Raw genomic sequence first — 144,179 nt, 5'->3', positions numbered from 1 at the left:
AGGGGCTTATAGATAAAACTTCCATAGGACAGAGCACATGGGGGAGGGGGTGGCTACGGGCGCAGCTTCAGCAGACTTAAATGTTCCTGCCTTCCAGCTCTGAAGAGAGCAGCGCATCTCCCAGCACAGCGTTGGAGCTCTGCTTAGGGACAGACAGCCTCGTAAAGCGGGTCTCTGACCCCCATGCCTCCTGATGGGGCATCACCTCCCAGCAGGGGTTGACAGATACCTCATACAAGAGAGTTCCAGGTGGCATCTGGTGGGTGCCTGTCTGGGACAAAGCTTCCAAAGGAAGGAGCAGGCAGCAATCTTTGCGGTTCAGCAGCCTCTGCTGGTGATATCCAGGCAAACAGGGTCTGGAGTGGACACCCTACCAACTCCAGCAGACCTGCAGCAGAGGGACCTGAGTGTTAGAAGGAAAACCAACAAACAGAAAGCAATAGCGTTAACATCAACAAAAAGGGCAACAACACAAAAACTCCATCTAAATGTCACCAACGCCGCAGACCAAACATAGATAAACACCCAAAGATGAGGGAAAACCAGCACAAAAAGGCTGAAAATTCCAAAAACCAGAGCACCTCTTCTTCTCCAAAGGATCATAACTTCTCACCAGCAAGGGAACAAAACTGGACAGTGAATGAGTTTGACGAATTGACAGAAGGAGGCTTCAGAAGGTGGGTAATAACAAATTTCCCCGAGCTAAAGGGGCATGTTCTAATCCAATGCAAAGAAGCTAAGAACCTTGAACAAAGATTAGAGAAATTGCTCAATAGAATAACCAGTTTAGAGAAGAACATAAATTACCTGATGGAGCTGAAGAACACAGCATGAGAACTTCATGAGGCATACACAAGTATCAATAGCCGAATTGACCAAGCAGAAGAGAGGATATCAGAGATTGAAGATCGAGGATATCAGAGATTGAAGATCGACTTAATGAAATGAAGCGTGAAGACAAAATTAGAGAAAAAGAACGAAAAGAAACAAAGTCTCCATGAAATATGGGGCTATGTGAAAAGACCAAATGTATGTTTGATTGTTGTACCTGAAAGTGACGGGGAGAATGGAACCAAGCTGGAAAACACTCTTCAAAATATTATCCAGGAGAACTTCCCCAGACTAGCAAGACAGGCCAACATTCAAATTCTGGAAATACAGAGAACACCACAAAGTTACTCCTTGAGAAGCGTAACCCTAGGACACATAATTCTCAGATTCACCAAGGTTGAAATAAAGGAAAAAATGTTAAGGGCAGCCAGAGAGAAAGGTAGGATTACCTACAAAAGAAAACGCATCAAACTAACAGATCTCTCTGCAGAAACCCTACAAGCCAGAAGAGAGTGGGGGCCAATATTCAACATTCTTGAAGAAAACAATTTTGAACCTAGAATTTCATATCTAGCCCAACTAAGCTTCATAAGCAAAGGAGAAATCAAATCCCTTACAGACAAATAAATTCTGATAGATTTTGTCACCTCCAAGCCTGCCTTACAAGAGCTCCTGAAAGCAGCACTAAATATGGAAAGGAAAAACTGGTGCCAACCACTGCAAAAACACACCAAATTGCGAAGACCATTGACACTATGAAGAAACTGCATCAACTAATGGGCAAAATAACCAGCTAGCATCATAATGATAGAATCAAATTCACATATAACAATATTAAGCTTAAACACAAATAAGCTAAATGCCCCAGTTGAAAGGCACAGACTGGAAAATTGAATAAACAGTCAAGACCCATCCGTGTGCTATATTCAGAAGACCCATCTCACATGCAAAGACACACATAGGCTCAAAATAAAGGGATGGAGGAAGATTTACTAAGCAAATAGAAAGCAAAAAACAAAAACAAAAACAAAAAAAAGCACGGGTTGCAATCCTAGTCTCTGATAAAACAGACTTTAAACCAATGAAGATCAAAAAAGACAAAGAAGGGTACAGTATCCCATAACAGTAAAGGGATCAATGCAACAAGAAGAGCTAACTATCCTAAATATGTATGCACTCAATACAGGAGCACCCAGATTCATAAAGCAAGTAATTCTTAGAAACCTACAAAAAGACTTAAACTCTCACACAGTAATAGTGAGAAACTTTAACACCCCACTGTCAATATTAGACAGATCAACGAGACAGAGAATTAACAAAGATATTGAGGACTTGAACTCAGCTCTGGGCCAAGCAGACCTAATAGACATCTACAGAACTCTCCACCCCAAATCAACAGAATATATGTTCCTCTCAGCACTACATTGTACTTATTCTAAAATTGACTACATAATTGGAAGTAAAACACTCCTCAGAAAATGAAAAAAAAAAAAAAAACAGAAATCATAACAAACAGTGTCTCAGACCACAGTGCAATCAAATTAGAACTTAGGATTAAGAAACTCACTAAAAACTGCGCAACTACATGGAAACTGAACAACGTGTTCCTGAATGACTACTGGGTACATAATGAAATTAAGGCAGAAATAAGTAAGTTATTTGAAACCAATGAGAATAAGTACACAACATGCCAGAATCTCTAGGACACCTGCTAAAACATTGTTTTGAGAGAAACTTATATCACTAAATGCCCATAGGAGAAAATGGGAAACATCTAAAATTGACACCCTAACATCACAATTAAAAGAACTAGAGAAGCAAGAGCAAATAAATTCAAAGGCTAGCAGAAGACAAGAAAAAACTAAGATCAGAGCAGAGCTGAAGAGACAGAGACATGAAAAACTCTTTAAAAAAAAATCAATGAATCCAGGAACTGGTTTATTGAAAAGATTATCAAAATAGATAGGCTGACAAAAGGCTAATATCCAGAATCTACAAGGAACTTAAACAAATTTACAATAAAAAAGCAAACAACCCCACCAAAAAGTGGATGAAAGATATGAACAGACACTTCTCAAAAGAAAACATTTATGCGGTCAACAAACATATATGAAAAAAAGCTCATCATCACAGGTCATTAGAGAAATGCAAATCAACCCCCCAATGAGATACCATCGTACCCCAATTAGAATGGCGATCATTAAAGTCAGGAAACAACAGATGCTGGAGAGGATGTGGAGGAATAATAATGCTTTTACACTGTTGGTGGGAGTGCAAATTATTTCGACCATTGTGGAAGACAGTGTGGTGATACCTCAAGGCTCTAGAACCAGAAATACCATTTGACCCAGCAATCCCATTACTGGATATATACCCAAAGGATTATAAATCATTCTACTCTAAAGACACATGCACACACATGTTGATTGTAGCACTAGTCACAATAGCAAAGACTTGGATTGTAGCACTAGTCACAATAGCAAAGACTTTAGTAAATCATTCTACTCTAAAGACGCATGCACACACATGTTGATTGTAGCACTAGTCACAATAGCAAAGATTTGGAACCCAAATGCCTATCAATTATAGACTGGATAAAGAAAATGTGGCACAAATACATGGAATACTATGCAGCCATGAAAAAGGAAGAGTTCATGTCCTTTGCAGGGACATGGATGAAGCTGGAAACCGTCATTCTCAGCAAACACAGACAGGAAGAGGAAACCAAAGACCACATGTTCTAACTCATAAGTTGGAGTTGCACAATGAGAACACATGGACACAGGGAGAGGAACATCACATACTGGGGCCAGTTGGGGGATGGGGGACTAGGGGAGGGATAGCATTAGAATCACCTAATGTAGATGATGGGTTGATGGGTGAAGCAAACCACCATGGCCCGTGTATACCTATGTAATAAACCTGCACCTTCTGCACATGTATCCCAGAACTTAAAATATAATAATAAAGTATCAATATAGGTATTTCTTCACCTAAAATTTCTAATGGCAAAAATAGAGTATTTTCAGTTGATAAAATACTATTCACAAAATCAACCAAAATACAGATGAAACCTGTAACACACGGTACCAATATGAATGAAATATCCTGAAAATATGCAATTTCAGATATTCAAAAATATAATAAAAATTTAATAAGCCTAAGAATAAACACAATTAAAAAAATCATTTCAGAAGTGAGTATCTAAGTATAAGGTAAGAATATATTTGACCACAAGTATGATAAGGGCTATTGAAGAGGGAATTAACATAGGTAAGAACAAAAAAAACTCTTTTAAAAGATAAAAATTACTAGTAATAGTATGATTGATGTAGAAGATTATCAAGAAAGATTAAAAATACCTACAATTAGAGTTTTTCAGGAAAAAAAGATGCTGCTCTGCCTGCAGTAACCATTCTTTATTCCTTTATTTTCCTAACAAACTTGTTTTTTACATAAGAAAAAAGAAGAAAAGAAAAAGGGACACTAGTGTTTAAAGCTATACTCCAAGAAAAGTATGTAGAAATAAACAAGATACAAGTCTGTATTTTACCACCACACACTCATGAACAATCGACCGGAAAAGTCAGCTTTCAAATGTAGACTAGAGGAACTTTTGGACTTCAGGTATAAATAAAATATTTTCAGAGTACCAAAGGAAAAAAAATTTCCTCCAGAGAAAGGAAAACTCAGTTTCACTCAAACTTCTCATTAGTAACAAAGGAAGACAAAAGGAAAGAAAATATTCTGGAAATCCAAAGAAAGTAAGTGTGAGTCAAGAATTTTAAATCTGTCCAACTGCTCTTTTCAAGACTATACAAGGATAACAGTAAGCAGGCAAACATCTAAACAAAACTAAAGATTGTTGTAATTACTAGCCCTTTGAAAGGACTCTATTAAAGGACAAACTTCACCAGTCCAAGAAATGATTAGGAAAATTGGACATGGCAAACTGAATATACTTAATAGAAGATCTAAGATTTAAAAAATGGTAGGATTATACATAGGAAAATAAAGGTTATGGACTAAGACAGAGTGGCAAAAAACATCAAAAAATTGTTGTTCTTTTAACAAGGAAAAACGAGAGAAAGAGGAGAGTAAAATCTACTCATTAATGTCTGTGCAGAGAGAATAGTTGAGAATCAAAGAATATCAGAAGCCTAATAAAATAAAAAAAGGATTATTAACATTATACAAAGTTATTTGCATCAATGTTACCCCTAGAACAAAAAATATAAATCTTCCTCAATAACAAAATAGATTAAAAATGAAAAGACCTGGCCGGGAGCAGTGGCTCACGCCTGTAATCCCAGCACTTCGGGAGGTCAAGGTGAGCGAGTTACGAAGTCAGGAGTTAGAGACCAGCCTGATGAACATGGTGAAACCCTGTCTCTACTTAAAAAAACAAAACAAAACAAAAAAACTACAAAATTTAGGCGGGCACAGTGGTAGGTGTCTGCAATCCCAGCTACTCAGGAGGCTGAGGCAGGAGAATCACTTGAATCCCAGCAGCAGAGGTTGCAGTGAACCAACATCACGCCTCTGCACTCCAGCCTGGGCGACAGAAGGAGACTCCGTCTCAAAAAAAAAAAAAAAAAAAAAAAAAAAAAAGAAAGACCTGAGGAAACATATTTTATAGTGGGAATAAGACACATTATAATATAAATGAAACAGTTGAGAATAAAACATCATTTATATCGACTGTTTTACATATATGTTTATCTCACATGTTAAATGAAATTATTTTTATGTTGGCTCACATTGCAAATCCTACTGTTGAAGTATATAAAAGACATTCTTAGACAAAGTGAATCAGAAGAACTAAATACAAAGGGAAAGACAAAAATTTATCAGGCAAAGGCAAACAATAAGAAACCAGCTGTTGCAATGTTAATATGGACTTAGTTGAATTTAGGACTAAAAACAAAGTAAGATGAGGAAGGGCACTCATCATGTTAAAGGTCATAATTAATAATGAATATATAAAAGGAATATCTATACACTGAACAACACTGAAGATTGCCTTCTTAATACACAAATACTAGAAACACAAGAGAAATAAACAGAAACACATTAATATTAGATTTCAACAATACATTCTTAATCCAAGTCAGGTCAAGTGGATAAGAAGTAAGTAAAGTTATAATTGGTTGTAACTATATTATTTAAGAGTAAGGCAAATAATCACTAAGATAAATCCTATAAGTTAATTTTTATATTAACTTATATAATACACCTTCCATTCAAATACCCATAGGACATTTGTGAAACTTAATTCAACATTAGTTTACAAATAAAACTGAATTGTTAAATTCCAAGTAGAGGTAGCATATTATAACACTCAATAATTAAAATAAAATTGTAAATTTACTACAAAATAAGAAATAATTCCCGAAATGTTATTTCACATAACATTTGGGAATTGAAAACAAAACAAACCAATTACTTAACAGCTTTTGAAAAGAAGGAGTAGATGCCAATTGAAATTGCAGAATTTATATATTAAACATGTGAGTGGATATAACTAATGCAGTAATCTGAGAAAATGTTATAGTCTTAAATATTTATATCAATGTGATTAAGGTGAAAAAGTGAACAAAATACCAAACAAAAATTTAGAAAAAAAAGAGTAAATTAACATGGAACAGAACAAAGGAACTATCAAAGATTAATGTGAAAATTATCAAAAAGGAAACACGAAATAGTAAAAACAAAAAGAGTAAAAATGCTGATTGGTTCTTTGAAAAAAATTTAACAAGTTGGACAAACCACAAGTTAACCCAATCAAGAAAATCTGAAAAGCTAAACAGGATCAATGTTAAAGCTTACATAAACAATAAAATAATATAGTAAAGGAGCAAGATATGAAATTAACATCCAAAATTTATAATAGCTTTCATATTTATTAATAGTAACCAGTTAAAATACACAGTGGAAAAGTATGCTGTATTTACAATAACAACAAAACAAAATACTTAGACATAAACTCAACAGTGGCAAATCCTGTGGAAGGAGTACTTTAAAACAGATGTGAAAGACATAAAAGTAGGTTTGAAAGATGTAAAGATATCCACATAAAAGTACATATGCATGTGCATACATATAGACAGGTATCTGTAGAATACAGACAGATGTGTATATATATATATGTGTGTGTGTGTGTGTGTGTGTATATATGTATATGGATGTGTGTGTATATATAACCGAAGTTACTTTTTCCCCTAAAGTTAGTAAACTTTATTCTAAAGTTAACGTGGAAAATCATACATGCAAGAATACCTAAGGCCAGTTATGAAAATACACTGAAAGCTTTTACAAATAAAGCACTGTATAATGAAAATAAATGGATAGAGCGATCAATAGGAAAGCAGAAGTCAATATAGGTACTCATGGATACTAAGTTCATGATAAAGGAAGTACCTCAAATCCCTCAGGAAATAGACTTTTAAATAAATTGTTAATATAATTGGTAGCCATTTGGAGAAGAGGTGAAAATTGGACCCATAACTCATACCACATACAAAATAAACTTTGTAATAACCTAGATATATGGAGTATCTTTCAAACAACAACTCAAAAGCTAGAGGCAATATGTAAAAGGTTGCTAAATGCAACTATAAAAAACAACATCTAAACAACAAGTTGTTTAGCAGCAACAACTAACCAAAGTAAAACAAAACCATAGGCAAAATAAAAGCAAATGACAAAATGGGAATTTTTGTTGTTGTTGCAATTTAAAACTTACATCACAGACAGAGGGTTAATCTCTGTAATGTATTATTTTTAAAAATCAAGAATGAAAAGTCTAAACCAAGTAATAAATGGGAAGAAAACATAACCAGACAGATGATAAAAAAATATACAAATGGCCCTTAAACATGAAAAAATTTCAGCCTCACTCTGAATAAAAAAAGTACACAAATTAAAACTACACAGATACCATTTTTCACTGTAAGACTGGCAAACAAACAAGAAAAAAACACAAGACCTTGCTGGGCAGGGCTCCCACTTGACAAAGTTGATAATTTGAGTGCCAGAAAAGAATAATGACAGTAATTATTTTGTGTTAAATAACAAAGAAAAATCCACTATTCTTTGTGAGCAAAAGTACAAACCATAAAGGCTAGGATTAATAAATGAGCTCATTAAACCCAATAACTTTTGTACATCAGAAAGACACCACAAAGGGAGTGAAATGACAAACTTCAAAGTAGAAGATATTTGCTTTATATACAACTGACAATGATTGGTGTCCCAAATATTACAAAGTAGCTTTTGAGGCTGTGAAGCAATGATATTCCTTATCCACTGCTCAAGGGAGTTTAAATTTGTGCAGTCCCTTTATGAAAACTGTTTGATATTACCTACTAAAGGGAATCAATTGGGTAGTTTTTTTCTTGCCTCTTTCATTCAATAGTTTATTTACAAAATTAAATAATAGAGATCTAGTTCTTTCATTTCCCTGTTGTCACATACTCCATTATATGAATATAACAAAATTTGTTTATTTCAGTGTTGATAGACTGTGGGCTTTTTCCATTTTTTTGTTTCGATGATCAACATTGCTGTGAGCACTCTTGTGTACCGGGAATCGCTGAATCAACTTACTTTCCCACATAATGTTGGGAAGCAGCAGAGACGGGACTCGAAATCAGATCTCTGCTTTAATATCTCTGGTTCACCTCTACAAATCCACCCCCACTGCCTCAGGAACAGACCCAAGATTCTCTCCTCGGTGCTTGGAATGTGAAGAGGGTTCTTCCTGACAGGAAACTAGGGGATGATTAGTCTGGAGGTGCTCAGAAATGGACATTGTGAGTAGGCATCTTTGTCATACCTTAAAGTGAAGACCGTCTAATTTTTGTTGGAAGTTTTGTCAGTAAACAAAACATGCTATGATCGAGGACCTCTACTTTTTATCTGATTTAATTCTCACAACAACCTGAGAGATAAATGTCCTTCTCATTTTCATGATCAAGGAAGCCAGGGACTCAGATGGTTAGACAATTTTCCCAAGTTTACCTAATCAGGAATTAACAGAGCTGTCCCATTCTGAAGTTTGAGCTATTCCTTTGCACTCTGCCAAGTTCACTGAAGGCTGCACATGGACTATGCTATAATTTAGGATAAAAAGGAAGTCTTTCTATTGTTTGCTTTGCTTTTCTTGTTTGTTTTGTCATTGCTATTTTGCATGAGGTCCATTTTCGGGATAAAGACAGGCTAGAGTTCTAAGGACTGGTTCAGATACTTTATTACATTAAGACTTGTGCTGTCAGAAGAGCTTAGGATTCTATCTGTAACCATTGTAACTGAACCATTTTCTTATTCCCCATAGTGATTAGCAAAGTTCTCTTAAGACACAACTGAACAGTGGGCTTGTGTTCAGCAGGAACAAGAATGGAGGGCTTTGGGGAGACAAAATTCCTGCTAAAGCTGAGCATTGGGGGAAGGACAAAAGCAATTGCTTTAAGTTTTGAAGAAGAGTGGGAGAGCTCTTGAGGTGTGACATAAAGGAAATAATAACAAAAGTTTATGAGATGCCTACTTGACAAGGATTTACAGTTCTATATAGAATTGCTTTGATATGTTAGCTGCTGATTTTTTTAAAGAAAGATTTTGGTACATAGAAATTATTGTAAACTCAATATGTTCATTTTTCATCATTCACTCCTTCCAAGTTGTCGACAAAGTTCAATTTTCCCTTATAAATTATTATACTTATAAGTAGAACTAAGTTTTATATTAGAATAATATATAATGGTATCTTGTTTTATAGCAGGATGTGAAATGGGACTTTTCATCCTGTCTTAGAATTTTGGCTAAGACCTACAGGTTGAAAACGATGTTGGGTGAGAAGGGCTAACGACATCCACAGTCTGAAGGGAAGTGCTGGACGTATCTATGCAGATCTTGCCAAAAAGCAGCCAAAATAGCACCTGTACTAATGGCTACTGGGGAGGCTGAGGCAGGAGGATCACTTGGGCCCAAGAGTTGGAGGCTATAGTGAGCTATGATCATACCACTGAACTCCAGCCTGAACAACAGAGCAAGACTCCATCCCTTAAAAAAAAATAAAGAAGAAGAAGAAGAAAGAAAAAGAAAATTCATTTGAGTAGAAACGCTATGGTGGTGATTTTCTCTTTTCTACGGAGAGAAAGAGGGAATGACTTTACCTTACCCAGTTGAAGTCATGCAAGGAAGGGGTGGGGACACGTAAGACTAGTGTTCTGGGTAATGAAAGGCTGGCTTGCATCTCACTTATTGGGTGAGGCTTGGTGGGTAGCAGAGCCAGGGAGTCCTGCCTAGGGCTGCAGCTGGCATTAAAAGGGGTTCTTGGTAGAAAGATCCTGACATGTTTTCCCAGAGGTTGGAGGCACACGTGAGCAGACAGCCTCATGCCTGCTTCTCTCCTGGTGAGCTCTGAAGAAGGCAGTTGTTGCCTGGAGTTGCCCATGAGAGACAGACGGACAACAGAGGGAGGAGAGACAGACAGACAGAGGGAGCTGAGGGTCCCATGTGCTTACACACATTAGTGGATTCAGGATGTATGTGTTGGCCTGAGAGGAGTGACCCTATAGCATATGTTGAAACCAGATCCTCTTGAAACACCTCCATCCAAGAGGAAATGCCTGACTGGGGAGGAAAAGTTGCAGGAAAAGGGGTCAGGCAGAAAGTGTGCTGTCAGTGTCAGTGACAGGGAAGTGGGAGGTTCTCGGGGGAAGGGTGTCTCTCAGTTTCTCTGAGGAACCCAGCAATGCTACCCATCACAGGACCAGGAGAAAGTGCTCCAACCACAGGGATGACATAGGAAGAGAACGTGACATTTTGTCCTTGTTTCATTCCACTTTCTTCTGCTCCCAGTCCACAATAAGCAGGAAGAATCAGAGCAAGTAGAGGAGGAAGGTGGAAGAAGAATAAATGAAGGAACGTGTCGGCTTGTCTCCCTACTGCTGCTCTGCACCCTGTGGTGGAGAGAAGTGATAAAGAGGACTACACATCAAAAATACTATTGGGGCTAGAAATTGTCTTTAAAAAGAGAATATTCTTAGAAGTAAAATGATGCCAAATCATCGTGATTTATCAGAGTAAATTATTGGTCAATTAGCAAAGAAGGGATCTCTGAAAAATTTACAGACTAAGATGGCAGAGAAATAAAGCCCACTTAAAAAACAATTTGCACTTCATTTATTGGGAAATAATTTTAAAAAGGAAATTACCATATCTTATTTAAGTTTACACTCTTAACAACTAGTCAAGGGTCTGATACCTAAGTAAACGTTCAGTATGTTCTGTTAAAACAGAATAAATACATCAATCAATTCTCCTGGAAACTAAAATTAATCATGAAACAAAATATACATGTGCGTTATCATGCTAGCAGAAAGAGGAAAACAACAGATATATGTGAAGAATTAAGTGCAGCCATTTGAGAAATACTTTTGTTGTCAGACTTGTGATTTCTCAGGAGGGTAATCACACTCTAGCTACCTTTGAATAATGTCTTGAATTTACTAGAAGTGAAATATATTTCTCTGGAAAATTAAAATCTCTACCAGAAATATACTGTATTTTTTTCCTGATTTTAAAAATAAGAAACTGATTTCAAGAAGAAAATAATTAGATTTTCCATCAATTGGCTTGATCACATTTTTTTTTTTTCAGTAGAGGGTGCTCAATTTATTTTACCTTTTTTTTTTTTTTAAATAAGTCACAGATTATATCATATTATCAACCTTGGGCTAAGAAAGAGAGACTCAAATTTTGATACTCAGATTTTGCTCAATGACAATTTCGGGCTTTTGCATATAAAATGGTGATAAAAAGAGGAAGTGCTAAAGAGTATAATTAGAAATGTGGAAAATAGACATTGGAAATGGAAACACTACATAAGGGCCTCCATAGTTATGGTAGACACGGAGGAAACACAATGGGGCAGAGAGAGAAGCCAAACAGGTGCGGGTACAACAAAACCTCAGCTACTCCCATGGTGGGGAGGTTGTGAACTGTGCATTGTGTGTGGCAAGTTGGTATCTCACAGTAACGGGAAATGGCCAGGACTGTAAGACACTGTCATTATCAGTCACTGGATGTGAGCCAGCCAAGAAGATCATGCCCTTGGGCTATACAGCTGTCTGCAGCCAAGGAAAATTCTGAAAAGACTGACATTCCCAGATGCTGAGACAACTTCAATTATATTCTTGAAGTAGAATCTGGGCAGTGGTATATCTCTGTGTTCACAACACTATCTCTTGAGTTAATTCTTAACTGTACTTTCCAGTGCTCTTTCAGATCAACAGCTTCTATTGGTGCATATGTGTCACAACCAGTGTGTCACATTATCATGGACCCACTTCCGCACCTTTTTTTGCTATAAAGAAGGACCTCTCATCTGACTAGTGCTATGTGGGATCTTCTCCTGGAGAATTAAGCGCTTCATTTATCCTTAGATAGTTGTTCTAGTAATGTCTTGTTGGCAGAAAGAGTAAAATCTCTCCCACATATGTATCTATTCCTGTTAAAGCAAGTTTTCATCATGCTTTCCAGCTTGAAAGGGGCCCAATGTAGTCATCAAATATCTGGTTGGTCTCTTTGATGAAAAATTCCGTTTAAGATCCCAGAATTGATCTCTCTTGCTGGCAGGTTGAACATTCACTTGTAGCAGTAGCTTTGGTAAGTAGACGCCCATGTTGTTGGGCCCATGCTTAACCTTCATTGTTTTCACTGTGGCCACTGCATTAATTAGATTTCTTAACCTTCATTGTTTTCACTGTGGCCACTGCATTAATTAGATTTATGTGCCCACTAAGCCCATGCTGGCAGGGCCAATGACATAAATTGGTTGAAGTCAAGTTCTCAAAATATACTTGCTCCTTGGTGGGTACTCACTTGTGAATGATAATAGATAATACAAAGATATTCATACTTTGTGCTTATCTCCATGTGTTCCTGTGTCTGTACACCCAGAGATCAATTCTGGAATCCTAAACTGCATTTTTAATCAAGGAGATCAGCCAGCTATTTAATATTGAATTGACTACATTGGGCCCCTTTTAACCTGGAAAGGATGAAAACTTGCTTTAACAGGAAAAGATACATATTGTGGGTGTCTAATCTGAAGTTTTCCAACCTTTCATTCAGCACTTCCTAGAGCTCTGTATGCATCTTGTATTAGTCAGGGTTCTCTAGAGGGACAGAACTAATACATAAACTATATACAGTTTATTAAGTATTAATTTACATGATCACAAGGTCCCACAATAGGCTGTCTGCAAGCTGAGGCATAAGGAGAGCCAGTCTGAGTCCCAAAACTGAAGAACCCGGAGTCTGATGTTCGAGGGCAGGAAGCATCCAGAGAAAGATGTAGGCTGTGAGGCTAGGCCAGTCTCTCTCCTTTTCACGTTTTCCTGCCTGCCTTATATTCGCTGGCAGCTGATTAGATTTTGCCCACCAGATTGAGGGTGGATCTGCCTTCCCCAGCCCACTGACTCAAATATTAATCTCTTTTGGGAACACCCTCACAGACACACCCAGGATGAATACTTCGTATCCTTCAATCAAATCAAGTTGACACTCAGTGTTAACCATCACACATCCCAACCTCTGGGTACACAGAGTGCATGGTCAGGTTTACCGTCTGAAGCTCTGCCAAGTCTGTGGATATTTTTCTCAGTCCCTACTGTCTTTTGAGGACTATCCTGAGTGAGGCTGCTGTGTGGTTGCTGCCATTTTCAATTTATACCCACATATCAGGTAGACCCATTTGTAAACCAAGGGCAAGATTTTGTATCTTCTGCCAGCTGGTCACACTAGATCTCTCATGTGGCAATAGATATGAGACAAAGGGAACTGACACAACATTGGGAGATGTGGGTCTGGTTTACCTGCTCAGGTGGCCTGCTTGTGCATTCTTATCTGGGTCCTGCTTGATTTTGGATATACCATTTCCTCTTAATAATGGGTTATTCCTGGACTTACCTGATTTTATGACTTGGTGGGTGTGGCAAAATCAGATAGAAGGTGTTAGATGCATGACATCCATTGTCAGACACTCTATCATGCCAGCGATTGTTTTCCTAGGATATATGATTTTTCACTGTAGATACCAGAGTCTTACTCCAGAACCCCATATGCTTGTGTTGTGATCCTCTTTTGTAGAGTGCCATATGGCAGAGTTGGTCACTACTGGTAGTTCCAACACCAGAAAGCTTCTTGGTTCTATGGCTTAAGCAGCAGAATCGCTTTATCTGAAGCAAGCATCTGCTGCAGAAGTCTTTCTTTCTCTGCAGAAGCCCGTCCTTCTTTGAATGGGGACCCACTCAAAGCTGCCAAGTTTCCTTGTCTCCCAGGTATGGGCTATGTTCTTTCGAAAACACAAAGAGGTCTACCAGCCTCTCTGCTTCCTTCTTTGTAGTAGGAGATGCAAAGGGTGATAATTTATCCTTTAACTTAGAGGCAATACACTTGCAGTGCCTGAATATTGGACTGCTAGTAATTATACTGCTGTGTTGAGTTGACCCCTTACTCTTTGTAGGGGGATTTATCTCTCTCTGGGATATAGGTCTGATCAAGCTTCTGGTTTGTGAGTCAATTCTTGCTCAGCAACTTAATTTCCATAATTCACATAATGTTATAAACGTGGTGAATCAATGTGATATTCTGTAGGATGTCAAGGCAGTTTAGATCTCTTAAAACTATATTCTGATAGGGGAAGTGTAAGTTAGCAAAACCCTGAGGGAAAAGTAGACATATCTAATTTTTCCCATTCCATGTGAATACAAACCGTTTCTCTCATCTGTTTGATCTGACTAGAAAATAACATATTTGTCAAATCAATGTGCCAGCACCTGAAGACAGATGAATCTACTCTAGAACAATGCCACATCTGGGAAAACAGCTGCAATTAAGCTGCTATTCAGTTGAATCTGTCATACTCTGCAGTCATTTCTCAAGATTCATTTTCTTGTTTTTTTCCTTTTAGGGGACAGACTGCTAACTTAATTTAAGACATGATGGGGACCACCATTCTAGCATCCTTTAGCTCTTAAATTCCTTAAGGTTGGTAATAACTGGAAGTAGATATGCATTTTCCAAGAAGGCAAGGTGAGGGATTATTTCTGTGGCTTGCACTCAGTCTTCCTCACTAAAATATACCTTTACCTTGCAAGTCAAATGCCCTATGTGGGAGTGGCACAGTGATATGTTCAGGGACCTGGGCAGTGACCACCACTGTAAGCAAACTGATACAGGAGTTATTAAGAAATTATTTTAGGCAGATAGTAAGGGTAAAGGTTCTTGGTGGAAATCATCCTTTAATAAGAAACAACCCCAAATGATCCTTTTCTAACAGAAAAGACAGCTTGAAGGGCCAGGTCAGCAAGTTTTGATATGCAAATGCCAGCTATTAGAAACTAGGTTCACTCAATATAGGGATTTTGGCTTCTTTTCCTTGTCACCAGGCATACCTAGTGTCATGGCCACCTCCAGATAACAGCATGTGTTCAGAACATTATGGTGACCTGCATTTGCATATTAAAGAGCTAAGGTCTTGGGAAGGGCAGCTTTTCCACAGGCTATGTAAATGACACACCTGGTCAAACCAATCCCCTGGGCCCTATGCAAACCAGACACCACCTCCTCTGGCATCCCAGTATAAGTAGCCACTTTTCCGACACACACAGGGTTTTCTCTTTGTTTGAATCCCCCCTGCCTCTGTCTCCGTCAGAGGGAGCTGTTTTCTCTTTCCTTCTTTCCTTCTTTCTTGGCTATTAAAATTTTGCTCCTTAAAACGACTCCACGTGTGTCTGTGTCATTTTAACTAGACCTGCGTGAGACCAAGGACCCTGGTGTTCCTCCAGTCACTGGCATCCTATCAAAACCTTGGCTCAGAATCCATCTATCCGGCCCTATGTCTCAATCCATTGGATAATGAGGGGGGTGGGGCATGGGGAATGGGATGCTCTGGTCTCTGGGTATTAATTACCACTTAGAACCTATTTCCAATTGGTGCTATATTTCTTGTGAAATACAGATTACATTAATCATTGCCAATTATTTTGCCATGGTTAGTCGGGTTGATCCTACAGTGGATTTTGGTCTGAAAATTTCCTATATCTAGATTTTAAAATGTGGATATGTTGTGGTTTAAGCAATATTATCTATACTTTTTTGTTAAGCAGAAGCATGCAAAACTGAACCTCACCATTACAATATGATTTTTTTGTAACTACATTGGTGATGTAATTTGTGAGTGATATCTTAGGAGTTGCGCTATTTGGATATCCTGAAACACACAGTCAAGTTAAGTGTATTAACTGTGAAAGGAAAATCTTGGGGCCCTAACATTACTCAGCTGAAGGAAAAGGTCAAGTTGGGAACTGCTCAGGGCAAACCTGCCACCCAATCTATTCACAGTCATCTCTCTGCTCAGTGAGATAGATACACATCTGATTGCCTCTTGTGAAAAAGCTTCTCAGAAATGTAACATAATGAAACTATTTGTCTTTCACCTACCTGTGACCTGGAAGCTCCCTCCCTGTTTCGAGTTGTCTCTGTCTTTCTGGATGGAATCAATGTGCTTCTTAACATGTATTGATTGATGTCTCATGTCTCCCTAAAATGTGTAAAACCATCCTGTGCCCCGACCACCTTGGGCACACGTCATCAGGACTTCCTGAGGCTGTGTTGTGGCCGTGTGTTCTCAACCTTGGCAAAATAAACTTTCTAAATTAACTGAGACTTGTCTCAGACTTTTGGGGTTCACATAACATTACTGCATTACTTAAAATTTTATTGGGTTTTATTCTGTAATATAAAATCAAGGGCATAACATATTTTCTCCTTTATGTATAATGGCTGTGTGTGTGTGGTATAGTGTGGTGTGTATGTATAACTCACAAACGATTTATCTTAAGCTATTGAACTTGTGCCCTTTCAAACATTTTTTTCATCATGGAATCATTTTCTCCCTCAAACTTGAAAGTGGGAATAGATAACTTAGGTGTTTGCTGATTCAAAATACATTCAGTACAGATTTTGCATGAGGAAGAGTGTGTGTGTGTATATTCACATTTGTGCAGGTACGCGCTTATGTTCATGCACAAGTATGTATGTATTTGGTGGGAAAAGATGAATAGAAGGAAAAACAAGACAATTTAACAGGCATTCATTTTGCATTATGGTACCATTGGTATTACCTAAAGATACGTAGACACTGCAGTCACAAATCTCAACAAATGATCTTAAATAACAAAGTCCAGCACTGCTAACTGATCATGTAGGAGCATTGAAGATAAGATCAGACGAACTGATATGTTTCATCTTCCCCAGGCTGGTCACAGGGAGAACAATGGTGCATACCAAAGCAGAAGCTGTGAGCTGGGATAGAGCCATCAACTACACAGGAAACAAGCAGAATAGAACAAACAGAAATAATACTTCAAAAACAGCACAAAGTAAAGCAGAGTGGGCTTGTAAGTGATAGCCATAAGCATCACAAATAGGATGACAGCTCTCTGGGAGATTCCGACTCACTGAGCTGACTCAGACACAGGCGTAGCATCACAAACAGCAGGTGTGTGACCACATGCTCCATGCTCCTGCTAATGGCAAAAGAATTATAAAGAGGGGATTGTCCTGCGTACTCTAACTTTACAGAAAAATTCAAATATACATAATCACAGGGTTGGTAGAGTAAGACAGTTCTGGGCTAGAAATCTAAAGGATCAAAATGTTTATTTGTGACACTGTCATCTCTCACTGACATTGCGTCACTTCAGCTATATGGGTCTCAGTTCACTCATTTATAACATGCAAGGAGTGGGCCAAGTGCAGTGACTCATGCCTGTAATCTCAGCACTTAGGGAGGCCAAGGCGGGTGGATCACCTGAGGTCAGCAGTTTGAGAGCAGCCTGGCTAACATGGCGAAACCTGTTTCTACTAAAAATACAAAAAATTAGCTGAGTGTAGTGGCGCACGCCTGCAGTCCCAGCTACCGGGGAGGCTGAGGCAGGAGAATTGCTTGAACCCAGGAGGTAGAGGTTGCAGTGAGCTGAGATCGCTCCATTACACTCCAGCCTGGGCAACAAGAGCAAAACTCTGTTTCAAGAAAAAGTAAAATAAATGAAATGCAATAAAATAAAAAGAGTGAAGTAACTAAAAGAAAGCTCCTGTACAGTGCTAGCATTCTCTTGTTCTAATCTCTAAAGATAAAGGACAACAGTATGATGTTTATAGGAAACACTAAATTTAGGTGCTCAGAACCTCAGCTTAATACTTGTGGTTGGGTTATTAAAGGGCAAAAACAGAAAGACCAATTTTTAGGACATAGATCATTTAGTTTTAACAAACAGGACATTCAACAGGTTTCCAGAAAGAAGAGTGTTGATAATCAGGATACAGGGGCATCTCACCTAGCCCACCGTTGGAAATGCAACTATGTGTTACTGCAACTGCAAAAAGTCAATGTGCAAATTTCTTTGTTTCTTTGTCTCTCTCTCTCTGTCTCTGTCACAGTCTATTTTTCTCTTGGCCATAACGTACTTTCTAATTCCATCTGTTTGATTTTATATTTGTAGGCTAGGATTTGTTTTTCCATGATTACCCTTTTGATTTTCTGTAAATCTGACTTTCATGACTCTGGCTTGCCTCAGTACCAATTTTGGCCCAAATCCACATAAATTTATGACTTCAGTGTCTGAAATCACCAGACTTATTCAAGCTTTGGGACATGTAGTTCACATTTTTGTGGAAAATTATGGAAAAATCTGAATGGCTAAACAAATAATATGAATAGATTCCTATTGTTTTATGTGTCCACTCTTGGTCTAATCATCTGCGCCTAATAGGGTAGAATCATGTGGTCCTGATAAGGCCATCAAGGGCCATGCCCTTAAAAGGATATTTGTGAGAAAGAGAACTTCACAAAAGAATGTGTTCTGAGGCAAATGAAATTATGGCTACGTACGTTTCAGACTTGAGGAATTGTAATTAAGATGCCACGAGAAGTAAAAACTAAAAATCAGGAAGACAGACTGGCTTGATGCATAAAGCAATGGAACAAGCTTAATTTTGCTGTGGTGTATAAACCCTGATTGGTAAAGGCAACCATAGTAATTCCATGTGACATTATTCTGACCAACTAGATAGTCGGGAAATATGTTTGAAGGTTTCTACCAAAGGCTGTTCGTGATGCTACATAGTTATGCATGAGAGGGAAGACGATCCTTTTTGCCCTGAAGAATGTTATCTGCATGTGATCCCTAAAACTGTGGCAACCGTCTTTAGAGTATGCGAAGAGCCAATCCCAAAGAATAAGCCAATGCAAAGAAGGTGGCAAAATAGACGAGAAGATTCTAAACTCCTAAATTAAGCACTCTGGTATTCTTTTGCTTTGTTATTCTTGTTATGAAATAATACATTTTCTTGTTTATAAAAACTTGGGGGATGTTTTCTACAACTTACAGCGTAAGGCATAGAAAGTGAGACAAGTCACAAATGGTTTACAATGTTTCAAAAAATTAGACTACTTAAAGAATCCTGAATAGAATTTTTTTATCCCCTAGTGCCTCAAGGTCATCAAAGGGAATTTAGTCCTTTTTCTATAATACTATAGAAAATATCCAGTTAACCAGTTATGTTTATTCATGATAAACTAAAGCTTACAAAAATAATTCCTTTCAGTATTGTGAGCAAACATTTTCTTCACTATTTTTTAGTTTTCTATCTAATTTCCATTTTCAATCAGGACCTTTAATGCTCTTTTGGTTGTTATTGCTTTAATTCTCTCATTAATTTTCTCTTTAAATGCTGCAATACCTATCATAGGATTTCAAAGCTCTAGATACGTAGTTGGAAATTCTAATAGGAGCATATTCACAACACATTAACAATATCAATACATTTTTAGTTGATATATTTTAAAATTTATTATACATATATTCAGGAAATATGTCAATTTCTTTTTATGTTGATAGGAAATGTAACTTAATGTAATTAATTATTGGGTTTATAAGAAGTACAGTTCTGTATAAACATAAAGAAAAAATTTGACAGGGTAAAAATGATACATTTTTATTTAATAAATATATTTATTTACTTAGGTGAAAGAGAGAAAGAGAGAGAGGGAGAATATTATGTGCCAGGTACTCATTTAGGATCAGCAAATTCCGTGCTGAATATACAAAGTCCTTGCCTTCATGCAGCTTACACGCTAAGGGAACTGACAAACGATCAGAATGTAATACACAAGGAAAATGGCTATTAATTGTGATTATTCTATAAACAGAATTAAAATGTGTGATGACATAGAGTACAAGTAGGGGAGGTCACTTGAGATAGGTGGGCATAAACAATATTCTGCTGCAGTATGTATTTTCTCTAAGCCTTGAAGTAAAAGATGCACTAGTCTGATTAAAAGGGGGAAAAGTACAACCAGCCAACGGAAGAAAAAGATTTGAAATGTCAAGAAACAAAAGCAGATCAGGTGTTGTTGGCACAGTCAGCTTAGTCCATGGTGTGAAGAGGCACATTCAGATCACTCATTCATCCTTCCTTTCCTCCATCCGTGCCTTTTTCTCTTCCTACTCCCAATACAAATCTGTTATGCTAGGCACTATGTTTGCATTATGCATTTGATTTAGATCGAAATAGATATACTGATTTCTATTACAGCATTTATAGTCCAGCATAGAATAAAGACAATTTAACATGCAAAAATAATGGACACCACAGTAGGTAAAATACAAGGTAATATGAGGGTGCATAAGAAGAATATATATATACACACACACCAGGTAAGGGATGGAGGTGTCATGAAAATTCTCTAGTGAAGGAGGGTTTAAATTTGAAACATAAAGAACGAGTGAAAGTTAGCCAGGTAAAAAAGAAAGGAGAGGTTATCATAGGCAAAAAGAAGAAGATGAACAGATTGTCATGTGTTACTTAATGACTGGGAATTGAAATGTGTCATTTGTCAATTTCATCATTGTGTGAACATCACAGAGTATACTTACATAAATATAGGTGGCACGACTTACTATACACCCGGGCTGTATGGTCTAGCCTCTTGCTCCCGAACTACAAACCTGTATAGCATGTTACCATACTGAATACTGTAGGTATTTGTAACACAGTTGTAAGTATGTGTGTATCTAAACATATCTAAGTATAGATAAGTAAAGTAAAAATATGGTATAAAAGATAAAAATAGTACACCTCTATAGAGCATTTCTCATGAATGGAGTTTGTAAGACTGTAAGTTGCTTGAGGTGAGTCAGTGAGTGAATGGTGAGTAAATGCAAAAGTGTAAGACTTTACTGTACACTATTATAAACTTTATTTTACTTATTTATATATTTATTGAGACAGAGGTTCCCTCTTGTTGCCCAGACTGGAGTGCAAAGGTGTGATCTTGGCTCACCGCAGCCTCCACTTCCTGGGTTCAAGCGATTCTCCTGCCTCAGCCTCCTGAGTAGCTGGGATTATGGGCATGCACTACCACAATCGGCTGATTTTGTATTCTTAGTAGAGACAGGGTTTCTCCACGTTGGTCAGGCTGGTCTCAAATTCTCGACCTCAAGTGATCCAATTGGCTCAGCCTCCCAAAGTGCTAGGATTATAGGAGTGAGCCACTGTGCCCGGCCTATTGATTTTATAAACACTCTACACTTAGGCTACACTAAATGTTTATAGATATTTTTCTTTTATAAATAATAAACTAACTTTAGCTTACTATAATTTTTTTACCTTATAGACTTCTAATTTTTTAAATTATTTGACTCATGTAACAACACTTAGCTTAAAACATAAACATATTGTACAGCTGTATAAAATCTTTTCTTTCTTTATATTCTTATTCTGTAAACTTTTTCCCTTTTAAAAAATTATTTTTTGTTTTTTGTTTTTTTATTTTTTTTTAATTTATTTTTTATTATTATTATACTTTAAGTTCTAGGGTACATGTGCATAACGTGCAGGTTTGTTACATATGTATACTTGTGCCATGTTGGTGTGCTGCACCCATCAACTCGTCAGCACCCATCAACTCGTCATTTACATCAGGTATAACTCCCAATGCAATCCCTCCCCCATACCCCTTCCCCATGATAGGCCCTGGTGTGTGATGTCCCCCTGCCCGAGTCCAAGTGATCTCATTGTTCAGTTCCCACCTATGAGTGAGAACATGCGGTGTTTGGTTTTCTGTTCTTGTGATAGTTTGTTAAGAATGATGGTTTCCAGCTGCATCCATGTCCCTACAAAGGACACAAACTCATCCTTTTTTATGGCTGCATAGTATTCCATGGTGTATATGTGCCACATTTTCTTAATCCAGTCTGTCACTGATGGACATTTGGGTTGATTCCAAGTCTTTGCTATTGTGAATAGTGCCGCAATAAACATACGTGTGCATGTGTCTTTATAGCAGCATGATTTATAATCCTTTGGGTATATACCCAGTAATGGGATGGGTGGGTCATATGGTACTTCTAGTTCTAGATCCTTGAGGAATCGCCATACTGTTTTCCATAATGGTTGAACTAGTTTACAATCCCACCAACAGTGTAAAAGTGTTCCTATTTCTCCACATCCTCTCCAGCACCTGTTGTTTCCTGACTTTTTAATGATCGCCATTCTAACTGGTGTGAGATGGTATCTCATTGTGGTTTTGATTTGCATTTCTCTGATGGCCAGTGATGATGAGCATTTTTTCATGTCTGTTGGCTGTGTGAATGTCTTCTTTTGAGAAATGTCTGTTCATATCCTTTGCCCACTTTTTGATGGGGTTGTTTGTTTTTTTCTTGTAAATTTGTTTGAGTTCTTTGTAGGTTCTGGATATTAGCCCTTTGTCAGATGAGTAGATTGCAAAAATTTTCTCCCATTCTGTAGGTTGCCTGTTCACTCTGATGGTAGTATCCTGATACCAAAGCCTGGCAGAGACACAATAAAAAAAGAGAATTTTAGACCAATATCCCTGATGAACATCGATGTAAAAATCCTCAATAAAATACTGGCAAACCAGATTCAACAACACATCAAAAAGCTTATCCACCATGATCAAGTGGGCTTCATCCCTGGGATGCAAGGCTGGTTCAACATTCACAAATCAATAAACATAATCCAGCATATAAACAGAACCAAAGACAAGAACCACATGATTATCTCAATAGATGCAGAAAAGGCTTTTCACAAAATTCAACAGCCCTTCATGCTAAAAACGCTCAATAAATTCGGTATTGATGGAACGTACCTCAAAATAATAAGAGCTATTTATGACAACCCCACAGCCAATATCATACTGAATGGGCAAAAACTGGAAAAATTCCCTTTGAAAACTGGCACAAGACAGGGATGCCCTCTCTCACCACTCCTATTCAACATAGTGTTGGAAGTTCTGGCTAGGGCAATTAGGCAAGAGAAAGAAATCAAGGGTATTCAGTTAGGAAAAGAAGAAGTCAAACTGTCCCTGTTTGCAGATGACATGATTGTATATTTAGAAAACCCCATTGTCTCAGCCCATAATCTCCTTAAGCTGATAAGCAACTTCAGCAAAGTCTCAGGATACAAAATTAATGTGCAAAAATCACAAACATTCTTATACACCAGTAACAGACCAACAGAGAGCCAAATCATGAATGAACTTCCATTCACAATTGCTTCAAAGAGAATCAAATACCTAGGAATCCAACTTACAAGGGATGTAAAGGACCTCTTCAAGGAGAACTACAAACCACTGCTCAGTGAAATCAAAGAGGACACAAACAAATGGAAGAACATACCATGCTCATGGATAGGAAGAATCAATATCGTGAAAATGGCCATACTGCCCAAGGTTATTTATAGATTCAATGCCATCCCCATCAAGCTACCAATGAGTTTCTTCACAGAATTGGAAAAAACTGCTTTAAAGTTCATATGGAACCAAAAAAGAGCCTGCATCTCCAAGACAATCCTAAGTCAAAAGAACAAAGCTGGAGGCATCACGCTACCTGACTTCAAACTATACGACAAGGCTACAGTAACCAAAACAGCATGGTACTGGTACCAAAACAGAGATATAGACCAATGGAACAGAACAGAGTCCTCAGAAATACTACCACACATCTAAAGCCATCTGATCTTTGACAAGCCTGAGAGAAACAAGAAATGGGGAAAGGATTCCCTATTTAATAAATGGTGCTGGGAAAATTGGCTAGCCATCAGTAGAAAGCTGAAACTGGATCCTTTCCTTACTCCTTATACAAAAATTAATTCAAGATGGATTAGAGACTTAAATGTTATACCTAATACCATAAAAACCCTAGAGGAAAACCTAGGTAGTACCATTCAGGACATAGGCATGGGCAAAGACTTCATGTCTAAAACACCAAAAGCAACGGCAGCAAAAGCCAAAATTGACAAATGGGATCTAATTAAACTAAAAAGCTTCTGCACAGCAAAAGAAACTACCATCAGAGTGAACAGGCAACCTACAGAATGGGAGAAAATATTTTTTGTTTTTTTTTACATTCTAAACTTTTTCATTAAAACCTGAGACACAAACTCATGTGTTAGCCTAGCCCTACATGGATCAGTACCGTCAATATCACTGTCTTCTACCTCCATGTCTTGTCTGGCTGGAAGGTCTACAGAGACAACATGCGTGGAGCTTACATCTCTTCTGATAACAATGCCTTCTAATGGAATAACCCATGAAAGACTTGCTTAAGCTTTCTTGAGGAAGTGCCACTCTTTTCAGAAATATGTCCACGGTAATTTGCTTTATTGATTTCTGTTTTGTTTCTTCATGGATTTTCTTGTAAGAAGATAAGGCACCACAAATATTCCTCTCTATTGATAAAAACCTTCCAGTATTGGGGTCCATGTTTTCAGTTTTTCAGGAGCTTGTTGAGATTTGTGAAAGCTTCTGCTAGAACTTTTAATGTACATTTTCTTGAGGGATCTTCTTTTTCTTCTCCTGCAGTTTCCTTTTCTCTTGCCTCTTCTTCAGCTATGCATTTCTGTTCTGGTTCCAACAACTTCTCATTAGTCAATTTCTCAGGAATCACCTCTAAAAGTTCCTCAGTGTCATTCTCATCCACATTTAGGTTAAAGTTGTTTAATATCTCAACTATAGCCTTGTTGAATTTTTCAACCTCCTCATTGTTGGCAAAGCGTTTCCAGTCATGGATAAATTCTTCAGTGTTGTCTTCCAGATGCCATCCATACACTCCGTGGTGACATCACCCCGATACCAAGCAAGGTTTTTCAAAAATTGCAGATGTTGGAATTTTTTTTCCCGAATTGCATCCATGTCTTCTCAGGGTGTTTCTCAGTTGCAGAAATAGCCTAGGCATTGGTCCTCCTTAGGTAACAGGCTTTAAAAGCTGCTATAACTCCTTGATCCATTTGTTGGATCCAAGAGTTGGTATTTCGAGGGAGAAGCACCACTTTAATATTGGGATGAAGGTTATTAATGAAAGAAGAATGTGAAGGAGCATTATCAGCAACAAGCAAATCTTGAAAGATACATTATTCTCCAACAACACTTCTCCTTTTTACTGGCATAGCAATTCTGGAGGGCATCTTCAAAGAAGAGCTGGGTCATCCACGACTTCTAGTGAGACCTAGAGTGCACTTATAGCCTTATAGTGCTATAATAAGCAGTGTGTGCTTATTAATATGCTTAAAGGCCCTGAGGTTCAATTTGGAGCCTGCAATACTGCCTCCAAGCAAGATTGTTATCCTTTCCTTAAAAGCCTTAAAACATGGCATTGAAATGGCCTCCTTATGGTTGAAAGTTTTTTTCAGGCCTCCATTTCCAGAATAAGGTGTTTTTGTTTTTGTTTTTGTTTTCATATTGAAGATTTGCTTTGATGCATAATTTTTCTTCATATCCAGTCTATCTTATTCAAAGTTTCCAAAAATTCTTCAGTTGCTTTCACATCACCACTCACAGACTCATTACTGACTTTCACATTATGTAATGAATAATGATTCTTTATTAATTAAACCACCCAGAAATAGCAATAAATTCAATATGTAGTTGGGTATAAATTTTTTCTTTCAACATTGCAAACAAACTTTTGCTTTGGCTGTGATTATCATTGTGCTGAGAGATACACTTGTGTGTCTGATCTTAATTTCAGGTTACTAGAAGTTTCTCCTTATCTGATATAAGCCATTCTTGAATTTTGTTAGCCTTACTGTCTCTAAGAAGCATATTCTCTAACATCTTTCTGTTATTTTGTTCTTGTTGTTGATCATAGCAATGGTAGGACGGGATATGCCTGTCGGGCAAGCAATAACCACTGATTTTCCACCTTTGGAGTCTGTAATAACTTCTAATTTAGTTTCCAGGTCAATCACTGGAGGGGACCTCTTACTGGCAACATTAGCAGTGGATTTTGTACGTTTAGGTATGGCAATGGACAAAACAACCTGAGATTAAATCAATCACAAGGGAACATGATGCAATAATGAGACACAGTCAATGCAAGATGTTTGAGGCTGCTGCTGGCTTAACATGGCACACGGTTTTACAATGCACATTTTTATTTTTAAAGCAGAGGGAATACACTTTAACATTAAAAAGTATAGTGGAGTAAACTCATAAACCAGTAACATAGCCATTTGCTCTCATTGTTGAGTATTACGTACTGTACATAGTTTTATGTGATGTACTTTCATAGAGCTGGTAGTGCAGTAGGTTCATTTACATCATCATCACCACAAAGACAAGAGTAATGCACTGCACTATGACTTTTTTATGGCTATGATGTCACTAGGTGATAAAAAATTTTTTAATTATGGGACCGCCGTCATATATGCAGTTCTATGTTGACCAAAATGTCCTTATGTGGCACATGACTATATGAAAGCCCTAGCTAGGGCAGAGTCAGCCATATGGGAGATAGAAAACAGCTGTGTAGTTGAAATGTAGAGGTGAAGGTGTGATGGGACCAGGTAGTATTGGAAATGCTGGTAGTGGCTCTTTCGTGAAGGTGGAAATATTCTTTAGTGAACCCAGCAGTAATTAAAAGGATTCACTTGAAACCTATGCACTTGGCTCACTGAAGATTTCGAGGAAATTTTGGAGTAAGCTAGATTTAGGCAAATTGTGAGAAAGGCTTTTCTTTTTATTTTATTCTCGAAATTTCTTTTGTTTTTTTAATCTGGAAATAGAATTTTTGGTAAAAAATCCAAGTGACTCAGTACCATCAACTCTCTGGATTAGCAATGCTCAAATTGCGAAGAAAAACAAGGCTGAATTGTGAGGAAATAGAGTATTAAACCTTGTTTGTGATAGAAAATATCCATTGCCCAGCTCCTTGAAAGAATTAAGCTATTTAGTCCACAAGTACCAAAAAATTTGCAATGAATTTTAACGATAGATAAATCTTCCAGAGAATAACTTAGTGGGATTTCATATTAATCACACCCACAGGGGTGATACAGATATCTGGAAACTAAGCCTACTAAATACGATGAATGGTAGCTTAAGCAAAGAGACATTTTGTATTACCAAGTAACAACAGACTAGTAGGACCCTAATAATTAGGACACTCACCCAAAGGTGGAGGGAAGAGATCTGAGTAGGGGTATAAACCAAGGGGATTGGGAGTATAAGAAGAGGAAACCTGTAAAGACTCACTCATTTATTTATAAAATTGTTATTTTGTTTTTGGTATATTTATATGCCAGTGATTGTGGTAGGTTCTTGGAAATCAAGTCCAGAAGATATTTTCCTAGTGTGTATTTCAAATGGGATGACCCAATTTTTACCAACAAGAACCAGAATGCAGTTACAACCAGGGCCCTGGGGTTTTATAAGATCATTATACTCATGAGAATGTGTGAGAGAAATTTTGAGATTACTTAATTTGAAGATGATTAGAGAACCTGAAAGTAATGAGGTCATCGGGGTGAAGGCTGGCCAATGGAACTGGGATGAAAACAGCAACTAAGAGCCTGAATATAAGGTTATAGTTTAGGATTACTAACCATCTCAGTTTTCCTGGAACGAGAGGACTTCCTGAAACACAGGACTTTTAGTGATAAAATCAAGAAATTCCCAGGGAAAGCAGGAAGTTAATCATTCTAGAACTTGACATTAAATCCTTCAAATCTGGATTTTGAACTGTTCAATATTCTTTAACTAAATGCCTAATTTTCACCAAGGCCTGGGGCAGTTGAAGTTTCAAAATTTCATGGATATGTTTTATTCTGGAAATAGAATTTTTTTGTTAAAAATCCAAGTGACTTATTACCTCTCTGGATTATCAAATTGCAGAAAGCTACTCAAAGTAGCTTAGGCAAAATTTGGGGTAGCTTGCAGAATTCAAGAAAGAATCGAAGAAATATGTCCTGTCAGGTGGAAACTGACAAATGTTGCAAATATTTATTCTCCTTTTCTTCTCTTAAAACAACCCCATTTTAAACTGTATACATAGACATGTCCAGTTGGAGACTATATTTCTCAGCCATCACCCCACTTTTCCTCCTCACCTTTCCTCCTTGCCTAGCTGCAGATATTTGGCTAAATTCTATTATGGAGACAATATGTTATGCACCAGATTTTACCCCTCATACAAGGGTATTTTTCCAGGGGATGCAGAGCAAATGTTAGAGGAAATACTGTTTTATGTATAACTTAGAAGAGCAGAATCTTCTTTCCCCTCCCCATTGTTTGCCTACAGCTAGGTTATTTCATTAGAGAGAAATAAACTACTATCTGGTTTGAGCAATGGCGTTTTTGTTCCTCTTTGTTACAGCAGTTTAGCCTACACACTAACTAAAACACTGAGGTCATACAGAAACGATTCTAGGAACCTACTGGAACCAGAGACTTGAATGACTGTTTCCACATTTCAGGCAACATGGCATTGGTAACTTCAAGTTTGCATATTATCACTTTGCCTCTCTTTATTCTATTTATTTTTTATTCTAAAGGTTTCAGTGAGGGGTTCCTGACTGGCCAAGCATATTGCACATGCACACAGTCAGTCATTGTGACCAGGAAGGTAAGATTCTGGAATTTTCCGGTGTTGATCAGATCCTTATTATTTGACCCATTACTTTAGCTAGGGTTATATAAAATGTGATATTTAAATTGGAATTTTCATGGTGAAGGAGTTTCAAGTGGGTCGATTCCTCGTTAGAACTCAAGGGGCAGCCACGTTTTGGAAATTGGGATTTTCAAAGACCCAAATATGATCATTTTCCATCAATGTAAGTGTAAACTGCCTACTTTCACCCTTTGGTATGATCAGCCTGGGATTCTGAGGGAAATGTCATCAGCATATGACAGAAGAAAAAGACTAACTTATGTCCCAGATGATCTGGAGATCACCAAAGTTTTATCTATTAATTAACTAAATTATTTTACACGAAGAGAAGTTCTTGAGACTAATCTGGCTCATTTATTATTTGCATATCTTGATGCTTAATGGTTGGACATGACAAACTATCACCATCCAGGAAACCTTTCACCTCCAATACAAAAAAAATTCATGAACTTTAAAATGGTAATCCAGAAACTCCAACTAGAGTATCTGTAAGAAAACCCAACTGAAAGTATCAGGGTTAGTACTTAAGTTTTGTTGCCCAGTGGTTGTTACTGGAACAAACACACTTTCCTATTAAGTTTCTTGTGTTTTTAACAAAAGAATCAGACTCGGAACTAAACTACCAATTGAAGTTCCCAACTTGTTTACATAATTTCCTGATTTTTCTGTAGTGCCAGCAATCACTAGTCCTAAACTATGCTTAATCAAAACATATGCTTATTTTATTTGAAGAAATATATAATATATATTCAAAAATGCACTGTATATCCCTGAAAATTGGTCCAATCATGCCCATCCTTCTTGGAATGAGCCCCAAAACTATAACCAAAAAAATGATTTTGTTGTAGCATGGAGATTGATAGGTGACCTGGATTTTTTTTTAAATCCACATTTTTAAAAATACCACATTTTAGATATTATTTTTCCACAAAATAATACCTAAAAATGATCCTGGAAAAAGTGTGCATCTTATGTGTACTAGTTTAGGAAGAATTGAATCTGACACAAACAAGGACAAAAATATCCTCTTCAATTTCATACTGAGAACATTAGTGAATGTGAATTCAAAAATCTCTCATCAGAAATCATGCTGTGATACAATATAAAAGGCTATAACGAAGAAACTAGTTTTAGCATCCATTCTGGTACTTAGAAGATTAACGGAAGGAGACTGTCTATCTCTTTGAAGGGCTTTGCAAATTATGAGTCACAGATACTGGGGCTGAGGCAATTTCCCAACCTAAGCATATTGGAAAGGTTTTGGTAAAACCACCTGACATATAAGGAGAAAGGATGGAAATTTGAGGCTTTCATATTCATTATGAATAGACATATTCAGTTGATATTGATGATATTCCTGGGATCATTCCAATAAACCTATTCTATGGGTCATTTTAGTTTGTCTGAAAGTGACAGAAAATTCTGCATAGCATTAACTTAAACAAAACTGCAATTTGTTTCCTGATCACCTAAAGGCCAAGTAGGCTGCTCTGATTTTACTTGGATCCATAGAAACCTATTTATTTTGGTTTTCTTTAATTTTTCTTGCCAGAGTACGTACACACACACACACACACACACACACACACACACACACAGTTTTTGCATGATGCTGATTTATTATGTTTAACACAAATAGTATTATATAATGCACATATTATTCTGCAATTATTTTAATGCAATAATGTATCTTGGAAATTTAAAACATATTTTCTTACATTCTATAGTATGAATTTACTATACAATTCACCATTTTCTCAGTGATGCACATTTATGTTTCCAGGTTTTTTGCTATGAACATAGCTGCAATCTATTTGGATGATACATGCTTAGAAGTAAACTAATTGGAGTAAAAAGTGTATTTACATTTACTTTTGTGGTGTCTATTCTGTTTGTTATATATTTCAGCATTTTAAAATATATAGTTGCTTCTTGTAGATTTTTTGGAATTGATTTTATTAATAGTTCTGTTGAAATTGTGACTGATTTTTTTTCTATTATATTTAAAGGTTAATTATTGCTAGGGATTGGAAAATTATTGTTTTTTGTGTAAATATTGTATTTGATTACATTACTGAACTGAATTACTGTTTGAATCACTCCCAAAATGAGAGTGAAGTTTACTCAAGAAACAATTTCCATCTTGTCTAGTGGATATGAAATTTGCTTCATAGCAATCAAACAACAGAATTATTACATTCCAGTAAGTCTGTGTTCTGCTCTGAGCTCACACTTGTGGCTGGTTAAATATTTAATATTCTTCCTCAGTGAGACCTCCTTTCCTCACCTACCAGATTAATAAAAAATTCAAGTTTTTCTTTGGTACCAGAAGTTGGAGTAAGAGGGGCTAAGGTGGTAGTGACTTACCCCATGGTGGTTGTCTTAATTTTCATTACACAAAAGTGTGGCTTTCTTTCACTGATATTCATTGGCAAAACAACAACAACAACATCAAAAACCCTGCTCACAATAGTGTAAACAGCATATGCTTTTATATCTTAACAAATTGTCTTGTCTCACTTATTTAAAAGGCCTTTACAGTCTGGCCTACTTTACCTAATCCAGTGTACGTCACACTAATCTCCAGCAGGACCTTTATTTACCATCTTCTCTTGTTACCTTCTACTGCACATGGTCTTTTCATATTCATCATTTTGTGGTAATATTTCCTTCACTGGGAATATGGTTCTTCTTTTGCCAAGTTTTCAAAAACTCTGATCATGTTTCACACATTTTTATTCTTCTTAGTGTCTCAGGACAGCTAGACCTCATAGATTTTTCAGTGAACACTTTCTGAAGTGAATGGAAATTAGTCAATAAAAATCAGGATATTCAATGTTTGGAGCTCAGTATTCCTCAGTTCACACATTCAGCACCAAATAACTTACAGAATAGCTATCAGTGCATCTGTGTAAAGCTGTCCTGAGAAGACAGTTTCTTGTTTGTTTTTTCATGTGTCATATTGAGCTGGCCTTAAAGCAGAAGAGTGCTGAAACCCTTTGCATTCCAATATGACACTGCTACGCTCAGTCACATGGCAAGGGTTAAACATAGCCACAATATCTATTGGATTAGGGCTTCAGATTTAAAATAAGGCATAGAAAAGGTAGGGACGATATTTACAAAGTATGTTTATTAATAATAAACCTCCCTAAATCATCTGGAATATAGAAATCTATTTTCTCAGCCTCCAAGGACTATTGAAATGAAGAGCATTAAAAACTGTAACATTGCTAATTTTAATTCCTTAGACTGAATTTTACATAACAAAGAGACAATTTTCTCTTCTTTATATTTAGGTCATGAAATAACTATATGAAGCCAGATAGCAGATTGATTATGGTAAACCAGATGGCAGAATAGGAGGTTTGATTTTGGTAAACCAGATGGCAGAATAGGAGGTTATCTGAGAAAACTTTTCATAAATAAATTCTTAAAATCTCTGCTGGGATTAGTACTGTAGTGTGGAAAAGTGCTTTTTTCCTGTAGACCCCTGAGTTTACGTATCATATACAAATACAGAAACATGAACAAGCACAGCTGTTGATCACATTCTAACCAGAAACCTATTTGAATTATGAGACACTTCCAAGCCAAACGCTATATTACTAGAATGAGAAGTGGTATGAAAATTGAGTTTCTTTGGCTGGATTAGAGATAATTTAGACTGCATGACAAATAAGCTCTACTGGGAACACAAAATCCTAGAAAGATGTGAGAAATTAATTCTCAACAGATACAGTAAATTAATGTCAAGCATAATTTTGAAGAAAACAATTTAGATCAACCGAATTAGGGGTTAGGAGGCAAAGCAGAAAAACTTTCTAAGTCAAGGAAAAGATAGGGAAGCTAGTTGGGTAAAAATTTATTTCCTTAAGATTTTTTTTTTCATAGTTTTTTAAATAATAGCCCATCCAGCTTAGCTTTGTTTTTATTTTTCAGTCACTAGACAATGTTAAATATTAATAGTGATTTGGATGTAAGCTGTACAAGCATATAATATGCAACACTTGTGAAATACTAGCAATTTAGGCTGTGTGATAGTAACATAGCACCGTGAGCTACAACATCCTGATGAATTTCAAGGAGACACAAGAGAGAAAATTTAAATTTTTTTCATTAAATGAAACACAAAATTAAACAACCTTTACTAGATTTCTAATAATGTGGTTGTGGAATACTTTCTTCTCAGGGATTTGAAACTCATATTTTTATATCTGGTAGTTGAAGGTATTCTTTCTCCTCAAAAATACAGGGAAAGTGGTATTAAGCATGTTCTTCAGGCCAGGCATGTTGGCATGCACTTGTAGTCCCAGTCCTGGAGCAGCTGAGGTGGGAGGATTGCTTGAGATCAGGAGTTCTTTGCTAGCTGGAGCAACATAGCAAGAGTCAGTCTCAAAAAGAAAAAAAAAGAACAGAAAAGAAAAGAAAGAAAGAAAAAAATTCTCAGATGAAGATTTTTGGGGATTCAGGTTTTTAAAATTTAATATGGGACTAGGAGTAATTATTTTAAGCATGGTGTTTAGAATAGAGAAGGTACTTAATATGCACACACACACACACATATATATATATAAAATATAATATTGAAACAAGACAATACAAAAGCATCTTCGGTGGTGAGAATGCATTGAGGTAGGGCTTTTATTTTAATGTGCTTTTTTTTTTTTTTTTAACCACTGTAGAATTCTTAAAATAACTGCAAATCTCATGAAGATAAGTCTAGCATGTTTGCTAAGAGTCTTTATTTCTAAGGACATGGATTTAAAATATTGTTATAGGAATCCATTTTAAACTTCAGTGGCTTTCAAGAAAAAGAAATATTTATACCAAATAGGAAAGTAAATAAAAATAATGAACCTGATGTAGTATATACAGCATGGGCTAGGCAGTATGCGCCATCAAAATTATCTCATATAATCCTCACAACTCTTTGAGGTAGGCGTTGTCATTAACCTTGCTTCTCAAGTGAAGACGTTGAGTCTTAGGGAGGCAAAATATCCAAAGGCACTCACTGAAAATTTAGAACTAGGCCTGCTCATCTCCAGGGATTACACAAAATCACTCACATTCTACTACAGAAATGAAAAATATATCTGAGTGTAGGTTAAGATTTTCTTTTTTTATTTGTAACAGCCAAAACAAACTTCTGTAATTTACAGGTTCTCTAAGTTTCAATTCTGCAGCTTTTTACCTCTTTATTTGACTTAGGGTATAATTTCAATCTCTTTAGCTATACATCTCAAAGTAAGGGTATGTAAAATACTGAGAAAGAACAGAAAAGTGAATGTATTTATTTTAATTTCTCCATGAGGTTTCACTTTTTTTTCTCTGGTTCTAATTCCATCTCTGTCAATGGTAAGTGATTTAACCTTTCCTTGCCTTGGTGTACACAATCATAAAATGGGACCCGAGAAACAAATATCTAAATTTCTCTCTAGGTCTATGGTGTATGTTTTTCTGAGCAATTTACTGTTTTTTGCCGAACAACTGAACGTGAGATTTATATGTAAACAACATATTTAGCTTGATAGAAACATATATGCGTGTATATATATTTTATGTTGTTCAACCATGGAAAATTATGTAGCTGAGATTTGTAGAAACCATTATTTGAGGTTGTCTTAGTGCTGAAGAAAATTCTTGGGTACTTAGAAGGCTGCACAAATAATTTTACAGGCCTGGGTTCAGATAAGATTAATGGCTGGGCCAGGTACGGTGGTTTACGCCTGTAATCCCAGCGCTTTGGGAGGCCGAGACGGGCGGTTTATGAGGTCAGGAGATCCAGACTATCCTGGCTAACATTGTGAAACCCCGTCTCTACTAAAAATACAAAAAAATTAGCCGGGTGCGGTGGCGGGCGCCTGTAGTAGCAGCTACTCGGGAGACTGAGGCAGGAGAATGGCGTGAACCCGGGAGGCGGAGCTTGCAATGAGCCGAGATCGTGCCACTGCACTCCAGCCTGTGAGACTGAGCCAGACTCTGTCTCAAAAAAAGAAAAAAAAAAAAAATTAATGGCTGTACTTTAGTGGCCTGACAAAATTTATCTGTAACTAATGATTAGGTCAAGTTCATGGAGATTTGAAGCAATGGAGATCTGAAGCAGTCTTGGGTTTAACTTTTGGCTCTGTCTCTTATCAGCTGTGTGACTTTAGTCAAGCAGCCTAAACTTCTCTAAGTGATTTCCACATCTGTAAAACAAAGTAACATTATTTACCCCAGGGTTTGTTTTAATCATTAAATAAGACACAAGTAAATCACTTGACGCTGTATCTTAAATATTGTGAGCATTCAGTAAAAATTTAGTCCTGCAATGACTCTGTCTTCTTCATCTTTCATTACTCCATTTCTCTTGTTTGTATTACTCAAGCATTCTGTAAACTTCCTGCCCTTAAAAATAAGCTCCAGCTAGTACCTACAACCCTTTCACCCCTTGTTCTGCAATCTCTTAGAATAAAGCTCTTCATAAGCATTGCTCAAAACACTGTTTCCTCTTTTTTCCTCCCATTCTCTGTAACAGACCTGTAATCAAACAATCCTGCTTGTTTCTCTTCTGAAGCGCTCTTGACAAGGTCACCAATGATTTCGATCTTGACCAGAATAATGACAACTTTTAGTCTTCATTTAACTTAATTTATAAGTGATGTTTAACAAATATTATTACTTTCTCCTGATGAAAACATTTTCTTTACTTGGTTTTCCTTTTGCCTTACTGGGACCTCCTTTCCAGTCACCTCTTTGAATGTCCTAACTTTTAAGTCGTTGTCATTGGATGTTTCTCTCCTCTATCTACCCTTGTGGGCTCATGACTTCAGTAGAGTTCACATGTTAATTGCTTCCTTATTTCATGTCCTGATCTCTCTCTGTCTTTCTCTCTCTGTCTCTGTTCTCTCCCAAACTCTGTTAGTCTCTATGTCTCTGTGTGTCTCTATATGTCCCTCTCTCTCACTCTCTCTGTTTCTGTCTCTCTGTGTCTGTCTGTATGTATACTTTTCTGTTTTCTCTCATGCCACATGTCTAGTTCATCACACATCTTGTTGTTTGTACAGTCAATATATACTCAGAATTTGCCCTCTTCTCACTTCAAGGGCTACCACTTAACATGAAAACTATTGTTATCTCTTACAGCACTCCTGAGATAGCCCTTTGCTTCTTTTTTCTATTAATGGTCAAGGTAATTAAAGAATAAATGATACATAGGTGCTATCATTATTACAGATTTTTTTTCGTTTTTTTTTTTTTTTTTTTTTTTTTTTGAGACGGAGTTTCACTTTCATTGCCCAGGCTGGAGTGCAATGGTGTGATCTCAGCTCACTGCAACCTCCGCCTCCCAGGTTCAAGTGATTCTCCTGTCTCAGCCTTCCAAGTAGCTGGGATTACAGGCAGGTGCCACCACCCTGGCTAATTTTGTATTTTTAGTAGAGACAGGGTTTCTCCATGCTGGTTAGGCTGGTCTTGAACTCCCAACCTTAGGTGATCTGCCCACCTCAGTCTCCCAAAGTGCTGGGATTACAGGTGTGTGCCACCGCGCCCGGCCATTATTATGTTTTAATATAATAAACATTGAAGCCTAAGCATGAAGACAATTGGCACTATTGTGGAAGTCCATCCTCTGCATTTCTAATGGAATTATTTCTTCCTAGTTGGAAGTGTCATTCACTTAGTCATTTAATCGACAAACTTTTATCAGGTGCTTACTATCCCATAGGTGTTGAACTTACAAGATGAAAAAAATGACTAATTCACATGTACTATCCTCTGGGGATTTTTCTCTAGTAGATAGTATGGCATCATTCAAGTACCCAGAAAACATAAGACAAGAATGTTTGTGATTTTCTTGAGGGTCTATGAGTATGGCTAAAACCAGTAGCTGGTGTAAGAAGTCCATGATCATGAATTATGACCTTTGGAGATTGCTAACTCCTGCTTTAAGTATTCAGCAAGGTGGCTCATGTGAGGAATATTGAAGCAGTTGGAAGTAGTACAAACATTATCAGCCGAGGAATAAGAGCACAGTGTTGGAGGCTTGCTCATTCAGTGACTAGGCCATTTGCTGCCAACAAAATGCAGCCCCCGGACTATAGAACAAGGCCTGGACCCCAAATCAGCAAAGACTTGGTTATAAACAGACACTGATGGTTCTCGGTTGGAGAAGGATTGCTAGTTAAATGTCTCGCCCCTCAGGAAAATTGGTATCAACGGGAAGTAACTCTCTCAGAGGCAGCAATTTCAAACTCTGCAGGCAATGCTACATTTCTTTTTAAGTGTTAATTTTTAGAACATAATTCTGGAAAAATTATTGTTCCATTTTAGATATCACAACTTTGGTCTTCTTAATATATAAGCATTTCATATTTATCGTGTGAGAATCTTTCATTTTGTTAGTCTGTTCTTTGAGATAGTCTGATGTGCTTTTTGTTCATGGTGGTTTTGTGTTGTGCTCTTATAATCAGGATCACAAACAGTAGGTGCTGTGGAGCTTTGTGAACTGTCAAATTAGGTGTCTTGAGAAAATGGCAATTATTTTATTGAATACAAACAATTCAGCACTTAGAAGACTCTCTAATGGCATAGTTTCAGTTCATCTCTACACCCTCCACATAATTCACTTTATTCCCATTCCGGAAATATTACGTACTTAGTTGTGTTTAAAATAAATTTAATATTGGAAAACTAATTTCATATTGGAAAACTAATCATATTTCATATTGTAAAACTATTAAGATGTTCTATCTAAAAGTTAACAGCATGTTCTGTCATGTGGCAACCTAATTATTTTAACTTCCAAGGACAGTATAGTGGACACCTACTGATTTTCTGTTCAGACTTCTCCTTCATTCTTGGATATGGTAGAGGCTTCCATGGCTACAGTGATTGACCTAGGATGCAGTACCTGACCCAAGTTGTCCCCATTATGATGCCCAATGCTGCTGACTACTATTATTTGTCCAAAGATGGACAGCGTATTCAATTTGGACCAATTACAATACTTCCTGGGAATTTTTAGAATTTAACATCGGGCAAAGAGCATTTCAGTTCTTTGGAAGTGAACATTAGCAATATTAATAAGACCATTAGTATTCTTATTTCTAAGCCAGTGGGAGAAACCAGATTAATTAGATAAAGAGGATGCCCACAGAAAACCAAGGGCAAGAACTGAAAGGACTGCATCCTGGCAAGTCCTTTGATTCAGTCACCTTGTGGCCCAGCTGCATTCTGACTTTGACAAAGTTAGGTTACATGTGCCAGTGAATCCTTTGCAGGAAACTGAGTTGACTAAGGTGGGTTTTATATTTGCAATTAAAATATATCTAAAAATAAGGCAAATATGATTTTTTTTCTCATATTTGTATTCTTTCACATTCTTCCCTACCCGATACCCCACACATTAACTCACATAATAGCAGCATGTATTTGGTCCTCTCTTTAGATGTGAAAATAAATGAATAGCATAATTCTGGGCTGATATTTTAGATTAGATTTTATTTTCTAGAAATAGGTTTGTTGGAAACACACTGACAATTATTTTTTCCTCATAGTTGTCCCAAATACTCTATGTTTTTTTCCTCAACACTTGGCACAAGTGTTTTCTATATAAAAACACACTTTAAATAATATCCTCTTTATATAGGGTAAAATGGTGCCAAATAAAGTATATATTTGTGATATGGGTAAATGAATTTAGATGTTCTAGATAATTCATGCAAAAAGACTTACGTTTTTTTCAACATTTGTATATTTAGGAAAATAAATTTGGATTGACTATCTATCTAAACATTCAAGGTTTCAGAGAACTTAATTACATTAAAACTCATGAATAAAATTTTGGTTAACCAAAAAAGAAAAGAAAAGAAAAAAAAGAGCTGACTATACAAGAGTAATTGTAGGTAGTACATATGTGCTATACTATTATTTAGAGCTAGATAGTCTCATGCATCACATAAGGTAGTTCTGGTCAACAATAAACCACTGATACAATGCTGATCCCACGAGACTATAATGGAGCTGAAAAATTCCTAACCCTTAGTGATCTTGTAGCAGTCATAAAGTTGTAGCACAAAGCATTACCTTTTCTATGTTTAGATACACAAATACCATGTTGTTACAATTGCCTACAGAATTCAGTACAGTAACAGGCTGCACAGGTTTGTAGTCTAGGAGCAATAGGCTCTACCATATAATCCACATGTGTAGTGGGCTATACCACCCTCTAGGTTTGTGTAAGTACACTCTGTGATGTTAGAAACAATGACAAAATTACCTGAAGTGCATTTCTCTGAATGTATCTCCATCATTAAGCAATGGGTGACTATGTATGATATTGCTTGTTTTGTTAATATGTACATAAACTAAAGAGGGAGAGTTTTTGATAAACCTAAACATTGCTTAAGCACTTCCATCAACAGTGTAAATGTCAATTAATTCTTGTGGAAGGATGCTTCAATTGCCCCTTACTAAAGGGTGATGATCCCCACATGAAATGACAAAGTAAAACTAATTTTTATCCTTCCTTATCTTTCTTGGTATCTCTCCTATAAGAGTTTTATTCTTGCACTTTATACCATAGACATTTTTGGACATAATTTATTTTTCTAACTTGATTATCAGGACTTTAGGGAGGAATACATGTTAACATTCCTACATACTAGGAAGTAAACTATGGTGGATACATATGATGCTCAGTAAATGAAAAATGTTGTTTTACTTACACTATAAATATAGCAAGTAAAGCATATTCAAATTTAATTAGATAGTACACATGGTGAACAATGGTTAGACAAGACCTGCTTGGAACTGTGCCTATCACAGAATAGGGTTCAAAAATATTTGTTAATATAATTAAGTGTGTGTGGGAGGAGGTTTGGAGAAGCCTGGGTATTGGGCTATGTCAACACAAAAATGTAACAGGAATAAAAATAGCAGTAACAATTTAAAAATTCTTTTCTATTTATTTTCCTAGTAGCTTTTTCTTTCGTGTGGCTAATTTTCTAAAGAAAAAAATAACTACATTGACTTTTATGTTCCCATGCGAATTATCCCTTTTAGAGTAGTCTCCTAGGGAAACTTGTTAGATAAAATATTTTTGCAACTTCTTTTGGAATTAATACTTTCAGAATTTGTAGCACTTTAAAAAATAGAAGTCTTAATCTTCATTTTTTGAGAGTAGAACTGATTTCTTTTGGAAAATGTGAAAAGTCATTTTTAGATGAAGGCTGGCACAACTTTCAAGCTAGGTAATACAATGTGGGGTTAAAAAATAAGGTGTGGATAAACACAGTTAGTTTCACTTTATTATATGGCTGGAAAATTGCTCAAAGCAAGTATAAATGGTCGTTCAAATGTGTTGTGATTAATGGCAGTCACAGGACTAAATGCTTACAATGTGTATACTTCAAATATTTATTGGATTTTCATCTTGTGGTTTCCTTGTTTACGTATTTACCACACCAATTTTCAAATGGGATTTGAAGCAGTTAATTTAGGGTATATTCCTTTTTAAAAGTCAGAAGTGTCAGAGAAAATTAGTTATGGTCTGCTGACATTTAATTTCCATCTCTTGTGTTCTAACGAAAAGATCTCCTGTCACAAGAATATATTTTACAATTAGTAGAATCAGAATTAGTCTCCTAAAATGCCTCCTCTGATGATAGTTTTTTCCCTCATAGAGAGTCTCAGTTTGCTGATTCAGTCAAGTCAAAATTGCCCTCTAAGAAATGTTCTTGGAACTCCCTGAGGGAGGTCCATAATTTCCTATGGCGATTCGTGATGTAAAGGCAACTGCAAGCAGCTGGCCGTCCACCTGGAGATGTTGACTAGTTTTCTCAGGCTGATAGGATTAATGATATTTCCTGATTTTATTGTGAAGTACAAAAATACTGCTGCTGTGTCTACAAGATATGTTTTTCTGTTTTTTGAAAACTTCTTTGTCTTTTTGTTCAATAAATAAATGGCTAAACTGTTTCAAGTGTTAACAAGAATGTATAGATCGTGGGAAGACCGCATGTCTTTTAGAAAAGGAGATGGAGATTCTGAACTAATTTTATGTTGCAAGGATGAGAGGAGATACAAGTATTATCTATAACTTAAGAATACTTATTTTACAAGAGAGGCTTAGTTATCCTGTTTCCGTCTATCAAAGTGTGTCTGCTCATTCCGATACACCTCTGAGAATGGGGTTCAGGCATATTTCGTTTCCAGAAATGAAGAGTTGGAAAAGATTTGTAGAAAACTTGAGATAAGCTAGTTTGATAAGAAACCAAACACACATGTAGTTTACTTCTGAAAAGGGAGTATTTCAAAGACAGAAATGAGTTGGAAAGATGTCAGTCTTGATGAAAGCTCTTATTCTCATATGTCACAAGCTCATTCTTTTTCCAAGCTATTTCCGCTCTATTGTCAGCTCCATTTTTCTCTCCCTTCTGATTGTCTTCCTAGGGGTGACATGCGGTGTTTGTGCTTATAACTTTGATTTGGGACTTACCCTTCCAGTCCCTTCCAGCTCCAGTTTTCTTTAGTAACCAAATTGATTGTCTTGGAATCACTTAATTCACATTCCAGCGGAAAAAGTGTGGCTCCGTTAAGGCTTTTTTTGTTTTGTTTTGTTTTTGTTTTTTAATGGAGTCTTGCCCTGTGGCCCAGGGTGGAGTGCAATGGCATGATCTCGGCTCACTGCAACGTCAGCCTCCTGGGTTCAAAGGATTCTCCTGCCTCAGCCTTCTGAGTATCTGGAATTGCAGGCGTGTGCCCCCATGCCCAGCTAATTTTTGTATTTTTAGCAGAGACAGGGTTTCACCATGTTGGCCAGGCTGGTTTCGAACTCCTGATCTTGTGATCCACCCGCGTTGGCCTCCCAAAGTGCTGGGAGGCTCCGTTAAGGTTTTTAAGTCAGGCTGTGGATAGTGATCAGCCATGGCAGAAGGAAGTGGGCACAGGTGAGTCACGTAATAGAAAATATGTCTGCCTATAGTCAGCCTTATCTGCCTCTGTAGTGAGGATCATGTGATGGGCAGCTTCTCTCAGAAGGGATAATGGGCCACTAGGTAATAGAAACAAATGCAATACAAAGTGCTAGTAAGTTTTCAGCTATTGAGTCATATGAGATGCTGTCATTTAAAAACTGGGGTTCCAAAAATGTTCTAATTACAATAAACCTAAATTACTTTTTAAGTAATGCTGAAAAGAAATTTGAAATGGGTAATGAAGTGAAATGGCAATACATCTAAAAGAAAATTTGGAAATGAAACAAAGTAATAAAATCTAATAAGTAGCCAGGAACTAATCAAATAGGAATTTGTTGTTTTCATAAGTTTTAATAAGTAAATAAGTACATTTACATCTTAACAGGTAGAGAAATAGAAGGAAGTAAAATCTGAAAGTCATAAATATTTTAAAAAGAAAACAAAATGAATTCAACCAGTGGTTACAGCATGAAAATTAGCCTTAAAGTTTAAGCTAGAGCTTTTAAGTCAAACTTTAGGGTCATATTTGATTCCTCTTTAACTTTTCCAATTCCTCACTAATTTAATCCTAATTTCATCTGCCAATTTTTTGTGGTTTTCTTCTTCCCTCTCTTCCGTCCTTTCTTCTTCCCTCTCTTCCTTCCTTTCTTCTTCCTTCATTCTTCCCTTTCTTCCTCTCCCTCCCTTTCTATTGTTGCTCACCACTACTATGTGAATTCAGGGATCTATTAATGCATTTTTCTTCTAATGATCTCCTTGCCTCAAGTTTTCCCCTCTTTGAAAACTGCCTCCAGAGAAATATAACAAGGCATACATATCACTTATGAAAGGTGTCAGAATTAAAACTGAGTCACTTGTGTCAAACCCTAACAAAAATGAATAAAACCCCAGGAGGTTAGGAGTGGAGGGCCCTCATACACATGCCAATGATAAGACCTATTACAAAGACTCTCTAAAGGGCTCTTACACACGTATGTCTTATAACAAGAACTTCTGGCAGTGATTTTTAAAAGTGCAGTTAGCTCAATGCGCAAGAACACTTGCCTGACACTGTCACCACTAATGAATGGCGTCAACTCCTGTGATCAGCCTCTATACCAATGTTTGCTTTGTTTCCAAACAAAATATGTATAATTTTCCCTTTTGCCTTTAAAAGCTTCCCTTTGCCTCAACTTCTTTAGCCATGTCTATGGTCCCCAAAGCTTGCATATCCTGGATTTGCAAATCACCTGCACATTCCCAAATAAACTCAATATCTTTGCAGAATTTCTTTCTGTTATTTAGGTTGTCACACAATACCAAGCTTGCATTTAAAACTATTTCATGGCTTCAGATTTTCTAGAGCATCGTTATAACTCCACAACGTATGTTTAATACTTATTCTGACCTTGACTGATATGGGCAGTCTGATCTTCTGCTTCCACGTCACTTACATATCACATGTCGCCTGAAACATAGGACACAATTTCAAGACTCCATGCGTTTGCTCCTGTTATTCTCTCTGTTCTTCATATTTTTCAGTTGACTGAAATCCCAGTCTTCAGAGTCCAAGTCAAATTTACTTTTCTTTGTGTAATCTTCTACAAATATTTCCAACTCTTCTCTCCGTGCCTTCTCCCAGACATAATTATTTTACTTCCTCTATTCCCATTATCTTTATACCTCCATTAAAACATTTGCTATACTCACTCTATTATACAGTTTGATTTATGCATGTAGGTTAGATTCTGAAATACCTAACAATAGTATCTCTGTGCATAGCCAACATCTTGCACATAGTAGGTATTCAATAAAATGTTGGGTAAGTATACTAACTTGATACAAACTACAGTCAGAATGATCAACTTATTGCCAATGTCTCAGTTATATCAATTATGGGATTTTGTTTAAAAAATAAGTACGTTTGTAGGAAAAATTAATTACTGCTCCAAAAGGAAATACTTCAATATATGTTAAAGAATTATTAATATTATATTAGTCATTCAGGTTATATAATATTCTGATAGAGTCTACTGAAACTTTATGTGGTTGTTCATAGCTTACCTAATACACATTTCCTTTTATGTATCCTCATAGACAGTATGACCATCAAAAAATATATTAAATATTTTATTCACATAAATATGCTATACAAAAAAGCTACCTAAAGATAGAACTAATACAGCTACTAGAGTAAAGAACATACATGCAATTTTGTGTGATTTTAATCTTTAGAGACAAGGAGATGTTAATTTAATAAAAGTTCTTCGAAAAATTTTTAAACTAGAGCCATTAATGTAATTATTTTTCAAAGTGATAAAAATTTTATTATGACCAGTGTGTTTAAATTAATTTTAACTTCACATTTATGTACATTGTGCACATTTATGAAGTTGGGCAATTATATCATGATTCATGTGATGAAATGGTTTTAACCGCCCATTAGGTACCTTATCTCAAGTCTCTTAAAATGATCGCATTTAAATATAAATGACTTTAATAAATTCAGTTAGATTAATAAACTTAAATCCAAATTTAAATGGAAACTCGTAAAACCTCAGAAGGACTTTACTTAGATTGTGCTGGAACATTTTCTCAAAGTGTGTAACTTATCTCGCATTTGTCAGAATCACCTTGGATACGGCTAAAATGTAGATTCCTGGGCTTCCACCTCAAGATACATATAATTAGACTCTGTTAAAGGTGTCATTCCTTTGAAACCATGTTTTTAGGAGGATCCACGCGGGCTTCTCTACATTACAGTTTAAGAATCACTGATGGTGACAAGATTACAACCCCAGACTTAACACAGTTTAATACATCCAAAGCATCTTTTAAACATCTCAATGTAGTTCTTCACGTATGGATTATCCTTTCTTGGTGAAAATTACATTAATTAATAATCACTATTCAGGTGACTATTTGAATACATTTGCCTCTGTACCAAGAAAAATAATTACTTCCAAAATAAAAAGGTAGCGAAATCTCCTCCTAACCCTACTAAGATAATCAGGATTCCCAGAATGGGATTGATTAGAAGGCTCCATACAAACTCAGCATTGTCTTTTGTTTTTAAACCAGTTAGAGAAAATGCAGCTGTCTGACTTTGTGTGTGTGTTTATAAACAAAAAACTCACATCTTAGATTTGAGTAAAAGTTATCTTTATATGGTCTCTCTCTCTCTCTCTCTAATTACTTAGGTTTTAATTTCCTCAGCCAAGGAGATAAACCTCATTATATTATGATATTTTTCAATTTATGAGCAGATGTAATTTTATTTTTTGTGATCTTTAAAAATTTTTCTGTGCTGGATAAACTACAAATAAACACAAACTTTCAAGAAAGGAAAATGTCTAAGATTTGTAAATATTAATTTTGAAAATGTTTTCTTTTTAATATTGCTCATTCTTATTCTTCATCCAAAGTAGTTGTTATAATATTTTTAGAGACATACAAGTTAGAAAATTGAAGTGTTTTGTGAGTTAGCATTCTAGATTTTAGTCTCATTTTTACTAATATAGTTTTGATTTTTTGCTATGGCATTACTTGGTTTTGTACTATTTCACAAAATTGAAGATTATGTCATAAGAAATGTATAGTAGTTTATTTCTGTCTTTCATATTTGATAAAAGATTCAAGTAATTCAGTTCTACCAATAATCACAACATCTTTTCATTCATACTGCTTTTTTAGCTAGCTAATCTAGTGCTGTGACTCTCAATATTTTTGGTTTCATGACCCTTTTTTACAGTTAAGAAAATAAATATTAATAATTTTATAAATTAAAACTGAAAAAATATAAAATATTTCCTAAATAATAAGCCCATTATACTTTAATGTATACATAATATATTGTTATGTAAAATAATAATTTATGGGTCAAAAATGTGTGAGAAGAGTGGTATTATTTTACATTTTCATAAATCCCTTAAATATCTGCCTTAATAGAAGACATTTGGATCCTCACATCTGCTTCTGCATTCACACCGTCATGATAGCACAACGCATAGCCTTTGGAAAAGTCCACATTACTCTTGTAGAGGATATGAGAGCAAAACAGCAAAAAAGTCTTATTATTACAAAAATAACTTTCACCACTGACACTCTACAAGGATCTGGGGACTACTGAGACTACACATTAATAAATGCTGTTCTAGAAAAGCATACATTGGAGCTTAACATCTCTCATCACCCTAGAATGTTAAGGTCTAAGTAAAAATCACTCCCATCTGTCCTGAACTCTTTTTGAATTTAACTGGCACCATAAAATATAACTCTTTCTATAGAACACATCTCTTGGGACCCTTTTAGATGTTTAGTTACTAATATTTCCAAAGGACTTCATGATTAAGACAAACCAAGTTGGACAACTTGATCTGGTAATATGTCTTTAGGTAAATATTTTAAAGGTAGAGGCCCCCATATTTTGTTGAATTGCAAAATAAAGTCTTTGAACTAAACATTCTCATTTTTCCTCCAAAGGAATATCTTTTTGATAATGTTACTTTGATGCTCTAGGAGAAGTAGCTGCTATTTAAGCAAATGCAACCATAAAGAACATTGATAAAACTATTGCATCTTGAGCAAGGAAAATTCATCACACTAAACTTGGTGTGTTAGTCCAATTCTCTTTTATCTTTTATTTTTATTGGATTGTGAAAGCCATATTTTTATAGAAGCACTGACAAAAAAGAATTTGTACAGAGAACAATCATGAGAGTAAAAGGCCTAGAAATATTCTTTGAGGATAATTTAATCCTATTCCTCCAACTATCAATCTGTCTATATTGATATAATTCATGCTTTTCTAAAAGTTAAAGCAGTAGAAAAACAAAAATTGAAAGCAAATGTATCCTCCTCCACTAGCTTGCCATTTTCTAGATGTAATTGCTACTTAGTTTCTTATATATTCTTATGTAAATTATACATGGGGATGTCTGTACATATACACACATGTCCTCTCTCTCTCTCTTTCTCTGTCTACCAATCTATACATCTACCTACCCTCCTACCTAAATCTCTGTTTGTTGAGATTTTGTTTCCTTCACATAGAAGGAAAGAGACTGTGCTAGTTGCTGATGATACAATTGTGATCAAACTGAACGTTTATTCTTATAGTGGTAAATTTTACAGGCAACTGGAGGTACTTAGACTAGAGAATACATAGTTGCATAAGGAAGGGAGGACTTCTGGAATGATGCTGTGAAGAATTTGATGAGCTTCTTCTCCCATAAAAACAACGCAAAAAAATGATAAAACAACTAAAATCCACCACTTCACAACTTTGAAAATTAACCAAAACCATTAAACAAACAAGATCATTTATCTGTGAGAAAGTACTGAACTTTCATAAGAAAGCAGGGCCTGTGATATTTTAAAATGTGGTTCAAGTTCTATCAATCCTCCATCTCTAGTTCAGTGGTGTGGTAGCTTATGAAAACCCAAAAGCCTTGCAGCCTAAAGTGAGGAATGATCTCTTTTACTGTTATGTTAAAATTTCCATCCCCGAAGCACAGTCAGTATGTACCAGCAACTTCTTGGAAAATCTCCATTCCCAGAGTATTGTGGCTATTTGATTTGACTTACAGCTTATAGCACACTGCAAAAACACTATCCCTTGAGAATAGTAATCTGAAAATAACATCAGTTTGTTGGAAATATCCAAGCTGCCTAAGACTGTGATTTCAGTTGGAGAAACAAGAGCCTCATACAAAATTTAAAAGAAAGTCTTAAAGAATTGAATGACCATAGGGAAACTTGGAAAAAGTTCAATATAATAGTCCTGGGAACAGGATGGCTACACTCACATGAAGGGCTTTGCGCATGATCAAGAAAGACCTGGGAAGGGAAGAGGTCTCCTTTACTCAACCCTGTCTAAACTTTAGGCCCTGTGCAAATAGCAAGTAAAAAAATATGACTCTTTTGTAGGCTGCCTAAAATTTGAAGACATGCCTTCTCATACAGTTTCCCTTGGAAAGGGTTGGTAGACATTCAGACAAACTTAAGAAACTTTTTTGAGTGATCAATGGCTAACTACTAAATTATAATGACCTAGATATGAACCTGAGGAAACCAGGCTTAAAAATAAAACAAGAACTTAAAAAATGCTAGCAGGGAACTCAGTGGCCACATGCTGCAGGAAATACAGAATTGACAGAATTAGTTCAGGAAAATCATCAAAAAAATAAGCAGCAACAAGAAAAGCAATAGCAACTATAACAGCAACAACAACAAACCCTCAGGGTAGGGAAAAGATATGATAAAACTGTTACAATGTAATATCTAAAATATCCAATTATCAAAAATTATGAGATAGGAAAATATGCCATATATGTAGGAAAAAAGGCAGCCAACAGAAATATCTCTGAGGATGCTCAGATATTGTACTTAGTAAATAAGGACTTTAAAGAAGTTATTATAAATATGCTCAAAGAACTAAGAGATGCCATGACTAAAGAATTAAAGTATAACAATAATGTTGCACCAAATACAGAATATCAATAGATAGAAATAATAAAAAATCCAATTATATTTGAAAATAAATTTTAAATTTTATTTGAAACTGTGGAGTTGAAAACATAATAATTCAAATGGAAAATTCACCAGAAAATATTAGCAACAGATGTGAGGTGGCAGAAAAAAACAATTATTTAACTTTAACATATGTCAGTAGAGATTTTCTAGTCTGAGGAACAGAAAAATATTAAGAAAGATTGTGAGCCCAAAAGTATCTGTGACAGGTATCAATACACTTAGAATGTTTATTTTGCCAGGGTTAAGCACATGTCCATGACACAGCCTCAGGAGGTCTTGATGACATGTGACCAAGATTGTGGGGTACAGCTTTTTTGTGTTTTTAGGGAGACATAATGCATCAATCAATACCAGTAAGATGTACATTGGTTCAATCTGGAAAGGCAGGGCAACCTGAACGGAGGGCTTCCAGGTTATAGGCAGATTTAAAAATTTTCTGATTGACAGTTCGTTGAGAGTTAAGTAATTACCCAAAGACTTGAAATCGATAGAAAGGAATGTTGGGGTCATGATGATAAGAGGTTGTGGAGACCAAAGTTTTACTATGTAAATGAGGCCTCCAGGTTAGCAGACTTCAGAGAGAATATATCATAAATGTCTCTTATCGGACTTAAGGTCTGTGTTGATGTTATTGCCGGTAGACTTTTCCTGAATTCCAAAAGGTAAGAGGGTAAAATGAGACATACCCACTCCCCCATTCGGTCATGGCCTGAACTAATTTTTCAGGTTAATTTTGGAATGCTCTTGGTCAAGATGGCTGGTGGAGAGTGGGGGAGTGGGGAACATGGGGCTTCAAATTTTACTTTTGGTTTGCGAGATAAACAGAGAAAATGGTGAGATATTATCAAGCACACCAACATAGACATACTGGGTGTTCTCAAAGGAAAGAAAAGGGGAAAAATATTATATAAAGTAATAATGACCCAAAACTTCCCAAATGTAATGAAAAATGTGAATCTACACATGCAAGAAGCTCAATGAACTCCAAGTAGAATAAACTAAAAAAGATCTATAACCAGAGATATCATAGTCAAATTGACAAAAGTCAAAGACAATAAGAAAATCTTGAGAGCAGCAACAGTAAAATAGCTTATCACATATGAAGAATCTTCAATACACTCAACAGATAACTTCTCATAAGAGCCAGAAGACGCAGTGATGACATCTCAAAAGTGTTGAAGGAAATAAACAAAAACCCTGCAACTAAGATTTGTATATTCAGCAAAACTTTCCTATGAGAAGAAATAAAAGTATTTTTCAGATAAAACAAGATCTGGTAGAACTCACTGCTACCAGACATGCCCTACAGCAAATGCTAAAAAGAGTTCTTTAGGCTGAAATAAAAGGACATTAAATGGTAACTTGAATCCACATGAAGAAATAAAGGGAACTAATAAAGGTAACTATATAGGTAAATATAAAAAGTAATATTAACTTTTTTTGTAACTCTTTTCTTCCCCTACATGATTTAAAAGACAATTTATAAGGCAATAATTATAAAACTGTGGTTATATGCTTATAATGTAGAAACATATAATAGCACAAAGGGTGGAGGAGGGAACAGAAGTATATTGGAGAAAAGTTTTTGTATAATATCAAAATTAAGTTAGTATTCATTGAAATATATTATTTTCTATTAAGACAATAATTGTGATCCTCAGGCATCCAGTAATAAACTAAGAGAGGCAGTGATGCATTTGAAGTCAGCCACGTTTTGAAAAATTGCCGTATATGAGACATTATGCTTTAGATCAGCAGTTTCCAACCTTTTTGCCACTAGGAACCAGTTTCATGGAAGACACTGTTTCCATAGATGGGGATGGGAGGGCATGGTTTCAAGACAAAACTGTTCCACCTCAGATCATCAGGCATTAGATTCTCATAAGAAGTATACAACCTCACATGCACAGTTCACAGTAGGGTTCACACTCCTATGAGAATCTAATGCTGCAGCTGATCTGATAGAGGTAAAGCTAGGGCAGTTATGCTCTCTTGGGTGCCGCTCACCTCCTGCTGTACAACCCAGTTCCTAACAGGCTATGAACCAGTACTGGTCCACAGCCCAGCGGTTGGGGATCCCTGCTGTAGATCACAGAAAAAAAGACTAGATGCTTGAAGTTAGAGGTGTGGCGTCCATAGGCTCTTGACCCCCTAAAGGTTCACTAAAAGTCAGTGAAATGAGGCATATTGTTTAATAAGAGAAAAGGGATACTAATTTATTTAACATGTATACATGTGAGCTTTCAGAATGAAGACCCTACTTCCCAATACGATGTAGAAACTTACATACCATCTTGAGGCCCCAGTGAAGAATGCAGACTCAGCATGGCCAAAGCAAGTAAATCACGTTAGTGACAAGAAAGGAAGAAACTTGGTCAGTAAAGATGGGCTTATCATGTAGAGAAAGCCTCCCTCAGAGAGGATAGATACAAAAGGTTGCTTTCTAGACTTCAAAAGGTGTCAGACTCAATCTTTTCTGGATCCAGGTGAAAGGTATAGAAGGGGAGGAAGGCTGCATTAATGGAGATTCTCTACATATGGCAGATTTTCCCCATTTAAGACAGCTTTGCAAGACCGCTTCTGTCAGGGTGGCCAAGTGACAGCCATTTCACAATATGTCAAATAAATACATTTTGCGATAAAATATTTTAATTTTCTTCACAGGAAAGCAGTTTTAACTCCATTACAAAAAGAGATTTTTAATAATTAGAATTGTTTGCCAATGAAATGTGCTGACAAGAAAAAGATGGATAGGTTGAATGATTTAGTATTGTTTAGATTTGGAAATGGAACTTCTAATGCCAATTTCTGGTTCTTAAGATCTAAGAAAAATTAAAAAAGAATAAATGTCAGTAGAATCTCATTAAGACAGGTCTGACATTTTAAATAAAATAGGAGAAAAATCCATGAATATTAAATCCCTGTTTACTTATCTTTCTGTAATATTTGTGATATGAATTTCTTCTAGGCATCCCGTCTTTCACACATAATTTAATAGTTGCATTGCCCTACTTCCTTTAACCATGTTATCAGGAATAGTTGATTTAAGGCATATGTATTATTTTAGGCTTCCCTTTAGCACTGTGCTAGGCGATCTCTAGCTTTATCTTATCTTGACTCCTTTGTTTCCTGGATTTAAGGCATTTTTCTGTCTTATTTTATTCCAGTTTAATGGAACGTTTTCTCCTAGAGCTTCCCGAGAAAGGCTGCATGCAAGGAATTTTTGTTGTTGAGATTTTTTCATGTCTGCCAACTCTTTTATTCTGCTTTCACCTTAAATTGATAATGTGACTTAGTATAAAATTCTAATTTGAGAAATTTTTTCTTAGAGTTTGAATGCACCACTCCATTCTTTCCTAGTTTTTATTGCTGTTCTTAACAAATTTAATGCTATTATTAATTTTAGTCTTGTTCTGAAACTGAAATTTTCCTGTGGAGATTTTCAAGAACTTCTTTTTGCCCTAATATTTAAAAAATTTGCAAAGGTACTTATTAGTTTGGTTTTATATTTATCTATTTGCAGGGCCATAAGTGGGCCCTTTCTATCTACATATTCAAGTAGTCCTGAAAATGTTTCTTGCATTATTTTATTATTAACTTTCTTCCATTGTTGCTGTTATCCTAGTTTAGAACTTTTGTTTTGGTTGCCCCTAGAATGTTCTTCAATTTTTACAAGAAACTGCCTTAATTTTTTTTTTTATGTATTTTTTATTATAGTTCTGGGAGATTTCCTCAGCTTAATTTTCTGAATTTTTTTTTAGTTTTTAAAAATTATTTTCCTTTTTGGCTATTACATATTTAATAGCTGGCACTATTTTCTTGTACTTTGAATGCTCTTTTTTTTTTTAAAAAAATCACATCCTTTTCTTATTTAGTAGCTGCAATAACTTTTCTCATCTCCTGAAGATATTAACTATATATGGTTTTCTAAAAGAATTTTTTCTCTTCTTTTTTTGTTTATGCTTCTCCAATTATTTCTTTTATTTTTTAATATACTCTATATTTTATGTGATAGGTTTTTTATTTTTTTCCAAATATTGGGTAATTTTTTATTTTTGGTTTATATTTAAGAGTGGAACAGTAAAAAGCTTGTTTGGAAGACCTGTATGCATGCTGACTGGGTATCCGTGAAAGGTAATCAGGCTGGATGGTTCTTTGGCTATCCCTCAACATTTCATTATGTTTAGATTCTGCTATCTTTGTTGTAGGAAAATCCAAGTTCTTATCACATGACCAGGAAAGATTAGGCACGCAGACACTTTGAAGGCTGAGGAGTTATCTTTGTTGTAGGAAAATTTGGGTTCTTGTCACATGACAAGGAAAGATTAGGCACACAACTACTTTGAAGGGTGAGGGGTTATGGAATTTATTGGGTGAAAAGGAAAACAACATAACAAAGCGAGAGGGGTTCCTGTTAACAGGCTCCCATCCACAAATTGAATCCTAGGTTATCAGCCCAGAGCAGGAGAGGCCAGACTCCTTCTCTTGCAAATGGCTGCAAACTTCCTGTGGCTCCACCCTGTACTCCCAGTGGGCAGGCCAGTTGGGGGTTCTCCAGGGAGCCCTTTTCACGTGGCTGTCTCATCAAGATGTGGTCAAATGTTCACATCTTAGACGTGAAGTCCTTGTCCATGCCTATGTCTTGAATGGTATTACGTAGGTTTTCTTCTAGGGTTTTTATGGTATTAGGTGTAACATTTAAGTCTCTAATCCATCTTGAATTAATTTTCCTATAAGGAGTAAGGAAAGGATCCAGTTTCAACTTTCTACTGATGGCTAGCCAATTTTCCCAGCACTATTTATTAAATAGTGAATCCTTTCCCCATTTCTTTTTACTCTCAGGTTTTTCAAAGATCAGATGGCTGTAGATGTGTGGTATTATTTCTGAGGACTCTGTTCTGTTCCATTGGTCTATATCTCTGTTTTGGTACCAGTACCATGCTGTTTTGGTTACTATAGCCTTGTAGTATAGTTTGAAGTAAGGTAGCATGATCCCTCCAGCTTTGTTCTTTTGACTTAGGATTGTCTTGGCAATGCGAGCTCTTTTTTGGTTCCATATGAACTTTAAAGCAGATTTTTCCAATTCTGTGAAGAAAGTCATTGGTAGCTTGATGGGGATGGCATTGAATCTATAAATAACCTTGGGCAGTATGGCCATTTTCACGATATTGATTCTTCCTATCCATGAGCATGGTATGTTCTTCCATTTGTTTGTGTCCTCTTTTATTTCATTGAGCAGTGGTTTGTAGTTCTCCTTGAAGAGGTTCTTTACATCTCTTGTAAGTTGGATTCCTAGGTATTTTATTCTCTTTGAAGCAATTGTGAATGGAAGTTCATTCATGATTTGTCTGTCTGTCTGTTACTGGTGTATAAGAATGCTTGTGATTTTTGCACATTAATTTTGTATCCTGAGACATTGCTGAAGTTGCTTATCAGCTTAAGGAGATTTTGGGTTGAGATGATGGGGTTTTCTAAATATACAATCATGTCATCTGCAAACAGGGATAATTTGACTTCTTCTTTTCCTAACTGAATACCCTTGATTTCTTTCTCTTGCCTGATTGCCCTAGCCAGAACTTCCAACACTATGTTGAATAGGAGTGGTGAGAGAGGGCATCCCTGTCTTGCACCAGTTTTCAAAGGGAATGCTTCCAGTTTTTGCCCATTCAGTATGATATTGGCTGTGGGTTTGTCATAAATAGCTCCTATTATTTTGAGATATATTACATCAATACCGAATTTATTGAGAGTTTTTAGCATGAAGGGCTGTTGAATTTTGTCAAAGGCCTTTTCTGCATCTATTGAGATAATCATGTGGTTTTTGTCTTTGGTTCTGTTTGTGTGCTGGATTACGTTTATTGATTTGCGTACGTTGAACCAGCCTTGCATCCCAGGGATGAAGCCCACTTGATCATGGTGGATAAGTTTTTGATGTGCTGCTGGATTTGGTTTGCCAGTATTTTATTGAGGATTTTTGCATCGATGTTCATCAGGGATATTGGTCTAAAATTCTCTTTTTTTGTTGTGTCTCTGCCAGGCTTTGGTATCAGGATGATGTTGGCCTCATAAAATGAGTTAGGGAGGATTCCCTCTTTTTCTATTGATTGGAATAGTTTCAGAAGGAATGGTACCAGCTCCTCTTTGTACCTCTGGTAGAATTCGGCTGTGAATCTGTCTTGTCCTGGACATTTTTTGGTTGGTAGGCTATTAATTATTGCCTCAATTTCAGAGCCTACTGTTGGTCTATTCAGGGATTCAACCAAAAGCAATGACAACAAAATCCAAAATTGACAAATGGGATCTAATTAAACTAAAGAGCTTCTGCACAGCAAAAGAAACTACCATCAGAGTGAACAGGCAACCTACAGAATGGGAGAAAATTTTTGCAATCTACTCATCTGACAAAGGGCTAATATCCAGAACCTACAAAGAACTCCAACAAATTTACAAGAAACAAACAAACAACCCCATCAAAAAGTGGGCAAAGGATATGAACAGACATTTCTCAAAAGAAGACATGCATACAGCTAACAGACACATGAAAAAATGCTTGTCATCACTGGCCATCAGAGAAATGCAAATCAAAACCACAGTGAGATACCATCTCACACCAGTTAGAATGGCAATCATTAAAAAGTCAGGAAACAACAGGTGCTGGAGAGGATGTGGAGAAACAGGAACACTTTTACACTGTTGGTGGGATTGTAAACTAGTTCAACCATTATGGAAAACAGTATGGCGATTCCTCAAGGATCTAGAACCGGAAATACCATATGACCCAGCCATCCCATTACTGGGTATATACCCAAAGGATTATAAATCATGCTGCTATACAGACACATGCACATGTATGTTTATTGCAGCCCTATTCACAATAGCAAAGACTTGGAATCAACCCAAATGTGCATCAGTGACAGACTGGATTAAGAAAATATGGCACATATACACCATGGAATACTATGCAGCCATAAAAAGGATGAGTTCATTTCCTTTGTAGGGACATGGATGCAGCTGGAAACCATCATTCTCAGCAAACTATCGCAAGAACAGAAAACCAAACACCACATGTCCTCACTCATAGGTGGGAACTGAACAATGAGATCACTTGGACTCAGGAAGGGGAACATCACACACTGGGGCCTATTATGGAGAGGGTGGAGGGGGGAGGGATGGCATTGGGAGTTATACCTGATGTAAATGAAGAGTTGATGGGTGCTGACGAGTTGATGGGTGCAGCACAACAACATGGCACAAGTATACATATGTAACAAACCTGCATGTTGTGCACATGTACCCTAGAACTTAAAGTATAATAAAGAAAAAAAAATGTTGATGTCTAACTCACTGTGGAGGGTGGTACAAGATTGGTGGTCTGAGTTCTTGGTATCTAGTGTGATAATATGGGGACCAGCTCAGAACCTCAGAGTTGGTACGAAAATTATTTTTAACTGAAGATATTTGAGATTCAACAGATACATAATAAAATCTATTTGGAACTTCCCTTATCTGACGAAAAACAGCAGCTTCTGAGAAATCAAGCTTCCATAAATGCCCTATCCAGGAGGATGTTACGACCATGATGAAGGTAGAGAAACCGCTGCAGTCATATAAACAAATATAATAAAAACTTCTTGTCTTCATTTGCTGTCATAAAAACCTATATATCTTTCCTAAATAAATCTATTTGTTATTTTCAAAAAAGTCTATAAGCCTCTAATTTTAACTATTTCCTGAGCTCCCTACTTTTTTTGTGGGCTTCCGTATGCATATGAATGAACCTCTTCCCCTCTTATTAATTTGTCTTTTGTCACTTTAATTCACTTGCCACCACATGCAGAATTTAACAAAGAAGAGGAATTTTTTTTTTTCTCCCCAACAATAATAAAGTTGGAGCTGTCTACATTTCCTTGGTAATCTTTCATTTAATCCTTTTGTCTTCAGTGCTGTGTTCTTGCTCAGCTATGTCTAATAATTGCCAATGTTGAGATCCTCTATTAAAACCGTTTTAGAAAATAACTTTTCAGGGCTTCTTCCTCCGTAGGGAACGGAGGAATTTCTTCAGATGCATAAAGTAAGACTACCTAGGGGTCTAAAAGCTCTGGAGTCTTAATCCTTTCTCTTATTTTTAGTTGTTCTACTTCAGAGGTACTAATCCTGTTCAGAGTTCCATGGTACTAATGGGTTGCTTTTCAGCTTTCAACACTGTCGTCTTACAAGTTAGTCACTGCCCCTAGCTGCTTTCCAGCCATCAAAGTTGTATCCTGGGGACACATGAAAGTGCCTGGCCTTCTTCCTTTGTGAAGTGGTGGTAGCTGGTACGGGACTGCTCAGGGATCAGAAGCCTTGGGGTTCCATGTAAGTTTGAGTGGTACCTCTGCACACTCTGTAGCTGGAGGCTCTCTCTCTAGAGGTCCAGGGGGCGGGGGGGGTGTGGGGGGGGCGGCAAGGAGGCTTTCCTATGTCTAGGATTGTAAAGGTCCATGATGGAGGTGTGGACCTCCAGAAATCTCTCACTCATTCACCTTTTCCCTGCGTTAGGATGCCTCTCCCGGCTTCACGCAGGTCCCAGCTTGGTGGCTGCCTGGCTTCTGTCTTCTCTGCTTTCCATGGGTCCTGTCACTTCTCTGATGACTCTCAGTGTGCTCTCTTAGATGATTTGCAGGAAGTGTTATAGTGACTTGCTATGTTGACCCCTCTTCATGAGACAGCCGTGCACGAGCTACCTCTAGCCAGCCATCTTGAATCGGAACCTCTCACTTAATTTTTATACAATTTTTCTAGGCATTGCTACTATAATCTCCATTTTTTAAAAATGAAGAAATTTAGGCCATATGAATGTATCTGAGTCATCTGAGATCACAAACAGTGAGTAAGTGGTAGAGATCGGATTTAAACCTCAGCAGATCAGCTACAAAATCATTGCTCTCTATCAAAATCCTTGCTCTCTATCAAATTTTACTGTTTAACAGGGCTACAAAAAGACGTAAATAAGGTACGGTCAGCTGGGATAATGTTACCTGCTGTAGCAAACAAACAAAATATGTATAATGGCTTAAAAATGATATAATGGTTATTTCTTGCTTATATAAAGTCTGTAACAAGTGCAGCTGAATTATAGGCATCTCTTTTCCAAACAGTGATTGTGTCAGGCTTATTCTGTTTTATTCTTCGGCTATCTTTACACTGTGGCTTCTAAGGTTTCTATGCTTACTATAGCAAGCTGGAGGAATGAGTTAAAGACAGTGGAGAAGGCATAACTACTTTTAAACTAACTCTTTAAACATCTTAACCAAAGCATGGCACACCTCTCTTCTGTTCACATTCTGTTGTATAGGCATTTTCACATGGCCAAACTCAATCTCTGTGGATGCTGGGAAATGCAGTCTTAGTCTGTGGTAGGAAGAATAAATGTGTTTGCTGAACTGTTTAACAAACTTGGTTACCATTTGCCCTTCAGTATCCGTATCTTTCTTTCTCCACACATAGTTAGAAAATGGCAGGACCATTTTAAATCCATGTCTGTGAACCCAGTGTCCATGCCAATTAACTGCTGATATCAAACTATTTTTTCTGGTATGCAAAAGTTACATTGACTTTTACTGTCAGAATACATTTTCTTAAACTCTCTAAACCTTACCCTTGTATATATTTTCTAAAATATATTCTGTATGTTTGTATATAAGGATTCAATGCCATTGAGAGGCAATACTGAGCGCTCTGGAGTTAGACCCTCTGGGTTCGAATCTTGGCTTTGTTACAATCTGTGTGGGAGGGGCAAAGACCTTGCCTCTAGTGCATCTATGAAAGAGGAATTACAGTGCCTACCTCGTAGTGTTGTGAGTGAAAATGAGAACATAGTCAAATGCACTCTGCTTGGCATATAAAAAGCTCTCTCAATAAATGTTAATGACTACTACCCACTTTTAATAATTATTAATAATTTGCTTGGTATTTTAATATCAAGTTTTTTGGCCATAAGCAAAAGAATAATTTATGGTCTTGGTTGTAGTTTATTCTTTCTATCTGAATTGGTATTTTAGTATCAAGATTTTTTTGCCATAAGCAAAAGAATAATTTATACACTTGCTTGTAATTCATTCCTTGTATCTGAAGGCAAGATTGCTTGGTTCATCAGGATTACACTCATGGCCTTTCAGTGAATTGTTGTCCTTATTTTGAAAAGAAAAGGAAAATTAAGGACATGATGTTTTTTTTGTTGTTGTTGAGACAGAGTCTTGCTCTGTCTCCCAGGCTGGAGTGCAATGGCGTGATCTAGGCTCACTGCAACCTCTGCCTCCGGGGTTCAAGTGATTCTCCTGCGTCAGCCTCCTGAGTAGCTGGGACCACAGGTGCACCCACCATGACTGGCTAACTTTTGTATTTTTAGTAGGGACGAAGTTTCACCATGTTGGCCAGGCTGGTCTCGAATTCCTGACCTCAAGTGATCTACCTGCCTTGGCCTCCCGAAGTGCTGGGATTACAGGAGTGAGCCACTGCGCCCAGCCGAAGGAAATGCAATATTAAAACACCAAGGTTCTTGTCTACTAGAACTTTGAAAATTCTATACATTTTGTAAAATCGGCATGTATTAACATTTTTTACATGTATGTTGACAAAACACAAAGTTTATTTAACATTATTATATTGCTATCTAGTCAAAGTCCTCAATGGTTATTGAAATATGACAGTTTTTATTTTAGATTCTACGGATTTTAGGTATATTCATGAGCTTTTAAGAAGACACTACAATGCCAATAACATGGGCATAAGTGAATGTCTCTCTGTCTCTCTGCGCATGTGTGTGTGTGCGCGTGTGTGTGCGTGCGCGTGTGTGTGTGCGTGTGTGTGTGTGTGTAGTGTCTATGTGTCAAAATAGGGGTAGAGGATTGTGAGAGTTCTGTCACAATGTTTTCTTTTATTATTTTATTTTCTTACATAAAAAACTGTTATCTGGCTTAGGAGAAATAAAGGACTGGACAAGAGGGCTTAATGATGCTATATTTGTTACAGATTTCTTACATAAATTATGTACTTCCATTTGCTCTTATGCTCCAGGAGAAAAACAATTGCTTGCAAATTTCTACTTAACCTTCTTTTCCATGAACTCTTTTTACTGGGAGGGGAGAGACTACAAAACTTTAGATAATATGCTCTGTCCCGGGAGAGATTCTTAGTGAAGGCACCAAGATTATATTCTTTCTATGTACAGTCGATCCCTGAACAACATGGGGGTTAGAGGCACAGACCTGAGCAGACAAAGATCTGCAGATAATTTGATTCCCCTGAAACTTAACTACTACTAGTAGCCTACTATTGACCAGAAGCCTTACTAATAACATACACAATTAACACAAATTTTGTATGTTGTATGTATTATATACTGTATCTTACCATAAAGTAAGCTAGAGAAAAGAAAGTTATTAAGAAAATCATAGGAAGAGAACATACATTTGCTATTCATTAAATGGAAGTGGATATCATAAAGGTTTTTATCCTTTATGGGTTCAGTAGGCTGAGGAGGAGGAAGAGAAGGAGGAGTAGGGTTGTTCTTGCTGTCTCAGGAGTGGCAGTGGCACAAGAGGTTGAGGAGGTAGAATGAGAGACACACGTACGGTAACTTTTCAGAAATACATTCTAATTTCTTCCTGGCTCTTTTGCTTCATTTCTCCAAAAATGTCTCTATATGGTACCAATCCTTCTTCCACCATTTGTTTTAGCTTCAGTGCCTGTATAATAGAAGGATCCAAGTCATAAAAGAAGTTAAAAGCAGTTTTGAATTATTAAAATCCTTCAGTCAGATTGTCTAATGTCAATTTGTTTTCTGGCACTGCTTCTTCTACGTCTTCTTCCTCATTGTCTGGTACTAGTTCAAAAACATTCATTTCCATCATGTGCTTTTCTGTTAATTTCTCTGGCGTGGTGTCCATTAACACTTGAATTTCTCTAAGATCCACATGTTTAAAATCTTTGCCCCCAGCCTTTTGCCATATCCACCATCTCTTTCATGATTTCCTTGATTGGCTCTGTCGTAACTCCTGTGAAGTCGTTCATAACATCTGGACACACTTTGATCCAGCGGAAATGTATTGTTTGGGGCTTGATGGCCTTCAGAACTTTTTCCATAACAAGGATGGTATAGTCAATGGTGTAATCCTTCTTGACTCATGATGTTTCTTCTGTCGGAGGTCTCTTTCACAGAGTTCACAATCCTTTCCATAGAGTTCATGTATAACGAGGCTTAAAGGTCCTTATGACCCACTGATCTAAAGGATGGATTAGAGATGTTCTGTTTGGAGGTAAGCAGACCACCAAATTTTGGGGATTACAATTCGAGATGAGATTTCAGTGTTAAACACATGAAGTTCTGGGTGGCCAGGAGCATTGCACAATATCAGAAAAACTTTAAAAAGCAGTCTCTTACTGGAAAGACACTTCCCTATTCCAAGGACAAAACACTGATGGAACCTACCTATAAGAAAGGGTTCTCATTGTCCAGGCCTTCCAGTTGCACAATCAAAAGGTTAGCAAAAGACTGGCATAATATTTTCCCTTTAAGTCTAGGGGATTAGCAGCTTTATGGATAAAATAAGTCTTTATCATTAACTCAACTACTGCATTTCCATAAAACAGGAGAGTTAACCTATCCCTTCCTGCCTTCAATCCTGGCACTCTCTTCTTTTCCTTACTAGTAAATGTCCTTTGTGATTTCTGGATTTCTTTTTTTTTTTTTTCTTTTTGTTTAGAATGGAAATTGCTGGCATTCAATTCTTCAGTTTTAGAATCTTCCTTTTCTTTTTTCTTTATGTTGTCATATAATGACTGCTTCTTCTTGAATCATATTAGAGTCTATAAGTATGCCACTCTTATGGCAATCCTTCACCCAGATAAAAGCTACATTGTTAATACAAATTAAAAAGGTATTTCACAAAAATGCAACGTTTTTGCACTTGTTGGCATAACTGCAGCAAGAGCTTCATGGATTTTTTTTTTTTTCTAATCCTTACAACAGTCCTTATGCTGGATTTATTTACCTTAAATGGCAGGAAACCATAGGGGCAGACCTCAATTTACAGTACATATCAAGCAATTCAACTTAGTCTTGTAAAGTCATGACTTTGTTTTCTGCTGTTTCAGAGAGCACTTCCAGCATCTCTAGTGGCGCTTTGTATGGGTCCTATGGTGTTATTAGATGTATACAGTATTTCACTAAACACCATGAAAAATACACAAGAACTGCAACAGACCATTATAAAAAATAAAAAATATATTTATTTTTTATGTATTTTTATTTTATTGTATTTTAAGAAACATCTCTAGAGACAAGATCTTGCTATGTTATCCAAGCAGGTCTTGAACTCCTGGCCTCAATTAATTCTCCCACCTTGGCCTCCCAAAATGTTGGGATTACACGAGTGAGCTACGATCCTTAGCCAGAGACCTTTTTTTCCCCCCCCCCCCGAGATAATGTACTGGAGAGAATTGCTCAAACAGAGATGATTAGTGTCACAGGCATTTTAAGTGGACATTTGCAACACTTGAGCTCACCACAACAGCAACAGGGGTGGCTACAAAATTATTATAGTAGTATAGTATGTACTACAGTTAATTTTATGCAGTTATAATTTAATACTTCTGTTTTTTGTTTGTTTACATTTCTTATGATTATAAATGTCATCATATACAGCCAGTGTTTGTGTAAGTTTTGATAAATTTTTACTTTTTATAATGGATTTTTGTATACTTTGTGATAGGAAATGATAAAATAAACTAGTATTCACATTTATGCTATATATTCATGACATATCTAACTTAAGAAATGCGGGTTTAAAAAAATATTTCTAGGCTACATGTTTTTTCTGCAATTTTCTAAATTGTCCCAATTCTCCAAAAATTTTTCCAATATATTTATTTTAAAATCACTTTGTATGGGTTGACCATGCAATTCAAACCTGTGTTGTTCAAGGGTCAGTAGTGGTTTCATTCCTTAAAGTTCAGAGGAGCTAAGAGCTTCTGCCTATATCATAGATTCACTATTCAGGGGACTAACTAGAACATTGAATAAGGATATCCCATTGACAGCTGATATTATAGTTTATATAGATGTAAATAAGAAGTGTATGCTGAGTAAGTTGAACACAGACTCTCTGAAAAAATCTTTTCTTGTTCATAGAAAATCAAAGTAAAAATCAGAGGTGTATACTACTCAATGATAATTTCTCATTGTTTATTTAAAACATTAATTCTGTACTTGAAAGGTTTTAAGTAGCAAGCAGCCTTTTAATTTTTGATGTGCCCTTTCCCTTACTCATCCACTCACCATTAATAACTATTTTCTAGATACTTCCTTCAGAAATGTTTTGAATATCTTTCCTGTCCTTTTCATTCTCATCGTCACTACTTTTGGTAGTATGATGTTGTGGTAAAGAAACCAAGTCTTGAGTTAGATAGGCATTCAAATCCTGGCTCAGCTGAATACCAACTGTTTGTCTCAAGGGGATTATTTAGTATTTCTGAATTTCAAGTCCCTTTGCTGTATATACAGTTGTTAGGATAAAATGGTCTAAAGTGTGCAAAATCATAACCAGTGTCAAACTTTGGGCTTTTCTGTTCCTCTACTATTTTTAAAGCGATAACCAAAAGCTGCTCTTCCCACCTGCTCATTTTGTAAATCATTTCTGTCTGATCAAGGCACTCTTATGAATGAGAGCTGCACTGCTTAGGGAATAAAGTAAAAACTTACTAGCTCAGAATTAAAAGAAATATCTTGTCTGAATAAAAATGATATTTTATCCTTATTTGCAAACTGTACCTTATGTTCAGCAAAATTAAATATTTCTCCTTTGCCTTTGCTTTTGGTGTGCTCCCCTCTTGAATGCTTAACTCCCACTCCACTTGAAGATGTACTACACACCCTCAGTACCCAGCTTGGGCTCCATGTTATTAAAAAATATGTTTTCTCCTAATTGAACCTATGATCTTCTTTGTATCTTACAAACTTGCATATGGCTTGTGTTTAGCTATTTATGTGCTTTCTTTATGTAATTAATTTTAGCATTTCAATACATGGTGTACTAGGCTGTTCTTGCATTGGTATAAAGAAATGCCTGAGACAGTAATTTATAAAGAAGAGAGGTTTAATTGGCTTACAGTTCTGCAGGCATCTTCTCACTTCTGGTGAAGGCTTAGAGAGGTTCTTATTATGGTGAAAGACAAAGGGTAAATAGACATGTCACATGGTGAAAGCAGGAGCAAATAACAGAGGGGGGAGATGCCACACATTTTTAATGACCAGATCTCATAAAACTCATGTAATATCATGAGGACAGCACTAAGTCATTCATGAGGGATCTGCATCCATGACCCAATCACCTCCCACCAGGACTCACCTTCCACATTGGGGATTACATTTCAACATGAGATTTGGGCAGGACAAATACCCAACTATAACATTCCATCCCTGCCCTTGCCTTCAAATCTCATGTCCTTCTCATATTGCAAAATACGATCATGCCTTCTTGGTAGTTCCCCAAAGTCTTAACTTATTCCAGCATTAAATCAAAAGTCCTAGGTTTAACTTCAAAGTCTCATTTTAGACTCATCTCCTTCTAACTATAAGCCTGTAAAATCAAAATGAGTTATTTCTTTCCAAGATACAATGGGAGTGCAGGCATTGGGTAAACATTCATGTTCCAGAAGGAAGAAATCAGCCAAAAGAAAGGAGTTTCGGGTCCCACACAAGTCTAAAACCCAGTAGGGCAATAATTAAATCTTAAAGCTCCAAAATAATCTTCTTTGACTCTGTGTCTCACATCCAGGGCACACTGGTGCAAGGGGTGGACTTCCAAGACCTTGGGAAGCTCCACCCCTGTGGCTTTCCAGGATTCACCTGCATGACTGTTCTCACAAGTTGTTGAGTGCCTGCCACTTTTCCAGGTGCAGAGAGCAAGCTGCTGGTGGATCTACCATTCTAGAGTCTGAAAGACTTGGATAATGCAAGCCATAAGCCTTGATGGCTTCCATGTGCTATTAAGCCTGCAGATGCACAGAATGTAAATGTGGTAGATTCTTGGAAACCTCCACTTAGATTTCAGAGGATATATGGAAAAGCCTAGGTGTCCAGGTAGAAGCCTGCTACAGAGGTGGAGCCCTCACAGAGAACCTCTGTTAGGGTAACTTAGAGGGGAAATGTGGGATTGGAGGCCCCATGCAGAGTCCCCACGGGGACTGGCTTCCTTTTAATTATGGAAATGTCTTTAGCAAGTGGTTGCTTTACAGCCTGCTTAGATTTTTTCCCCTGAAAATTCGCTTTTGTTTTCTACCACATGGCCAGGCTGCAAATTTTCCAAACTTTTGTGTTCTGCTTCCTATTTAAACACAAATTCAACTTTAAGTCATTTATTTTGCTCCCACATCTGAGCATAGGTTGTCAGAAGCAGCCAGGTCACAACTTGAATGTTTCGCTACTTAGGAATTTCTTCCTCCAGGCTAGGTGCAGTGGCTCACACCTGTAATCCCAGCTACTCAGGAGGCTGAGGCATGAGAATTGCTTGAACCCGGGAGGCGGAGATTGAAATGAGCCAAGATCATGCCACTGCACTCCAGCCTGGATGATAGAGCAAGACCTAGTCTCAAAATAAAAAAAGAAAGAGAAAAAGAAATTTCTTCCTCCAGGTACCCTCAATCATAACTTAGAAGTTTAAACTTCCACAGATCCTTAGGGCAGAAGCACAATGCACCCAAGTTCTTTGCTAAGGCATAACATGTATGACTTTTGCTTCAGTTTCCAATAAGTTCCTCATTTCCATCTGAGACTTCAGCCTGGCATTCACTATTCATATAATTATCGGCATTTTGGTCACAATTATTTAATCAGTCTCTAAGAAGTTCAAAATCTTCCCTTATCTTCCTGTCTTCTTCTGAGCCCTCCTAACTCTTCCATTCTCTGCCTATTTCCCAGTTTCAGATAGCTTAATAGCAATGTCCCACTTAGTATTAATTTTCTGTACTAGGCCATTCTGGCACTGCTATAAAGAACGACCTGAAACTGGCTAATTTATAAATAAAGGAGATTTAGTTGGCTTACAGTTCTGCCATATTTGTAGGAAGCATGGTGCTGGTACCTGCTCAGCTTCTGGTGAAGCCTAAGAGAGCTTTCAGTAATGGTAGAAGATGAAGGGGGAGCCTACACATCATGTGGTGGAAGCAGGGGCGAAAAAAGGTAGGGAGGTGCCACACACTTTTAAATGACTGGATCTCATGAGAACTCACTATCTCAAGGACAGCAGTAAGCTATTTGTGAGGGACACACCACCGTGACCCAATCACCTTCCAACAGGCCCCACCTCCAACATAGGGGATTACATTTCAACATGAGGGGTGGGGACAAATATCCAACTGTATTACATTGTATTATATACTTCACATGGTAGAGAAAATTTAATATTTTTTAAGTATCTAGCTAATTTAACTTCATAATGTTAGATAAATGAATGAATGAACAAATAAATTAAAAAGCAAATATGCCATGATAAATGCTTTTATTGATATATATGTTAGCCCCATAATCTTAATTACTGATTAAGAAAAATCTTTGCAATTTACATTATGCAGTCTAAAAGAATTACAGAGTTTCGGAGCTAGGCACATGTCTTCCTCCTGGAGCTTCATTTCCAAGTTGTCATTCAGCTTCTACTGGACCATTCGCACCTTGGAATAAATCATGGTAAAATAAAGCAATTCAATAACAAGCCAATATACAATTATTAGATAATTTTTGTTTTGCTGAAATCTTTTAAATTTCATTTGATCTCCATTCATTTAATGTCTATCTTGTGCACACACAGTTTTACATAAAATGTTCCAATTAGAGTGGTCAGGTGATTTACTTCTCTGAGACTTCAATTTCCATTTGCAATATTGATGTGCCATTTGTAGGTTTATAGAGAATTTTATTGACAAGAGTGGTAGCATACTGAAATTTGGGTAATTGTGTTTCATTTAAGTCAATGTACCATGGTTTGATCAGAACTGTTCTATCTCTTGATAATTGTTATTCATGCTTTGAATATAAATAAAAATTGTTTTTAACGCTTTCTTTCCATGTCACATTTCAGTCTTAGCTTAAGTCATTAAAAATGCTATCCCGTTAGATCTATACTCATTTATGGCACTATCTTTGTTTCTGTTTTCCTTTTCCCATCTTTTGTTTATGATCCTTTATTTCTGATTTCTTCCTTGTATGACCATATTATTTATGTACTTCCCATCTTCATCTGAATCACTAGCAAATAACTAACAAATCTTGAAAAAATTTCTCTCTGGGCATTTTAAAATGGTCTGCCTGTATTGTAATTTTTACCTATGAAAACTTACCTACCTTTACCATAACTTTTTTGAATCTATCCTTATTCTATCTTTATACAATTTTTACCATTCACATTATTGCTATTTTATCAAGATCACTTATTATATATGATACAGCTTGCTAAAAAAAAGTGCCAGATTTTCACTCAAAACATTTTATTGTTCATTATTTTGTTTTTAGAAATCTTCATTGGCTGAAAGAGTAGCGTAGAGTTTTAATAGCAATTCTGCATGTTAGTAATGTTTTTAGACCAGGCACAATGGACACAATTCTACATATCTTACTTATGCATTCAAGTCAGCTAGGTAAATTTTTGATTCACATAATTAATCTTTACGAACTCATTACTCGTTATTGTTTAGACAGAACATTAACTTATTTGTATTTAAAAATCCTTTGACTGAATCACCTATTTAACAAAAAGAACAAATCAATTTTTGTGTATACATACTTGTAAGAATCATATTGCTAATATCACTGAGAATGCACTCCCCTTCATGTGGGAGATGTAGTAAATGTTAGTGATGGCATTATTTTTTTACTGAGAGAATTTCAGAGTTATAGAGAACAATATGTGAGACTAGAAAAATTAAGTATATAAAGTCTCTTTTGGTATTATTGCACCTAAAAAGGAAATTAAGTATGTTCATGCATTTTGGAAATAATAAAGTATGCTGGGTTTATATTAGGCTGTATATTTCTTTAAGTGCTTGGAAAATAATAACTAGTGGAAACTTCAAAGATAAATACTTTCAGGAAAAATTTCCCATATATATGTATATATATTAATATATATAACACTTATGTATATATTCATATATTATATATAATGTGTGCATATATTATATATTATATATACTTTCCTTTACCATATTATATGTACATATTATATATATGTATATATTATATATCGTACATATGTATACACACATAAAATACATGTAAATATCTACCTTACTAGTTACTAGTTGTATTATTTAGGTTTTCTGTATAATCATATAGATTTTGTTTATTTAATATTTTAAGGACTAAGAAATTTAAATTCTCCTATGTCTAGAGTGTCTCTTCCTAATTATTAATAGTAGCTTCATGAATTATTGCTGTTATATCCTCTTTATGGAACTGTTTTTGTTAATATTATTAACCATCCTTTTAGACTGCATACTATTATTAAATAAATGCATATTATCTGATACTATGATCTTTACTTCTTACTTTTTATTGATAGGTACTTGTGTTATAGTTGCATATTATTTTTAAGAAAGCTTTCTGAATCACCTTGCTTCAGGTGCATTTCACAGCGTTAGGTGGATTTTTATTGTGATGTAATAATAACATTTTATATAAATAAACTCATATTTATCATAATGGCAAAAATTTTAGTCTTGGTTTAGTGATATTACTTTCTTATATTTTCTGTTGTAATTCTTTCTTAAGTCTTTTATTACAAGGTTTTATTTCTTTGTGTTTTTTGTTTTGTGTATGGATCTACTGTTTATAATTAGATTACAATTTATATGTTTTTCTGGTGTTTATCTTTATTATTTTGTTAGTATAAAAGACCCTTGAGTATTATCTATTTTCAACCAACGATTGGGTAGTTATGTGTTTTCTTTAGATAGCATCTATTATATTCCTAATATGAACAGTGATAAAAGTTGACAAATATCAACTCTCCTCTCTTTTACTCAATTCTCCAATTTAAGTGAATAATATTATCATTCTTTGTGTTTATCTTTTTGTAAATATTGTCATATTTTAATGCCTTATTTAACAGCTCTAAGTTATACTTTAAATTCCAGCTGATGAGTCAATCAGCTGATTTCCTCTATCAATTTCAAAAAGGTAGTATTTCTATACTCTAAAGTAACATAATATTTCATCACCCTAATCCTCACATTAAAAATATTTTTAGTTTTGCAGTTAAATATATTAAAAATTGACCATCATTTATTTCCCCTAAATTGTGTTATTGTTTTGGCAGGTTGGAATACATATTTAATAGTTTCCTAAAGATAAACTCACAGAAACAACAATTGAGTTCTTAAATATTTACAAGTATCAGTTTCTTCATTTTTGTACATTGGTTACACTTCCTTGAGGATCTTGCATGTGTTGCAGTATTGTCTATGGTGTTCAATATTGTTGAGATATCTGAAGCCAGTGTAAATTTTTCTCCATATAAATAATGTTTAGGTTTTTCTCATATGCTAAAAATCTTATTTAATATCCAATAACTTCACAGACATATCTCAGTCTTTACTTTCTAGGTATATTTTTCCCCTCTGATGCAGAAGTAAAAGAAACTAAGTAGGGAAGCCAAAGAAATTAAAAGAAGAAACCAGTTTACTTAGCTCTGTACAAATACATTTGAAAACAAAGATTATATAGATGAGGTTATTATAGCCAAATATATAGTTTACCCAAACCAGCTTCCACAAAGAAAGAAAACTTTCAGACTCATTTTTATGTATCGAGCTTGGGTCATATTAAAAAGGGCCTTTCTCCAGAGTATTCAGCTGAATCAGCAGATTGTGTGTAGGTGTGTGCATGTGTGTCAAAGTGTGTGTAGGGGCGGGGGGCAATTCCGACCATCGGCATGGCGAAAATTGAATATCAACAGGCAGAGGGCCATTACTTAAATGGAAAGCCTCCATTTAAGCATCCCTAGACTGAGAGGTAGAGCCAGCATTTGAACATGAACTACTCTTGCATGGCATTAATGCCAGTCAGGCTCCACCAGTCAAGAAAGCACTATTCTTTTCTCATCTATCTCCTTCCTATCTTTCCTCTTAACTCTACCCCAATAATGATAAAGAAAAGGTTGGTGTGGAAAAGGAGTATAGCAGTGAGATGGAAAATTATTAAATAATTCAACCTTGAGTCTTTTAATATTTGGAAGCTTCTGAGGCTCAATCAGATTTGAACTAAAGACAGGAGAAATCTTTAAACTGAACAAAAAAATGGAAAGTCTAACATTAATTATTATTATTATTTTTTGAGATGGAGTCTCACTCTTGTCTCCCAGGCTGGAGTGCAGTGGCACAATCTCGGCTCACTGCAACCTCCGCCTCCCAGATTCAAGTGATTCTCCTGCCTCAGCGTCCCAAGTAGCCGGGATTGCAGGTTCCCTCCACCATGTCCAGTTAATTTTTGTATTTTTAGTAGAGACAGGGTTTCACCATGTTGGCCAGGCTGGTCTCGAGCTTCTTACCTCAATTGATCCACCTGCCTCAGCCTCCCACAGTACTGGCATTACAGGTGTGAGCCACTAAACCAGGTCTAACATTAACTTTGATGTAACTCTAATACCTAACATTTAGCCTATTCATGAATATCAAAGAAGTCCTGGAAAAGTTATAAAATTTGCCAAGATTTTCTTTGGAGCTGGAGAGGAATGATTAAAGAGTGGGTGTCAAGGCAGTTATGAGAAAGAAAAAGGTTATTTTTTCTTGTATCTGAATGAATTCATTCTGAAACTGATTACATATATAAAGTTTATTAAGAAAAAAATATCCCTGATACTTGGTAAAAATGGTAAGACGGTCTTTATTCAAAGAAGGTCATGGTGATAGGTCTAGGGAGCTTTGCAATTATCTGTGGGTAAACAATAATACCAAATTTAGTGTTGTGGTTAACATAGGGTTCACAGAAAGGAATGTTGTTATTGTCAGGGAGGAGTATATTAACTGCCTCAAATGTATTTGTAATATTTTATTTCTTAACCTGGGTGGTAAATATATGGGTGCTTATTCTTTTTTGTTTTCAAACTATTTCATATTAATATATAAATCATTACGGATATACACATGTACTGCTACTGATGTTGTAATGGATACATTTTTCTTTGAAAAACATTTTGGCAATACAGAGATTTTAGTTAAATATTCATAACCTTCAAAAACTAGTTATCACCAGAGATGTAAGTTAGATCACTTAAAGAGAGCGCATAGAAGAGGGAGAGGAGAGAGTCTGAGATGTAGCCCGGGTTCAGTGTAGGGAAGGATGACCCAGGAAGGGAGAGCACCACAGCACAGCAAGGGAGGAGGGAGAAATAGAGGAGAAAGCCACGGCACAGAAGTGGGACAAGAGGGCTTTTGAAGAAGAGGAAATGGTAAGTAGAACTGTATGCCTATTAAAAAAAAAAGAAAGAAAGAAAGAAAAGAAAAGATAAAAAAGAACCTACTAAACAGAAAAATCTGCTTTAGCTTCAGAGACATGGAAGTCATTAGTGACCACAGCCAGAGTGATAGGGATGGAAGAAAAATTGATGATGGCGTAGTGATAAGCACGCGGGGTGGATTCCAGGATGCAGCTCTCAGATCCCTGTTCAGAGATAAATAACTTATTACTCTAGCTGCTGCCAGGGCTGCCAGCACACGGTCCTCAACGACCAACCCTCTTTGGGATTTGCCTCAGCTGTGGAAAGCCACTTAACTCAAGTTCACATCCCCATTCCTGTGACCGCCTACATCCAATGACTGACTGATACGGTATAAAGTCCCGGCTCTCTTGCCCCCACCACAGACAGCTCTGAAGTTTCATCTCATCTTCAAAACTCGCACTAGCATCAGCTGAGGCTTCCATTGAGACTGCATTGCAGTCTCCTCTGCTCCTCTGCTCCGTTGGGCTTCTATTCTCTCCCTTCTGCAGATGTTCATCGTAAGAGCACTTTGGAATAAACGGACTTTGTGCAGATTTCTGAGTATCTACTACTTGATACATAGCTCACTTTGAAGAAAAGTAAACGACGGCCTTACTATAGGCAAGGTCTCTTAAGACTAGACAGTAAGAAAATTGAAATAATGATTAAAGGCGACACTTTCAAGATGTTTGAAAATTTAGAGAAAGTAAAAGATAGAACTTAAAAGTATGGTGAGAAAGTGTCTCGCCTTTACATTTTTATTTGAGAGAGACATTTCATGAAGCAGACACAGTGAACAATACTTCAAAAAAATATGTTAAAGCGCTTGGAAACAAACATTTTTTAGACATCCTACACACAAAAAGGGATAGAGAACTCTCAAAGAGGACAAAAACAATGAAAAATCTAGACTTCAGAGAAGTGGCAAAGTCTTAAAGCCAACAGCTATCCTGGGGTATCCGTCAACCCTGATGGCTCCCAGGCCTTTGTTTTAATGGACTTGACCTAGGGAAAGAAAGCAAAGCACAGGACCTACTCAAGTAGGAAATCCAGCCAAGACCCCCACACAGGGCTAGGAACACTGAAGAGCACTCACAATCAAGTGGAGACCCAAAAAGGATCATCCAGACCAACTCTCCCCACAGAGAGACAGAAAGGCAACCATCGCAGCCTTGGGTTTCAGGTATGGAGGGAGGAGATGTGTCGCCTCTCTTTAGTTTTCTAACCCAAATCTGTTATTATATAGGTTTGAGGTCAGACTGTATATATTACCTCTGTAGCCGCCCCGAAACTGAAAAGAAAAAAAAATTAATGTAAAACATAAATCTTTTGTATAGCACCTGGCTGTTGCATATACCAAATCTCTTAAAAAACTTAAACTTGGGCATTAAAGAGTTCTTCCAAATAAACTTCAGATGATTGAAATAAATTTTTAAAAGATAAAACTCATAAAAAAACTATGAAAAAGATCAATAGAAACAACAACAAAAAACTAAGAAATGCTGGAAATCCTTTAATGATCTGAATATTTTATATTCAGTATCTGAATGCATTTGAAGAAATAAAAAGTAATTTTAAAAGTATGGTCAAGTTTTGAAAGGTTGTCAAAAAGGATAAGATAGGCCATCAACATTGTGGACCCTCCACCAGCGAAGAGATTACAACTCACTTAAGGCTTAGATAATCCTTAACATTTTTTAGCAATAAAGTAGGTTTAACTAAAAAAAAAAAAAAAAAAAAAGAGTCTTAATTTTCTAACTATTTTAACAAGAGGAACCAATACAACGGCAGAGTTGAGGGAAACCCTGCTTGTGCCAGAAGCTGGCATGTGTATCTCAAACCTGATACGTATTTAGGGTGGCAAGTGTCTTGATGCTCATTCTGGGGAGAAGCCAGCTGACTCACCCAGCTGTCGTGTCTTTGTGAGTCTCGTGATCACAGGGAGAGATTTTGTCCAGTGTTTGCCTTTAGAAAACACACTGCCCTGTTAGCAATCTCTTCCCAGTCCCTTCTTCCATGGCAGCTACGTCTGATGATCCCATTCTGCTGAAACTAGTACCCATTCCCTTCTAGATTAAGATTTGGGGGAGAACTTCCTTTGCCATGTAAGGGCAATATGTGCTCAATTACATTTGCAGTTAGACCGACATATTCAATGTCTCTCTATAGGGCTGATGGGACTGGCTGCTGCTGCTTCCATTTATATAAAGGGGATGATGAATGCTCAGGTGGGTGCAGGCATATCACAACTCCTCAGGTTTTCAGAGGCCACAGTTTCACAGCCAGCACTGAGAAGTTGCAGCTGTCAAACTGCGCCACTCAGGGTGATAACCTGCATTCTCCTTATTCTCCAGTGTGAGTGAGCGTGTATGTGCGTGTGAGCCCGCAGTCCTTTCCCCGCCTGTTTAGAAAGTACTTAATAGGTGGTGATCTAGAATTCCGAAGACAAAGGTTTGTAACAAGTTCATAGAGGCTGAATATTTCTTTAACAGAGCTGATGCTATCAGACAGGAAAGCCTGGGCTTTTTCATTTGTGAAATGGGAAAGTAGGATAGTTTAGTTATCAGGTTATGTTCTTGAAAAAAAAAATTGTTAAAGTTCTAAGTACATAATATACATTTATTATAGAAAATTTAGAAGAACCAAAAAATACAAAAGAAAAAATCACCTATAACTTTCTAACTTTAATGTTTGTATGTAACATTAATATAAATATTGGATATATAACCTAGGCAGAGTATATAATGTGATATGATTTTTAATAAAGTATAAAACATTATATTGAATTAAATATAATATGTGATATGTAACTACTATAAAATATTATATTGCATTACATATTTCACCCACAAAATTGGAATATATAGTATATTACAACTTACATGGAATATATTTTCAGACTCTTAAATGTGAATGAGTAAGTGTTTGATGAAAGAATAAATAAATGAACTCATACATTAAAAAAAAAGATAGATCTGAAAGTCTGGAAATAAAATATACATTTTAGAAATGATGAACATAGCTGGAAAGTAGAAACGCAATAGATTGTTTAAAGAATAAAAGTATGAGTGCTTATTCTGTCATTCTTTTACTTTCTATTGTTTGCTGAAATATTTAATAATAAAATAAAATAAAATTACAGTGGACATTTTTTTCCTGTTCTTCCATGGCATGTAATAAAACAGAACAGCATACAAACAACATTTTATTGTATACAAGTGCTTAGTTCTCATGTTTAATAAAAGATGATATACCTGGAGGGCTCCTAAGTGGCATATCCACAGAATTTGATCAGTCTGAGGCTTGACTTAAGGCAGTGTGTTCAAGGAGCTCTAACTTCCTGTGGAGTGTTTGACTGAAGAGTACTAGAATATGCCATCCCAAAACATGCCTACTTGACATTTGGGTTATTTTAAAGTAAAGCCCATTTAAAAACCAGCAGATGCAGACAAAACTCTAAAAACAGGGTAGAGTTTTTTCTTCTGTAAAGGAAAATTACATTTATAAAGGAAATTTCCATTTGTAAAATAAATCTCACTTGTACCAGGAAGCGAACTCTTAACAATTTTTGTTTTCAATAGTGATGGCACTGACTTAACTCTGCATAACAAAGCTTAGTCAACAGCCTTTGTTTTCCATATTTTTTCCTGGTCACCTTCCCATAACTTGCCTCCACCACCTAGAAGCTGAAAAACTCCTTTTCCTTGGTTTAGCTTAAGGTGGTATTCAAGCCTATGTTTTAATCATCCTTTGGGTTGTCATTGCTGGGCACTTCCATTTGTACACGCTCAATACACATAATAATAGACTACTGTTTGCTTTTCTCTCGTTAATTTGTGTCAACCTTTAATAACGAGATTTTAAACGTATGATTAGGTATACAGCTTATTTTACTGCAAAGCTTAGTATGATTAGGTATAGAGTTTACTTGACTACAAACCTGGGAAACACTGACTGAACAAATGGGGTCAGCATTTCCAAAGTGGGGGAGTTAAAGTTTCACTTTAGAGGCATAGATGGAAACATTTTGGTATGATTACAACATTTTGTTACAGTGGGTAGTCAGGCAAACATGAGGAGGGGAGGAGAGGACCCCTACTCCAACCAGGAGTGTCAGTCAACCATCAGGTGGTGGTCAGGTGGTGGTTAACTATTTCTCTAAAATAATAATTGGTCTCAGCGGTTCCAGGGAAAGGCAGTCTCCCATAGACAGGAAAACCCTGAAACTGATGATCACCAGCTTCCCAGTAAGATCTCAGGAGTTGGTGAGTGGGCTCAAGCATGCACATTAAGAAGCAAAATGGCAGAGTTTAACCGGTATATAACCTTCTGGGGGCATTCTACCAGAAAAGGAAGAATGCTTTGGGTGAGCATGAGTACAGCTACTGTAAACACACTGTGCAGGCTCACCTCCCAAGTGCTGGCATACCACCACACATGCAGGCAGCTCACCCCCAAGGGAAGAATCAAGGGAAAAGGGATGCAAGATACTGGAAGTATGCCAGCATATAAAACCCTAAGTCCAAGGTCAAATGTCAGATGGGGCACTTGTCCTCCAACTTGCTCACTGGTCCCTATTCCAAGTGTAATTTACTTTCTTTTCATTCCTGCTCTGAAGCTTTTTAATAAACTTTTACTCCTGGTCTAAAACTTGCCTCGATCTCTTCTTCTGCCTTATGCTCCTCAGTCAAATTCTTTCTTCTGAGGAGGCAAGAATTGAGGTTGCTGAAGATCTTTATGGATTCGCCACCAGTAACCTGGATACCCACCACTGCTAGCAATTTTCCATACAAATCCAGGTGTGTACACCACAGTGATTTGGTTGGTTATAGATTGTACATTCCAAGGAAGATTATTTATACTTTATATATCCATGAGGAGGGATAGTGATCTGGAGGGGAGTCTTTTCTCTGGTGCCATTTGGTCTTAATTATATACAGAAAAAAAAAGGCAGAAGTTGTGTGACTTAGGTTGCAAAGCTGCATCCCTTCAAGGCTAAGGATAATTTAAAGTTTCAGAAGTTTCAAGTTGTAATTATTTTTAGTTGAAATTATTTAATTTTACATTTCCACCAAGATCTTTAGAAGAAATTATTATAGATAAACTCAAAGGATTTAGCGTTTTTTATGTTATGGAACTTAGTCCAGCATCTCTAGGAAGGTTCATTCAGAGAGTACCATGTTCTACAGCAGGGGCAACTTTTCAGCTACAAAGCTGGTGGAATATAGGCCAAATTTAAAGCAACAAGAGAGAAGTGAATTTGTGACCTGAGTCAGGCTATATGGCTGCATCTTTAATTAATGTAATTTTTTGAATGGCCATTATTTTAGTTTTTTCAGCTGTATATTGACTTCATGGAAAACAAATGCAGTAGCAGCAGTGAAGACAAAAACATGACAAAACAAAACAAATGACTATAATTCCTAGAATAAGTAATAAGCCACCAGGTTTCCTGAGATCCAAACCAGCTCTTTAGCCAATCATTCAGAAAAGGTGTTGGGTCTGAAAGTTTAGTTATTTAGGTTTTCCTATCAACACTTAATTGAGTGATTTTATCTAATTTATTTGGGATATAGACACAACTCTCAGTTTTTATGGTAGTGGAGGTTCTTCCTTGGGCTCCAGTGAGCATATTTAAAGTCATATAGTTTTATAACACACCCTTTCCCATAGAAGTTAGTTCATTGTTTAAAAATGAAATGCTTATGTGGCTGTTATTTGGGGCCTTTTTTTTGTACAGCTGATTAGGGCTTCTACATGATATTACATACTCAATACCCAGTTGTGACACAAAGATGGAAGCTAAATGATTATATTAATACCTCAATAATTAATGGCAGTGGAATGTAGAATGAACCCAACAAGATGGTAAATGAGAAAGACTGTGGGCTTTGAAAGTGTATTCGACCTTGTGCTGAAGCATAACCTAAAGAACATCATCCTAAGCATCCTGGGGTAACTGTGGCCATGGACTGGCTCTGCCCAGCCAAGATATTTTGTTTGGAGTTAGCGAAAAATTGCCTGGTCACTGTGCCCATTCAGTGGTATGTCAAACAGTAATTTGTAATCGAATGATGTGGACACAATGTTTTTTAGGCATCTATTTCATGTTTTTAGCATTATTGGGCCATGTATATTTGGTGTGATTCTTTTGTTCCCAATATAAAAGGGCAAGCTAAGTTGACCAAAACAGTGGGTAAGCCTGATCAAACTGTTCCAAATCTGTGTTGCATTATTTTGAAATCCAGTTATCTTATCTTTCAACTGGGGCAGCATGAGTGTGAAAGCTAACAAATTGGTCTCTTATACATAAAAGTTCTTCCCATGTCCTTTGTTTTGTAAAGTGTTTAATAGGCCAGTGATGTACCTCCTTCTTAGTCATACTGGCGTTAAGCACTGATGACTGTTTTTGAGAAACATGGATCTATTTCGAATGTTCTATCCAATCTTGTTCTTCGAAAGGATATACCCACCGTAGTAGGCCAGAACCAGCAGAGACGTACATGAGGTTGCATACTCAACAAGTATTGCTGTAATATGTTGGCATTGTCTTGAGAGGTTCATTTCATGGGCAACAGCTGGTGATAATAACAACAAAAGTAAGAGATAGCAACAAAAAGAAAGAAATTTGGTAGGAACTTCCCTATCTACTAACAATGATCAATGTTGTGTTTATTTAGATACAGGCCTGGGCTGGTGTGTTGGGAAAGCTGATTACCTCAGATGCCATATTTTCCTCCTTGTTGGTTCTGAAGAATTTTAATTTTTTATCAGTTGTTTGAGATAAAGTCCAAATTAGCAAAGCTGCTTTCCTTAAATGGGTGACATATATCCAGGATTAAATTCCTTCAGCTCAGTGGCACAAGGGTTGGCTAGGAGCACCTAAGACAATCCCTTTCACCTTCGTCCTTTGAAAGATACTGTTTCCAATAGACGAAATTTCCTGGTTAAAGTCTGTGATCTTTGAGTGTTTTATCTCCCAGGAGCCTACTATGGAAAGAGTCTTTTACTAAATTACAGTTTTTAGTTAGCTGTCTTATAAGGCCACTGCAATAATACAGCATATCCCCTTTTAATATCATACATTTACAATTTCCTGGAGACAATTTCATAGGTGTGACTGTTATACCTTCAAATGGAGACCTCTGGTGTTTACCAAAAGGGATCGATATTAGGTTAAGCAAAACCAATGGAGAGCTTTTGGCCAAGGAACTTAAAAATCCTCAGTTAATTTTGTAAATTGAGTTTTAATTATTCCATTTGTATGTTTCACTAACATAAATGACAAAGGTGAGAGGCACAGTAAAAATGTTGGAGAAAGGGCCAGACTTTTCTTACTGACTAAATTATGTATCAGTAAAATGAATAACTTTGTCATTATGAAGTTCTAAAGGAACTCTTAAATTGAAACAATTTTCTCTAAGAGAATATTACTTACTACTAAGGCTGTTGCTCTTCTGTATGGAAATGTTTCTATCCAAAGAGAAAACTAGAATGTGATTGTGGTAGCTGAATAAAATATAGTTGCCATGCCTCAAAAGGGCCTTTTGGTAAAGAAATATGACCTTGAGAACTATGTAAAGGTCGGTTTTGGGCAGCTTTTGCAGTCATTGTATACCTTATAAGCAACAGTTGAAGAATGTTTTCAATATACTATTTTCCCCAAGCAATCTTTTTATTGAGGCTCTCAGGAGTTAAGTCCTGTACATAAGTTAAGAAAGATGACTGTATTTTGGTTGGAAGTGAGGGTAGACCATTTGGACCATATCACAGCCTAGTCTTGGAGGAGTACACTTCCGCCTTTGTTTCCTAAGTCTCTTGTTCTGTTTTTGGGGCTTTGCATTGCGATAATTCTATATCAAAATTAGGTACTTCCTTAAAACTAAAATGGGCCAATTTTTTAATTCAGATATCTCTAGGGTAGCCTTTTTTTGCTATACTATCTGCTAGCTGATTTTATATGCTTGCTGGAGTGTCTGAGTTTAATGGCCTAGACTCTTGATAACAGTAATGATTTTGATAATAGCATGATTTCCAATAAATTTAAAACAAGGCATCTGTTTTTTATGGACTGACTGGAAGAGGTTAAAAACTTTGTTTCCATAGCATTTTAGAAGTCTTTAACTACTATGAAAGCATATCTGCTATCTGTGTAAATATTAACATTCACTCCTTTTACCAACTGTTTGGCTCTAATTAATGTTATTCACTCTGCTTGTTGGGCTGAGATTGCTCCTGGAAGATGTGCACTTTCAAATTTTTAAGCCAAAGATGCTATGGCATTACTTGCATTATAAATTCCAGATTCATCCTTTAAGTAAGACTCATTTGTAAACCAAATACCATTAGTGTAAGGGTTTTTTTTTTTTTTCAGGTCTGTTCCAGGAGAAAGAAGCCGGTCAGTTAAGATTATGCAATCATGCAGCATGCCATCTGAAGGTAGGGCAGAAGAGTGACAGGATTTAGATTATTACATCTGGAAATTGTAATATGGGGAGCAGAGAGAGAAAGAACTTCATAAAAAGTCATTCTACTAACCAAATACTGTTGAGTGTGTTGTGAATTTAGAAGCACTCCCACAGAATGTGACAAAAACAATGAGGAGAGATCTCATTATTTCTTCAGTTGCTCTTATTAACAGTGCTATAAAAGCTACTGTTCTTATGCAAATGGAAATCCTTCAGCCACAGAATCCAACTATTAACTACAGTATCCTACAGTTCTATTTTGATCTTACGGATTTGAGTTTGAACACGTAAGGTGTTTCCCAGATTTTCACAAACAAACAATGAAAAGGGGATATTGTAATTTGGATTCCTAATGCTGGGGCATCTATAACAATCTTTTAAATTTCTTACATTGGTAACTGATTTTCCTCTGTCTATTCTAGGAGGTCTGGCTTACCTTATTTTAAAAGAAGATATAAAGGTTGAGTTTTAAAGAAAAAGGTTGGAATCCAATTTCTGTAGTATCCTGCTAATCCCCCAAATCCTCTCCATTGTTTCTTAGTTTTGGGGGTAGGGAAGACTAGTAATCCTTTCATTCTATCCAGATTGATAAAAAGGTCCTCCTTTGATATTAGATGACTGAAATATCTTACTTGTTTCTGACAAAACTGAAGTTTTTCTTTTGAGGCCTTGTATTCCTTTGAAGTTAATTGTATAATAAAGAAATTCCATCCTGTATGGAGGCTTGCTTATACTCTGAGCAGAGAAGTCAGTTATCTACATACTATATAAAGGTGGTTTTCCTAGGGAAATTAACATCTGAATATTTGTGAAAAAGAAGTTGTTTTTTGAGTATATCCTTAAGAAATGATTGTCCATGTGCATTGTCTGTCTTACCAGGGGAAGGTGAAGAGAAATAAACTATCTTTATCCACAGGAATGCTAAAAAATTCATGGCATTGGTCTATTACAGTAAAGAACTCACCTTCAGTTGGGAAGGCAATCAACAACATATGGAGGTTTGCTACAGCTGGTATTTCTAACGGTGGATCTCTCCTCAAGGAGGAAGACTCAGTTTTAGAGATACGATTGTCTATAATTTACATTTTTTTTTTTCTGAATGATTGAAAACCTAGTGGAAAGTGTTTGGGATCAGATGTATTGCTTATGGGAATAGCTTGAGTCATTTCTTCACTCTATGTGTCTCAGTGATCCCAAGAAACTTGGGTGCTTAAGGCATCAGGTGATACACCTTTATGTGTGCTCACGGGATTAAGGAAGATTCCTTGTATGTTCACAAGGAATTCCTGTTTCAAATCATGAGCAATAAACTTCAACACTCCTAAAAGAACTTAGCTGCTTAAGGTGCCTGGGGCTGGGAGGAAGAGGCATCTCCTTTTTCAGGACTTATTTACATAGAGCCGTTTATAATTCTGGTTATTCATGGAGAAAGTTTAGATTTATTAATTGAACGGAGTTTCAGAATCTGGCTAGTTTTACAGGAAATTTTTTGCTTTTATTTTTGTATAAGCCATAAAGATTCACTTCCTCCTTTCAGAAAGTGTTGTCCCCCTCCAAAATTTTGAACATGAGAAAAGGTTCTCATAACTATAATGAGTAATCTCAAACAAAACCTTAAGCTCAGAGAAAAGTGAAAACCACAAAGCTACAATTAGCAGAATCTCTAGAGAGTAACACATAAAACTACCTTACAGCAGAGCTTCAATTCCAACCCTGTTGAGTTAGAAATGTGTGCCGCTCAAGCAAATCTAGGACGATTCAGACCAAGACAGCCTTACCAGAGATCCCATTGACTGGTGAAGTCAGATGAATGAAAACTGTTCATGTTGGTACCATGGCTCTGGCTGTCAGAAAAGTGACAGAGATTATTAGAGGTCTGTTTTTATCCCTTTGTGGTTGCCACGATAGCAACCTTAAATGATGAGATTCAGAAAACATGATTACATACAGTTTATTCGAGTGCAAAGCTTCAGGATGGCCATCTGGGAAAACACTGACTGCAAACAAATGGGGTCAGTGTTTCCAAAGTGGAAGAGTTAGGGTTTTACTTATATAAGCAGAGACAGAAAAGTTCTAGTAGAATTATAACATTTTCCATACAAGACCAGGAACATATGCCATAGTGATTTGTTTGGTTACTGGTTGCTACATTCCAAGCAAGATTATTTTATTACTCCTTGAGGAGGGGTAGTGATCTAATGGGAGGGTCTTATCTCTGGCACCATCTGGTCTTAATTATTTACAGAAAAAAAGGCAGACGTTGCAGCTGCATGCTATGTAGCTCAGGTTGCATAGCTACATTCCTTGAAGGCCCAGGATAACTTAAAATTCCAACAGCTTTAAGTGTGAATTATTTAATTTCATATCTATCTTTGAGGAGTTTAATTTACAGTGCCCTATTTGGAAAACTTAAAATATGTAGGAAAAAAAGACATTTTTCCTTCCCTACAATATCTATAGCCAAATCAATTTGTTTCTTGCGTTAACCCATCATATCTTCAATATTATGGTATTTGAGAGTCTTATTTTAACATCTCATCCTGAAGTTAACTTTAAAAACTAGCTGTTAAAAGACTAAGGCCTCACCTATCTGTTAAAGTATTATGCCTTTATGATTTTCAATTTAGGGCTTATATATAAAGCCATTGTTTCCTCCCTGTTCATCATATCTTGGTATGTATGTAATATTACCCCAGACTGAAGTACAATATTGCTCTTGTTCTAATTCAGTTTGAAACTATTTTAACTATTTTATTTGAGGAATCCTCCAAAATGACCTGCTTTCATAATTTTGAGTGTGGCACATAGTCGATCTCAACTATATCCCCCAAATTTGGTAAAACTGTACTGGCCATTTTCCCGTAGTGCAATCATAAACACAGATAATTTGATTTAATTATATAGTCATTGCTCTCATGTTCAAAAATCTTTATTGACTCTCCTTTGTCTACAGAGGAAAGTTCTGACTCTGGCATGAGACACCAGGACATTTATCATTTGAATAGAACCATTCTTCTTAGCTTAACTGGCTGTCATTTCTTCCAAGTTAGCCTTTCATCTAGCCATGCTGGATTACTTGGTTTCTCATATAGTTCTCAAACTTTCAGTCTACTGTAGTTTTGAACATGTAATTTCCTCCTTTTTCTGCCTTCATGATGATGGGGTTTAGGGCCCACTACCCCAAAATACGGTACCTTGGCATTTGAGAAAACAGTAGACTCAAGAAGGCCATTCTCACCTTCCCCTGATCCTTTTCCCCTGAAGCTGGTATCAATCAATACCTAGGAAGGTCACTCTGTGACCACTCCCACCTTTCTCCTCTGAAGTGGGTCATAAGACCCCCACTTGAGAACAGCCCTCCTTATACCCAGAGGAAAGGAACATCTTTACGTTTGAAGTGCAGGGGCACAGTGAAGAATCTGAGTAAACAGGCCATGCTAAGCCCCCACCCCTGTTCATTACTATTAGGTTATATTCTCTTTGTCCAATCACACTTCTCCATGACTGTCCACTCTTTATTAAACCTAAGTCTAAAAATACTCAAGTTTATCTCTTTATTTATTGTCTTCATTACTGAAGGCTCTTGTGTGATACAGAATTTATATTAAATAAATGTATACTTTTCTCTTGTTAATCTAGTTTTTTGTTATAAGACTCTCCATTGTGAACCTAGTGATGGGTGATGTATTAGGCCATTCTCACACTGCTATAAAGAAATATCTGAGACTGGGTAATTTGTAAAGAAAAGGAGATTTCATTGGCTGATGCTTCTGCAGGTTGTACAGGAGCATGGTGGCAGCTGCTCAGCTTCCGGGGAGGCCTCAGGAAACATACAATTGTGGCAGAAGGCAAAGGGGAAGCCAGCACTTCAAATGGCAGGAGCAGGAAGAAGACAGAAGGAGAAGATGCCTCACACTTTTAAACAACCAGATCTCATGAGAACTCTCTATAGCAAGGACAGTACCAAAGGAGAAATCCAACCACATGATCCAATCACCTCCTACCAGGCCCCACCTTCAACACTGGGGACTACAATTCAACATGAGATTTGAGCAGAGACACAGATCCAAATCATATCAGACGAGAAAAGAAATCTTTTCTCCCCTAAAAAGATAATTCGTGAAACTCTTCAGCAGCACAAATTTCAGAATTCAATTAATTCAATATCTATTTAGTAAGTATTGCTATGTACCAGTTACTGTACTAGGCACTAAGCATAGTATTCAAATATACTGTCCTTCCTTTCAAAAGTGATCATAATATGGAGAGACAGGAATGTAAAAATATTCTAGTGCCATAAGAGGGAACTCTGTGGGCAACGAGAGAGCCATGTGGGCAATAATGAGAAAATAATAAATTACATTGCACAATGCTTGAATTACTAGTATGTCTCTGGTATTGCCTTTAGGCAATGAGTTCTGTGTCAAAATTATTTCTGAATTCTTGATGTCGGAATTATTGTAGGGGCTCAAAAATATTATCAAATAAATAATAAATTACTATTGTCCATGTCTTTCTGACAAAATGAGTCAAAAGGGTCCACATATATGACCGACAAGAAACAGGACCCAAAATAAGAAAAACCAAACAAACAAAACATTAATTAACAATGAAAATAACAGCAAAAAACAATGTTTATCTGTCTGGGATTTTTGCTATTTTGTTAAGATACTAATTTAAGTTAAACTTTTTATTTCAGTTTTATCTTTTTTGTTTGCTCGTGCAGTAGAAATATCTTTCTTGTTTTGAGTAGAGTTAATTATAATCTACTTTTTCTGGAAAAGTTTTATATAATCTACCTGATCTTACCCTTAAGAAAGCACCAACTTTTTCATGCAGTCGCTAATTTTGCCAGACCTCCTCTCAACCTTTTTTTAGTTTAATAAACATAAACTAAAGCTTTACACAGAGCATATTATACTTCCTGGGTGTGTCCATCAATGGAAAGGCTGAGCTCTAGTTTATGTATAAAAATTAAACCCTATATTACAAATCCAGATGTTGTAAATCTGAGAGTAAATGAATTGACTATTACCCAGGAGCAAGTAGTTACTTAGCACCAGTAGCAGAAATGAACAAAAGCACAGGTTTTTATAAGAACATGTGACATTTTCATAGCATCACCAGGTAACAATTATGACCTGGCTAACGATTATGTTTTTACAAATGTTTTAGTAAAGATATGAGAGTTTTCGTGTATATGTGTGTGTTGGGCACCAGGAGGGTACAGCAATATGTATTATTGAATGTTCCTGGGTCCTGCTTCTATATTCAGAGTTCCTTCACTGGGATCTAAACACCTGAATTATGGCATTTCTTTGGGTTGGCATATTTCAGGAAACTTTGTACATCTTAAGTGCAAAGCATGAATCCATTTCTTTTAACAGACTCTCACATCTTTTGAATAACAAACTTAGCTGATTAAGTTAGAGACAAGGACAAGGTTATAGAAGGTAATTTTCCCTCCTGCCTGGTGATAAGGAGTAGGAGAAGGAGACAACCTGAAGATCTTTTGTTTATAATAATAATCAATCCTGTTTATGAATAATAGGACTGACTCTTGCCTTCACAGTAATTACCCTATTGTAACTTTTTTCTCCCTTCTAAGTTGACACAGATATTTGATGTGATTTGATTTCCCACGTGTGAAAATTGTGTGAGATACCCTACAGTCACTTATGATCATGTTGAAGTAAGTTCTGACACCAACCTTGAATCCTATCTATGCATCAAAAGTACTTTTGCTGGAAGACTATATGGACTCTTTATGTTTCTTTCCTTTTTTTCTTCTACCCTATTAGGAAAATATTTTGCCATAAATATTCTACCCTATTAGGAAAATATCAGAGAATGAGTTGTGTAGAAGGCCAACATCTCCATGAATCCCCAGATTTCATTTTCTACTGCTTTCACTGAGATATTGCTCTATCCATCACAAATATTTTCTCATGAATATTTAAAATTGCTTATGTGATTTTATCCTATGCAGTTTACATATGCCCAAGTCTCTCCATTTCTTAATGCAAAAAGTAATTCTTAACTTTCTTGTAGTTATTATTTAAATTTTCTCATTTTTCTGGAAAGAGGTTGCTATAATCACTAACTCTAAATTCTCACCTCTTATACATTTCTCAAGTCAACTACAAACTGCCTTCTACACTTATAGATCTATAAGAACTTCCTTAACTAAGGTATAGAGTGATTGTATAACTGCTAAATCCAAGAGATAACATCAAGCCTTTACTTTAGTAGAGCCATATGGTGTATTTGACATTGTTGATATTTAATGTCTTTTTTTCCTTGCCTTCCAAAACGAAATGATCTGGTTCTCTACATACTTTTGTAAATTAGCATTTTAAAATAATTTCTTACTTTGATTTTCTCTTTAACCTTGGTATTTCATTAGAAGTCATACTAGAGTCACTGCTAATATCGACTATAGGATCAGAAACAGTAGAATATTGTCAATAAATAGATAAATCATAGGCAGGTAGGTAGATAGATAGAGAGATAGATAGATAGAGATTTACCACAAGGAATTGGCTTATGTCATTTGGGGGCTGGTTAAACAGTTTCTACAACAAGACTATGTCTGCTTGTGATTGATGCTGGAGCCTGAATTTCACAGGGCAGGCAGTCAGGAAGGGAAGATGAGAAGCTGGCTAGCACCTCATGAGAACACACTTAAACCCACAGGATAGGTAGAAACTCATGTGCTTTTTTTGTTTTGTTTTGTTTTTCCTTTTTGAAATGGAGGAGTCTTGTTCTGTCTCCCAGGCTGGAGTGCAGTGGCATGATTTTGGCACACTTCAACCTCCATCTCCCAGGTTCAAGCAATTCTCCTGCATCAGCCTCCTAAGTAGTTGGGCTTACAGGTGTGTGCCACCACACCCAGCTGATTTTTTATATTTTTGGTAGAGATAGGTTTTCACCATGTTGGCCAGGTTGGTCTTGAACCCCTGACCTCAAGAGATCTGCCTGCCTTGGACTCCCAAAGTTCCACCAAGCCTGGCCTCATGTGCATTTTTGTTGCCTCTGGTCTTGATGACAAGAATATGCTGCAGAAGCTGGAGCCTTTTGTCGCAAAGCTACACAAACATGTTTGGTTTAGCCGCTCCTTTATGTCAGTCAATGAGGTAAGCCAGCAGATCAGCAACTAGTATATGCTACAAAATGGCTGCTGCCAAACTTTTACCCTCTAAAATCTCAAGAGAGTTTCCTGTAGCCTTCACTAACCAGAATCTTAGTGTTGTGAAAATGTGTTCTGGCTATATGACCAAGAAGTGAGTTGTAGGATGCAGAGTTGAGGACCAAAATAACCACTGCTGCCCAGAACACCTTCTCCTTCCTTAGGAATGTTGATCAGATTGCGGGAAACCCAAAGCATCCCTTTAAGAAGAAAGTAAATAGATTAAGAAAGCAGCCACATGGGTTAACACATAACTAGTGACTTTTCTTTTTTTCCACGTTCCCCTTCCTTCCTTCTTTCCTTCCTTCCTTCCTTCCTTCCTTCCTTCCTTCCTTCCTTCCTTCCTTCCTTCCTTCCTTCCTTCCTTCCTTCCCTCCCTCCCTCCCTCCCTCCCTCCCTCCCTCCCTCCCTCCCTCCTTCCTTCCTTCCTCTCTCTTTCTCTCTTTTTTTTTTGAGATGGAGTTTCACTCTTATTGCCCAGGCAGGAGTGCAGTGGTACGATCTTGGCTCACTGTAACCACTGCCTCCCGGGTTCAAGTGATTCTCCTGCCTCAGCCTCCCCAGTAGCTGGGATTACAGGCATGTGCCACCACGCCTGGCTAATTTTTTGTATTTTTGGTAGAAACGGGGTCTCTCCATGTTGGTCAGGCTAGTCTCGAACTCCTGACCTCAGGTGATCCACCTGCCTTGGCCTCCCAAAATGCTGGGATTGCAGGAGTAGGCCACCGTGCTGGGTCTCCTTTTTCTTTACATGACATAAGAGACAGGTCAGGCATGCATCACAAGCAGGAAGGTCTACTTTGTCTTGCTGGCCTTGAAAGTGACATTCAAGTGCCTGGTGGTGTCAGTTTCCCCTGAATGAGTCTTTGACTACCTACCAACCTGTTTCTTTCTTTGGTCTGAGTTTGCCCGCTGCTTATGGAGGGTGATTCTCCATTTGGCAAGGAGTTTTTTCATCACATACACCAAAATGAATTTTGTTAAAAAATTTTTAGGTCTATGTTCATGAAAGATGTTGGTCTACAGTTTCCTTTTCTCGTATGGGAGACCTGAATGCTGTCTCAAGATATAGATTGTTCTGCAGAGAACAAGAAGGTGCTGGAAAGCTCTCGGCCCTCTCTCTATTGGTCTAATAGCAGGACATAGATTTACCAAAGACAAAATCTATCCTGCTCCCTTCTACCAAGGAGAACGAAGTTTAACTGTTGGAGACAACTTTAGACCCCTTTTACCTGGAGATAGTACCAGAGGAATCTGCACAAACAAGCTTTACGTTACGGCTGGATATGTTTTGTTTGTCTCCTCCAACTCTCATGTTGAAATTTAATCTTCAGTGTGGTGGTGCTTGGAGGTGGGGCCCAGTGGGAGATGTTTGGATCATGATGACGGGTCCCTCATGAAGGGCTTGGTGTTGTTCTCATGGTAGTGAGTGAGTTCTTGCTCTGTTTTGAGACTGAATTGGTTCTTGGGGGAAGGATTTAGTTCCCATAAGAGTGGATTGTTATAAAGCAAAGACACTCCTCAGATCTGGCTCCTCTTTGCACATACCTGCTTCTCCTTTATGTCAGTCCAGGGCTGGAGTGCAGTGGCACTATCTTGGCTACTGCAACCTCCACCTCCTGGGTTCAAGCGATTCTCCTTCCTCAGCCTCCCAAGTAGCTGACTACAGGCACCAGCCACCACACTCGGCTACTTTTTGTATTTTTAGTGGAGACGGGGTTTTGCCATGTTGGCCAGGCAGATCTCGAACTCCTGACCTCAGGTGATCTGCCTGCCTCAGTCTCTCAAAGTGCTGGGATTACAGGCATGAGCTTCTGTGCCTGGCCTCCACCATGTTTTCATGTAGCCCCAAAGCCCTCACCAGAAACCAGTCAGATGATGGTTCCCTGCTTCTTGTGTAGCCTACAGAACTATGAGCCAAATAAACCTCTTTTCTTTGTAAAGTCTAGAGTTTTTTTTTTAATAGCAGCACAAAATGGACTGAAATAACTAGTTAGCTTTTATATACCATTTACTTGCCTTCCCACAAGTTGCTGTCCCGAGAAACTCAAAGCCCTTTTCCTTTGTATCATCACTTCTTTAAAAAGTTACTGTTTTTTTGTTGAAGATGCTCTATAAGCTAGAATTCAAAGCCACCTCTTTGAGAACTACTCATTGCCTGGTGTCTTCCATGTATATGTGAAATATACATGTTAATAACATTTTGTTATTTTTTCCTCTTGTTAATCTGTCTGTTGTTATAGGGTTCTGTTCCAACTAAGAACCTATGAGTGCTGAAGAAAAAAATATTTTCTTTCTCCTACATTTAGAATTTATTTATCTGATTGTGGCATTAGTTTAATGCAGTTCACACACAAAGTTAAAAAGTCTTCCTCGTTTCTACTTTCTAAAAGAAAATTGTGAAGAATTTGTACCATTTCTTTCTTAACTGTTTGGTAGAATTCATCAGTAAAAATATCTGAGACTTACATTTTTTGGAAGGTTTAAAAATTATTGGTCAAATTTCTTTAATAGGTAAGGAGCTATTTCTTTTACATAAGTTTTGGAACTTTGTGGCTTTCAAATAATTTGGCCTTTTCACCTAAGTTATAAAATTTATGGACATGCAGGTGTTTGTTGTATTTTGTTATTTTCTTTTTAATGCCTATGGGATCAGCGAGGATGCTCTCTCTTTCATTTTTGACACTGGTAATTTGTATCTTCTCTTTTCTTTCATGTTAGCCTAGGTAGAGGTTTGCCAATTTTATTGATCTTTTTAAAGAATCAGCTTTTGATTTCATTATTTAATCTTTTTCTGTTTTCAACTTGGTTCTACTCAACTTTCTTTTCCCTTTCTCCAATTTAGGCTAAAATTGCTCTTCTTTCTCTAATATCCTGTGGTGAGAGCTCAGATTTTTTATTTTAGATCTTTCTTATCTTCTAATATGTGCATTTATACACTATAAATTTTCAAGTACAGCTTTCACTGTGTTTCACAAATTTTGCTAAGTTCCATTTAGTTAAAAATATTTTTAAAATTTCTCTTGGGAAACTGATTTATTTTTATTTTCGTCAAACTTTTTTTTTCATAAAGACATGAGTGCTGACCTCTTAGCTTTTCATATATCAGAAGTGAAAACACAAATTCCTTTTCCTCCTTTTTCTTTCCAGCACTATTCTCCTCATTCATTCCTGTATTAGCCAATCCAATTTAATGTTTGGCTAATATCTTTAGGAGGAATATTGTAATCTATAATTCCATTTAAAGAATATCTTAGCAAATTTCTGTTGACCAAAAAGAATTCAAAGATATTAACATGTCCTAAGAAGCCCTTGTGACTTTATTCATGGCTGGCTTTGGTAGACTCATCACGTACTATTCTGTCCCTTAAATTTTTGATTCAGTAAAACTAAACTATTTGTAGTTTGACCCACAAATTACACCGCTTTTGTTTGTTTTTTTGTTGTTGTTGTTTGTTTGTTTTTTACTCAGTACTTTGGCTCATGTTTCCCTTTCTCTTGAATGTCTTCCTCTTTGTCCGCATTTTTTTTTTTTTTTTTTTTTTTTTTTGGATTCCTCTTTTTCATTCTTTATATTGCAGCTTGGGTGTCTTTTTCTCCATGAAACCTACGTGTCATTTCTCCAAGTTTGGTTCAGTGGCTCTTATCCATGTCACCATGTTATGATGTTCATGATAAACAAATAAATTATGTGTGTTTGTAGAGTTTTGTCATCTCTACTCACTAAGTTGAAACTGCTTGTCCTTTAGCTTTCTCTAAGGATAATTCTTTCTGTTCTAACTTGGTTTCTGGACTTTTTTGACACAGAATAGAGGAAAAACAGTAAAGACAGGCAGTACTAAAGAAGTTTTTAAAATTATATTCCAATCTGGAAATGTTGGTATTTATTAAGAAGGCAGATAAATAGAATAGTGACAGAAAGAAAGGGAATTAGCCAAAAAAAAAAAAAAAAAAAAAAGCCAAAGTTGGTAGAGTGTTAGAGAATTGTAGCTGGAAATTCAGCATATGGAGTTGGATGATGTGGTATAACAGATTTGAGTAATGGGAACAGGTTTCAATAAATGTTGCTTGTGGGCCCTTGTGTTGGATCCTCTTTGATGCCATTAGAGAGATTCAAATAAAGTGTTGAATTGCTTTTAAATATTTTGTGAAACCAGACTGCTTTTTTGAAAGAAATGTTTAAAGGATATAACTGCCCTGACTAAGCCTCATGGGATTCATTTTTTTAAATTACAAATGTACTTTTCTACCATGAATTTTTAATAACAGTGTTATAATTATTGATATACATGAATTCTTATTTGTTTTTATACCCACTACATTTAGCACCTTGTGTTGTACATAGTACATTCTCAATAAATATTTATTACATGACTGAATGACATGTAATTACTTTTCATTCTCCATTTTCTCCCACTTTTCCTGTTTTTATTTTCTTTAACTTTTGTTTATATGTCATGACACACAAGTAAAAAGAAGGTCACTGATCTATGCACTGAACTAACCTCAAATATCAAGCTATTTCTAAACAGTTTGGTCTTTTATATATATATATATGTGTGTGTGTATATATATATTTATTTTATTTATTTTTTTTTGAGATGGAGTCTTGCTCTGTTGCCCAGGCAGGAGTACAATGGTATGATCTCAGCTCACTGCAACCACCTCTGCCTCCTGGGTTAAAGTGATTCTCCTGCCTCAGCCTTTCAAGTAGCTGGAATTATTGGCTTGCACCACAACGCCTAGCTAATTTTTGTATTTTTAGCAGAGATGAGGTTTCACCATGACGGCCAGGCTGGTCTCGAACTCCTGACCTCAGGTGATCCACCGGCCTAGACTTCCCAAAGTGCTGGGGCCAGGCTTCTATAAAATTTATGCAACACAAAGAACGTGAGCCACTGTAGGCATGAGCCAGTGCTCCTGGCCAGGTTTTTCTAAAATTTATGCACCACAAAGAGCAAGTCCACAGGGTCATACTAAACTAGATTAAAATAAAGAGAAGTGCTTAATTGCTGATACATGTTTTCATAAAACATTTTGAAAGCCTTAATTTAACTATGTTACAGATGAAAACTATTAATTAAATTATAAGTTTTGAAAGCAGTGATTTTTGCTTAACATTGAAAACAGTATTCAAGGACTTAGGAATATTAGTAAACAATTTAGGACTATTCTCTAATATATTAGGGGGTTATGAAATATTAATAAATAACATCATTGTGATAATGAAATGCAACATGGCATAGCAGAAAAAATGCTGTAGCCAATTTCTTAGAGATATGGGATCTTCTTCTAGGTGTTTTATTGTAGGAGTGAAGACAAAAACTTTCTTTTCACCCTTTTAAGGTTTGCTAAAAATGAAGTGATAATAGGCGGATTAACAGGAGAAAATGACAAGTAATATTATTAGGTTGGTGCAAATTTATTTAAGGTGCATAAGCACAAGTGAATAACAGGAGAATGATTAGCCAACAACCCAATGAGGTCCAGATATTTGTATATCCTTCTTCATAGGGGAAGAGGAGATGGAGAAAATATGGTCATTTTGAATAATAGTAAATGATTTTTAGGGAAATGAATGGGCCCAATGTTTAAACAATGGTAAGTAAATAATTCTCTTCGGAAATTGAATGGGACCAGAAAACAGACAATAGTTGGGGAAAAGTTAGTCTGAGCTCTAGGTGTGGTGTTTGATTTTCAGTGTTTTTCTTTGGATATGAGTTTTAATTTCTAGTTAATGAAATTTTAGGGAGGAGATCAAAGGCAATCGTGTTACTCTTTGGCTGTCTGGTTTCTACAGAGATAAGGGAACTTCAGAGAACAACCTCATCCTGTGCTTTAGGAGAGACAGAGATTAAGAGACAGGAGTGGGGAAGTCAGAGAGATTTTGAGTCTGCTTCTTTAGTTCAGCATGACAAAGTGCCATATTTTGAGATATTGTTTTCTGAGCCCCAACATCATAATCTAGCTTTATAAGCTTAGTAAATTTACTTCATTGTTTTCAATTTCAGATTCTTTAGATTCTAAATCTTCTTATATATAATAATGTATTTCTTAAAAGTTGTGGTAAGTTAGCATATTTCTTATTACTGTGTGAAATAAATTTGGAAAATGTAATGCATGGAGTCTTTGAAAGAACTAAAATCTCATGGCCATATTTAGCGGTAGTACGCAATTTATAGAGCAATTTCGATGATTTGATATTTACATTACAGATATTTTTCTACTGACTAAAATCAGTGGGGTATTGTCATTATTGTCATCACCATACAACTTGTAAAGGTAATAAGACCAGTTCAAGTGATATTGTTAGGTTGGTGCAAATAAAATGCTGTACTTTCATTACTTTTAATTAAAAGTAATGGCAAAACCACAATTACTTTTGCACCAACCTAATATTTGGTTGGAATGGTAATGGAGACCATCCCAATCAAATAATATCATCTTCCCACTTCATCATGGTGTCTAAAGTTTTTGTTCAGAATAAGTCATCAAATTCCTTAAAATAAATTGAAAACAAGGATATTAACCCATTAAGCTACAATGACCAATTAATCCTATATTAAATCTAGATTTTTGGTTGGTTAGTAAAGGTGAATGCCTCGGTAAGAGGACTGCCAACATGTAAATTTCAGTCGGTAGGAAGGTAAAAGTGGGAATGTTAAATCTCACAACTGCTTGTGGAGAATAGGTTTGCATAAGATTTCACATTGCAAGATCCTGGAAAACTGGAGGGTGAATCTATTTTTTTTTTTCTTACTGTTTTCTTTTTCCTTTTAAATTTAAGTACAGTGTATTTTGCTACTCATTCTGAGAATAAACCCCATTACCTGAGGTAAACTGAACTTGTCTCTGTTTCCAGAATCGTGAAACAAATAGACTGAGCCATATTAAATGAAAAGGTAGGTTTAGAGAATGCTATTATGGCACATAAATTTTTATAAACAGTTTGTGTTTTATACATCTTTATTTTTTGTTTCAAAATTCAAAAAATAGGCCATTTGCTCAATCCTTTGGAGGTGAATGGGCAAAAGGATGACTTTCAGAACTGAGACTGAATTCCCTTCCAGTGTTGGGGAGATAGGCCCAGAACCTTATTTTATTTGATTAAAAGATTACTATGAAATTTTATGCACACAGTTTGTCATGATAAGATTAACACTTGTGCACTAATTTCTTGGTTGAGTGACATATATACCCATTTACAACAGGGTGGTTAAAAAATGTAATGCTGCTTAAAAAATTAAATATATGAAAAAATACTGAATAAATCTGAGAGGAAAGCTAATAATGGTGAAATTTAAGCATATAAACATGAGGAAAGCATTATGTAAAAAAATCTAAGAATGGCAAACTATCAGTTTAGAGTAGGTTTTAGATAATGATCTTAAGAAGGAGAGATTTTCTTTAAAAATGTTGAAAGGCCTTTACTAGTAATTACTGCACAGAAGTAGGATCAAGATTTGAATATATTCTGAATCTGAAACCTATATACTTTTTCTCCTGGATCATGCATAGCCATAGAAATCTATTAGAAATAACTAAATTGTGCTATGATTCAACCTACCTGTATTTGTATACTATAAATACATTCACTCTATTATAAAGTACATTTGTAATCTGAATAATGAGTCCATTAGTAGGAGAAAGATTCTAATAAAAAAAGAACTAACATTTTGTAGAACGTTCTTTGGAAAATATCTATATATAATTTGGTCACACTCTTTTGAGATGTTTTGAGATGGATTAATGTTGAAGTTTTTTGTTTGTTTTTCTGAAACCTTTCTTCTGCATTTTCAGCCTTTTAAAAAACTGGTAAAGTAGAGAAGATATTCAGGAAAAGATGAAGAGTTTGGTGGGAGGCTTACCTCTTTAGAAGCAATCATCTTGTTCTAAAGGGGGTCACTGAAAACCCACTTTTTACTTCCTGAAGTGATGCAAAGCTTTGCAGAATAGCCCTAATGTCTCTGAAATAAGAATTGAAGACAGACGCTTCTCTAAATTCCACCTGTGAAAGGAAAGTCATAAAGAAATGACCTAATTCCGTAGAGGTGTTTATAGTATTCTCTGATGGTAGTTTGTATTTCTGTGGGGTCGTTGGTGATATCCCTTTTATCATTTTTTATTGCGTCTATTTGATTCTTCTCTCTTTTCTTCATTATTAGTCTTGCTAGCGGTCTATCAATTTTGTTGATCTTTTCAAAAAACCAACTCCTGGATTCATTGATTTTTTGGAGGGTTTTTTGTGTCTCTGTCTCCTTCAATTCTGCTCTGATCTTAGTTATTTCTTGCCTTCTGCTAGCTTTTGAATGTGTTTGCTCTTGCTTCTCTAGTTCTTTTAATTGTGATGTTAGAGTGTCAGTTTTAGATCTTTCCAGCTTTCTCTTGTGGGCATTTAGTGCTATAAATTTCCCTCTACACACTGCTTTCAGTGTGTCCCAGAGATTCTGGTATGTTTTATGTTTGTTCTCATTGGTTTCAAAGAACATCTTTATTTCTGCCTTCATTTCATTGTGTACCCAGTAGTCATTCAGGAGCAGGTTGTTCAGTTTCCATGTAGTTGAGCGGTTTTGATTGAGTTTCTTAGTCCTGAGTTCCAGTTTGATTGCACTGTGGTCTGAGAGACAGTTTGTTATAATTTCTGTTCTTGTACATTTGCTGAGGAGTGCTTTACTTCCCATTATGTGGTCAATTTTGGAATAAGTGTGATGTGGTGCTGAGAAGAATGTATATTCTGTTGATTTGGGGTGGAGAGTTCTGTAGTTTCTGCACAGCAAAAGAAACTACTATCAGAGTGAACAGGCAACCTACAGAATGGGAGAAAATTTTTGCAATCTACTCATCAGACAAAGGGCTAATATCCGGAACCTACAAAGAACTCAAACAAATTTACAAGAAAAAAAAAACCCATCAAAAAGTGGGCAAAGGATATGAACAGACATTTCTCAAAAGAAGACATTCATACAGCCAACAGACACATGAAAAAATGCTCATCATCACTGGTCATCAGAGAAATGCAAATCAAAACCACAATGAGATAACATCTCACACCAGTTAGAATGGCGATCATTAAAAAGTCAGGAAACAACAGGTGCTGGAGAGGATGCCTAGTCTCAAAGTAGCTCACTTTTTCTTGTCTGTAAGAAAATAATACCAGCTTTTTCTACGTCATGGTATTTGTTATAAGAATATAATCGGAGAATACTTGTGGAAAGCCTTTAATTACAAATCCATACTTGAATGTGAATTTGTAAATATTACACATCTGGTTTGGCTCTGTTCTCTGGCTCTGCGTTGTCCATTTCTGAATGTCACTGGTTCATGTATTGTCACAGATGATTGCTGAATGTAGTTCTTAACATTAGTATTTTAATTTGCTATGGGATTTCTTTGAAGCCTAATATAACTCTTTGAATAAAATATTTTTCTGCCATGTGCTTAGCATTTTTTTATGTTTAATCCATTTCCATAAAATGCTCATGTACTCTACATTTCCCCCTGAAGACTCCTCCAAGAAACCTCTAACTTACTACAACAGGAATAGTCCTTCTTGTCCTTGAGAGAATGATCAGCTCTGAAGGAAAGGAGCCAAGAGACATATCCTTTAAAAAATTATCTTCAATAAATAACAAGTAGGTAAACTTCCCTCTTTATTCTTCAATAGCAATGTAGAAAAGACTTTGTTATTTTCCTGTGGTAATTGTTTTCCAAAGTTTAATTGGTGTTTCTATAGGCATGAGAAATGGGAAAAGGCTTTTAAAAGTCTCTTTTCTCACTCAGGTCAAATCTGAAAATGTGATGAGAATACCCCAGATTCTTGGAAATGTGATAAAGAACAGTGGCAATTTCCCCTTTCCCTCTTCTAAATTTCTTCCTTTTTTTTTCTTTCTTTTTTTTTTTTTTGAGATGGAGTCTTGCTCTTTCTCCCAGGCTAGAGTGTAGTGGCATGGTCTCAGCTCACTGCAACCTCTGCCTCCCGGGTTCAAGCAATTCTCCTGTCTCAGCCTCCCGAGTAGCTGGGATTACAGGCATGCGCCACTATACCCAGCTAATTTTTGTGTTTTTATTAGAGATGGCATTTCACCATGTTGGCCAGGCTGGTCTCGAACCTTGACTTCAGGTCATCCGCTCGCCTCTGCCTCCTAAAGTGCTGGGATTACAGGCGTGAGCCACTGCGTCCAGTTCCCTCTTCTTAATTTCAGACTTGATTCTATCCTCTGCCATTCATAAGCTATGTTAAAATTGGACAGTATGTAGAACATGTCCTATTTTCTACATTTCTTTATGTCTTGCATTTGAGGGTGGATTATCTCTCCAAAAACTGTTTTGACTAAGGCGATCCAATTTACTGAAAGCAGAATTGATGCCGTCAACAACATTTCAAGCATTTCAATGGGAAAAGTTAGAAAATTATATTCATTTATGAGCTCAATGAAATTAGTGAACAAAATAAATTTACATTTTACATTACCATTTGTTTAATTCATGTCTCCCTGCATGAGAGCAGGGACTTTTTCTGCTACCAGTCACTGACCATAGATGTGTTGGTCTTACATTGGGTTAGGTAAGGGGATTGAAGATCTTAAGAGGGAATCTCTTTACTCCCTGCATTAGTTATCTGTTGTTGAATAACTAATTACTCCCAAACTTAGTAGATGAAAACAACATTTATTATCTCAGCAAAGAACAATATTGGTAGTAAAAAGATAAGAAAGTCTTGGAACAGGCTTATGAATGGGCCTTTGGGAGGAAGCATAAAATGTGCAGTTTTCACATTAATGCCCACCAGAAAGCGTCCACTGCAGAAAGGAAAAATCAGCAACCAAAATGTCACCAGCCTGCCTTTTGGACCCTCTGGTGCTTGTACAATGGGATTATGAATGTAGTGGCCACAGTGGTCACTGAAAGGCTTTGCTCCTCTCAAAAGTCTGATGTAACTTCTGCCTCAACTGGATGCCTGATCTGCCAATAGCAGAGACCAACCCGGAGACCTTCAATGTGGTACCATTTCTCAAGGACACCAACTAACCTTTGACAGTAAGTTCATGATCTCAGACCCCTTCACACTGGAGAGGGCAGAAATTCATCCTTGTCCGAACCGATACACAGGGCTGCCTTCGTGGGTTTGCCACCTGCGAAGCTGCACAGACCCCAGACTTAGATGGATGACATGCTTAGTTTTAATGCTCTGGTATAATCCATTGTGAAATTCTTAATTGTTTTTGATCAAAGGACCCTGCATTCTCAATTTGTACTGGGTTCCACAAATTATGAAGCTAGTTCTGTTGAGGTATAATCTAGCTATGGACTTACCTTCCCTTTTCCTTGTTTCAGAGGCACAGACAACATCCGTATCCAAGAACTTAACACCTGATTTACAGATAGATCTCACTAATATCACCTCTGATCAAGGGACCAGCTGGCAACAGAAGATGCAACAATGTATGCATGACTACAGGGTCTAATGCTTCCACCATATCCCATGTCACTTAGAAGCAGCTGACCTGAAGAATTACAGAAGGTGATTTAATACGTGAAAGCTATCTACCGGAGCAGGGTGATAAAACTGATAAATATAATTTGTATAATTTGCATTGGAAACCAATGCCTTCTAGAACTTTACCTTCTTCTGTTTCTCAATTGTATTTAATATTGATAATTTTTAATCCTCTGAAACCATATTTTCTGTAAGTTTTTTTTCTTGCCATTGGCAATTTTTCTTACCATATACAGGTATTTTTAAATATACAATATCTAAGTTAGTTCAGGATTTCTTTTAAAAATGTTTGCCTTCTCTGTAGCATTATTCTAGTCAGCTATTAGTAGTAAATTAAAATGCAGTCTCTGAGGGTAGCAAGAAAAGAAAAGACTTGAGGCAGTTTGAAGAATAAATCAATTTCTTACTAAAATATGTAAATTAAAGATGACTTTCAGTTTGCAACCTAGGCAATAAAACTGACCCAACCCCAAACAGGTTTAAGAGCACATTTAGGTTTTAGAAACTGAGAGAATATATTATGAATTATTTCAGATTGACTTTGGGAATTTCATTTTGTATTATTCCTTTAACTAGAGAATTATATGCAAATAAATTCTTGATTTAAAAATTATTTTCACTAGTATTTGTGAGACTATTATTCAATAATGCTATTGGAAATAATTAATTTCTGTACATTCCAACCAAATAAGATTGTTTGGCAGTCTCTGAATTCCTTTCCCATTCTCCTTGGTGAGGAAAGTGGGGTCCTGGGTAACTACTATCAGATTATAATTTGCTTGTCCCACCATGCCACACTGGATCCCGATGACCCTGCACCAGGTAGGGGTGCCACTATTAACGATTTCACTGTGAAAGTAAAACATATCAAGAAAAAGGAGAACAGAAGTCATCCATGAGGACCTGCAAGCAATTCTAATTGCCAAGCATACTAATGTATGCAAAGTTCATTACAGACACTCCAGGCATCTGTTGTACTTCCAGGATAGCATAGAAACTCGCCAATAAACAAAGCTCTTGGAGGATGAAAATAGACTTCTGATTATTCCAAAATGCTGCCTTTATCCATCAACAAAGATGACAACATTGTTCTCCAAATCAAACATATTTCTCTCTCATGTTCCCCTTCATTCAGGAGGAAAATGACTGATAGATTTCTCTTTTTTCTTTCCATGTTTTCTTAGAAGGAGAAGCAAATTTTGATTACATACACTACTATAGCATTGGATGACACCAGTTGAACACTGATCTGTTTTGCACGTGAAAAGAACATTTGACTGGAAAGTCAGAAAACTTGAGTTCATATTCTGGCTCTAGTAATGACCAACAGTGACCTTGGCCAAACACGATTCTTTTCTCAAACCCTGATGTATTCATTTGTAAAACAGAGTTTTATTGTGTGTACCATCTCTCTTATGACTATGGTGTTTGGAGGATCAAATAAAATTATACATGCAAAAGAGTTCTGCATATCACAATTGCTACAGATGTGTTAAAAATTTAATTTTTTTTCCTGGTAAAATCTTGAGATCTCAGTTACCAGATGGCAGATGTGACAAGGTTAAGAAGGGACCCAGGAGGTCAAATATTCAAATTAAATGCAGCTATATTAACTACATTTTTATTGGATATCTCAAAATTGTGAGTAGATGAGAGTAAAATACCAAGCAGAATATACTTTGGTCTTGTTCTTGTTATACTTTTGACAAAACTAGGTCATGGTTTGCCCCTAGCATGGGATATCATTTAGGAAGCAGAAACAGCCTGGTAAGCATAATGTAATTCAAGGCAGGTAGAGTGGAAGAGTGTTGTTTTCAAGTGTGTGTGGGAAGCAGAAATTGGCAAACCTAAACAAAGCATGAAAGGTGGACAAATTGAAAATGCTGTTTTACTAAAGTTATTCAAGTAACTGGTGAAGCAAGTTTGGTCAGGTAGCCTACAAGCTGTCATAGAGGATTACCGTCTAAAGTGAGCCGGTTTGTTGTACCCGTTTTGATCCTACTAAGTATTAAAATGCCTGGCTTTTTTTAAAAGCAGAGTCTGAATTAAAGGCTTGTGTTCAGCTAGCTTATTTACAAATATGCTCCCAGGGAGTAGGTTTGAGGAACAGGTGGTGTAAACAGGGGAAAAGGAAAAGTCACATAAAGATGTATAATTAAGTTATCCACCCTAAAGGCAACTAGCATTTGCTCCTGTAGGGCCTTCTTCTTCTTCTTCTTTTTTTTTTTTATTATACTTTAAGTTCTAGGGTACATGTGCACAACGTGCATGTTTGTTACATATGTATACATGTGCCATGTTGGTGTGCTGTACCCATTAACTCATCATTTACATTAGGTATATCTCCTAATGCTATCCCTCCCTCCTCCACCCTCCCCACAATAGGACCCGGTGTGTGATGATCCCCTTCCTGTGTCCAAGTGATCTCATTGTTCAATTCCCGCCTATGAGTGAGAACATGCGGTATTTGGTTTTCTGTTCTTGCAATAGTTTGCTGAGAATGATGGTTTCCAGCTGCATCCATGTCCCTACAAAGGACATGAACTCATCCTTTTTATGGCTGCATAGTATTCCATGGTATATATGTGCCACATTTTCTTAATCCAGTCTGTCACTGATGGACATTTGAGTTGATTCCAAGTCTTTGCTATTGTGAATAGTGCCACCATAAACATGCGTGTGCATGTGTCTTTATAGCAGCATGACTTATAATCCTTTGGGTATATACCCAGTAATGGGATGGCTGGGTCATATGGTATTTCTAGTTCTAGATCCTTGAGGAATTGCCACATTGTCTTCCACAATGGTTGAACTAGTTTACAGTCCCACCAACAGTGCAAAAGTGTTCCTATTTCTCCACATCCTCTCCAGCACCTGTTGTTTCCTGACCTTTTAATGATTGCCATTCTAACTGGTGTGAGATGTTATCTCATTGTGGTTTTGATTTGCATTTCTCTGATGGTGAGTGATGATAAGCATTTTTTCATGTGTCTGTTGGCTGTATGAATGTCTTTTGAAAAGTGTCTGTTCATATCCTTTGCCCACTTTTTGATGGGGTTGTTTTTTTTCTTGTAAATTTAACTGAGTTCTTTATAAGTTCTGGATATTAGCCCTTTGTCAGATGAGTAGATTGCAAAAATTTTCTCCCATTCTGTAGGTTGCCTGTTCACTCTGATGGTAGTTTCTTTTGCTGTGCAGAAGCTCTTTAGCTTAATTAGATCCCATTTGTCAATTTTGGCTTTTGTTGCCATTGCTTCTGGTGTTTTAGACATGAAGTCCTTGTCCATGCCTCTGTCCTGAATGGTATTACCTAGGTTTTCTTTTTTTTTTTTTTTTTTTAATATTTCCATGCACCATTTCTTTGCAATATTTAATACACTAAATTGTTGCCCAAAAAGAGAAAAATCCATGAGGAACAAACCATCCAAATTCCAAATAAAAATAAGGCAAATATTATTGATTATTATTATTTTGCCTCAGTTTTTAATTTTGCTTCACAAAGCACTGTTAATTGATTTTTACTTTTGTTTACCTGTTTTGTATTTTGTTTATCATCAACTTTTGCAAATAATTTTTCTTTCAAAAATTGTTCTTCCAAATGGTATTAATCACTGAACATTACAATATGATCCCAAATTCCACACCCCAGGCAAGCTCTCCACCCATTCCACCTCAGCCCTCTAATGAAGGCAAAAAATAAGGTTGGGGATCTTTCTGAGAAATAAATACACGTCATAAAAAGAGCCAAACTCTGTAAAATATTTAAAGAGCTTTAAATATTTTCAGAAGCCAAATATGGTGACCAATGCCTGTGACACAGACCCAGGAGGTCCTGAGAACATGTGCTCAAGATGGTTGGGTTACAGTTTGATTTTATACATTTTAGGGGGTCAAAGGTTACAAGCAGTCATCAAACAGGTATTACCTAGGTTTTCTTCTAGGGTTTTTATGGTTTTAGGTCTAACATTTAAGTCTCTAATCCATCTTGAATTAAGTTTCATATAAGGAGTAAGGAAAGGATCCAGTTTCAGCTTTCTACTTATGGCTAGCCAATTTTCCCAGCACCATTTATTAAATAGGGAATCCTTTTCCCATTTCTAGTTTTTGTCAGATTTGTCAAAGATCAGATGGCTGTAGATGTGTAGTGTTATTTCTGAGGGCTCTGTTCTGTTCCATTGGTCTATATCTCTGTTTTGGTACCAGTACCATGTTGTTTTGGTTACTGTAGCCTTATAGTATAGTTTGAAGTCAGATAGCGTGATGCCTCCAGGCTTGTTCTTTTGGCTTAGGATTGTCTTGGCAATGCGGGGTCTTTTTGGTTCCACATGAACTTTAAAGCAGATTTTTCCAATTCTGTGAAGAAAGTCATTTGTAGCTTAATGGGGATGGCATTGAATCTATAAATTACCTTGGGCAGTATGGCCATTTTCACGATATTGATTCTTCCTATCCATGAGCATGGTATGTTCTTCCATTTGTTTGTGTCCTCTTTTATTTCACTGAGCAGTAGTTTGTAGTTCTCCTTGAAGAGGTCCTTTACATCCCTTGTGATGGATTCCTAGGTATTTTATTCTCTTTGAAGCAATTGTGAATGGAAGTTCATTCCTGATTTGGCTCTCTGTTTGTCTGTTACTGGTGTATAAGAATGCTTGTGAGTTTTGCACATTGATTTTGTATCCTGAGACTTTGCTGAAGTTGCTTATCAGCTTAAGGAGATTGTGGGCTGAGATGATGGGGTTTTCTAAATATACAATCATGTCATCTGCAAACAGGGACAATTTGATTTCTTCTTTTCCTGACTGAATACCCTTGATTTTTTTCTCTTGCCTGATTGCCCTAGCCAGAACTTCCAACACTATGTTGAATAGGAGTGGTGAGAGAGGGCATCCCTGTCTTGCACCAGTTTTCAAAGGGAATGCTTCCAGTTTTTGCCCATTCAGTATGATATTGGCTGTGGGTTTGTCATAAATAGCTCCTATTATTTTGAGATACATTCCATCAATACCAAATTTATTGAGTTTTTAGCATGAAGGGCTGTTGAATTTTGTCAAAGGCCTTTTCTGCATCTATTGAGATAATCATGTGGTTTTTGTCTTTGATTCTGTTTATATGCTGCATTATGTTTATTGACTTGCATATGTTGAACCAGCCTTGCATCCCAGGGATGAAGCCCACTTGATCATGGTGGATAAGCTTTTTGATGTGCTGCTGGATTTGGCTTGCCAGTATTTTATTGAGGATTTTTGCATTGATGTTCATCAGGGATATTGATCTAAAATTTTCTTTTTTTGTTGTGTCTCTGCCAGGCTTTGGTATCAGGATGATGTTGGCCTCATAAAATGAGTTAGGGAGGATTTCCTCTTTTTCTATTGATTGGAATAGTTTCAGAAGGAATGGTACCAGCTCCTCCTTGTACCCCTGGTAGAATTTGGCTGTGAATCAGTCTGGTCCTTGACTTTTTTTGGTTGGTAGGCTATTAATTATTGCCTCAATTTCAAAGCCTGCTATTTGTATACTGAGGGATTCAACTTCTTCCTGGTTTAGTCTTGGGAGAGTGTAAGCATCCAGGAAATTATCTATTTTTTCTAGGTTTTCTCGTTTATTTGCGTGGAGGTGTTTATAGTATTCTCTGATGTTAGTTGGTATTTCTGTGTGGTCGTTGGTGATATCCCCTTTATCATTTTTATTGTATCTATTTGATTCTTCTCTCTTTTCTTCTTTATTAGTCTTGCTAGTGGACTATCAATTTTGTTGATCTTTTAAAAAAACCAACTCCTGGATTCACTGATTTTTTTGGAGGGTTTTTTACGTCTCTATCTCCTTCAGTTCTGCTCTGATCTTAGTTATTTCTTGCCTTCTGCTGGCTTTTGAATGTGTTTGCTGTTGCTTCTCTAGTTCTTTTAATTGTGATGCTAGTGTGTCAATTTTAGATCTTTCCTGCTTTCTCTTGTGGGCATTTAGTGCTATAAATTTCCCTCTACACACTGCTTTATATGTGTCCCAGAGATTCTGGTATGTTTTATGTTTGTTCTCATTGGTTTCAAGGAACACCTTTATTTCTGCCTTCATTTCATTATATACCCAGTAGTCATTCAGGAGCAGGTTGTTCAGTTTCCATGTAGTTGAGTGGTTTTGATTGAGTTTCTTAGTCCTGAGTTCCAGTTTGATTGCACTGTGGTCTGAGAGACAGTTTGTTATAATTTCTGTTCTTGTACATTTGCTGAGGAGTGCTTTACTTCCAACTATGTGGTCAATTTTGGAATAAGTGTGATGTGGTGCTGAGAAGAATGTATATTCTGTTGCTTTGGGGTGGAGAGTTCTGTAGATGTCTATTAGGTCTGCTTGCTGCAGAGTTGAGTTCAATTCCTGGATATCCTTGTTGACTTTCTGTCTCGTTGATCTGTCTAATGTTGACAGTGGGGTGTTAAAGTCTCCCATTATTATTGTATGAGAGTCTAAGTCTCTTTGTAAGTCTCTAAGGACATGCTTTATGAATCTGGTTGCTCCTGTATTGGGTGCATATATATTTAGGATAGTTAGCTCTTCCTGATGAATTGATCCCTTACCATTGTGTAATGGCCTTCTTTGTCTCTTTTGATCTTTGATGTTTTAAAGTTTGTTTTATCAGAGACTAGGATTGCAACCCCTGCTTTTTTTTTGTTTTCCATGCGTGGTAGATCTTCCTCCATCCCTTTATTTTGAGCCTATGTGTGTCTCTGCATGTGAGATGGGTCTCCTGAAAACAGCAAACTGATGGGTCTTGACTCTTTATCCAATTTGCCAGTCTGTGTCATTTAATTGGACCATTTAGTCCATTTTCATTTAAGGTTAATATTGGTATGTGTGAACTTGATCCTGTCATTATGATATTACCTGGTTATTTTGCTCGCTAGCTGATGCAATTTCTTCCTAGCATCAATGGACTTTACATTTTGACATGTTTTTGCAATGGCAGGTACCTGTTGATCCTTTCCATGTTTAGTGCTTCCTTCAGGATCTCTTGTAGGGCAGACCTGGTGGTGACAAAATCTGTAAGCATTTGCTTGTCTGTAAAGGATTTTGTTTCTCCTTCACTTATGAAACTTAGTTTGACTGGATATGAAATTCTGGGTTGAAAATTCTTTTCTTTAAGAATGTTGAATGTTGGCCCCCACTCTCTTCTGGCTTGTAAAGTTTTTGCCGAGAAATCTGCTGTTAAGTCTGATGGGCTTCCCTTTGTGTGTAACCCGATCTTTCTCTCTGGCTGCCCTTAACATTTTTTCCTTCATTTCAACTTTGGTGAATCCGACAATTATGTGTCTTGGAGTTGCTCTTCTCAAGGAGTATCTTTGTGGCGTTCTCTGTATTTCCTGAATTTGAATGTTGGCCTGCCTTACTAGGTTGGGGGAGTTTTCCTGGATAATATCCTGCAAAGTGTTTTCCAACTTGGTTCCATTTTTCCCGTCATTTTCAGGCACACCCATCAGACGTAGATTTGGTCTTTTCACACAATCCCATATTTCTTGGAGGTTTTGTTCATTTCTTTTTACCCTTTTTTTCTCTACACTTCTCTTCTCCCTTCATTTCATTCATTTGGTCTTCAATCGCTGATACTCTTTCTTCTAGATGATCGAGTCAGTTACTGAAGTTTGTGCATTTGTCATGTAGTTCTTTTGTTATGGTTTTCATCTCTATCAGTTCTTTTAAGGACTTCTCTACATTGGTTATTCTAGTTAGCCATTCGTCAAATCTTTTTTCAAGATTTTTAGTTTCTTTGTGCTGGTTACGTAGTTCCTCCTTTAGTTCTGAGAAGTTTGATCAACTGAAGCCTTCTTCTCTCGACTCATCAAAGTCATTCTCCATCCAGCTTTGTTCCAGTGCTGGTGAAGAGCTGCGTTCCTTTGGAGCAGGAGATGTGCTCTTATTTTTTGAATTTCCAGCTTTTCTGTACTGCTTTTTCACCATCTTTGTGGTTTTATCTGCCTTTGGTGTTTGATGATGGTGACGTACTGATGGGGTTTTGGTGTGGGTGTCCTTTTTGTTTGTTAGTTTTCCTTCTATCAATCAGGACCCTCAGCTGTAGGTCTGCTGGAGTTTGCTTGAGGTCCACTCCAGACCCTGTTTGCCTGGGTATCAGCAGCGGAGGCTGCAGAAGGTAGAATATTGCTGAACAGTGAGTGTTGCTGTCTGATTCTTGTTCTGGAAGCTTCGTCTCAGGGTTGTACCCCGCTGTGTGAGGTGTGAGGTGTGAGGTGTTGGTCTGCACCTAGTGATGGATGTCTCCCAGTTAGGTTAATCAGGGGTCAGGGACCCACTTGAGCAGATATTCTGTCCATTCTCAGATCTCTACCTCCATGCTGGGAGATCCACTGCTCTCTTCAAAGCTGTCAGTCAGGGGCATTTACCACTGCTGAGGTTTCTGCTGCTTTTTGTTTAGCTATGCCTTGTCCCCAGAGGAGGAGTCTACAGAGGCAGGCCAGCCTCCTTGAGCTGTGGTGGGCTCCACCCATTTCAAGCTTCTGGTGGCTTTGTTTACCTACTTAAGCCTCAGCAATAGCGGGGACCCCTCCCCCAGCCTCACTGCCACCTGGCAGTTAGATCTCAGACTGCTGTACCAGCAATGAGGGAGGTTCCATGGGCGTGGGACCCTCTGGGCCAGTTGTGGGATATAATCTCCTGGTGTGCCATTTGCTAAGACCCTTGGTAAAGCGCAGTATTAGGGTGGGAGTTACCCGATTTTCCAGGTGTTGTGTGTCTCAATTTCCTTTGACTAGGAAAAGGGATTCCCTTCCCCCTTGTACTTCCCAGGTGAGGGGATGCCTTGCCCTGCTTCAGCTCTCACTGGTCGGGCTGTACCCGCAGTCCAGCGCCAATTGTCTGACACGACCCAGTGAGATGAACCCGGTACCTCAGTTGAAAATGCAGAAATCACCCATCTTCTGTGTCGCTCGCGCTGGGAGCTGGAGGCTGGAGCTGTTCCTATTCGGCCATCTTGGGTGCTCCCTTACTCCTGTAGGGCCTTCTAAGGAGCCGTGTAAAATATTTCTGTGAACCAACTGCCTGTAGGAAAAAAGGAGAAAATTTTTATTCATCATCTCCTGTCGTCCATTGGCTCAGGGTTCTCCATGAGGTAACTCCCCGACACAACTGTATATGCGGAGTGCAGAGAGGTTTTCCACAGTCAAACAAGTGCCTGCATCCAGGAAACAACTGCTATTGGAACAGTACCCAAGCCTAAACCGGTAAAGCTGTACTTACTTGAAGCCAATAAACGCTTATGTGGAAGGTCAGCACAGGTGTGGCAGAAATCCAAGGTGGGACTGGCAGGAGAAATGCCATGCTAAAAGTTGCATTTTAACGTTTCATACAAATGGAAAACTGTCAGGGTAAAGAGACAAGAACAATTTTTATAAGTAAAAAAATTATTAAAAAATAAGCCAAGATGGGGCTGGTTACCACTAATTCTAATTAAAATATATAATGCAGCATATATGCCCTTCCATTTTCTTTGGATGAGTAGGGTCGTTTCATTTTCTGTTTTTATGAAGAGTATAGAAATCCTGGATATTTATTGGCCTACTGAATGAATTAAATCTAACCTAGAGGGAATAGAATCCTCTTCAATTTAATTTGATTTGATATTTTAAAAGATGAGAATGAAAGTTGTCCTTCAATTTCAGAAATAAATGAAATTCATCATTTCATAAAGTGTGAAGTATTTCTTTTATCTGTTGGAGTGTACAAGCAGTTTCCTGAGAAATGAAGCTTATTACTTTCATTGGATAAGGCTTCTTATTTCTCACATCTTGAAATCAGAATTGTAGAGATAAAATAACTCAAATGAATAAAGTAATCATTAAATAATTATAAGGTTTAAATAACTGTAGGAGAAACTATAAGATTCCAACGTGATGCTGCATGCTCATAGGATAAATATATCCAGTGCTTTCTAAATTTTGTGTATTGGATACATACTCATTAAAAACCTCAAGGATTTTATTTCTAAACTGTTTCTGTGTCAAATTGCTACTTCTGCTACTTGCCTTTCAAACCTCACAGCAATAACCAATTTTATTTTTTATATTAAAGCTAATCTTGGGCTTCATATCATGAAGTTCCCACACAGCAAAAATGTCTCTTGCTGTTGATTTCTGTGATCATACCGTTTACTCCGGCTTCTTCTAAGTGTGTGTGTGTGTGTGTGTGTGTGTGTGTGTGTGTGTATTTTGCAAATTTACTTATCTAAGGTCTCAACTCTATAACTACCTCATTCCATAGATACACACTCTTACTACAGATGCCTCTTCTAGTCCTCCTTGTACTCATTTTTGCCAATCACCAAGAATTTCTCTGTTTTAATAGGTCATGAAATTTTTAGAAATTTATGAGAGTATTTAATATGGAAATGTTTTTTCTTAGACATTCCACAGTTTTTGTTCAACTTGTTTTTACTCCATTCAAGAAATTACCTCTTCAAGAGCACAAAATAAAAGTCTATCTTTGTGAAAGTGTTTGTTTACTTTGTTTGTGGGGAAGGTGAAAAGAAGTAATGCAAAATGTCAAGCACTATTAGTGGTGCTAAAAATATAGAATGCTAAATGAAGTAATCATATTAATTTTAACTTCAGAAGAAATTATTTGTATTTCAAACAAGCATGATATTCACCAATTGTCATCTACACCTAAGACAGAGGAAATAAATAATAATTACCATTTAGTAGGTACTGTGATCATTACATTCATAAACCCACCACAGCCTACTAAGGCAGGTAAGTACTTCAGTGGTAAAAATGAAAACTCAGAGAGATTATTGGACTTGTTCAAGACTATATTACCTATCTATCATATTTAGAATAAAATTCAAATTCCTTTCATGTCCCTACTGGTTTCATCCTAGCATACACAGGAAATCTGTTCTTTTATTTATGTATTTTATACCTTGGTAAAAAATAATGCAAGAAGCATCACATAAACTAAATTCATAATTTAAAGGCTTCTTATGAAAAGAATTTCTAGGACCAGATGGCTTTATCCATGACTTCTATAAAACATTTGAGGAGAAACAATACCAGTATTACCCAATCACCCTTCAGATAACAGATGAAAGGTGAAAGAGGATTATCATTTTCCAACTCATTTTGTGAAATCCAAATGTTTCATTTCTTCCTGGCAAAGTATTTATATATATATAGCAAGAGTCATGCAGAATGATGGTTCCTAAGAGACTAAAATGGAGGAAAGCATTCAAAATCCCATTAAAAATAGAATAGATATATTGTGGTACATCCAGACAGTAAAATGCAATGAGAATGAGCAAACTGCAGCCACATCCATCAACATCTATTTCTGCATCAAAAATAACGTTGAGAAGTTAAAGTCAGCTAAACATACTGTCTCCAATTCCATCCAGGTTGCTGCAAATGCCATTATTTTGTTCCTTTTCATGGCTGAGTAGTATTCCATGGTATGTAGTTTCTTTATCCACCCACTGATTGATGGACATATGGGCTGGTTCCATAATTTTGCAATTGAAAATTGTGCTGCTATAAACATATGTGTGCAACTATCTTCTTAGTATAATGACTTCTTTTCCTCCGGGTAGATATGCAGTGGTGGGACTGCTGGATCAAATGATAGTTGTACTTTCAGTTCTTTAAGGAATATCCACACTGTATTCCATAGTTGTACTAGTTTACTTTTCCACCAACAGTGTAAAAGTGTTCCCTTTTCACTGCAATCCCATCACAGTTATTATTTTTTGATTTTTTGATTATGGCCATTCTTGCAGGAGTAAGGCGGTATCACATTGTGGTTTGGATTTGCATTTCCCTGATCATTAGTGACGTTGAACTTTTTTTTTTTTCATATGTTTATTGGCTATTTGTATATCCTCTTTTGAGAATTGTCTAGTCATGCCTTTATCCCATTTTTGGGTAGGATTTTTTTTTTTCTTTTTAATTTGTTTGAAATCTGGTAATGTGATGCCTCTAGATTTGTCCTTTTTGCTTAGTCATGCTTTGGCTATGCAAGCTCTTTTTTGATTCCATATGAATTTTAGGATTGTCATTTCTAGTTCTGTGAAGAATGACTATGGTATTTTGATGGGAATTGCAGTGCAATTGTAGATTGCTTTTGGCCGTTTGGTCATTTTCACAATATTGATTCTATCCATCCATGAACATGGAATGTGTTTTCATTTGTTTGTGTCTTCTATGATTTCTTTAAGCAGTGTCTTGTAGTTTTCCCTGTATAGATCTTCTACCTTGTGGTTAGGTATATTCCTAAATGTTTTATTTATTTATTTATTTTGCGGCTGTCATAAAAGGGATAGAGTTCATGATCTGATTCGCAGCTTGGTCGCTATTGGTGTATGGCAGAGCTACTGATTTGTATACATTAATTTTGTATTCTGAAACTTTTATGAATTCATTTATCAGTTCTAGTAGCTTTTTGGAGGAGTCTTTAGGGTTTTCTAGGTATACGATCATATCATCATGAAACAGTAACAGTTTGACTTCCTCTTTATCAATTTGGATGCCTTCCATTTCTTTCTCTTGTCTGGTTTTTCTGGCTGGGAATTCCAGGACTATGTTGAATAGAGGTGTTGAGGGTGGGCATCCTTGTATTGTTCCAGTTCTCAGAGGGAATGCTTTCAACTGCTGCCTTTTCAGTATTATGGTGGCTGTGGATTGTCATAGATGGCTTTTATTACATTAAGGCCTGTCTCTTGTATGCTGACTTTGCTGAGCGTTTAATCATAAAGGAATGCCAGATTTTGGTAAATGCTTTTTCTGCATCTATTGAAATTATCCTGTGATTTTTGTTTTTAATTCTGTTTATGTGGTGTATCACATTTATTGACTTGCATATATTAAACCATCCCTGCATCCCTAGCATGAGACCCACTTGGTCATGGTGGATTATCTCTTTGATATGCTGTTGGATTCAGTTAGCTAGTATTTTGTTAAGGATTTTCGCATCTATATTCATCAGGGATATTGGTTTATAGTTTTCTTTTTTTTTAAATTTATTTATTATTATTATACTTTAAGTTGTAGGGTACATGTGCATAACGTGCAGGTTTGTTACATATGTATACTTGTGCCATGTTGGTGTGCTGCACCCATCAACTCGTCATTTACATCAGGTATAACTCCCAGTGCAATCCCTCCCCCCTCCCCCCTCCCCATGATAGGCCCCGGTGTGTGATGTTCCCCTTCCCGAGTCCAAGTGATCTCATTGTTCAGTTCCCACCTATGAGTGAGAACATGCGGTGTTTGGTTTTCTGTTCTTGTGATAGTTTGCTAAGAATGATGGTATCCAGCTGCATCAATGTCCCTACAAAGGACACAAACTCATCCTTTTTGATGGCTGCATAGTATTGCATGGTGTATATGTGCCACATTTTCTTAATCCAATCTGTCACTGATGGACATTTGGGTTGATTCCAAGTCTTTGCTATTGCGAATAGTGCCGCAATAAACATACGTGTGCATGTGTCTTTATAGCAGCATAATTTATAATCCTTTGGGTATATACCCAGTAATGGGATGGCTGGGTCATATGGTACATCTAGTTCTAGATCCTTGAGGAATCGCCATACTGTTTTCCATAATGGTTGAACTAGTTTACAATCCCACCAACAGTGTAAAAGTGTTCCTATTTCTCCACATCCTCTCCAGCACCTGTTGTTTCCTGACTTTTTAATGATCGCCATTCTAACTGGTGTGAGATGGTATCTCATTGTGGTTTTGATTTGCATTTCTCTGATGGCCAGTGATGATGAGCATTTTTTCATGTGTCTGTTGGCTGTATGGATGTCTTCTTTAGAGAAATGTCTGTTCATATCCTTTGCCCACTTTTTGATGGGGTTGTTTGTTTTTTTCTTGTAAATTTGTTGGAGTTCTTTGTAGGTTCTGGATATTAGCCCTTTGTCAGATGAGTAGATTGCAAAAATTTTCTCCCATTCTGTAGGTTGCCTGTTCACTCTGATGGTAGTTTCTTTTGCTGTGCAGAAGCTCTTTAGTTTAATGAAATCCCATTTGTCAATTTTGGCTTTTGCTGCCATTGCTTTTGGTGTTTTAGACATGAAGTCTTTGCCCATGCCTATGTCCTGAATGGTACTACCTAGGTTTTCCTCTAGGATTTTTATGGTATTAGGTCTAACATTTAAGTCTCTAATCCATCTTGAATTAATTTTCGTATAAGGAGTAAGGAAAGGATCCAGTTTCAGCTTTCTACTTATGGCTAGCCAATTTTCCCAGCACCATTTATTAAATAGGGAATCTTTTCCCCATTTCTTGTTTCTCTCAGGTTTGTCAAAGATCAGATGGCTGTAGATATGTGGTATTATTTCTGAGGACTCTGTTCTGTTCCATTGGTCTATATCTCTGTTTTGGTACCAGTACCATGCTGTTTTGGTTACTGTAGCCTTGTAGTATAGTTTGAAGTCAGGTAGCATGATGCCTCCAGCTTTGTTCTTTTGACTTAGGATTGTCTTGGAGATGCGGGCTCTTTTTTGGTTCCATATGAACTTTAAAGCAGTTTTTTCCAATTCTGTGAAGAAACTCATTGGTAGCTTGATGGGGATGGCATTGAATCTATAAATTACCTTGGGCAGTATGGCCATTTTCACGATATTGATTCTTCCTATCCATGAGCATGGTATGTTCTTCCATTTGTTTGTGTCCTCTTTTATTTCACTGAGCAGTGGTTTGTAGTTCTCCTTGAAGAGGTCCTTTACATCCCTTGTAAGTTGGATTCCTAGGTATTTTATTCTCTTTGAAGCAATTGTGAATGGAAGTTCATTCCTGATTTGGCTCTCTGTTTGTCTGTTACTGGTATATACGAATGCTTGTGATTTTTGCACATTAATTTTGTATCCTGAGACTTTGCTGAAGTTGCTTATCAGCTTAAGGAGATTTTGGGCTGACACAATGGGGTTTTCTAAATATACAATCATGTCATCTGCAAACAGGGACAATTTGACTTCTTCTTTTCCTAACTGAATACCCTTGATTTCTTTCTCTTGCCTAATTGCCCTAGCCAGAACTTCCAACACTATGTTGAATAGGAGTGGTGAGAGAGGGCATCCCTGTCTTGTGCCAGTTTTCAAAGGGAATTTTTCCAGTTTTTGCCCATTCAGTATGATATTGGCTGTGGGTTTGTCATAAATAGCTCTTATTATTTTGAGGTACGTTCCATCAATACCGAATTTATTGAGCGTTTTTAGCATGAAGGGCTGTTGAATTTTGTCAAAAGCCTTTTCTGTATCAATTGAGATAATCATGTGGTTCTTGTCTTTGGTTCTGTTTATATGCTGGATTATGTTTATTGATTTGCGAATGTTGAACCAGCCTTGCATCCCAGGGATGAAGCCCACTTGATCATGGTGGATAAGCTTTTTGATGTGTTGCTGAATCCGGTTTGCCAGTATTTTATTGAGGATTTTTGCTTCGATGTTCATCAGGGATATTGGCCTAAAATTCTCTTTTTTTGTTGTGTCTCTGCCAGGCTTTGGTATCAGGATGATGTTGGCCTCATAAAATGAGTTAGGGAGGATTCCCTCTTTTTCTATTGATTGGAATAGTTTCAGAAGGAATGGTACCAACTCCTCCTTGTACCTCTGGTAGAATTCAGCTGTGAATCCATCTGGTCCTGGACTTTTTTTGGTTGGTAGGCTATTAATTGTTGCCTCAATTTCAGAGCCTGCTATTGGTCTATTCAGGGATTCAACTTCTTCCTGGTTTAGTCTTGGGAGAGTGTAAGTGTCCAGGAAATTATCCATTTCTTCTAGATTTTCCAGTTTATTTGCGTAGAGGTGTTTATAGTATTCTCTGATGGTAGTTTGTATTTCTGTGGGGTCAGTGGTGATATCCCCTTTATCATTTTTAATTGCGTCGATTTGATTCTTCTCTCTTTTCTTCTTTATTAGACTTGCTAGTGGTCTGTCAATTTTGTTGATCTTTTCAAAAAACCAACTCCTGGATTCATTGATTTTTTGGAGAGTTTTTTTGTGTCTCTATCTCCTTCAATTCTGCTCTGATCTTAGTTATTTCTTGCCTTCTGCTAGCTTTCGAATGTGTTTGCTCTTGTTTCTCTAGTTCTTTTAATTGTGATGTTACAGTGTCAATTTTAGATCTTTCCTGCTTTCTCTTGTGGGCATTTAGTGCTATAAATTTCCCTCTACACACTGCTTTAAATGTGTCCCAGAGATTCTGGTATGTTGTATCTTTGTTCTCATTGGTTTCAAAGAACATCTTTATTTCTGCCTTCATTTCGTTATGTACCCAGTAGTCATTCAGGAGCAGGTTGTTCAGTTTCCATGTAGTTGAGCGGTTTTGATTGAGTTTCTTAGTCTTGAGTTCTAGTTTGATTGCACTGTGGTCTGAGAGACAGTTTGTTATAATTTCTGTTCTTGTACATTTGCTGAGGAGTGCTTTACTTCCAATTACGTGGTCAATTTTGGAGTAAGTACGATGTGGTGCTGAGAAGAATGTATATTCTGTTGATTTGGGGTGGAGAGTTCTATAGATGTCTATTAGGTCTGCTTGCTGCAGAGATGAGTTCAATTCCTGGATATCGTTGTTAACTTTCTGTCTCGTTGATCTGTCTAATGTTGACAGTGGAGTGTTGAAGTCTCCCATTATTATTGTATGGGAGTCTATGTCTCTTTGTAAGTCTCTAAGGACTTGCTTTATGAATCTGGGTGCTCCTTATTGGGTGCATATATATTTAGGATAGTTAGCTCTTCCTGTTGCATTGATCCCTTTACTATTATGTAATGGCCTTCTTTGTCTCTTTTGATCTTTGATGGTTTAAAGTCTGTTTTATCAGAGACTAGTATTGCAACCCCCGCTTTTCTTTGTTCTCCATTTGCTTGGTAAATCTTCCTCCATCCCTTTATTTTGAGCCTATGTATGTCTCTGCGTGTGAGATGGGTCTCCTGAATACAGCAGACTGATGGGTCTTGACTCTTTATCCAGTTTGCCAGTCTGTGTCTTTTCATTGGAGCATTTAGTCCATTTACATTTAAGGTTAAGATTGTTATGTGTGAACTTGATCCTGCCATTACGATATTAACTTGTTATTTTGCTCGTTAGTTGATGCAGTTTCTTCCTAGCCTCGATGGTCTTTACATTTTGACATGTTTTTGCAATGGCTGGTACCGGTTGTTCCTTTCCATGTTTAGTGCTTCCTTCAGGGTCTCTTGTAAGGCAGGCCTAGTGGTGACAAAATCTCTAAGCATTTGCTTATCTGTAAAGGATTTTATTTCTCCTTCACTTATGAAACTTAGTTTGGCTGGATATGAAATTCTGGGTTTAAAATTCTTTTCTTTAAGAATGTTGAATATTGGTCCCCACTCTCTTCTGGCCTGTAGAGTTTCTGCCGAGAGATCTGCTGTTAGTCTGATGGGCTTCCCTTTGTGGGTAACCCGACCTTTCTCTCTGGCTGCCCTTAAGATTTTTTCCTTCATTTCAACTTTGGTGAATCTGGCAATTATGTGTCTTGGAGTTGCTCTTCTCGAGGAGTATCTTTGTGGCGTTCTCTGTATTTCCTGGATTTGAATGTTGGCCTGCCCTACTAGGTTGGGGAAGTTCTCCTGGATGATATCCTGAAGAGTGTTTTCCAACTTGGGTCCATTTTCCCCCTCACTTTCAGGCACCCCAATCAGACGTAGATTTGGTCTTTTTACATAATCCCATACCTCTTGCAGGCTTTGTTCATTTCTTTTTCTTCTTTTGGTTTCTCTTCTCACTTCATTTCATTCATTTGATCCTCAATCGCTGATACTCTTTCTTCCAGTTGATCGAGTCGGTTACTGAAGCTTGTGCATTTGTCACGTATTTCTCGTGTCATGGTTTTCATCTCTTTCATTTCGTTTATGATCTTCTCTGCATTAATTACTCTAGTCATCAATTCTTCCACTTTTTTTTCAAGATTTTTAGTTTCTTTGCGCTGGGTACGTAATTCCTCCTTTAGCTCTGAGAAGTTTGATGGACTGAAGCCTTCTTCTCTCATCTCGTCAAAGTCATTCTCCGTCCAGCTTTGATCCGTTGCTGGCGATGAGCTGCGCTCCTTTGCCGGGGGAGATGCCCTCTTATTTTTTGAATTTCCAGCTTTTCTTCCCTGCTTTTTCCCCATCTTTGTGGTTTTATCTGCCTCTGGTCTTTGATGATGGTGATGTACTGATGGGGTTTTGGTGTAGGTGTCCTTCCTGTTTGATAGTTTTCCTTCTAACAGTCAGGGCCCTTAGCTGTAGGTCTGTTGGAGATTGCTTGAGGTCCACTCCAGACCCTGTTTGCCTGGGTGTCAGCAGCAGAGGCTGCAGAAGATAGAATATTGCTGAACAGCGAGTGTACATGTCTGATTCTTGCTTTGGAAGCTTCCTCTCAGGGGTGTACTCCACCCTGTGAGGTGTGGGGTGTCAGACTGCCCCTAGTTTGGGATGTCTCCCAGTTAGGCTACTCAGGGGTCAGGGACCCACTTGAGCAGGGAGTCTGTCCCTTCTCAGATCTCAACCTCTGTGTTGGGAGATCCACTGCTCTCTTCAAAGCTGTCAGACAGAGTCGTTTGCGTCTGCAGAGTATTCTGCTGTTTTCGTTGTTGTTTACTGTGCCCTGTCCCCAGAGGTGGAGTCTACAGAGACAGGCAGGTTTCCTTGAGCTGCTGTGAGCTCCACCCAGTTCGAGCTTCCCAGCAGCTTTGTTTACCTACTTAAGCCTCAGCAATGGCGGGCGCCCCTCCCCCAGCCTCGCTGCTGCCTTGCCGGTAGATCACAGACTGCTGTGCTAGCAATGAGGGAGGCTCCGTGGGTGTGGGACCCTCCCGGCCAGGTGTGGGATATGATCTCCTGGTGTGCCTGTTTGTTTAAAGCGCAATATTGGGGTGGGAGTTACCCGATTTTCCAGGTGTTGTGTGTCTCAGTTCCCCTGGCTAGGAAAAGGGCTTCCCTTCCCCCTTGCGCTTCCCAGGTGAGGCGATGCCTCGCCCTGCTTCAGCTCTGGCTGGTCGGGCTGCAGCAGCTGACCAGCACCGATCATCCAGCACTCCCCAGTGAGATGAACCCAGTACCTCAGTTGAAAATGCAGAAATCACCGGTCTTCTGTGTCGCTCGTGCTGGGAGTTGGAGACTGGAGCTGTTCCTATTCGGCCATCTTGCTCTGCCCCCCAGTTTTCTTTTCTTTTTTTTTTTTTTTAATGTCCTTTTCTGGTTTTGGTATTAGGGTGATACTGGCTTCATAGAATGATTCAGGGAGAATTCCCTATTTCTCTATATTGTGGAATCCAACAGGATTAGTACCAATTCTTCTTTGAATGTCTGATGGGATTCAGCTATTAATCATCTGGTTTTGGACTTTTTTGTTGGCATTTTTAAAATTACTATTTCAGTCTTGCTGCTTGCTATTTGTCTGTTCAGGTTTCTAATTCTTCCTGGTTTAAGCTAGGATGGTTGTATATTTCTAGGGATTTACCATCTCCTCTAGGTTTTCTAGTTTAGGTGCATAAAAGTGTTCATAGTGGCCTTGAATGATCTTTTGTGCTTCTGTGGTGTCAGTTGTAATATCTCACATTTTATTTCTTATTGAGCGTGTTTGGATCGTCCCTCTTTTTTCCTGATTAATCTCTCTAGTTGCCTATCAATTTTATTCATCTTTTCAAAGGACAAGCTTTTTGTTTCAATATATTTTGTACTGTTTTTTGTTGTTTCAATTTCATTTAGTTCTGCTCTCATCTTGGTTATTTCTTTTCTTCTGCTGGATTTGGGTATGGTTTGTTCTTGTTTTTCTAGTTCTTTGAGATGTGACATTAGATTGTCTATTTGTGCTCTTTCAGACTTTTTGATGTGGGCATTTAAGTCTATGAACTTTCCTTTTAGCACTGCCTTTGCTGTATCTCAGAAGTTTTGACAGGTTGTGTCACTATTATCATTCAGTTCACAGAATTTTTAAATTTCCTTCTTGATTTAATTGTTGACTCAATGATCATTCATGAGCAGGTTATTTAGTTTTCACGTATTTGCATGGTTTTCAGGGTTATTTTTGAGGTTGATTTTCAATTTTATTCCATTGTGGTGAGAGAGAGTACTTGACATAATTTCAGTTTTCTTAAATTTATTGAGATTTGTTTTGTGGCCTATTATATGTGCTTTCTTGGAGAATGTTCCATGCCCTGATGAATACAATGTATATTTTGTAGTTGTTGGGTAGGATATTCTGTAACTATCTGTTAATTCCATTTGTTCCAGAGTATGGTTTAAATCCATTGTTTCTTTATTGACTTTCTGTCTTGATGACCTGTCTAGTGCTGTCAGTGGAATATTGAAGTTCCCCACTATCATTGTGTTGCTGTCTATCTCATTTCTTAGGTCTAGTAGTAATGGTTTTATAAATCTGGGGGCTCCAGTGTTAGGTGCTTATATATTTAGGATTATAATACTTTCCTATTGGACAAGACTTTTATTATTATATAATGTGCTTCTTTGTCCTTTTTAACTGCTGTTGCTTTAAAGTTTGTTTTGCCTGATATAAGAATAGCTACTCCTGCTCACTGTTGGTGTTCATTTGCATGGAATGTCTTTTTCCACTCTTTTACCTTAGGTTTATGTGAGTCCTTATGTGATAGGTGAGTCTCTTGAAGGCAGCAGATATAAGATTGGTGAATTCTTATCCATTCTGCAACTCTGTATTTCTTAAGTGGAGCATTTAGGCCGTTTACATTCAATGTTAGTACTGAGATGTGAGGTAGCATTCCATTCCTCATGCCATTTGTTGTTGAGTAGCTTTTTTTAAAATTTTTTTATTTTTGTTTTATGGATACTGTAAGATTCATGCTTTAAAGAGGTTTTAGTTTTGTTGTGTCTCCAGGATTTGTTTCAAGATTTAGAACTCCTATTAGTAGTTCTTGTAGTGCTGGCTTGGTAGTGAATTCTCACAGCATTGGTCTGAAAAAGACTGTATCTTTCCTTCATTTATGAAGCTTAGTTTCAGTGGACACAAAATTCTTAGCTGATAATTGTTTAAGGAGGTTGAAGATAGAGCCCCAATCCCTTCTAGCCTGTAGGGCTTTTGGTGAGAAATCTGCTGTTAATCTGATAGATTTTCCTTTATAGGTTAACTCATGCTTTTGCTTCATGGCTCTTAGTATTCTTTCCCTTGTCTTTACTTTAGATAACTATGTGCCTAGGCAATGATCTTTTTGCGATGAATTTCCCAGGTGTTCTTTGAGTTTCTTGTAGTTGGATGTCTATGTCTCTAGCAAGGCTGGGGAAGTTTTCCTCAATTATTCCCTCAAATATGTTTTCCAAACTTGTAGATTTCTCTTCTTCCTCAAGAGCACCAAATATTCTTAGGTTTGGTCATTTAAGATTATCCCAAACTTCTTGGAGGCTTTGTTCATTTTTTAAATCCTTTTTTCTTTGTCTTTATTAGTTTGGGTTATTTTGAAAACCTTGTCTTTGAGCTCTGAAGTTCTTTCTTCTGCTTGTTTGATTGTATTGCTGAGACTTTCCAGTGCATTTTGCATTTCTATATGTGTATCCTTGATTTTCAGAAGTTGTAACTGTGTTTTATTTATGCTATTTCATTGAATATTTCTCCCCTCATATCTTCTAACATTTTTTTGGATTTCATTACTTTGGAGTTTACCTTTCTCTGGTGCCTCCTTGATTAGCTTAATAATCAACCTTCTAATTTTTTTTTTTCTTGTCAAATCATGGGTTTCTTCTTGGTTTATTGTTGGTGAGCTAGCATGGTTTTTTGAGGTTGTTAAAGAACTTTTTTTGTCATATTGCCAGAACTGTTTTTCTGGTTCCTTCTCATTAGGTAGGCTATGTCGGAGGGAAAATCTTGGACTCAAAAGCTACTGTTCAGATTTTTGTTTTGTCTCATGGGGTCCTCCCTTGATGTAGTACTCTCTCTCTTTCCCTAGGAGTGTGGCTTTCTAAGAACCAAACTGTACTAATTGTTATTGATCTCTTCTGGACCTAGCCTGGAACCTAGGGCTGCTGGGTTCCAGGCTGCTACTGGGTGTTGTCTGCACAGAGTCCTGAGATGTGAACCATCTTCAGGTCTCTCAGTCATGGATAGTAGCACCTGTTGTGGAGATGGCAAGGGAGTGACATGGACTCTATGAGGGTTCCCAGTTGTACTATTGTTGTTTATTGCACTCGTTTTTTGTTCTTTGGCCTCTTGCCAGGAGGTGGCACTTCCAAGAGAGTATCAGCTATGGAAGTATACGAAGGGTCAGGTGGTGAACAGTGCCTTAGAACTCCCAAAGGAATGTGACCTTTATCTTCAGCTACCAGAGTTGGTACCTAAGACCATCAGGTGGAGGCAGGATTAGGCATGTCTGAGCTCAGAATTTCCTTTGGTGGGGCTTGCTGTGACTGCTGCGAGGGATGGAGTGTGGTTTCCAGGTCAGTGGAGTTATGTTCCCAGAAGGACTTTGGCTTTCTTTGCTGTGTCATGCAGGTCTCCAGGGAAGTGGGGAAAGCCAGCAGATACAGGCCTCACCCAGCTCCCATGCAACCAAAAAGGGCAGTCTCACTCCCACCATGCTTCCTCCAACGGCACTGAGTTTGTTTCCAGGCAGTGGGTGAGCACGACTGAGAACCTGCCCCAGGCTACTAGCCTCCCAACTTAGAAAGCAAGCAGGGCTTTCAGGTTTTGTCCCTCCCTGCCTGCCCACTTCCGCACTCCGGATTTATCCTCTCCCCTGAGTTCTGTCCAGAAAACTTCATGTTCAGTGGAATTGTTACAAAGTTTAGCTAGAGTTTCCCTTCTCCAGAGGTCTTTTTCCAGTTCCTTTGGCAGCCCTCCCCAAGGACCCCTGTGAGACAAATCAGAAATGGCTTCCCTGGGGACCGAGAGAGCTTCATCTACTCCTGTATTTCACTGACCTCTCTAAATTATTTCAGCTCTAGGTCAGGTCAAATCCTCCTGTGATCTGGACCTTCAGTTTCCCCAGTGAGGGTATGTATTCAGGGGAAAACGATCACCTTTTCTCACTTTCACAGTTCAGGCACTCAATTTTTTGCCTGGCTCCCGGGTACTGCAGGAGCAATCTGCTTCCTTCAAAGGTTCTGTGGATTCTCTCAGCTTTTCTGTTATGTTCCTGCAGCAGTTCTTGGAGTAAAAGTTCATGATGTGAGTCTCCACATGCTGCTCTATTTGTCCAAGTGGGAGCTGCAATTTAGTCCTGCCTCCTATCTGCCACTTTTTCCTCACTATTCTATACGTATACCTAAAACTAATTTGCTGTTTTATGGATTGTTCTTTATATGTAAGTTAAGTCAAAGTCGCTAATAGTATTGTTCAGGTATTCTATATGCTTACTGGTTTTCTGAAGATATATTCTATCAGTTGCTGAGCAAGGCTGCTAGACTTCTTTTGGAATCTCCCTCTCTGTGCTATGGCTTGGAAACTATCTCGTGGTAGGACATTGAAAGCAATTGTAGGTATAATTTGCTTTTTTTCCTTTTTCTCATGAGAAACAATCTCATGCTGCCTGTTCACCAATATCTGAAAACATACTTCTATGTATTTGTTTATTTCATGTTGTTTAACATAGATTGATAATCTTGTCATTATTACTCAATTTTAGCTCAAATCCAAAGAACCTTTCTCTCATTTTCATGTTTTTTCTTTTGAAATCTCCTGATATGGTATTTTTATGATTCAGTTTTTTTCTAAATCAGTTTTTAAATTTGTATCATTGTATATTAATTTTTTAATTTACCTTAATAAGATCTTTTAAATGTAATCCTAAGATTTCTTTAAAATTCTCTAATCTTCTCCTTAGATTTCACATCTTGTACTTGTTTTCCAAAAATGTCTTATGTCTCTTCCATTAATCCTTTTTCAGCTTTATGCTTTTCTTTTGGATCTTTAGGATAAATTTCCCCATCTTTTTTTCTTCATAATTAAAAAAAATATGTTTTTAAATTAGCAGACTTTATCTTTTGAGGAGATTTAACTATACAGAAAAATTGACAGGAAGTACAGAGAATTTATATATATCCCTGCCCTTCCTAGTTTTCCCTATTATTAACATTTTGCATTTGTATAATGCCTTTGTTACCGTTGATAAGCCAGTATGGATCCATTATTATTAGTCAAAGCCCATAGTTTACAATAGAGTTTACTCTGTGAATGAGGCAGTAATATATGAAACTTATATAAAAGAGTGAATCTATGGGATAGACAAATTATGCCTTTTCTTCTAAAAAAAGAATGTGATAGTGAATTATTTATATATTAAAATATAAATGGGAGGGAGTTAAATGATTGAATCTAGTACCTTAGATTGCAGTGTGAAGTGGTATGTAATGCCATTTGCTGGGAAACACATGCATATCAAGGAAAAAAGTAAAAGCATATTTTGAAGCAAAATTATATATTTAAAAAAGCATCTTCCATGTCCCAAAATATTTCTGAATAACTGGAAGTTTTATATTATTGATCAAGTAAATAAAAATGCATTAAAGACACTGCCTCCATACACAACTGAGGCAGAAAATTCAAATAGTACATTGAGGTGAACTGCTACTGTCTTAACTCTTTGGGAATGCTTCTAACTGTGAACAATCCTGGATCTAATTCTCAAGTACCTAGGGGAGCCTTCAGAGGTTAGGTCAGTTCCAAATTTCATTCTCAGTCAGCAAGAGGGAGATATGTCTTCTTGAAAAAAATGGTTTGGCTGTTTGCAATTGTCTACAGGGTCCAATTTTGCAATTTTGTTAGTTTGTTCTGCAACATATTGGAAAACCAGTTTATGACCTATAAAATCTGAGTTTCTAGGGACAATATGACCAGGTTACGTTTCATTTTTTTTTTTTTTAATACATGTGAGAGTGAACCCGTTAGTTCAACAATTGGCGAAAATATCATAACACATTTTGATAATATCTTGCAATCAAATTATGTTACTGGTAATAGTATAGAGGTTTTGTTTTCTTTTATTACTAAATTAATCATGATTCTATGTTGGGTGTTTTTAAATTGGCATTTTCAATTTTATTGTTAATGATACTTTTGTAAACTACTCTTTTAGTGCAACTCTATTGGCTTGAGAAGTAATGGTGCTTCCCTGGGTATTCAAGCTATTGTCACATTAGCACTGGAAAAAATCTGCCTAATTAGATTTCTCAGAAACTTTTCTTTCCTATTGAGGAAGCACATAAACAAAATTACATCTCTTCAAAATAATTAGAATTGTAGTAACAATCAAAGTATTGCTTTTTTGATATAAAAACTACCAGTATTTCTTAATTTGTATCTGCTGCGCTATGACTCTTTGTAAAATGCCCCAGTGGGAGTGTTTTAATCTTGCTCAGAATTTCCACGGCCAATATGTAGTTTTGTAATAATTCTACTTTTTTCTAGCATTTATTATGATTATTATTTTAAAAAATCTCTTCTACAGAAAGCTCCATCAAAGCATTACTAGACATATTGCCAAAGGAAAAATCAGAGAAGACTACAAAAAGAAATACAGCAGCCAAAGTTTAAAAAGAGTGTTTACGGTGCATGTCCATATAAAGATTTGTATTTAAAATCCCTATATTAATAATAAAAGTTTCATAAAATGCACAAGCTAATGGCTACATCAGATATATAGGAAATGGGATGGGGATATGAGTAGATAAGAAAAAAAGGCAAGGGGGCCTTGTAAAGAGTTGGATTCCTTAGTTCTGTTTCATCAGTCAGTCATCAGTAATAGACCTATATCTGTTGCTCTTTTTTATAAAAATCAGACAATAATCCCTTTCCTCTGAGACAGTTGTTCTCAACCAGGAGAAATTTGACAATGTTTAGAGATAATTTTGGTTGTCACAAATGGGAATCCGGGAGTGTTAGTTACTAGCTTCTGGTGGGTAAAGGCGGGGAATGCTACCAAACATCCTACAATAAACAGGACAGGCCACCACAACAGAGCACTATCTGGACCAAATGATGCCGAAATTGAGAAACACTGCTCCAAAGCAATATGGGAATGATTTTTTTCTTAACTTATACTTCTTTTCAGAAATCTTTCTCAGAAATTCTTCCCCTTGATGCCAAAGAGGTTATCCTTCATGTTCATTTCAGCTTGATTTTGACCATAAACAAAACATTTCTGGGGAATATGGCATGGGAGTTGAGAAGAGTGACAACTATCTATATAATCTGCCATGGCAACACACTCCCTTTGGATATTATTGAAGATAATTTTTAATGTCTATTGGAGAGATATTTTTCTGAAATATAAGATTAACATTTGAAATGGTATCTATTGCTTCTGAAACATTTAGGCCTAATATTGTTGTATTTTCTCTGCATGATGACACATTTCAATTCAGTTTTTTTGCTTGAGGTGCATTTTTTGTTTTATAAGACTTGGTTCAGGACAAATCATTTATTATGTCATCAGTTTGCTCCCTACCTTTCTGGAAAAGCATTTTCGACCCTAAAATTTCTGGCATACATATTCTAGAAGACATAATAGCAACAATTTCCTGCTTAAAAAGAGCTATAAGATATGAATTAGTGTCATGATGACATCAGAATCTGTTAAATTCTTGAAGCAAGAACAGAGGGGTGAGTTAGGGGAATTTGTTGATTTCACAGTCATCATGTGGAGGTCTTAATTAGAATAAAATAGGATAAGTTTAAATTCAAAATATAGATAGCATAAGTAATCACAAAGCCCATGAAGTAAACAGATCACATATAGAAGATATCTGGTACTTCCGGGATTAGGTTGGATTACGACACCAGCTTAAACACTCTAATTGTTGAACTCATTTCTTTACTGAAATAGGAATCAAATTAAATTAAATTAAATTCCTATTTATTGAAATAGGAATCTAATCTACACTTGTATATGCATAGTGGTGGTTTGAAACTAAATTAAACTTTATAGCATACTATAGTCCATTATTGTTTTAAGTAGATTTTAAAGGTTTTCTTTATAAGAAATGATCCGCAGCCACGAATGTATACATTAAGTACCTACAACCTTGAAATAATTGAATAAAAGGCAGTGCTATATAGCAATTATGTGACTTGATTTCTGTGCCAGACATATCTTCATTTGATTTTATGCTTGATAACTTCACAGTTGGGAACACTGAGAAAATTTTCTGATTTTTTAGGTTAGCTACATTGTAGGAGTCAAGAATATTTATAATTGGTAATTTTTCCTTGCTTTTCCCAGAACTAATGAATTTATACAATAATAAAACAAACATGGTCCAAATTATTTATATTTTCAGCCTTTCTGTCTTTTTCTACCACACACACAAACACAAGCTTATATGTATAAAGATGTTTATACATGTATGAGTATTATATTTCTACCTACTGATAATAGTGTGAAGATTAAATAAGACTGCATGCTCAGTGATAAGTTCTTTGTCTTGACATATTAATAGCTCAATGATTTCCAGTTATTACTATTTCCAAATGTCAGACATATCACATTTAAGGGACTGTTTTTGAATAACCACAAACAACAACCAAAGAATAGCAAATATATTTCTTTTTGTTGCTAATCCTCATTCCTTTAAGGCTTATATACAATTATTAAAAATTATATCACAAAATTGTACATTCTAAGGAAATTTTGGTGTTATTTAGTCTCATCTGTCAAGAGCCAGAGACTTTTCAGAACATTCCAAAGTTGGCTTTGAAGATGTCCCTGCTCATATTTACCAAAATGGTAAATATGGTAAATACATCTTTTTTGTCGTGAAGCCAAGATGGATCGTCTCTTTTGAGATGCTTTTGGAGAAAAAGTAAGAACATCAGGTTGAGCATCTCTAAGTTCAAATGAAATAACACAACTACAATGAGGGGCATGTTCTTTTCCACATTTGCCCAGACGTTTGAATGGATGATAAAATGCTTAGAGGTTTTTAAAAATCATTTTGAAGAAACAAGCTTTTATGTGTTCCCTTTCATTTGATGTGCATTTTTCTCTCAATTTAAAATAGATCTAAATAAGTTGACTAACTAGTAAAAGCAATGCTGACTGAGACATAGGCTGTCCACTCTGTAGACCTAGGAAATATAATTTAGAGTTTTAGCAGATAATAAAACTTGAAATCTGTGCTGGTTTTAGGACAAACAAAATTAAAGCATGATTCAGCTGACAGTCCCTAATTTGCAACCTGAATGTTTCTTCATGATTTATGTCCTTATAAATGTAAATATCCTCATCTATTTTTATATGCAATGTGGTTATAATTATTTATATGATGATTTACTTATTTTTACAGCTAATCATTTACATACACTTTTACAAATAAAATAGCTTAAAACTGCTATTTTATTATTCTGTACATGTGTATTTTATAAAGTTTGTAGATAAAATGTATTTACAAATATGTCATTTTATATGCTGTCTTAATAGTCTATTATAATTTATGAATTAGCATGTGAATGTTTGATTTTAGGCAATTGTGGACTAAGTACTTAGACCAACATTTCTGAAGAAGCAAGAGACACACACATGCACACACACACATTTCTAAAAGCATCAGAGACACACCAAAGCAGTGAGGAACTGCAGGGCTAAGATCCAGAAGAGACAGAGACAAGAAGCCTGGAAGCGTTAGCTGGGTGTTTCTGGCTCCTTCTCTTTCAAAAGTGTTTGCCAATTAAAAAACAGGCCCAAGGGGCTGAAAAGTCAAGCAGAACTTTCAAGAGACTCATGAAACTGGCAACAGAAGATTAGGTGTCCAAGTTTGTCCAGATGGAGATGCCCTTGTAAATCCTTTGAACTAGGTTTGAATGTTATATAAGCTAGGATCGTGAAGTTTATACTTCAGGAGGCGTGATTAACTGGTCTTTACAAATGTAATTCAGGTAAAAATTTTGAGGTGAGAAAAGCATCCTTGATATTTGGGTTAGCCTGAATCCAATGACATGTGTCCTTATAAGAGACAGAGAAAAGACACGCAGAGAAAAGGGAGAAGCAACGTGACCACAGAGGTGGAGATAAAAATGATATGGCTACAAGCTAAAGCATGCCTGGAGCCACCAGAAGGAAGCAGCAAGGACACGATTATTCCAAATGATTGGAAGGAGCACAGCCCTACTGCCACCTTGATTTTAGACTTCTGGTCTCCAGAACTGTGGGAGAATACATTTCTGTTTCTTTAAGCCACCAAGTTTGTGGTAATTTGCTATGACAGCCCTAGGCAATTAGTACAAAGCCTAAAATTTGGATCATTAATCTTGAGAGTTGACCAGAAATTCTATTGATGAAAGCCTATGTCATGAGCCAGCAAAGTTTGCTGGTTCTCTGTTGGAACATTCTTTTCAGGCAAATGTTTCATTTATATCATCCTTCTGCTTAAGGCAATGTAGTGATCTAAAATTCCCTTGGCCACAAAAATGCATGCACTGTGGACTTACTTGAAAACTTACTGATGCTCTTAAAATGGGCTAGAAAAGTGTTAGAGCTGGTGGCATGTGAGCAACAGAGAATGACAGCCGACTAAAGAAGAGGGTGTTGCAGGCATGTTAATTAAGCGGTTTTTTTCTTAGGTGGCTCAGAGAACATGCTGAATATTCAGATGACTACAGGAAAGACAGAAGATTCTATTTCAATTAAGAAGTACTTACTATACAGAAAATGTTTAAAAAAAAAGTCCTACAGCACAGTAAGATACATACATGTATGATGGAAAGCCTCTTTCTCTCTTTTTACATGACTGTAAGATAACTGTAAGAGGAGAGATCAGCTGTAATAGCTGTTACTTTGCTGTTAAATATGATATATTCCATCATCTGAATATACATTAAACATATGTCACATGCCATTAAAATTCTGGATTCTGGGGCTAAAGCAGTGAATAAGGCTAAAACAAGTTGCCTGTCCTTGTGGCATTTCCATCTAAGTTTAAAATTGTTTAAATGTAAAGTCATCTCTAAGCCAGGTGTGGTAGCACAGATCTGTAGTCCCGGCTACTCTGAAGGCTGAGGTAGGTGGATTCCTTAAGCCCAGATGGAGACTACAATGAGCTATAGTCATGTCATTACACTTCAGCTTGGGTTACAGAGCAAGACCCCATCTCTATTTTTGGGAAAAGAGTAATTTCTTTATCTTCTTTGCTCTTAAGCTTATTATAAAGCTAAGTTTTTGAAAAAGCACTTGACTAGTAGCATACACTCAAATTTCCACGTGTGTTTTGTTTTGTGAAAAATAACCAAAAGGTGAAGCAGGGATTCCCCTCTCCAAACACAATGGATTTCCAGTCACAGAAAAAAAGCAGAAAGAAATTTGGCCCTTGGATGAAAAATCAACATCCTGAAGACTGTCATTTATAAGTTTTTCTGTTTTTGGATGTGCCAAAGGAGATTAGGCAATGGGTTTTAAAGTATAGGTTACAGAGAATTGACTTACCATAAGAAAACAGGATCAATTTGAGGGCTTCTATTCCTAAAAGAGAAAGACCAAAAGTAGAAGAAAAGAAGAGAGAATAAGTAAATGAACAACATGGCTGAGCATCTGAAAGACCTTAAAGAAATTAGATGTTGAATATTGAATTGTTGACATTTTTGTGACACAAATCAAGTATGAGCACTAAAATTTAGTAATGGTCTCCATACACACAGTTCCTCTGAGTGAAAAAAAGTATTTGTAAAGTATTTGTGGGTGTATTTGTATGTATGTATGTATATCTGTACACACATACATACATATATATTTTTTTCTCCCCAGAATAGAGTTGATATACATTTGATGTTAGAAGCACAATAAATATAGAGAAAAAAGTAATTCAGCAAAGGCAATAAGCTTGAACCAAAGATGACCATGGGAATATCAGAACTCTCCGAAATCAAAAAAATATAGAATATGAAAATAAACTTTATGTAATAGAGTATGGAATAAGAATTCAAATCAAATTTACCTCATTTTTTTTAGGCAGTGTGAGCCCAGCTGATGCCTGACTTATACAGAGAATAATTACTGTAGTCTCGTCACTCTCTGCCACTTTTAAAAGTTCAGTAATTATTAGTAGCAAGGATTGTTTTAAGAGAGAGAGAGAAACAGAGAGAGAGAGAGACTAATCTGTTAGAAAAATGATCTGACTACTACATCTGATACCTCAAAATTATTAGCCCACCTTCTATTCAATCAAATTATAAACTCAAGACACATTGTAAACTTATACTAATTCCAAATTATTTGTAATTTTGGTCACTTTTATTTTCTGCATATCTACTGAATTTTTAATGAAATCTTCATATCACGGTCCTAGATTTAGTCTTTACCACTTTCAATGCACTTGAATAGCTGCTATTCTTGTTTTCCCTATGACACTTCTGAAATCACATGATTACTGCCAAAACACTGATATTTAAAAAGAACAAAACTACTGAGTTTATCCCCGATGATCATGTTGCTTCTCTGTCCAAGAGTTTTCAATATTTCCCACTGTTTCCAGGATAATGTTCAAAGTGCTAAGCAGGACGATCCCAAACCTTCGAGATTTGTCCTTTGTTTGCCTTTCTAATGTGATCTGCCACATTCTAGCAGGTAGCATATAGTCACGCATAATGAGCTTCTGAGAGTCCAAGCACCCCACAGTCTATAGCACTACCATAGATTTGCATATAATTTTCCCACGTTTCTGTCTGGCTAATGCTAAACCATTTTTAAGAGTAACTCTCATGTTACATTCGAGCCTTAGCTAAATTTCACAGTACTATGTGTCAAAATAACATATCTTAAATCTATGAAGACCAATAGTATTTAATTTTAGGAGCTTCATAAAAGAATTTGTTAAAGATAAAAGTCATAAGAATAATACAATAAATAAGTGAAATTTTTGGTGTTACTAAGGGAATCTGTAAATAAACCTAAATAGGATAAACATGAGCAGAATTTAGTTATGTGTACATTAAGGTATACTGGCACAAGAGTTTGGTAAAATATTTATCAAAACCTATGTAAAACACTTCAATAACTTTGTGAAGTATGTGCCAAATTCTAGACAAATAGATTTCGAGTTGAGAACAACCAACAACTATATTTAATCAATGTGATATGGAGGATTCTTTTATTCCCCACCTAGGCATTCAGGAACAATCTTATTTGAAAAAACACTTCCAACTCTATTACAAGACTGGGCATGGTGGCTCATGCCTGTAATCTCAACTTTTTGGGAGGCCAAGGTGGGTGGATCACTTGAGGTCAGGAGTTCAACACCAGCCTGGCCAGCCTGGTGACCCCATCTCTACTAAAAATACAAAAAGTTAGCCAGGCGTGGTGGTGTGCACCTGTAATACCAGCTACTTGGCAGGCTGAGGCAGGAGAAGTACTTGAACCCAGGAGGCAGAGGTTGCAGTGAGCTGAGGTTGCACCACTGCACTCCAGCCTAGGCGACAAGAGCAAAACTTTGTCTCAAAAAGAAAAAAGTCTATTGGAAGTGTTTTCCTATATTTCTTTTAAGTTGGTTAAAGAGTACAAACTTTCTGTTATAAGATAAATAAGTTCTGGGAATCTAATGTACAGCATGGTGATGATAGTTAATAATACTGTATTGCAAACTAAAAATTTGATGAGTAGGTTTTTGTTTTTACCACACATACACAAACTATGGGTGGTGATGGATGTGTTAATTAATTTAACTGTGATAAGCAGTACACAATCTACACGTATATCAAGTCATCACATTGTACACCTTGAATACCTTGAATAGATACAATCTTTGTTTGTTAATTATTTTAAAGTTAGAAAGAAAAATAATGGGAAAGATCAAACTTCAGAATTAGTCTTCAAGTACTCAACTTTAAGAACTTGTCTACTTTAATGGCAGAATTAGCTAATCAACTGTCTATCTATGGATATTATCAAATGATTTAGTTTTCTTTCTCTTTCTGTAGATATATGTAAAATAATATGCATTATATATTTTTATATTATTTCCAGCAAGTTTTTAAAATTGATCACAGAAGTTGATTATTCGGTTGTCAGTGAGGTTCTTAGGAGAGATCGATGTACTTTTATTATCTAAAGAAAGCATTTTTAATCTATGACACCCTTGTATTTCGGACAAACTATGTTAGATAAAATCAGCACATCACTGTGATTTGCCCTTTATTAACTCACCAGGCATAAAAGTATCTTGTATCTGTGAAATTATTGAGTATTTGAAGCAGATATTGTGAATTACTTTGCTTAACATGTATTCCCACTAACTTTCAACCAGAAATCAGAAAGGCAAATAATACATTTCCCAGATTTCCTCACTGCTTAGGTTTTTGATGGTGGGTGCAGCCAATCAAAGGCATTCTCCTAAGACGTGGATAGGAACTGAATCGGGTGGAGAGAGAGACAAGATAAAGGGCATTCATTTGCTGGTGCAGATTATGGACTTGTCAGCTGTTGCAAGTTTCCAGATTCACCATGTGACTCCCAGGTTGCGAATGTTCTTTCTAGAAGTTTGGTCTAGAGTTTATTTCTTCATTTCTCACTACAATTTTGTGAGACACTTAATCTTCTTTAGTATGTTCTTATACACAATGACTAAAGCAGTTTCTGTTCTTTGAAACTACTGTTCAATAATTTTTAGAGGTAATTATGAAAAAATAAAAAATAGCAACATATGGTATGCTAATTTTTAAATGGAACCCAAATAAAGAAAGCCATTAATTATTAAGTCTAAGCATATGTAAATATAAATTAGGCCCAGTCTGTGTGTCATTTATAACTTAAGAAAGAGAATAGTCTAATTCCGGAAGTATAAATCTTCTTCAGGCACTAAACTGAAATTCTGCTGTGGTTACAGTTGTTTGTTCTTCTTATTATTTTTTGTTTGTTTGTTTGGTTTGTGTAGTATCATTTTATCCACTGCTGAATCACACAAAAGAGGTTAAACAGTTGTCTTAGATTGCAAAATATTACTTTCCTATCAAAATGCATTATAACTCTAGGTCTCTGGAGCTAACACAAATAACACATGTCCTTAATTTTTACATGGGCTTTGTTTTATTTAATAAAATGACTCATTTAATGGTGCCCATGGGTAGTTTCTTGTCTAGACTTTAGCAGCCTGCTGATAGTCAAAGTTCCAGATAATCCTCTAGTGATCTGTAGCTAGGCATCAGACGAGTGGTTTGTCATTGTTCTACTTCCACCCATTACAGGATCAGGGGTTCAGTGAGAAGAGAGATTCCCAAGAAGCCCTTCAAACTGCTGCCATCCCTTATGTTGCACCTGTTCTCTTAGTTTCCCATTGACACTCACCCATTCCCAGTCAGGCTGGGATTCAAGTACCCGGTGCTGACCATAGCTTTTGTCTGTTTCTGCTATTGTTGACTCTTTCTACTGTTTACTTCAGAGAAAGCCATACTCCTGAGAAGTCAGTCTGGGATTCTTAGAGTGTGATTGATCCTCATAGTGTTTAACATTATAGACCCAGAAAAGCCACTTGTTTCCCTTTACTTTTGCCACTTTAGAAATCCTTACCAGGGGGTTAAACTTCCTTCATGGGGTGTCACGCTGAATAGCAGGGGTCAGCTTGTCAATTCTCTCCTTTGGCTCCTAGCACCACATAGTAGCAGGGAATGGATTCAAATCTCCCTTTTCCTCTCTCAGCAAGCAGCAGCATTCTCATTCATCTTCCTCCTATTGGAAACACATCCTCATTCCCTGCCTCACCAGTTGCTTGTGGCAGAATTTGACTAGATTCCACTCAAATGTTGTGATTTTATTTCTCATGACATTTTCTATATGCCTGCTTGTCTTCTTCCCATTCCAGAAAGGGCCATAATATATTTATGAGGTTTTGCATTTTAAAAAAATTAACATTACAGAACCATCGTAGCTGTGCTGATATTTTAATAACATCATATAATATATTTAGAATAGCATGCTGCTTTTGGAATATTTTATTATTTTGCCTGTTATCTTGTAGAAGTGTTTATGAGTCATATAAGATTGAAAGAAAATTGCTTTTTTGCTACGTGGCATCATGTGCTTTATTTCTACCATTACTGAGTTATTATAGAACTAAATCAATTATGTTTCCTAATATGCACTTCACATTTCCCATCCTCAGCCACATTGCAAATGGGTAGGCACCGTAGCATGTGCCATATCTCTATTGATGCAGATTGTGAATCTATAGTCTTTCAACAGATGCTTTGCCAGATGATTGAAACTGGCATACACTCTGTTGACTGATTGCTAATTTTCTTTTGGGGCAAGGATTCGGAAGTAGCAAAACTACCAGGAGAAAGAACACTGATGTAACTTCATTAGGCAAGTTGATAAAATGGCATTTGATCTGTGTATTCTGTTTATACACATGGCTAAAATCAGTGCTTCATTCCCCCCCCCCCCCATGGAAATAAATTCATCCAAGGTGGCTAACTGTACAATAAATGTAAGGCAAAGAAGGCTGAATAGTTATCAGATCAAATTTAGGCAAACAATTTAGTACATACAGTTTGCACAGTATAAGCTTTTATGTTATAAAAATTGGGGGTTAAGTCCTGGATATGCCACTTAGTAGCTTCATGTTCTTAAAGCAAATTATTTAACTTTTGAAGTTGTTTTTCTCATCTGTAAAGTAGAAGATAATTCTGTCAATGTTACAGTATTATGTTATTGTATAATATAGGAGTTAAACGCTTAACACCATGTAATTATAGGGCTTTGTACAGTCCCTTGGCAAGTGCTAATTAGCAGTAGGTGGTAGCATTTAGTTTGATAATCCAGGCTGCCGGTTTTCATATAACAGGAGACCTCAGTTTGTGAGTATATATACATCATAAATTTGAAACTAATAGTATTAAAATGACTTAACTCATAGCTGAGGAAACTGAGATTCAGAGTGATTAAATAACATGTTCAAGGTCACACAGATGATTAAAGACAATATTGAGACTAGATCGAGTTTTTCATCTCCTTGAAAAATGTATTATTCTAAAAGCTTTGCTGGCTTATTCCAAATGTCTTCTTTCCACCTAAGGTTTCCAGGCTCAGCAAATAAAAATAAACTATATCACGTTAAATTTGAATTTCGTATCGACAAAATTATTTTTAGCTTAAGCATGTTCCATGCAATATTTGGGACAGACTTGAAATAAATATGCAATAATAAAAAATACTAAATAATACTAAAACATGCAATGCTAAAAAACTAAAAATTGCAATATTTACAACATACTTGCACTTAAAATTATTCTCTACTTGAAACTCATATTGACCTGAGCATCCTGGCATCTTTTATCTGGCAATTTTATTTTTTTTGTCACTAGTATTTTATAAACAGTTTAATGTTTTATACTAACTTCTTCCATTTTTCAACCTAGCTCAACTTTCAGCCATCTCTATTGACTGCAGAACATTTACAAGGCATAGCCATAAATTGATGTGATAGATCCTTGTAAACTCGATATGAAAACCAATCTTATTGCTTTTCTGCCACTACCTCATTCTCATGATCAAAAAAAAAAAAATTGTTTTTTCCTTTTTTGGCACGTTTTCCATGGCTAAGTGATTACAGTAGGCTGCACAAGGTGGTCTTACAATTAAAGACATATTTGCACCTTATAATCTGAGTGATTTCATATGGAAAAATCCAGGTTAGTAGAGCACTATTGTTTAGCTTGCAGGATATAAGTCCAGATTAACCACCTTCTCCCTTCTTCTGGTCCTGGCTGTTTTCCTGGAACTGGCTTCAATGTACCACTTTTCCTGCCAAACTTAAGTATAGAAAACCTGAAATGAGTTCAGCCAATTCATCATTAATTGGACCAGGTGGAGGCTATTTGCTGCCAAATAGGTTGCACCACTATCCTTCCAGGTTGCTTGTAACTCTGGTGTGTCATCACCCCCAACTCAGAATGCTGCCTGCAATCAGAGGCCATAATAGGAAAAAGCTCTCAGGAATTTATTGCTTCATCAATTGACTTACACCTGAAAGTGAGGCTTGCATTATTTCTTAGTCTCATCAGATAGTGCCTGTACTTCCTTTCATTCTGAAGGTTTAATTCAAGAAGTCTTAGGTCAAATTGCTTTCTTGTATTAAATGAGAATTTCACCCTCTTAGAGTGAAGGAGCTGGGTAGGGAGCCATTAGCAGGGAAGTTCACACAGCTGTGTTAATAGAGTTGTTTGTCTCAGCTTTTCCCAAGAATTTTTCATTTGTTTCACATGGTCTTAAAACTTATAAAAAGAGAGGAGAAAAATGAACACATTTTTACTTAGAATTGTTCCTTTCACTCAACAAAGAATTAGTTCTTTTACATTTTATCATAACAGTCATTCCTCAGTCTTAGTATTAGAGCAAATACATTATAAGTTATGAAATGGCATCCTATCGGATCTGTGAACTCTTGGATAATCGTTCACTGTCTCGTCGAAGGAACAGTAAATGGCTGAGGAAGTTGTTACTCGGCTGAATTCCAGATATTCTGACTTTGTATGATTGCGTTGAGCAAATTGCTCACAATTTAAGGTTAAATTGCATAAACATTGTACTAGGGAGCAATGTAGGTATAGCGTAAGGAAACATATTTGTAGTCCAGATGCCTTAATTCTAGTTGTAGGCATTCTGGTGGCACCACAAACTAACACCACGTTGGCCAATCTCTAATCTATTTAGATTTTAGCATTTTTTATTTATAAAGTATTATAAGTTAATAATAATAATTATATCTGGTCTCTGAGAATATAGATGAATTATTCTTCATTTGCTCTTTCTTGCTTTCTACCACAATTTACATAAAATATGTCCACAGATACTGGTTTATAATGGCTGACTAGAGATGTCAGACACATGCCCCTCTAGAAAGAAGAACCAAAATTATGAACAAATAATCATATTTTGAATAGAATATCTAAGAACTCAACAAAGAAGTCACAGGAAATACCTGAGGCACTGGAGAACAAGGAAATGAATGGCAGATCATCTGAGATTAGCCCCGAGGGACTCTGTGTGGTCGGAAAAGGCTAAGTGGGAGAACGTCAGTGGTCTACATCCCCAGGGAAGATTGCTGTAATCAAAACCTTGGGATCCAAAACTCTACCCACATAAACCCTGACCCTAGCATGGGTAGTGATTTGGAGACTCCACAAAGGCATTGTATCAGATAGAAAATTCACACTGAGTCACTCACTCCAAGACCTAAGTGGCTGCAGCTGGGCTCCCTTGTGACAGCTGTCATAGAACTGCATCCTGCACTGGGAATTATGGCTCCCATATCTTCACATTCCACAAGTCCCCACTGGCATTAGTAACCCAGTAACCTTAGTGCTACAGTGGCATAGCACTGGCTGGACATAAAGGTGCTATGGGGTCCCTGGTACTGTAGCCTTGGAGTACTATTCCCAGGGAAAGAGCAGTGCAGAACACAAAAAAAGGCAGCCCATGGAACAAAGGCAACCAAAATGTGTGCTTTCCAGAACCCAAGAGCTCCCTGTCTGGGCCTATGAGAAATGACTCCACTCCCAGCAGTGACACAAACACTGTGCTTGGTTTTGCAAGCAAAGCATGAAGTTCTTTCCCACTGGCAGAGCAGGCTCTGTGCTAGAGCTCATGCATAGAGAGCAGAACACATTCTTCCCTTCTGCATACTGCTGTTGGCACAGTCATTGTTGCTACTGCTGAAAGCTGAGGAAGGTGAGCTAGAGGGCTGCCTGTCTGGGGTTGGAGGGGTGATGTGTACCCACTGATGGTGGGGCTCTGTGCTGGGGTAAAAGCTGAGTTCCTTGCAATATCCTATCTACAAAGCCCTACTGTGCTGGTCTTCTGTCGATTCCTCTCCTTCATCTGCTATAACTCTCACTCTCACATCTTTTTTAGTCATAGCAGGCGTTCTCTGGCCTTGGGACTTTGCACTGGCCCTCTCCTCTCCTGAAACTCTCTGCTTACAGAATGCATGTGGCTTACTCTCTCAACTTTTTGAAGTCTTTGCTCAATTCTGATCTTCTTGATGAACGCTTTCTGTTCACCTTATTAAACATTGCAACCCTCTGAACCCTATACTCCTTACCCTCTTGCCAAATTTATTTTCTTGATAGCACTTATCCCTTCTATATTACAAATTTGATTATTTATTAGTCCTCTTCCCACACAAGAATTCAATCTCCCCAGGAGATAAAATAACAATAATTATTTATTTTTGTATTCTTCCCAAAGACTAGGAGAGTGCCTGGCACATTGTAGGTGCTGAGTAATTAATTGCTGAATAAAATCATTGAAGGTATGAATGAACATACGAATAATGAGTAGAATGCACATGGCACTTTATATATTATCATGTTCAAAACTCCCAACACTAGGAAGGAGGTACTATTATTATCTCAATTTTAGAGCTAATAAAAAAACAAGCTAAAACATTTAAATAAATTCAAAAATTACACTTAGCATGTAGCTGTCTGGCTTCAAAGTCCGTGTACTTTTTATTCTTCTACTGTCTGTGGTCACTGCAATAATACATGATAAAGTAGTTTTAAAAGGATAAAGCACTGTCCTAAATATGTACTAATATATAGTTAAATAGAATAGTTCTATTTTTCTGATCTGATGAATTAAAAAAGCATAACAAGATAATTTATTTTGCCTTTTAACTTTGATTCCTGTTCAAAATTGGATAAGTTGTTGTACGAATATCTCATACACATATATCTACATCAATATGTAATTTTCTACTCTCTTTACTGTGGAACCCGTAAAACTTCTATTTCTGGCTTCTTTGTGACATTTCTCAACTTTAGATGCATGGTGAGAGCAAGCAAGAATAGTTGGTTGAAATTTATACACTGAGTCATCTTCTGTAGAATATATTCCATATAATCTACACTGCATATATATTTTTCATAAAAATTACATACAGCTTTTCCCACATATATTACAGAAAACTCTTAAGTTTGAACTAGGCATAGGTCAGAGCAAGATGACTTCTTAAAAGGCATTCTGATATAATTCAATATTTTTCAAACTTAGTTACAGCTTTCATGATTATTGCTTAACTGCATTTGAACTGTAATATTGTTTACTTAATATTTTTTTATTTATATAGATTCAATATTTCTACTTAAATGCATGCAGACTTCACATAAGCAATGGAATTACAGATCTGAGGTACCAGTCTTTTTTAATCACATTAAATCAATAAAAATTAAAATTTGTATAAGCCCTATCCATATACCAGTGTTAATAGCCTACCTTTTTCTACATGAGATATACATTTCATATATGTTTGCCTCATTTTGGAAAATACTGACAGAAGATAATTAGCCTTTGAGGAATTCTTGAGAATAGCTATATGACAAAGGTACCTGCATAATGCTGTGTCTACTATATAGCCTTACGGAGAAGATGAATAAATATATAATTTGGTTCAGAGTCAAAATGGTTGAATAGTACAAAGCAATATTCTGCCAACACAATTTGTTTTAATTGAGCATATAGTACATAAGACATCTGAAATTTTATCAAAATACTAAGTTTTGATTATAATTTTTTAGAAAACAATGCTATCATTAAAAAACAAATTGTCTTTATAGAACTTCGGCCTTCCTACTCCAATACTCTATCTATTCCTTTATTTAGTCACAATGCCTTTTTGCTTTCTGTTAAATATGAATTTACATTTCCTACCTAAACTTTAAACATCTTTCTTTTCCCTCAATATTTTTCAAATACTTGTTACTATTACATTTTCTCTTTGATGTTTGGCTTTTGAATCTCTCCTATTCATAGTCTGTCAGTGTCTTTTTGATTTCACTTTCCTGACTTACTAACACAGACCTATGAATGAATGATATTTTCATGTCTTAATCTTATGTTTTTCTAATGCAACTGACTTGTCAGTTATCTGCTTGGGGTAAAATATGCCTTTGAATTCCAAACATCAATTTATGAGTTGCCAGTATTGCTGGAGAAAAACCTCCTTACTGATTTGGTTCCAAAACAAATTGAGACTCATTTCATTTTTTTTTCCCCACACAGTTAAGCAATCTTTTCACTCAATCAATATCACATTTTTTTGTGATTGTTAATATCTTCTACTCTCATTAGAATTATAGATAGCCCTACCCTTTCATGAGGACCCTAACTAACAACTATGACAGAATATAAGTGTGTGGAGTAGATGTCATCGAAAGTCAGTGATGGATAGATCAATAATGGTTTACCTTTCTTGAAATACAGTTGGCTAGGTTATTTACATCAACTTTTCCACAAAAAAGGAACCAAAAAATCTGGGTAAGACCTTAGAGAAAAAAAGCGTCAAAGAGGTCCTTAGTTATTCATGGAAAGAGAAAACCCGGAGTGCTAAGATGAGTGCTAAAGTCAAAAATCACTGAGCTATAAGCATGAGACAGTTCTCTTCTTGATTTCGAGCTCAAATTATCACATGTATGGTTCAAAGATTGCAACTTGAAATAGTTCAAGAAGGTTAGTTTCCTTGGTTTTAGGGATAGTGGCTGCCTGTAGGTGTGAGTCAGGAGAGATGTATGGGGAGTTTCTGGCAATGTTCTATTTCTTGAACTGGGGAGGGCGTTATTGTTTTTGTTAAAGTAATTATTTAAATTATAAGTATATTAAAGTAGACACGTATAATTCCTATATCTCACAATGGAAAATGCGATCTAGAATTATTTTGTTTTCTGTTATTGAAATATGTAGAACAAATGATAAATGGGCTGACTCTGGGCACACTGCCTGTGGGTTAGCCCTGCTCTACAAGGAGCAGCAAAAAAATATAAAAACAAAAATTAAAAATGTAAATGTTTTCCTTCAGAGAGTTCTAAAAGGAAGTAATGTCAATGGGAAGAAGTTTCAGTAAAGCTGAAGAGGTAAATAAAGTACGTATGTAAACAACTGAATATATTGATTATCTTACTTTTATAGGAAAGGGTGCCTTGTGACATAGAGTAAAGGATTGAAACAAAGGCATGTTAGGGTCAAGTAGCAAAGGATTAGGGCTAAACTCTGTAGAATTGGGAGTATAATAAAAATTGAAATTGAGAGAGAGAATTTCCATGAAGAGTAGCAATTGTTGCAGCATAATTAAAGATCAGTGGATTCGAGAGTGAATTGCTAAAGTCCACTACCCCCATAGTCTTCATCAATCTTCTCTCCAAGCATTCTATAATAGAACTAAAATCTAAATAAAACATTTTCTTGGCCATTCGCACCACCAGCTTCATAAAGCCTGCCAACCTGATGACTGTCTTATATAGAAATTGTGGAGCTGTCCCAGAAGTTGGGAGTTACTCCAGAAGATTTAGTATCAAGCAAGGACCAGAGAGGGAAGGGGAGAAACAGGAAAGGCAGGTGCCAACATGATGATTAGTTTTACTACTAAATGTATCTTTTTTTTAGACCGAGTTTTGCTCTTGTTGCCCAGGCTGGAGTGCAATGGCGTGAGCTTGGCTCACCGCAGACTCCGCCTCCTGGGTTCAAGCGATTCTCCTGCCTCAGCCTTCCTGAGCTGGTGGGATTACAGGCATGCGCCACCATGCCTGGCTAATTTTGTATTTTTAGTAGAGATGTGGTTTCTCCATGTTGGTCAGACTGTTCTCGAACTCCTGACCTCAGGTAATCCACTCGCCTCCCAAAGTGCTGGGATTACAGGCGTGAGCCACCACGCCCAGCCTACTGAATTTACCTTTTAACTCAATGCACTTTATTACTGTGTAAAGTAAGTTCTTTATTGCAGCAAGTACAACAAAATCAAAAAGAGATACTTATTCTTAGTAGGCAATACTTGTTAACTATATTTATAAATAAATGAACATTCATGTAATATATATGCATAGAGAATTGAAATTTATTTATTTATTTATTTATTTATTTATTTATTTATTTATTTTGAGACAGAGTCTCGCTCTGCCGCCCAGGCTGGAGTGCAGTGGCCAGATCTCAGCTCACTGCAAGCTCCGCCTCCCGGGTTTACGCCATTCTCCTGCCTCAGCCTCCCGAGTAGCTGGGACTACAGGCGCCCGCCACCTCGCCCGGCTAGTTTTTTGTATTTTTTAGTAGAGACGGGGTTTCACCGTGTTAGCCAGGATGGTCTCGATCTCCTGACCTCGTGATCCGCCCGTCTCGGCCTCCCAAAGTGCTGGGATTACAGGCTTGAGCCACCGCGCCCGGCCGAGAATTGAAATTTAAATAAGAATGTAAAATTAAATTTAAAAGGACTGAGATAGGAATACAAAAATTGGGCCTGTAACCCCCATGTTGACATTAATTGGTTGTGGCTTTAGCCTTGTATTCTCTGGATTTCATATCTTCATTTGTGAAACCACAGTACCATTGGGAGGCTGGTCTAGCTCAGTGGGTTTTCAAACAGAGCTTTACTAAATCCAGAGGGTTTTGTTTGTTTGTCTTTGTTTTGCTTTTTGATCCTTCAGAAGGTCTGTCTTATTGGTGACTGATGTGGAAAGGGTGATGCAGTGTGTATTTGACAGTATTCCAGGCCCCTTATACCACTTCAGATAGAACAGATTTGTGTTTGTTTACGACTCTGGGTAAGATTTCGATTGAGAAAAGATTTCAGCACTGATGAAGGCAATACAATAACTGATCTCAAGTTTCCCAAATGTTAATAATTTCTTAGATAATAGTCTAAGAAAGATCTTTAACTCTTAAAGCAGAGGAGTATCAGTGAATCCCAAATAATATTCCTAAGGATGCAACTCAAAGAGTTGTATTAGGTTACAATGCCTCAGTGTGCTTTTATTTTCTATGTGAAATGCTGTTACTTCAATTACGTGTGTTTGTGCTTATTATTTATTCCATGCTTGCAATAAAATGCAACAAACAATTTTTTTTCTTTTTCTTTTTTACTCCTCCTTCTTCGCAGACTCAATAAGCAATTGATGAATACTGACCCTATGTAAATATGGTTTGGGAATTCTGAGAAACATTCTGATAGTTTGTTCAAGTAAAACATTAGGTAAATCTCTTTGTACAGTGATACTAAGATCTAAATACCTTATTTAACAAATTATACTTCGTAGTTTGTTCAATCGTGACACTTTTTAGAGGGGAAGTTGTTTATGTACTATGTCTTGTTCTCTTGCTTGTTTTCTCAGTTTTACAACTAATAATTTGTAAATTCTGGAGCATACGGAAGTATTTAATTTCTTGAGAAAAAGGCAGAACTGCAGGGGGTATTTTGTAACTAGAAGAAATGAAGTGAAATCCAGGGGGTAGAAAAAATTTGACATTAACAACAAAATAAAAATAAAGACCTTTATTTTTGGAAGCACTATACAACTTAATTAAAAAGTACTTATATATAAATGAGAGCTAAAGTATAACCTATTTTAGTTCTGAAAACCTATTAAAATGTATTCACGCACTTTACATTTCTCTAAAGGTTTTCCTATTCATATGTGTGTATATATATTATATATAATACATGGAGATATATATGTATATATAGATCTCACAGACATAAACCTCTATACACATATGCACTTACAGTCAGGCATTCTTACAGTCACACGTTCTCTGAATTTTCCCACACAAAGGCACATAGGTAACACAGCAACCATAGTGACCTCCTCGCAGTTGAAGGAAAGAGGAAGGATCTGTCAAAAAATCATTTAATGGTACTTTTTTTTTTTTTGAGGCGGAGTCTCACTCTGTCGCCCGGGCTGGAGTGCAGTGGCCGGATCTCAGCTCACTGCAAGCTCCGCCTCCCGGGTTTACGCCATTCTCCTGCCTCAGCCTCCCGAGTAACTGGGACTACAGGCGCCCGCCATCTCGCCCGGCTAGTTTTTTGTATTTTTTTTAGTAGAGACGGGGTTTCACCGTGTTCGCCAGGATGGTCTCGATCTCCTGACCTCGTGATCCACCCGTCTCGGCCTCCCAAAGTGCTGGGATTACAGGCTTGAGCCACCGCGCCCGGCCATTTAATGGTACTTTTAAAAGCACAGTAAAGCACACTCTATTCAGGGATGCTGCCATAGGTGATAGGTATACAGACCACTGCAAGGAGATTTTGCAGTAGGAGAGACTGGACTCAGCTCTAAATACTGTGGCATCAGCAAGTGGGAATTTATAACTAAAAAACAGAAAAAACAGGGTGGGATCAGCAGATGGAAAATTACTCAAAGAAAACATAAGGGGTGAGGGGTTTTCTGGCTAAACCCACCTAACTGGATTCTTGCTGAAGGCAGGTTAAGATGATTAGACATCACTTAGGGAATGGTGGAGGATGAGGGACCCAATTAGATATTGAGGGTAATTAGACACCAAAGATGGGGCAGGTTCTTGCTATACTGACTTAGCAGGGTTCTTGCTAAAATTGGGTTTCACAAGGAAGTCCACAGATGGGCTAGCAAAAAGTTTGGTCAAGCCCAGAATCTTTGTCAGATCATATTGTGCTATAATAACAGAACAGTGATGATGCTTATTGCTTAGAAAGGTGATCTGGAGGTACAGTCTACAGGTACTTGTTTGGAAGGAGCAGCTCGACCTTTGCTACTGTTACAAGTATCAAAAGCTAGAAAAGAGGAAGCTTACTTGTCCTTTTAAAATAAGTGCTTTTTGCTTCCTGTCACATTGACCTGATAGCCTCTCAATCTGGCTCAGTCTCACTGTGAAGTTTAGCTGCTTGAAATCAGGATAACGTGTGCCAGGCAGGATAAATTGAGCTACAAGACAGAACTGGGTATGACTCACTGCCATCTCTGTGATTCTGCTTAAAGAGTTAGGCCATTTCTCTGTTTTGGGTTTTACTGTTCCCAGCACAGATACTTTACAATGCTTGAATGGTACTTGGCGTGACCTTCTCATGTTCCTTTTACCATGCCTTTTGGCTCTTATTGTTGAAAATGCTTTCATCAGTTATTCTTGAACATTTTGGTTCACAAAACTTTCACTAGATCTGGTAGAAAATTCAGAAGAACATGTTATTAAAGCTTCAATTTATGTTTTTTCCTAGATGTCTAAAAAATTTCTTTATTGAAAACAAATATTTCAAAGTTCCTCTTATCTACAGAGCACTGACTAATCCACAGCTGCTATTCAAATCATTTTAGCCAGGCAAATATTTCATAGGAATTTTATGTATTGAAATGCATACATATGTATGTAACTGGTTCTACTACAAAAATAGAGGAGGTTATCTTTTCTGCCAAGTATATTAGAAAACATGATTTTCGTGCTCTATATGCAAAGGAGCAAAAAAGGGGACAAAATGCAATATATTATAAAATGAACAATTGGT

At 36.7% G+C, this 144,179-nt stretch overlaps 1 long non-coding RNA gene across 1 annotated transcript; it reads right to left on the bottom strand.

The window, feature by feature from the left end:
- Window positions 1-65,869: 65,869 nt before the first annotated feature.
- LOC135970828 (uncharacterized) lies at window positions 65,870-128,546 on the bottom strand. Its single transcript, XR_010586679.1, has 3 exons — window positions 128,378-128,546; window positions 106,893-107,044; window positions 65,870-66,049 (listed from the first exon to the last, which is right to left on the bottom strand). It is a non-coding gene; the product is annotated as an uncharacterized lncRNA (long non-coding RNA).
- Between the last annotated feature and the right edge of the window lie 15,633 nt (window positions 128,547-144,179).

The sequence above is a fragment of the Macaca fascicularis genome, chromosome 5 (genome assembly GCF_037993035.2).
Source record: "Macaca fascicularis isolate 582-1 chromosome 5, T2T-MFA8v1.1".
Classification (NCBI taxonomy): Eukaryota; Metazoa; Chordata; class Mammalia; order Primates; family Cercopithecidae; genus Macaca; species Macaca fascicularis.
Note: the sequence above shows the minus strand (reverse complement) of the source record. Positions and strands in the feature narration are given on the sequence as shown.